Source organism: Limanda limanda, chromosome 15, assembly GCF_963576545.1.
Source record: "Limanda limanda chromosome 15, fLimLim1.1, whole genome shotgun sequence".
NCBI classification, from domain to species: domain Eukaryota; kingdom Metazoa; phylum Chordata; class Actinopteri; order Pleuronectiformes; family Pleuronectidae; genus Limanda; species Limanda limanda.
The window spans coordinates 6,146,711-6,290,889 of record NC_083650.1 but is presented as its reverse complement, the minus strand read 5'-3'; the positions used below and the strand labels follow the sequence as shown (position 1 = coordinate 6,290,889).

General features: G+C 41.8%; 6 protein-coding genes and 1 pseudogene across 8 annotated transcripts; 3 read left to right on the top strand and 4 right to left on the bottom strand.

Annotated features, from left to right (window-relative positions):
• Window positions 1-21,348: 21,348 nt before the first annotated feature.
• On the bottom strand, window positions 21,349-23,192 carry LOC133021089 (amine sulfotransferase-like). Its single transcript, XM_061087855.1, has 6 exons — window positions 23,039-23,192; window positions 22,697-22,905; window positions 22,419-22,545; window positions 21,954-22,048; window positions 21,561-21,735; window positions 21,349-21,467 (listed from the first exon to the last, which is right to left on the bottom strand). The coding sequence occupies exons 1-6, from the start codon at window positions 23,190-23,192 to the stop codon at window positions 21,349-21,351; spliced, it is 879 nt and encodes a 292-aa protein (XP_060943838.1).
• A 3,360-nt stretch (window positions 23,193-26,552) lies between these two features.
• LOC133020986 (amine sulfotransferase-like) lies at window positions 26,553-28,479 on the bottom strand (annotated as a pseudogene).
• A 19,829-nt stretch (window positions 28,480-48,308) lies between these two features.
• On the top strand, window positions 48,309-64,554 carry LOC133020188 (atlastin-2-like). 3 transcript variants are annotated; one of them, XM_061086661.1, is made up of 15 exons: window positions 48,309-48,391; window positions 53,449-53,609; window positions 54,408-54,620; window positions 56,522-56,653; window positions 56,803-56,907; window positions 57,011-57,061; window positions 57,162-57,218; window positions 57,342-57,434; window positions 57,695-57,833; window positions 58,239-58,366; window positions 58,809-58,865; window positions 59,019-59,090; window positions 59,276-59,707; window positions 61,468-61,482; window positions 61,917-62,450. In XM_061086661.1, exons 1-15 carry the CDS (start codon window positions 48,319-48,321, stop codon window positions 62,055-62,057), a joined length of 1,869 nt encoding a protein of 622 aa, XP_060942644.1. In that variant the 5' UTR covers window positions 48,309-48,318; the 3' UTR covers window positions 62,058-62,450. The 3 variants fall into 3 exon arrangements, with proteins under 3 accessions (XP_060942644.1, XP_060942641.1, XP_060942642.1); XM_061086658.1 differs by lacking the exons at window positions 61,468-61,482; window positions 61,917-62,450 and adding an exon at window positions 62,491-64,554; XM_061086659.1 differs by lacking the exons at window positions 48,309-48,391; window positions 61,468-61,482; window positions 61,917-62,450 and adding exons at window positions 48,986-49,175; window positions 62,491-64,554.
• A 2,192-nt stretch (window positions 64,555-66,746) lies between these two features.
• LOC133020985 (atlastin-2-like) lies at window positions 66,747-72,107 on the top strand. The gene is made up of 12 exons (XM_061087757.1): window positions 66,747-66,854; window positions 67,634-67,846; window positions 69,447-69,578; window positions 69,728-69,832; window positions 69,926-69,976; window positions 70,077-70,133; window positions 70,257-70,349; window positions 70,610-70,748; window positions 70,831-70,958; window positions 71,416-71,472; window positions 71,626-71,697; window positions 71,883-72,107. The coding sequence occupies exons 1-12, from the start codon at window positions 66,747-66,749 to the stop codon at window positions 72,105-72,107; spliced, it is 1,380 nt and encodes a 459-aa protein (XP_060943740.1).
• An 8,371-nt stretch (window positions 72,108-80,478) lies between these two features.
• On the bottom strand, window positions 80,479-100,574 carry LOC133020584 (equilibrative nucleoside transporter 1-like). Its single transcript, XM_061087195.1, has 13 exons — window positions 100,527-100,574; window positions 92,878-92,968; window positions 92,591-92,672; window positions 91,551-91,732; window positions 88,364-88,503; window positions 86,834-86,968; window positions 86,210-86,307; window positions 85,886-85,967; window positions 85,686-85,771; window positions 85,429-85,537; window positions 84,493-84,578; window positions 82,207-82,406; window positions 80,479-82,036 (listed from the first exon to the last, which is right to left on the bottom strand). The coding sequence occupies exons 2-13, from the start codon at window positions 92,904-92,906 to the stop codon at window positions 81,925-81,927; spliced, it is 1,341 nt and encodes a 446-aa protein (XP_060943178.1). The 5' UTR covers window positions 92,907-92,968; window positions 100,527-100,574; the 3' UTR covers window positions 80,479-81,924.
• Window positions 100,575-117,947: 17,373 nt separating this feature from the next.
• Window positions 117,948-120,473, bottom strand: LOC133020787 (zinc finger protein 585A-like). Its single transcript, XM_061087500.1, has 2 exons — window positions 120,271-120,473; window positions 117,948-119,586 (listed from the first exon to the last, which is right to left on the bottom strand). Exons 1-2 carry the CDS (start codon window positions 120,443-120,445, stop codon window positions 118,589-118,591), a joined length of 1,173 nt encoding a protein of 390 aa, XP_060943483.1. The 5' UTR covers window positions 120,446-120,473; the 3' UTR covers window positions 117,948-118,588.
• A 6,396-nt stretch (window positions 120,474-126,869) lies between these two features.
• On the top strand, window positions 126,870-143,902 carry adss2 (adenylosuccinate synthase 2). Its single transcript, XM_061087179.1, has 13 exons — window positions 126,870-127,095; window positions 134,158-134,260; window positions 136,399-136,467; window positions 136,560-136,610; window positions 136,758-136,824; window positions 138,118-138,225; window positions 138,682-138,763; window positions 138,844-138,970; window positions 141,395-141,549; window positions 142,079-142,203; window positions 142,536-142,633; window positions 142,966-143,115; window positions 143,213-143,902. The coding sequence occupies exons 1-13, from the start codon at window positions 126,913-126,915 to the stop codon at window positions 143,263-143,265; spliced, it is 1,371 nt and encodes a 456-aa protein (XP_060943162.1). The 5' UTR covers window positions 126,870-126,912; the 3' UTR covers window positions 143,266-143,902.
• Window positions 143,903-144,179: the final 277 nt, after the last annotated feature.

Below are 144,179 nucleotides of genomic sequence, written 5' to 3'. Positions count from 1 at the left end.
GCAGATGATGAGTTACAGACGTGGTCAGACAAGAATTTATTCAACATTTCCGAGCAGGCCGAGCGTCATGTTAAGAAAACAGGCAGAGACGAGGATGCAATGAGGGGCTGCAGCAGATGTAATGGAGCCCAGTTGAATTGCTCCCCGGAAAAAGAAAGTGATCCGCTTTGGGGGCTTGCAGAACAGTTTGTCCGCCGCGTCCCTCGGGTGTGTCCCCGTCTCATCTCTGCAGCGACAGAATGTATGTTTGTGCAGATTACAAGTTAATTGTTCATGGGGGACCGAGAGGAGAAAATCACATCACAGAGAAGCGTCGGGATTACAGGCTCCTAAATGCAGAAGATTATACATTCAGACCCCCCCACACACACACCACCACCACCACCCCTCCCAGGCCCTCGCCACATGCAAATGAGTGCACGGATTAAAATCAAATAGAGAAAAGACAGAAAGAAGAAAAAAGCAGGAGAAGCCTCTTTTGTAACTTCTTCCGAGGGAGGAAAACACAAGTTCTGTGGTAAAGTTTAGAAACGAGTGAAAAGAGTTCATTTTGCATTTCTTCTTTTTGTCTTTAGGAATGAGCGCGAGCCTGTCTGTGCCTCGCAGGCTGCCAGATGGGATGTAAATAGCTGGGTAGCTGCAATGGCCTTTTAACCACACAACACTGAGGAGGATGTTGTCAAGGGAAGCTGGCGGTTTGCGAGTTAATAGTCATGAGTTGGGGTAATTACTTAAGGTTTATTATGCTCTGGTTTCAAAGGAAATGGACTCTTCAATGGGCCGAGAAATACTTCTTAATTCTGGCTAATTAGGAGCCGAGCAAAGCAGAGACAACTATTGCTGCTGCTGCTGCTGGCATCGGGCTCCGCTACATTCATGGAGGGAGATCGTTTGTGAGTAAGCCACAGAAAAAGAAAAAAACAGTCATGCACATGTAAATAGCACAAACAAGACAAATGCAAATCATGGCAAGTTGCACGTTAAATAGATGAATGTAAATCACTGGCCGTTGATGGATGTGTGCATCTTGCATTCAGCTCTCATGTGTTGGAGATGATCTTATGGTCACAGGAGCTGGAGAGTAAATATGAGAAAGTTATACTTGCAAACATTAAAGAGTTTTTGAGTTTATTTTCATAACAATTTGCCTTAAAATTACCCTCATTAATGCCTCTATACGTGAGAACCCCACTGACTGCATGAGAATCCAAATTCTTTCTTTTCAACATATGGAAAGACAAAAAGTTGTAGGGAGGACATGATCATGTTGTGTCAAAAAAGTACAATAAATCATGAATTAAATGATGAATAAATGAGCCAATATATACAACAGTCATTGTGAGGAACTCTGATTGGAGAACGTTATATATCTGTCATCATTTAGTTTAATTTCCTCATCTGAAAACCAATTGCTTACGTTTTCAGAAACCTATTGAATCCACGATTTTCATGACTTCCCGTAAATCCTTCATTGTTTATGTATTTATTGAATTATTTTTCTCTTGTTTATATTATACTATTGTCTGTTTGTTAATGTTCACTTCTCTTGCTTGTTTTCTATCTGAAGTTTTCCGTATTATTGTCCCTTGTACAGTTAAGTGAGTGGAACCTCCTCAAAAATGAGATGATGTCTCAACTTCTGAGGGAATCTTTGTTTTTCTGAAGACGGATGATGTCTTTAGGATTTATCCTCAATACCGAATTCGTCATGGAGACCAGGTAGATGAGCACTTATAAATCTACCAGGTGTGCTGTTGTATAATCATCAACAAATCTAAGCTGTCCTTATGGAAAGGAGAATTAGTTACAATGGCCACACACCATAGTCTTAATGAGGAGCTACAATTCTCTATCTGTCTCCAAGAAAGTCCAGACGCCCTTTCGCAGAGTTGTTGTTAATCTATCTTCCAACTCAACCTTGAATCCTGTGAATACTGTAATGGTGAAAAGGAGGCTCAGTATAAAACACAAACATGTGGTGGATCTAGTTAATCTCCCTCTGACTTTACATCATCAACCAAGGCCCGAAAAATTAGACAATGCAAACTAGGTGAAAGAGAACAAAACTAAAAGAACAAACTAGACCTAAACAGTAACAACAGAAATATGTTAATCCTCAAGTCCTGTGTATTTTGTTTTGCAGGCCGCTCGGTGATGGCTGAATGGACTCGTGGCCATCGGCTCCTCTTTTCACCAAGCTTGACGAACGACTGCTCCTTTACAGAACACACACCTGTTACTGGGAGCCAGTCGAAGTTTGACACCACTTTGTCAACCCCCTTCACACACACACATACACACACAGACACACACACACACACACACTGAATCTAACTTTCAACAAGCCGTCAGCCTCGTTCTGTGGCCCCCTGTGACCGAGCAGCCTTTTCCAAAAAACACAACCTCCGAAATCTGCAATTCGTATAAAGTTGTTTTAATTAAAACACAGTAACAGACGCCCGCCAGCTCCGTCACTGACATGAAGCTGCAAATACAAGGCTCTTTAGTCTGAGGTGCACAAACTGTCGCAGCATTGAAGCCTTTTATAACTGCAGAGTTTGGGTAAACATGTCATTTGGCAATCGCAGATGTCCTTCATTCAGTGAGAAGAGACATGCTCGTGTGTGTGTGTGTGTGTGTGTGTGTGTGTGTGTGTGTGTGTGTGTGTGTGTGAAGTGGTCTGCTGGTTTGTTTACTCGCTCGGTCAGTGATCTGCTGCAGGGCCGGTGCCTGAGGGCAGCAATTGAAAATAAATTTCGGTTGAATAAGGGGCAGCGGCCGCATCAGTCGAGCTGCTGCTAGAACAAAAGCAGTTGAGGGGATAAGTTATTGACCGGGTTGACAGCCTGAACGAGGCTGATTATAACCGCCTGGTCATGCTCTGTGTGTGTGTGTGTGTAGTAGTCAGTGAAGCAGGTGCAGGGGCCATTCCCTCTCGGTGTCTACCTCTCTTTATCGCTCTCTCTCTGTGTGTGTGTGTGTGTGTGTGCCCTCAGGGAAGCCTCGGGGCCCTCTGCCCTCCCGTCCTCAGCTGATTCCACAGACTAATGTTTAACCCATACTGCCAAAACAGAAAGCATATTTCCATCATAAGAGCGCTCTGCCATCGCCATTAGCCACTGGGCTCATTTGCATGTTAATTGTGCAGTTAGAGAGGTGGTGTTGACACTTCCCTTTGTCCACGCCGGGTCGCGGGAAGTGAGAGGATGGGGCCGCAGATCGACGTCCATGTGCGTTATTGTTTCAGGCTGCTTGTATCATCTGTTGTTATGAGGCAGTGGAAATGGATGAAGTTAATTTAATCTGCTGTTATCCAACGACACAAGATTCAAATAAAGCTCTCATCTGCAAGAACAAATTAAAGTCTGCTATTTTTCACACACACGTATGTAAAAGTGGTGGAGAATAATGACATACACTTACCTCAAGTAAGTTCAAGTCCGAGTTGCCTTGCTTGAGTTTTTTTAGTTCTCTGCCTCGACTCTGCTATACAATTTAGAGATAACTATTTCCCCCCCATATTTTTCTAACCACTGTAGTTACTTATCTTTGAAGATTTATTGTGAATTACTCACTTCTACTCCACTGCATGCTAGAGGTAAAAATTAGACAGACATGTTATTGCAGCATATCAATCATTAATCCAGTAAGATGATTAGTAAATTTAGTCAAAAAAAATGTCAAATGTTTGTAAATCTTTCATTGTTGTAACTTTAATATTATTGTGGTCAAACAAAACAAGACATGTGTAAACCTGACCTCGGGCTCTGGTGATTTAAAGTATTTAAGATGTATTATGTGCATTTTAAAAGGATTTTTATTATCACTCTCCTGTTTGATACTTTGATAGTAATTTGCTAATAATACTGTACAATTTATTTAATAATATCTTCCTTCAGTGTTATTAATTATGAGCCTGTAAGATAAAGACAAGACAACACAGACAAAATGGACATGCTGTGTTTACACACGTTCAAAACATGCACCAGAAAAAACATACATGTGAACACACACACACACTCTCGCTTTGAATTGTCCACACACAAGCCAACTTTGGTGTGAATTTTGTGCAATAAAGACAGATTCTGCCAGACAGTGTGCCCCAGTGTGTGTGTGCGTGTGTGTGTGTGTGTGTGTGTGTGTGTGAGTGTGTGTCGGCAGTAATATCTTCCTACAGTGACTGACAGATGGCGTTCAGTGTTTGGCCGTAAATGTGCTCTCTGAGTGTTTGTCTGTGTGCCAGTCGCCTGCAGTTTGGAGACTCCCCGTGAGAGTCTAACTGTCCTGACACTGCTCAAAACCAACTGTCCTTCATTGTCAACCATGGATGAACCAGAGTGCGTGTGCGTGTGTGTGTGTGTGTGTGTGTGTGTGTGTGTGAGAGTGTGAGTGTGCATGTTGATATATATATTTATATATACGTATATGTGTGTGTGGCTGGCTGTGTGCGGTGGCCTTCTGGAGAGAGTCGAGCATGCCAGGGGAGCAGATGTTAAAGGGAGAAATATATCTCCCTAAATCTCTGGCCGCCACATGCTTTAAATCTGCCACGAGGAACGGATCCCTCAGCTCGGTGACGCAGGCAAAACAGAGCAGGAAGGCGATAAAGTTTCTTAAATATTGGAGATGGCGAGCGGATTGTGCGAGCGTGCCAGCCCCGGGCCTGGCACATTGCTGGGTCACAGTCCCCTCTCAGCAGGAGGAGTCGGGCGACAAAGTGAAACATGGTCGCGAGGAGAGCGAGCCGCGACTGAAGCCAAGAACAGACAACACTGAATAGAGAGATCAGACCACGTCTTTGTACGGTCCGATCCAAAAGTGAAACACGTTTGATACTATTTCTTGTGTGGAAACAAAATAAAAAAAAGTTTTGAATGAGGACCAAGTTTTTTTTTGTCTTTGAAGGCAACATGACGTCCTTTAAATGATTTAAGTCGTTGTTCGCCATGACAGCAGACGGACTTCACTTTGCTGTTGTTTGCAGTGAATTCACTTTCACTCTGGTTACATTGAAACTGATGATGTGTCCTCAAATAACAGAGAAGGAAAGAGGCTTATTTACTTTGTATTAGTATCATAGAGTCAGATTTTTGTTCTTTAGATGGTCATAACATTGTAGTGACCAAGTTAAATTCTGTTTAATAAGAAAACAGGCTGAGATATGTTGTGACTTTGTTATGACTCCACACTGGCACCACCTAGTGGGCGGATGTATTTTGTTTTCGGGTCCGTCTGTATCTACGTCACATTCTTGTGAACACGATATCTCAAGAACGCTTTGAGAGAATTTCATCAAATTCAATTACAAACACTCAGTTGGACTCAAAGATAAACTGATCAAATTTTGGTGGATTTGACAGATTAATTTGTAAGAATTGGGTGGGCAGAGGTCAAAGGTGAAGGTCGCAGTGCCTCATATAAATGAATCAAAATTCAAAAGACTGAAGCTACACTTTAAATGGAGGTTTACAATTGTAGTCTGATATTTCTAGTTGAATATGTTTAAAACCGACAACTCATGAAAGATAGATGCATGTGTTTATTTGTGATATTAAGGATTAGATGGATGGATTTAAAATATGTATTTCTTTTGAATATGCAGGTTTTGCTGCACCACTGGTGACTGGAAACAAACAGTTGACAGTGATAGTTATAACTACATCTTTCCTTTGAATTCCAAACAGTCTCACATATTAAGCATAAGGGAGAATTCTGAGGTGATTATTTTTCCTGAGCCTTTTCTTTCTCTTGTTACTGAAACGTTGGATTAAAATCGGGCCTTGGGGGAATATCATGAACAGCTCTGTTAGCAGCAGTGACAAAACAGACATTACACCCCTCCAACTTGAGGTACGTGGCTTGGCATGAGCCCACAGCTACACCCTGCAGCTACTCTAACCTTTATCATCCATCGGTTGGCAGCAGAAGTAACGTATATATTACACCTCTCCGCTCTCCCTCATTCTGTCCAGATGTCACTTCACTTCCGCCGGCCAGATTGATCTGATGGAAACATCTCTGCAACAAAGAAACTCGGTCACCTTTAAGCTTCCTCGGGGGATTCAAACCTTTTCATTGCATTTCCTCAGGTTTGTCTCTGAGCACGTGATCTGGCAGCGCTCTTAAACCAGGCGTTAGTCCGCTACCTAACCCTTCCCGTGAGCTGGCGGTGATGTTAAAGCAGACATTAGCCTCCTCCCTCTGGCCTGGATTCAGCTGGCACGACCGGACCTCATTGATGGCGCTGCCAGGCGGACTCCGTCACAGTTGGTGATTTTGATCAATATCAACGTTAACAACACCCAGACAGCTTGTTGGAGAACAAACAAACACGTAATAATGCGTCAACATGTTCCGACGCTCTGGACGGGGTGGTTAATGGTGGAGAGAGCAAAGACAGAGACACGCATTTATATCACCTCAGAGAACTGTGCGTGGGTGTGGGTGTGTGTGTGTGTGTGTGTGCGTGTGTGTGCTACATGTATCTCCATAATCTTAATAAAAAACGTCTCACTTTACTTTATGTCACTTCATGTTATTGTCTCTCTGAGGGAAGCTTCACATTTTACTGTCCATTAAAAACACACCGGGAGACGTTTAATATTATACATGAATGCATAAAATACAAATAAGCTAACACACACAAACAACAAACAACACAGACCCAACACGAAAACTTAATGATAAACATTTATCATCACATTTTAGTCATTTAGCCATATCAACAAAACAAAGTATTCAACTTAGGCATTTTCTTAAGGCTCATCAGTTAAACTATGTGTTGACTTCAGTAATTAATAAATTCTGTTTAATGAAGTGGATTTAAAGGGATTAGTGTAGTATCCTGGACTGGGTTGTTTGTTTGGCCTGTGGTGATACTGGCTTCAGTTTTCTTAGGGAAACTGTCAAATTGAGCTGCATTAATTGAGCCACGGGAAAGTAAAGATCGGCTGCGGAGCCCTGAAGCACAAAGAGCTGTTCACATGTAGAGACGCTCGACTCTGTACGCAGAACCCGACCTGGAGAATCTGTTTTCGTTGCTCTTGTCGTGGAACCCGCTTTTGTCATGATTGACAACGTCACTTATGTTGATGAGTCCCAGCCGCCGCTGCTACGGAGCGCTGGTCTTATTCAGTTGTTATTGATATTCAACGTATCTCGTGTCCAAATCACAAAACAAGAATTGTGATAATGAAATCATATACGCACAAATATCTGATCTCACCATGATGGTCAGTGCACACCAGCACCGTTGCTGGCACGTCTCAGCGCCGTGAGATGGAATTACACGAGGCAAACACAGTTCTAATTATATACAGGCATTATCAGGGGTGTGAAACCAGAAGTGACAGCAGCAGTGGGAAGCCCGGCACACACACTCACACACATACACACACACACACACACACTCACACACATACACACACACACACACACACACACACCATCACAAATAATGTCTGTATGGGCCAGAGTCATCATATGGACAAATCACAACTGCTCTGGCTCAGTAATGTCTGGCAGATGTTAACGCTTTGTATTAAATGACTCCCCCGAGACCTCACCCAATCAGACAGGACGTAGTGATATGCCGGGGGGATGTGTGTGTGTGTGGGTGTGTGGGTGTGTGTGTGTGTGTGTGTGTGTGTGTGTGTGTGTGTGTGTGTGTGTGTGTGTGTGTGTGTGTGTGTGTGTGAGTGTGTGCGCATAAGGTAGAAACAGTCCTGAAAATAATATATGTTCCCAAACCTTTATTTGTGTTTCGGATTAGTTTAACTTCCAGGTACACATATTAAAGCTATTAAAATTGTGTCAATAATGTGTGCGTGAGAGAGAGAGGAACCCTTCTGCTACCACAGAGTCATTTCATGCTTGACTACAGGATGACTCGATTTTTATCACAGCAAAGTTCCACACGATAAAACCGTCAACTCAAACAATGCAGGACACAAAGACATTTACAAATCTCGTCTTTATACATCCAGTATCACTTGGATTATTTTTACAGGCGTCTAGAAATCTGTGTATTTTATATTATTGGTGAGAAGACCAAATAGGCCCGTGAACATTATGGAGATCTTACTTCAATTTATCCATGTGTGTACTCCTTCCAGAACCCAGAATCAGTTGTTGCAACAGATTCAGTTGAAGTTGACTGATGAAGAGTGTCAGCAATGCAACTTTGAATGTATTAATTAACTATGAAGAAATAACCAATTAAGAAAATAAACGGTAGAGAAAATACACTAAAGAAAGATGTAATGAAGAATCCCATTGAACGTTTGTCTCTGTTTTCAGACATGACCTTAAGTTAAACCCCAGAGATTCGGCTACGCAGCAGACAGAGGCAGGAAGTGACGTGTTAACTCCACTGAGGAGATAAACGCACAAACACCGGCGTCAGCTCGCATCACCACAAACTCTCTGGACATCTTCGTCGGTGTCTTCTACGTGTGTGTCGCCGCTTAGAGACAGACACACACACACACACACACACACATTTCCTTGCCGTTAGAGAAAAAGTGAAGGTGTCAATGTGCAGCCATCTTTCTCTGCGCTACATGATGTCATAAAAGCACTAGCGCTCTGATTTGCTGTATTCAAAATGTCAGCAGCAGCAGATGTTGTGCTAATAGCCACTGGATGCTGCACCGCAACCTAGCAGCTGGTAACCATGACACTAACTTCCACCGGGGAGAAATGCCAATATTCTCCACCCTGTTGCAGTCAAGCATATAGCACAGCACACTTCATCACAGTTTCTAAGAGAGTTCCGGTGACTTTGAGCCACGATTTCTACTGAGAAATAGTCAGAGAAAAGATTCGGACTGATATTTTTAGTCAACACATTCTTATTGTTGTCAGAACTGAGATTCAGGTGTGTTAAGCCAATGAAGCCTCCAGCCTCCAGAGAAGAGGTCTGGAAGGCTTGCTTCATTTTGGATATCTGGATTCGGAGAGTCTATATGTGAAAAAGTATGATTCTACAAACACATACAGTATAAGAAAAACTCTAACTTGTGAAAGATGTCTATGAAACAGCAGGGGCAAAAAAGAGAGTCTAAGGTGCCTCTGAAGCCCATTTTCCACATTTCAAACCACTCGCTAACATCTGGCCTTTGTCTGCATTAGGAACGGATCCAATCACCGTTCACTCTCAAATGAAATGACTCTGTCGTTGACGAGGGTTTTAGGCTCCGGCTACGATCGGCAGTGATGGAAACAAACAAGTACAGAGGCAAACTTCTTTACTGGCTATAGGAAAGGAGTCGTTCACCTTTTTCCATGTGTTTAATTTGGATTGTTTGTGTGAAAGAGGAACAAGAGAGAGAGAGAGATGGAGCAAATAGACCAAGAGCAATGTCACTTTCTGATGCCCCAGCAAGAGCTGTCACTCACTCCTACCCACCCTCTGTGGAGTATCCCCACCTCTCTCTGTCTGTCCGTCAAACAGGAGGAGCGCATTTTCTCCCCTCCATCTGTTATCATCTCCCCTTCTCCACAAGTGCTGGGGGGTCGGAGAGGGGGGCCGTCCGCGGGCTGGTCATCCCGTTAGAGGCCCATTACCGGTCCCATGGCTCTCTGCTGGGGCCCACTGGAGAGAAATCCATATCAATACCTGACTGTCATGCCTCCCGCCGCTCGACACAGCCAGGCTGCCTGCCTGGCACAGTCAGCTCTGCATGGGCCTCCCGTCGAGACACAGCGAGGATGGGCTTTCAGTGCGAGTGTGGCACTTGAGTGTGGACCTCCTGTCAGTCCTCCTGTTGCACGGATGGACCTGAGCAGACAATGCAGGGTTTGAAAAGGCACACTTCCTCGTCCTGTTGATGTCCTTAATGCCATCAGTTGTGTCTTCGGATCACATCTGGCCTGCCGACTTTACAGCAAGCTGAGAGAGAGGGGGCTGCAGAGGAGAGGGGAAAGTGACATATGTGGAAACAAACAATTATCAATGGGCTAATGTCAGGATTATATAGACTGTAACCACCTTCTGTCTCTCTATATATACCCATTTACTTTTGCTGTTGTTTTAAACTTAAAACTTTGTTGGTGCCTGCTACAGTTGTCATATGCAACAACGACAGACAGATGACTGTAGGGACAGTATTTAAATTGCTCTTCATGAACTTCTCATTTCTTGCAAAATTACGCAAATACGTTCACCCCTGTCTGTTTTTTGTTTGTTTTTTTGTGGGCAGGATTACGCTAAAACAACCACTCGGATTTCCCAGCTAATTGGGTGGAAAGATGGGACATCAGAGAACTTTTTTTTCTCCGTCACTTTCTTTGAATTTGTAAGATTGTTTTTGACATTTTCACCAATTTCCCAATACACAATAGTTGGGTGTTGAAGAAATAAACAGGCACGTTTGGGGGTTTGATGGGGGCATGTTTAAGAGATTGTGCAATTTAGTGGGAGTTTAATGTAGTTTCCTAAAGGGACTAATGGGCCTTGGTGGATGTATGTGCCATTCTTGTTTATTTCTATTTCTTTAGTTTAGCTCTAGGGATTTTAATCAGATCTTATGATCTTTGTCAACAAGAGAACAAGTTTAATTTTCTCTTTAGGTGCTTATTAATCATGTTGACCCTAAAATCCTCCAGAACTGCCATTAAGTGGACTTTGTGCGGAGATGGACAATATAAATGTTCACATTTAACCTGTTCAAAAGCTAGCACACAAACTCTCCTCAAATAATATCCACATAGTGTGATGAGGTAAAACACGATGAGTAAAAGATGCTGAGGAAATCTTCAGGAGAAATACTACCCCTGGCACTATATCGTGTGGAGTAAGGCAATGAAATAAAGGAGAGAAAATGCAGAGAGACCTGCTCACATTTCTTAAAATGAATGTTACTGTGATGAATGATATCAGCATTAGGGTCACATGTCTCCGAATCTAGCCAACAAGACCAATCAGAGCCTGTCTTCCCTCTAATCTGTCACTTCAGTGGAAAGTTTAAAACAAACATGTCGTGTGGGTCCATCTGTCTTGATGTTAGCAGAGAATAGAGGTCTGTTTCCTCATTAGCAGCTTATTAACAGCCCCAGCCCAGCAGAGAGCACTCTCCCTGGAGGACGGCGGCCCGGGGGGGGGGAGCACACATTCGAATGGCAGAGAGAGCTTTGTCTCTGGGTCTGGCCTCCTAGACCGGCCCCCTGTCCGGGCCTACCCAGGGGATGCTATGTTATGCGTGGAGGGGATAAGGAGATCCAGAGGAGAGGGACGGAGAGAGGAGGAGAAGGAAGGATGGAGCGGGGAGGTGATGGAGAGGGAGAGTCGAGTGGAGGTCATCCGTCAAACCTGCTGTCAATTTTACCACCTCCTGGGGAGAAGGAGATTAAATACTGTCGACAAACAACCAGACCAAAACAATTCAGAGTCAAACTGAAATGTTTTTGTTCTAATAGATAAGCATTGTTTTTAAAATGTTTGTGTGCCTGTAAAATGACAAAAGTCTGAAATCAATCAAAAATAAATGTATATACTTATAAACTAAAAAACATGATCTAAAAACATAATATAATAATAAAAATAATATAAAATTGTCACATCTAACCAGCTTTAAGCAGTCGAAAATAAGGCCACGACTTCTCGCTATTTGAGACATTTGTCCCTTTACGCTAAAAGTGAAACTCTTCTTCCTGATCGTGCTCTTTGAAAAGCACAGATGTCTCAAAGTCACCGTGGAACAGCAATTGAGCATCTTTATCGTCAGCGATGCCCGAGTGAAACAGAATGCGTGGGCGATTCGTTACGAGAAGGATTTAAATTAAATGGTGGTTGTAAGATAGAGTTTTTACCAAATTAAATCTAAACAAACACCTCTTACTGTACCATGATACTGCTCTGCTAAATATATCTAATAGTCATGTGTGGTCTTTTAATGTTGAACGCTGTTAACCAGTCGCTGTATCTTATTATGATGGTGTTAATGTGTCATTGACAAAAAAGAAACAGACAAGAAAAGAGAGAGATTATGATGTGTAATTAATCTTCCGTGTATAAATAGAATGCATCTGGCTGTAAATCACAGTGACCAGTATAATGAGGATTTGTTTAAATATAGGGAAAAACTGTTTTGTAAATTAAATCTACTTAAAATAAATAAATCTAAATATTCGTGAAAGATTTACTTAGGTACAGTAACAGAGTAAACATCACATCCCACCACTGGAAGCTGTCAGCTCATGTCCTATCAGCCCGAGTTCCCAAGACAAACACAGCCATGAGTTCATTTTAACTTACACATAAGTGAAGAGGTTTTAAATTAATTTGATTTCCATGGACCTGACTCACACCCTGAGGTCTTTACCTCGACAGCAGCGACTCCTCTGCACTTCTCTGAGCTGCGATTGGTCCCCGGATTTGAATAACACATCTGTTCAGTGTGTGTTGGTGCCAGCACAGACATGTGTTGACCAGAGCTGGACCCTGCAGGTCTCAAGGTATTTGTTGGGTACGAGACGGCGATGAGGGCGACATGGGAGCAAGTCACTGACGGTCACACCCATGTAGCTCCCATCTGTCCAGCGTGGCAACATGTGCTGTACATGTAAGAACACTTGTGAATACATACAGTGCCACAACAAACACATGCAGACAAAGACACACCGGAGCGCATAAGTTCAGGGACACACACACATGTGGCCAGCTTCCCAAGAAACACACACTTTAACAAGGAAAACACCATATTCAACTGGTTAAGTGTCTAATTATACAGTCGTCCTCGTATTAACAGAATTGTAGAAGTGAAAGGCAGATGACACAAGCTGGCAGTTCCTCACTGTGCTTTACTGGGCTCTGTGAGGCAGCTGGTTAGCAGAGGGATGGAGTAGGAGGAGGGAGCCAGCAACAGCTGTTGGGAGGGAATGTGAGTAGTTAAACAACAAGTCCTCCAGGTCCCCGGCGTTTGAGATGATCACCTGAAGCTTTATATTCCTGCACGAAGAAGAAAATAAAAGGAAGACGAGAGTTATGGGAGAAACTAAACTGTTACTAAAACACAGAGTCCTCCAAATTGTATTAAATTAATACGTCCTCTGTTACTGCCCTGTCGGACCACACAGTGATCTGAGGACTTAGTCCAATGACAACTACAGAAGAACTTTATCCACAAGTTCGCTAGAAAAAATGACAAAAGCCCTCAACACAATTATTTTACTGTCATTCAAAATGCGACAAACTTTGTATTTTGTCATTTAATTTGACTTTCTGCGTAGAAGCTAATTCCTCATGTGACAATGATCGTCATTCGTCTCTGTCATTTCAGAACGTTACAGATAGCGTGTTGAAAAAAAAAATCAGTTTTATCAATCATCAGTCAATCAACTTTATTTGTACATCCCATTTGCACAAATCACAATTTGTCTCATAGGGCTTAACAATAGGGAAAAACTACACCCCCCCAAAAAATCGTAAAAACCTCAAAGAGAGTGACATGTGAAGGATCCCTCTCCCGAATGGACAGAAGTGCAATAAATGCCGCGGGTAACTGAACACTTAACAAAATAACATGCATCCAAATCCCTCTGGAAACGTTGTCACTCTCATGTCTCCTTATTTCCTCCTCGACTCCAATTCCTACATTAGAGGCCTTTGTCGTTTGAATGTAAACATCTGTCACTTTGGGACTCTTACGGAAACATATGTACAATATAGTTTGAGTTCAATCCAACTTTCTGCTCCTGCTCTCTACCGATTGTCCATTCCTGCTACTCTTCCTCCTTCCCCCTCCTCCCCCTCTTCTCTACGGGCCACCCTTCCCTTCCCAGCCTGCCTTGCGGTCCCGGAGGCGCCAGCCGCACCCTGTCCCTCGCAGTCTCCCGCCGTCCTGCTGAAGACCGTGAAATCAGCATGATTAATAATTATAATTATTGGCAAACGTGCCAGCTGCTCTGTGGCAATGGGCACCTCTGATTTATGGTTCTGTAAATGCAAACAGTCATTGTCCATATTCAGAGAAGAAAGGAGGGAAGGCAGGAGGGGAGACGGAGGCAGACGGGGAGTTTTGGACGCCTGCCCTCGAAATATGATTTTATCTTCGGAAGTCAGCGGCCCTGTCCTGCAGGCATTGTCCCGTGTCCCTCCCTCCTCGCTTCCAACCATTCGTCTCTTGTTCTGCCCATACTCCTCACCTAGTCTGTGCTCCATGGAGCATTGCTTTTTGATCTCAGTGTGCTTCAAAGGCGTCTGGGGCCACAGGGTTTCGAGCATTGTGCAGGCAGACTGCTTCTTTATGGACGGCCGATCGTTAGCATTGTATTACCGTGGTCTTAGCCCTTAGTGTTGAGGTGTACGTCTGCAGGGACAGAGGACAATTAATGATTCAGAAGAAAAGTAAATCTGGCCGTCCAAGATGAATCATCAATTATCTCGGAATAATCCAATTTTATCTGATCTGATGATAAACTGGAATAAAACCAGGAGTCTGTCACAAAGTCGACAGCAGTTTCCCTTCCTTATTTGTGTTTCCCTTTGTGTGTGTGTGTGTGTGTGTGTGTTGTGACTGATGGAGCTGCGCAGTCTGTTCATCAGGCTCTGGGGGGCTGCTGATGTGTCTATCACTGACAGAACGAGACTATGGATTACCTCGCTCATTAATCACCATCACTGTGGCAGCGTGCGCTCACCCCCTCGCACAGACTTGTGTAACACATACAGTACATTCACAGATGCAAACTCACACAACTATCACTTCATGCAAACACACACACACACACACACAGACACACACACACTTACACACACATAAATCTCTCCACACATAGACAGAACAGTTGTGACAGCTACTGGCCACCAACCTGTCCGCAGCCTAATCTCATTAGGGTCCTTCTGGCATCTGGGCCGGTTCTGCTGAGGGATGGTCTATGATGGAGTGAAGAAGACAGGGCCGTTCAAGCGTATAATAGATGTCTAAATCATCCGGCCTCAGCCAGCGGGTTCTCTTCCTCTGTGAAGGTCTGGAAGCCTGCAGAGGAAAACTCTCAACTATCTAAAACACATCACGGGAAACAGACTGAACCTTGAATCTGTAAAGTTTTATTTGAAGATGGTTTAACAAGGCAGCGACCCCTTGGCAACAGTAATAAAGTGCATGTAGCAGTGGTCGGTGGTGGCCCAGTGACACTGATCACACCTGTCTGCCACTCTCCAGTCTGCTGCAGGCCTGTCCTGTCCTGTCTGCTCCTGGAGAGCAGTGCTGTACCTGTCAGACTGTTGTGCAGATGGGCTACAGCTCCCCCAGGTACCTGGGCTAAATACCCGTCATTAATCACCATATAAAGCCTCCCCCAGCGGGAGATGCCCCAGGTTAGACCGCATCAAAAAATAAATTGGCTGAAAAATGGCTCTGGATGAAAGCTCAGTCCCAGGAGAGGAAGAGGAAGAGGAAGAGGGGACGTGAGGAAAAATGTGAAAGCAGCCTCCTCCAGCCCGCTAAGTGATCTGTCAGCCAGCTAAGCGACATCATCATTCACTTGGCCCCTATCACGTTCCCGCTGGTGCTGACAATCTCGGCTGTTTGCTTTCAGATTTGTACACATTCATCTTCTTTATTTGCCAAAGTGGCGGAAGGCTGAGTTTAACACTTGGAGTGTGGCGGCCTGCAGGTCCATCAGGCTTTAAATAAACACCCCTGTAACATAGGAAGCAACAGAAGAGGAAACACAGATAGAACAAAAAGATTCAGAAAGACAGAAAATGGCATAGGACTAAAAGTTCCTGCTTTTTTTAAAACCCCAATATCACTGGTCAGTATTGGGTCCTTTGCTTTATCTTTTTTTCTGTTCTTTTCCAACATCTGTATATCTTTTGACAATAAAAACAATGCAACTCTATCCATATCCATATCCATAATAATCTTCCCACCTGACCCACTTCCAGGTCATGACCCAAGCTCAGAACAACATTGCTTTAGGGCTCACACTGATTTCTGGGCCAATACAAACTGAAAACCTAAATTGGGACACTGGCCTCTGCTACACGGGGTCGTATCAGCAAAAGAACGAGCTGTCATCTGTCAGCACTTAATCAATCAATCAATCCAAATGTACCCTTGTTATACGTTTCATCCGTGAATCGTGTGAAACAATGGGAAATAATCAAGCAACAGTGATACGTAAAATAAAGGAGTTGCTGAAATAAAGTGGATAAAATCAAAGATAAGGTCAAGGACACGCTGCGCTCCAGTGGCCCAGACCTGTCCACCTCGGAGTGACATGTCTGCGGCTGTCCAGCCCTATGATTAATGACCAGAGAGATTCCCCTGGTCACTCACTGCACCTCCGCTCTATCGACGCCCGTCCACCTCTCACTCCTGATGGTCTGCAGCCCCCTCAGGACCTCACAGAGCCGCCAGCGCTGAACTGTACATCTCCTCAGACAACGTGAAAATCAAACATGTAATGATATCAGTGTTAATCGGTTTGCCCTGCTTTGTTGATTTATGTGTCACATTAAGTCAGTGGTACAGAGGGTTCTCGACAATGCTTATCTGTACATTGATTTGGTAGATTTACTCAATCATTGTACTTATTAACTGCTATTTACATAATTGTTCTTGACTTGAGTATTTCCATTATAATCTCTGCTTTGTTAAATTTACAGTTATTATGTATATTTTGCAGATAATGTCTCATACAAGACTTACTATACCAAAAATTTTTAAAATAAAAATAACTAAATACATTTTTTTGTTGGTTTGTGTATTTTTTGTGAGTAAGATTACACAGAACAATTGACTTGGTGGAAGGATGGAAGATGGTTCAAGAAAGAACCGCTTAAATTTTGGTTGAGGCTCAGTCTCATTGTTTGTATTGTTAATTATAGTTTAGTTGAACATGCATATCAATTATCCACAACACTCAGAATGCCTTGAATTTCTTTAAATTTTTCACAATAAAATTTATAAGGACAAAATTGTCACAACAAACAATTGCACAGGGTGAAAACATCAATTCCCTGTCATTCCCAGGTGACAACAAAACTCAATCCACCAGTTAAAATAAACTCCCTGACGCTGCAGGGAAAGACTTGACGATGTGTTTCAACTCCGCGGCGATTGCAAGAACTGAAATCCCACCATAAGTCAGCACGGGCGTCGAGCTGACACATTAACCTCTGCGTCTCTGCACATCACAACATGCACTTAAAAGCCAGAGCAGAGGACCAGAGGCCATTATGTATTTTAAAAAGAGGGGCATGGTGAGCGGCCAGGTTATGCTCCTCTATTCTTCTTATTCTCCCTTCACCAGAGCGTTGGGTGTCAGTAGGAGATGGCGGCACAATGGAGGTGATCTCTCTGATCTCAGTGCTTCTATTGTGGCGGCTCGTATTATTAATGTTCATCTCTGAGAAAAGCCACGGCCTCTGTCTCGCTGCTCCTGCATCGCTCTGTCATTTTCTCTCTGCTGGACTTTCTCTCTTGTCTCTGTTGTACTTTATCTCTTTATGTCTCTGCTGTATCGACTCTGCCTTAAAAAAAAAAAAAAAAATTACACAAAGCACCAAAGGAAATTTAAATCCTCGGCCAACTTTCATTAGGGTCAGTTCTGTTGGAAAAAAAATCCACAGCAACATTCCCCTGTTGTTACAGTCTCATATTACACATTAGGTCTTGTTACTATCGCTGATCTTACATCTAATTTAATCCTTTTTAATCTTGTTTTTAATTCAGCCCAATTCTGTCTCATTATTCTGTTGATGTCTGTCATTATTTTGTCTTGTTTCCTTTTTTTTCTGTCTTTTCCTTGTGTCTAAACTTGTTTTTCCCTTGGCCGTGATTGAAAAAGCACTAAATCTATTTCATAATCTGTTTGAAATTCATAATCTTTTTCTGAAAGATAAAATTGTCATGCAGCGGAGGAAATAAAAAGAAATTATATAGTGAAAGTTTTCTTAAGCATTGACTAACACAGGAGGAAACATTCCACGTCAATATTGCTGGGAGCTGCTGCTACTAAAGATGAAAAGGAAGCAGAGCACAGGTAGACCTCCTTTCCCTGTAGAGGAGTTTTCCTCCCTGTTTTTGTTTTGTGTGTACCACAAACCTCTTCTTGCTGTCTTGCCATTGCAGTGTTTCATTTAGCTCAACACGCAGAAAAAAAATTCACAGTTGCATGTTGTTCCAAAGGATGTGAGAACCCAAACGTTCATGGCTATTTCCACGGCAGCACCCGGATGTTCAATGCACGTCATGACATCGCTCTATATGAATAGAGAAGAGGAAGACATAAGCACCTTCCTTCTGAGCCATATCCTGTCTGATGCAGAGTAATTTGAATGGCTTTTGATTGCATCCATTCAAATTGCAGAATATAGCGAGTTAGTGGGTTTTGTGACCAATGAAGAAGAGGCTTCACATGCACTCTGGTAAATAATCAAGTAGCATTTTGCCTCTTAATACCAGTGTCGGTCTCGTTCTCTGTGAGGCTGATAGAACACGTAGCTGCACAGAGGTAATATCTTTAAAGTTCTTCACAAAGTGCCTTCTCTTCAAACAACATTCCCACTGACGGGAACACTTTGAAGGTATGCTGCCCGCTCTCCATGCTTCTCTTTTTAAACACACACAAACAGGGGGGGGGGGAGCCGCGGTATCTGTGGTTCATTTATCAGCGGTACCGTGGGCCGCTCACGCCTTGCTGTGCCGTGCCTGGGGTCAGGCTTCCTTCACTGTGAACTCGGAGTAATTATTAACCCACTGGGATTGTCCAGCAGACCCCTGCTCATCTGGGAGCGCTGGGGGTCAAAGGTTATGACAAGGCAACACAGTGATGAAGAAGGATTCAGAGGGTGAAAACGGACAGAGGCTGAGGCCGACTGATGATTTAGGACCCAACTGGAAAATTGGATCACAAGGGCCGTGGATCACCGATGACACACTTCTTTTCTCTGTGCCAACATTTAAAGGAGAGTTCTGTCAATATATTCTATTTTTTCGTGTTGTTGTAACAAAAAAAGAGTAAAATCAACAATGAGCTGATTCTTTTATGAAGAGCTTGTTCCTCTGCAGCTTAATCAGCAGCACATTAAACCTATTTCCCACTCAAATTACCAACTAACACCAAAACTAGACACAATCAGCACTCACTCCGGGTCAAAGCTGTTTTTATCAGCAGTTATGTAAACATGACGCCTGACACATGACAGCACGGTGAGAGTGCACCGACTCCACCGCTGCAAAGTTGCAATGTCTAACTTTTGTGCCTTCTTAGCTGTGGTGCTAATGGTGGCAGCTGCACACTCAGGGACCGGAGTGCTTCACTGTGAGGACAGGAGCATCCGAAACAGTCCTGCATCAAAGCCGCACAGGTGGCTGCGCTGCGGGGGGGGGGGGGGCGGGGCTGTTGTTAAAGGCCCCAGTGGGACCATGAAGTCCAGTTTGTAATAGATTAATGTGTTGGAAGTTTTAGCACCGCCCACAGATTTTCACTTTGGAAAGTAATCCACGAGGGAGGTGCACTTACATGCATATGACATTTTGCACGATGTTGCAAAACTTGTGCCTGCGTTTTATTGCTGGAGCATCATGGAGCTGAACACGTTCTGAAGCTCAGTACTGATGGTTACTATATATATATATATATATATATATACGTTTAATGTTTGTTTAAATGCGCTTGACAGTTGGAGTTGGACTGTGTTATGAAAGTAAAAGTAGAAAGTAAAATAAAGAGTAATGTGAATTCTCTCATCTTCATCTTTAGTGTTAAAATATAATGAATTGTCTTAAAAGCCTCCCTGAGTCTTAGAAAGGCATCTTTACAAAAGGTTTTTAAATTTCACTTGATCTCACAGCTCATTTTAATCAGATTATAATGTTTTGTTAGATCTTGTTTTTACTTTTAACATTTTCATTGCTGTATCTCTGCTGTTATGCGGTGTGAGCTTCAAATCGTGTCTTATTGTTTGCTTTTGAATTTTTCATTCTTAACTTGTAATGCCCTTTGTCGCTGTGTTTTGAAAGGTGCTTTAAGAATAAAGCTTATTTTCTTTTCTTTATCTTTTCCAATGTTTTTCTCTTGCACTGCAACTTGTGTTTCCTTAACCTTGATTAAAAGGCCCTTAAGTTCAACAGTTTTTAATGTGCTTTATAAATAAATCCGACTTGACGTCTTCATCTCCAGCTGCTCTGGACTAAAAGTTTAAATGAATACTTTGATATTATTCATTGCTGTGATTTTACTTCCTCCATCATGAGTCCTGTATGTTCTCTCTTGTTAGTATATCTTCTCCAGATCCTTCCCTGAATGCTAATCTTTGGTCCGACTGACTCTATTTGAACTTATAACTAGACTAGACACTTCTAATAGTTATTATTTACGATGCAGTTATTATCTGTTATAGAATACCTGCGATTGATTTGACATGCATTCTACAGATGTTTATAAATTGTTATTTTGTATCACAGCTCTTAAAACAAACATAACTATAAATGATGACCAGTTCACTCAGCCAGACCCCCTGTGTGTGACATAACCTGGGAAAAGTGCTTTATTTTTTATCATGGGAAGATCAGTCACTGCATGTTCTCTACATAAAAACCCGCCACCTCAAACTGAAGGTTATTTATACTGCTGCTGTGACATTGTGGCCGGCAGAGCCTTTGTCAGGCAGCGCACAACGCATCTTCAAAAGATATTTGGGTTTTGTGGGGAATAAATCGAGTGGTTTGTCTGCGGCCCGGCTCTATATCATATTCAGCTAGCTTGTCGGTGCAACTGTGGTGGTGAATGGGCCACTAGAGGCCCAGTCACTGGCGGGTGGTCTGACACAGAAAGGTTAAATATGGTTCAGCCATGGACGCTCTCAAAGGGCCTCGCTGTTAAAAAAATAAGTTATGTGGGCTGTACGTCTTCACACAGTCAATAAATTGACAATACTGGCGGAGGGAGGCACAAGACTGTCCCAGAGCTGAACTTCATGGTTGACCGTCCAATTGAAGAAACGAGTCACAACAACTCTTGTTTCCGGTGGATTTATTGACAGCTCATCAAAGCCCTGGCTAGACAAGAGGTGTAAACTCACCACGATGACCATGTGTCTGTAACGGTTATGTTCACTGAACGACTTTTTGCAATAAACTTGAACCTTTCAGTGACAGCAGAGATGGAAGTCTACAGAAGTGTGTCAGTTTTCTCACGTATTTTATTTAGGCGGCGGCAGAAATCACAGAAGCAGATAAAAGGCTTGACAGATGAAAACAGAGGAGCCACACTTTTAGCATGAGCAGCAAAAAGAGATGAATTTCTTGCTCTGGTGAAAAGCAGTTGCAGTGTGGATCACTGAGGGAGAAAATCAGTCCCTGCAGTAAAGAGCGGAGCTGAATTGGAGAGCAGCTACTGACTCATCTCCCAGATGCAGCTCAGAGGAAGGGTCTTCATCTTTTCTTTGAAGACTTCATCAAAACGCTGATTCTGGGCCACTGTCAACTGATTCTTCCAGTCGCCCGCCACCCCTGTTCATGTAAAACAATTAGACTGCATGTTTTTTCGGTTTATACAATGTAAATAAAGAGTTTAACCAATGCAACATCACTGGGGTAACACACCTTTACGCATGGTTTCCTTCTTGTAGCGTTCTTTTTCGATGAACTCCTTATAGTTTGCATTGGGGTTGGTCTTCATGTTTTTGAAGGTGGAACTCTCCACTACACGATCGATGGCTTCGTCCGTCAAGTCTTGTCCAAGGAAAGAACAAAGCTTCCCAACTTCCCCTCTGAGGTCCTGTTAGTGGCAGATGTTTGAGAATAATTGCACGTCATTATTTTTCTGAATTTATAAAAATAATGTCTTGAATCCAAAATCTGCAGGAAGCATTCAACAGTTGTAAATCTGTAAAATCTTTCTGACAAACACGTGCATGATAAGGACTTTTATAAACTTTAATATATGCTTCTTTGTTGACTATTAGTTGCTGCAATAGACAAAACAATGTCACCAACCTTCAACATGTTCTCATACTGCACAAAATGGATGTTCAGTTGGTTCCGTGCTGCAGAATACTCACTCACATGATCAAACCATGCTCCCATGTAAACTGTTGAAGAAAAACATGTCAGAGCTGAAAGAAAAGTCGGTGAAACTTGTTACTACTCTAGGCTGTTTCATAAATACATACTATCAACTTTTTAAATCAAGATTCCTTAATACATATTTTCTACATGAATACTGGTTTCTTATTTTGCTGGAATTTCTTTCTTTAAGTTAAACTTGTATTAACACATTTTTTAAATGTTTCCGCAGCAAGTTGGCTGAATTGAAATTCGTCTTTTCTCACTGAGTGTGCAAATACACCTGAATAAAGGATGTTAATGCACGTAAGATGAATAGTTTGCCAGATATGCTTTCCACATACAGACAGACGTTTGTGGAGTTAATTGCTAGATAACTTGTTGCTGTGAACCTACCTTTCCCATCCAGGAACTGCTGGAAGAAATCCTCAAAGCTCTTTGGCGTTTCCAGTAAAACCCAACTGTGAGCAAAGTGATAGAGGGACACCAGGACATCCTTCGGGTTCCTCCAGACATAAACAGCCTATTGCCAAATAATATAAATAAAGCCTTGGCTTCAATTTTGTTGTCATAGCTCAACAAACATAAGCTTTTCTTTGTCAATTCATTCCCATATGAATGTCAAGAATATATGAAATTAATTCAGTTCATGAATACGGCAAAGTGCATATTACCTTGATTTGCTTGTCTTTCACTGCAAGGGGCAACATGTCAGGGGGGAGATGTGTGCCAAAGATCCGAGGATCTGGCCTTACTCGGTTCGGGTCATCTGCAGATCTTTCCTCCAACCAAGGAACTCGGATCCTGTTGCTGACATCTTCTGTCTGTTCTGGGTGGGCCTCATCCATGATCTGGACAACGATCTGTTGCATCCAAACTGTGCCTGCAGAGTAACATAGGTAAAATGAGCCCAGGAAGCACCTACCAGAGAAAGGTTTCTGTTACTAATCATTCATAGGATTTTGAATCTTTAGCATATTTTTGTTCACTTCCTGGTCGCAGGTTGGATTTTCTACCTGACTTGGGGTACGTGATGAGGATGACATCAGTTGGACGGAGCTCAAAATGCTGGAGAGTGTCGAGGTCGTTGGGTCGCAATTTGTCCTTAACCAGAAAGTTCCTCTTTTTGTACGTGAACAGGTAAGGGCTCACTAAGTCCAGTGAATCCATGGATCCTCAAGTAAAACAAAGGAAAGAGATTCATGAAGCATTTTTCTTTAAGTCACTTGATTTTACCTGCCTCATTAAAGATATCAAAGCGACTTTCACTCATACAAAGTTATAACCTGCTGACACCTCATTCTTTCACTGCTCTAAGATGCCAGCTGCACAAAATCTTCCTGCTATTGATTTAGCATTCAAGCAAGTACATCTAGTTGTTCTGTTCTTCTCTTATCCAATTAAATGTTTTTAGACTAACAGCACAGATTTTTGATCTCAAACGTGACTTTTAATCTTATTTTCATTGCACCAAACAACTCATTAAAGCAAAACTTTCAGAAACAAACACTTGCACATATAATCAATGTGAACACAACTACCCAAAATGCAGTGGTGTATAAAGTACTTGAAAGCCATACTTGAGTAAAAGTACAGATATCTTACTTGAAAGTGACTCCGGTAAAAGTAAAAGTCACCCGTCAGAAAATGACTTGAGTAAAAGTCTTAGAGTCGCTCATATTAAATGTACTTAAGTATCAAAAGTAAAAGTACAAGTACCAAAATTAAAAATGCTAAGTGCTTTTTATAGTAGGCCTATACAGACACAAAACAACCCAAAATTGTTCTCTTCAGGATTTATTTCAACTGACTGAAAAATTATAACAACACTATATATATAATGTATAATTTTACAAATTTTGAACCCAAGCTGCTGAGGTTAAAATAGTATTGGACAAGTGCATCTGAACTTCTAGAGACAAAAAAAAATCAATACAACAGAATAAACAAGTGCCTCTTGAGTCTACCTAAGAACACTAATAGACCAAAGTATAACCACTAAAAAAGTTTGTAAATATAACTAAACATGGACCTTTCATCAGTAGCAGGAGTGACACACAATGCCCCTCTTATGATAACTCAGCAAAGGGAAACTAGGCACACAAAATAAGATAGTTTCTCTTTTGTTAACAGCCTAGACAGTGCTAGTACAGAGAAGAAAAAACACTGGACACAGTCTGGTTTTGCTGCAAAATTTCAGACTGAACAAGGAAATAAATTATTGAAGACCAATGTTTTTTTGAATGCTAAATTACATCTACAAAATACATCCAATTGAATATCTTAAGTTGCAAATTTGGTTACAGTATTTTGGTGACTTTATTTTGAAGTTTATAAATGATCAGTGTCTTGCTTGACGGCACATCAACACTAACCTTTTGTGTCTAATAGCTGTATTTTGTAACTGCCTGTATACCTGCCCGCCAGCTTGTCCACGCATCTACATGTAAGCCTGTTTATTTATCATTAGACTTTCTTCACTGAATGGGCCTGCGGTTGTGTTTGCATTTGTTTCGAACACGGTGACAATACACCTGTAGGGTCTCTTGCCTGTAGGGACGGCAAAGTGAAGACACAACCCTGCTTGAAGTTGTACACATTAGCCAGTTTGTACAATACATATATAAAGACTCAACAGCTTCTAAGTTGTGTTGACTCAGCACAAAGGGCGACTAAGGATTGGAATTGGCAATATATAGATATATAATATCTTTGCAAAAATTATATTGGCATTATAGTGAGTGGAAAACTGGGCCTGATTACCCAGGGTTCCATTTTGCGAGGTCCATTAAAAAACCTGAATTGTGTGTGTGAATATGCAGTAGTCCATGACACAGTGTTTGTTTTTGGTTGTGTTGGCTGAAAGTTGTTTTTGCGTTTGCTTATATAATTGGTTGTGTTGTTTGTTTTTCCATCTCGACTTGTTTTAAATCTTTTTGTTTTGTTTACGTGGACGTGTAAGACTAAGTAGACACGGCCAACCAATGATAGTCTATTTGCCAGCAGTTTTTGTTTAAACCAAGTACTTCCAATATTTTCTTTAAGACAAGTTAACCACTTGCTGCTTCGAGCTATGTATTTATGTGCAGATGTTCACACGAAGCTGGAAAGGGAAAACAAATGTGAATCGAAAAAGGAATACCTTCAAAAAATCATGTAAAATCACCTAATAAAAGCCCTCAAAACGCCAAATCATTTGCCTGAATAATAATCCTTACAATTTCAGTAGGGCCTCACGTCTGTCAGTGCCTGTCAGTGCTCGGGCCCTAATAATAAAGACTGCAGGAGCGAGAGAGAGAGGTGCGCCATGCGTAAAGCTGCACGTTCCGCCAACCTCCGCTGCTCAAGTAACAAGCCAGTTTTGAGAATGTAAGAAGTAGAAAGTACAGATATTTGTGCTCAAATGTAGCGAGTAAAAGTAAAAAGTCGTCAGGAAAATCAATACTCAAGTAAAGTACAGATATGTGAAAAATCTACTTAAGTACAGTAACAAAGTATTTCTACTTCGTTACCTCCCACCACTGCCAAAATGACAGAAACCATCTTTGAGAGAAAATCATTTGACACAAGTATAAGCAGAAGCTATTGATAGAGCGAGACGAGGCTCGCTGTCACTGTGGAAGCACACTGACCGCTGCAGGAGCACAAGTGCTGCGACAATTCACACAATTTAACAAAAACTCAACTCAGCCAAAAGAATTAGAGGAGAAGTAGGACATATCTCAGTTGATGTGACTGACTGTGTCAGGAGCATGTGTTTTAAATCACAGGTTACATGTTGGGTAACAGGATTTGTCATAACAGGCTCTGGTTAATTGCGGGAGGTGAGTCAGGTCTGTTGCAGAGCTTTGCCAGCGGGTTTGCAAAAAAGGAACCGTGCAGGACTCCTGTGTGAAGTTCGGCTTGTCAGTGGGAAAAGTCACTTCACATGCTATCACCCTTACACAAATATAAGATTCATAAACATTTTTATCACATTAAGAGGTAATAACCTAGACAAACATCAGGAAATAACTGGGTTTGAACTTTTGCAATTTTATATCCACTGGTAGAAACCCTCAGCCTTAACCGGAAGGTAAATTTGCAATGTTAAGGATGTTTCTGCAGCAAGTAGAATATAAAGGACTGTGATCCTACACATAATGTATACACAAACATTTTGTGAACCAGCTACTGTTCATTTAAAAAACAAATCTCTCAGAACCTACCTTTGTCATCCATGACTTGATGAAATGAATCGTCAAAGCTCATCTTAGCCAAGACACCAGGAATTCCTCTGAGATCCTCCAATTATATCATTCAGCCTCTGGGTAAAATTGCACGCTAATACATGTACGCCTTGTGTCAATGTTAGCACACCTCAACTAGTACATTATATATCTTTTGAGTTGTTGGTGTTTGAATACTGCAACATGTAAACGACCTTGATTCACTTGAATTGACACATGTCAGGGGGAGAGAGCAGCCTTGGCTCAGAAAGATCATCTTACTCTTGTCCCCTGGGCCTGTACTACAAAGCAGGATTTGCGGTTATAGAGGTATTGGATATAGAGGCTCTTTTTCGAGTAAATCCATGTAGTTTGCATTGGGGTTGGTCTTCATGTTTTTGAAGGTGGACCTCTCCACAACATGATCGATGGCTTCGTCCGTCAAGTCTTGTCCAAGGAAAGAACAAAGCTTCACAACTTCCCCTCTGAGGTCCTGTTAGTGGCAGATGTTTTAGAATAATTTCATGTCATTATTTTTGCTGAATTTTATAAAACGGAATGTCCTGAATCCAAAATCTGCAAGAAGCATTCAGGACCTGTAAATCTGTCAAAATCTTTCTGACAAACACGTGCATGATAAGGACTTTTATAAACTTTAATATATGCTTCTTTGTTGAGTATTAGTTGCTGCAATAGACAAAACAATGTCACCAACCTTCAACAGGTTCTCATACTGCACAAAATGGATGTTCAGTTGGTTCCTTGCTGCAGAATACTCACTCACATGATCAAACCATGCTCCCATGTAAACTGTTGAAGAAAAACATGTCAGAGCTGAAAGAAAACATTCTAAAAGTCAGTGAAACTTGTTACTATTCCAGGCTGTTTCATAAATACATACTATCAACTTTTTAAATCAAGATTCATTAATACATATTTTCTACATCAGGTCTTCACAGTTTTTTTAGGCCAAGGACCCCCAAACTGGTGAGATGGAGCAGAGACCCCCTATTATATATATTGTGTAAAATTGTGTTTTATATTAAACTGGGCCTAGTGCCACGTATAAACATAGCTACCCTGTTATTGTGCATTCAATACTCAGATTTTCAAATAATACACAGGTTCATATATTCATGTATTTCTTATTGTGTGTTGGTGAATGTGTGCATTGCTGACTGAAAGATAACGTCTTCTGCCTCCATTTATCCGTTTGCTAAAATATGTCCGATTCATATTAATGTGTTTTTAAAGACATTTAAATTTGTGGAATAAAATTGGTTAAAAAAAATATTTAAAATTAGAAAATTAATAAAAACTGTCAAATCAACCAAATATTTTGCGACCCCCAATGCAGTACCTCCGCGGACTCCTGTTGAAGACCTCTGTTCTACATGAATATTGGTTTCTTCTTTTTGTGGAATTTCTTTCTTTAACTTAAACTTGTTTTAACACATTTTTTAAATTTTTCCACCGCAAGTTGATTGAATTGAGCTTTGTCTTTTGTCACAGAGTGTGCAAATACACCTGGATAAAGGATGTTAATGCACATAAGGTGAATGGTTTGCCTGATATGCTTTCCACCTACAGACAGACGTTTGTGGAGTTAATTGCTAGATAACAAGTTGCTGTGAGCCTACCTTTCCCATCCAGGAACTGCTGGAAGAAATCCTCAAAGCTCTTTGGTGTTTCCATGGGAACACAACTGTGAGCAAAGTGATAGAGGGACACCAGGACATCTTTCACTGCAAGGGGCAACATGTCAGGGGGGAGATGTGTGCCAAAGATCCGAGGATCTGGCCTTACTCGGTTTGGATCATCTGCAGACATTTCCTCCAACCAAGGAACTCGGATCCTGTTGCTGGCATCTTCTGTTTGTTCTGGGTGGGCCTCATCCATGATCTGGACAACGATCTGTTACATCCAAACTGAGCCTGCAGAGTAACATAGGTAAAATATTCATGTACATACAGATTGACCCAAATGAGCCCAGGAAGCACCCACCAGAGAAAAGTTTCTGTTACTAGTCATTCATAGGATTTTGAATCTTTAGCATATTTTTGTTCACTTCCTGGTCGCAGGTTGGATTTTCTACCTGACTTGGGGTACGTGATGAGGATGACATCAGTTGGACGGAGCTCAAAATGCTGGAGAGTGTCGAGGTCGTTGGGTCGCAATTTGTCCTTAACCAGAAAGTTCCTCTTTTTGTACGTGTACAGGTAAGGGCTCACTAAGTCCAGTGAATCCATGGATCCTCAAGTAAAACAAAGGAAAGAGATTCATGAAGCATTTTTCTGTAAGTCACTTGATTTTACCTGCGTCATCAAAGATATCAAAGCGACTTTCACTCATACAAAGTTATAACCTGCTGACACCTCATTCTTTCACTGCTCTAAGATGGCAGCTGCACAAAATCTTCCTGCTATTGTTTTAACATTCAAGCAAGTACATCTGGTGTTTCTGTTTTTTCTTTTATCCAATTAAATGTTTTTAGACCATGTAATGAAAAAATCGTATAATCATACTGTTCTATGTATTATCTCTGCTCATGCGTACCATGTGTGATCTGACAAGATGACAGTTGGTGACCTGCCTCATGGCAGATTTATCATGATCTTTATTTACTTGATTTACTAGTGTCTGTGACTTTCGTACTCCCTTCTCACACACAGACACACACACATTTCCCTTCACTTATATGCATAAAAGATAAACAAAACACATTTTTCACATTAAGAGGTAATAACTGAGAAAACATCAACGCTGCAAGAGCACAAGTGCTGCTAACAATTCACACAATTTAACAAGAACTCAACTCAGCCAACCGAATAAGAGGAGATGGAGGACATAACTCAGTTGATGTGACTGACTGTGTCAGGAGCATGTGTCTTAAATCACAGGTAACATGTTGGGTAACAGGATTTGTCATAACAGGTTCTGGTTTATTGCGGGAGCTGGGTCAGGTCTGTTGCAGAGCTTTGCCAGCAGGTTTGCAAAAAAAAGAACGTGCAGGACTGCGGTCTACAGTTCGGCTTGCCAGTGGGAAAAGTCACTTCACATGCTATCATCCTTACACAAATATAAGATTCATAAACATATTTATCACATTAAGAGGTAATAACCTAGACAAACATCAGGAAATATCTGGCTTTGATTTATTGCAATTTTATATCCCCTGGTAGAAACCCTCTGCCTTAATCTAAACACACATTAGCAAATGTTAAGGATGTTTCTGCAGCAAGATGAGTATAAAGGAATGTGACCCTACACATTATGAAGACACAAATATCTTGTGAACCAGGTACTATTCATTTCAGGGAACAAATCTCACTGAACCTACCTTTGTCTTCCATGACTCTTAGTCAAGATACCAGGAAATTCTCAGGGTTCCTCCAATCATACGTATGCAGCCTCAAGGTAAATTTGCACGTTCATGAATGCACGACTTGTTTCAATGTAACCACAGCTCAACTGCTATTCTTTTGAGTAGTGTGTGCTTAAATACTGCAACGGATTAACAACCTTGATTTACCTGACTTGCAACATGTCGGGGGGGGGGGGTTCTCAGAAAGATCATCTTACTCTCGTGCCCTGGGCCTGTACTACACGGCAGGATTTGCGGTTACAGAGGTATTGTCAGGTTTAACTCAGTCCTACGAATCTTGTTTACTTCTCATCGCAGTAAATCAACATGATAACTGATGGAGAACGGCTAACCAGCTCCGGAACAGGCTAAGTTGGAGACTAGAGATCAACCCATATAGATAAAGCCCCTTTTTGGTATTCTACTTCTTTTACTTCAGTGTCTGACTTGTTTACAACCCTCATTGTGCATTGAGAGTTGTACAGGACAAATGTCATGTCTAGTACTACACAGCCCATCTGAAACACCAGAGATTTTCTGCTTAATAACATATAAAGGCAAACTGTTGATATGGGTTGTTTTTACCTCTGACATGGCAAGTCAAATGTTTTGCAAGGGTTGCAGGAAGTGGACAGAGTGTGAGTGTTTGTCTTGTGTTTTTGTGTGATGGGCCAGGGGGCCCAAGGAAGCTGTGAACGGGATGGGGAGGAGTTATAAAGCCCGGGAAAGAGGTCCCTGGCCCCCTACTGCAGCCTTGTTCACATGAGAATCAATCTGGTGCCAGTGTTTGATGTGAACCGCAGATAAAAGGGACGAAGCAAAGAGTGACAGCGGGGATATGGAATGATAGGGCACACACAGACAGGGAGATTAACAGGAAAGAGAAGACAAAAAATGTGGAGCCAGGTTTACCAATGAAGGACAAGGATATGATGCGTGAATGATGTGGGACAAGCATCATCATGTATACAGGTACGGAAAAGGGAGGTATGCAGATGCTGGAGGCAAAAAAATCAACTCAACCCAAATGATTGACAGAAACATGTAAGTAGGAGGACAAACTGAAAGAGAGACACAGTCTTTCGGTCAGAAGGACACGACCCATCAATCACTGAGACGTTGAAGGCAAAAAGAAGGTTCAAAACCACCAGTGTGGTGACGCCAGGAACTAGCATTAGCATCACAAAGCTAACTGCATTATCATCATCACCATTATCATGAAAAATGGAAATCATATTGAGTTTGGAGCAAAGCCTTCAGTCGGACAACTTTCGATTAAGGATTCACCCCATATAGGAATATGGAGTATCCATTGTTCTGCATTTTTGGTTCTTTGTTGTAAATTGAAAGAATAAATATATGAACTAACAAACGCACAGTGTGAAAGGAAGATATTGTTAAAATTAACATAAGAGCACGGTAATAAATCAGAATCCTCCTTTTTAAACCGTTATGATCAGAGCTGAGAACTCGCCGGTTGTCATGCTCCTCATGGAGCAGTGTAGGAATGTTGTTTTTTTGTAGTGAGCTGAACAGAACAGAGCTCTGAAATCTCAGGCTGCACTGGAACAATGAGAGGTGGAGTGAACGTCTTCGGGGTCTGTTCTTGTTTTTATTTCAGTCAAAACAGGTTTGGACATTGTTGTTCTTTCTGCTAATTAAGCTGTTAGAGTAAGGGGCTGGTCTGACAGGGCCCTTCTTGGCAGGGAGGCAGAGAGTCAATGGGCCGGAGCTGAACAGGAGACATTTATGAGCTGCCTTAAGCCATTGTTTCCCCCCACCGAGGATCTTTTCAGGCCAGCCGCCTCTGTCTCGGTGACCTGTACAATGAGAAGAATGCCACTCTGAGAACCCAGAGCCGGCCACAAAGAGTAGCCCCCGCGGAACGAGGATTTCACGGCACTGGGCCGAATCCGGACACTGCCAAGATTCCACAGATACTTCTCACTTCTTCAGATCATCAGACACCCCAAGCCACCCTGTGTGTGTGTGTGTGTATACATATTTTTGTATACTTATTTCCAGTATCAACACTGACCTTGCCAGGACCAGTAGATCTGATTGGGACGAAAGCCCAGTTCTAATGAAGCAAAAAGTCATTTCTGAGGTCCTGGCTATGGTTAGAGTTAAAATGTGAAACTTTTAGAGTTAGGCATGAACTGGTCATGGATAAGGGTTTGGAAGAGGTTTCGGTTTGGCTGTTCACAACTGATGTGTTGGGACATACTATTGGTGATCAATGGATGGGCCTATATGGGTATCCAAAGCCTGACCACATGTCTGGAACTCAGTCTCCCAGGGTCCTTTACTTCTTCGCACCTTGGTGTGAAACCTACCCCTGGACCCAACTTTCAACCGTTATTTGTCACTGTGTGCCTCAGGACCAATAAGGTCACCAGAACAATAAAGCCACCTCTCTTTGTTATTACTTCTCATGCAGGACAGGTTTGCCATTCCGCAAGATCTGATCAGTAGTTTCACAACAACCTGTAGCCACAAACCAGCACGACAGCTTCCCTGGCCTTCAAACCGCACCAACCAGACCTTTACTCCTCTGTTCCCATGGACTGGAAACAAAACTGGCCTGGTTAAACTTAGCTACACAAAAGACTGTTATTTGATTAGTGTGATGTTTTATAAGTTAGATCTGTGGTGCTGTGATATTTTGGTAATAAGTTATTGAAATATAATGTTAGTTATTTTATGGTCTATCTTTCCATGCAACTAAACACTTTCTTTAAACTGGGACCAGCATCGCACACACACACACACACACACATACATCTCCCCAAACTTAACACAAACGTGACCTCAGACATGGGGTTTACCCATTCATTTGTATAATGGCCACAGTTGCCATTTTTAACCACACACAAACACACAAGTTTTACCAAGTGCAACAAAACAAACTTCCTCCAAATATCTCCTGCTGTCTTACTAAGTCCCTTGGAAAGTTTCTTCCCCATCAAAGTATTCTCCTAAAAATCTAAATTCCAATTCATGAACCCAGAAATCTGATTGGGGCATTAATAGACAGAATGGTCTCCTCAGTTTCTCCAGCAGCAGTTGCGTGAGACACCTGTTCCTGTTACAGAAACTGTTGCCCAACCTTGCAGATTAAACAGGTGAGATTAAGGCAAAACTCTGGGCAGCTTGCACAACATCCTGTAAGACAGGCTACAAACACCCCGTCTGTGAATGTGTAAATGTGTGTGATGTATGTGAGTGTGTGTGTGTGTGTGCATGGTCCATTTGATGGTCATCCAAGCGACTCTGTGTGTTCCCTTGGACTGCGAGGCAGATCCGCACTCTCTCGCCGAATCACACAGTTCTGTTGCTGGCCTGAAGACGGATTTGTGATCTGCATCATTGTTGTTGATGCAGAAAACTTTCTTTTTTCAAATTGTGGTTTTCTAGTGACTTAAAACAAACCATTTCTGTGTCAACACCACCTGCTTGTGTCTTATCACGGTGCCAGTTTCTGCTCCTTTAGCAACTGCCATGTGTTGTCATAATGTAATTCCATTTACCACAAAGTGTTGAACGGCACTTTCAGACGAGCCAGCGCCTCACACAACAAAGCGGCCCAATTATAGAGCCATTTATGTGTTTGTCTGGGGCTTCAAATGGGCACTGGTTTCTCAGGGTAGCCATATTGGCGAGGTCAGGCGCAGCATCTGAAAAGGCAGCTTTATTACAGAGCAACCCATCCCTCTGTTAGATGAACGACCAAGAAGAAAAAAAATATACAAAAATAGGAAGAAATGAAAAAACATGACAACTTTGTTCTTTACAACAGTTTGGCTGAGCCTGCCTGTCTGGCTGCTCTGCGGACCGCAGCAGCATGTGTTTCAGGGATTGTTCTGGAAGAGGGAGTGCAGAAACAGCAGGGAGCAGAAGACAAACAGGCAATTCGTGACTCATTAAACACGGCGACGGTGGCCAGCACAGTGGAGGGGTGTGAGGACCCGCGTTCCAACCGGGCGATAAACCCCCCCTGTACCAGCTGGAGCAGGCATCTGTCAGCCGCACGCCGCACCACGCCGCGCCACCGATTATCAGCAACAAGCCATATCTGAGTGGCCGGCCGCCGCCATTTCCAAACACCCCACACTTACATAACCGCCCTGATTAGCCCACAAGGGACCTGAAGGTCCCTTGACGGGCTTCATGTTGGGAAATTGTTGCAAGCAGAGACGTGGAGAGAAGCAGGGCTGTCTGCTCTGCAGAGGTCAACACCCGTCATTCAGTCACTTCCTTATATGAGCAGCAGGATGGCAGTTTGGTTGGAAGGCTCTTTGCTAAGTTAAGAAAGGACACCACACCACACAAGACAACTTGCCCCCAGGGCACAAGTTCAGCTCCAGGTAAAACCACAAACGTATGGGACATTGACAGAGTGTTTCCACGGACCATGTGTTTGATTCCGTCCTTGAAAATCCAAAAGACAAACATTTGACACCTTCATGGAGCCAGTTCCACAAACAGTAAGTTTAGAAAGCATCTGGTTTACTTCGTCAAATTTTTTATTGCACACTAATGCAAAACAGATATGCATACATGTTTTAAAGTGACTATTATTCGACCATCCATTATATCAACTACTCATCCTTTGAAGGTTGTGGGGGGAGCTGGAGCCAATCCCAGCTGACATTGGGCGAGAGGCGGGTACAACCTGTGTAGGACGCCAGTTTACCAACAACCATTCACACGTGTGGTCAAATATAGAGTCTCCAGTTAACTTAATATCAATCTGCATGTCTGTGAGAGGAGGCCGGAGTACCTGGAGAAAACCAACTCAAGCACAAGGAGAACATGCAACTCCAGACTCCGGCTAAAATGGGACTGGAACTGGGATAATTGACAATAATCAATATTTTATAATAACCATGGATCTAATGAGTCCCTCTCACTGAGAAGTATCGCTCGACTCTGCAGCTTCCCTCAGATCTACAGAGCATTTTTAGCATCTTTTGTCTTGCAGTATTTTTCCCTGAAAATATAATGTTGTGATTGACTCTGCTGTCTTGTCTGAGATGTTTTCCACGTGAACAGCAGGCAGAGCTTATCTGTGACATATTAAATAATTGCTACATTCTTGCTCTGTCGGAGCTGTGATCATAAATACTACGTGCGATAATAAAATTCAAGTCCAAACTTGTGCAAGCATATTCACAAAGCAATGAAGCTAAAGCATGAATTCCTTTTAAACTGACGTGATCAGTGGTTTTAAGAGACTACAGTTTCTTTAACAACTATTTATTCCTCCATCTGTCTCAATAAGAAGAATAAAACCTCTGAAGAGAACATTCTCCCTGAAAAGACGAGGTGCTAAACCACAAAGACGACATAACTCAATAATAACTTATGACACTCTGGATGCAAGGTAATCAAAATCCTCCGTCGCCTGGAAAAGCTCGACATCAGCACAACTTTGCAACGAGGCAAAAGTTTGCTCTCAACAGAATTTAATGAGCTGCTAACTGCCTAATTAAACGCTGAGTGCAAATAAAGGCATGAAATATAGATAAGCTGGAAACGCTGCCTATAGCTGCACGGTCCGTGCAGAGGAACGCGGTGATGTCTCCTGAAGCCACGATCAGCCGAGCGGGTGAACTGCGCCTCGTCCTCCGCTGTGACTGTTTGATAAGAAAGTGAAGCCGCCACAGATGCCATGAATATGACTGAATGACCTGCCAGCGGAGCAATGTGAGAAAAAGACGTCTAACTTTCGATGAAAAGCCGGAGTTAATGCTCCTGGAGCTCGTGGCTCTCTGCAGGACTGAGGGATTGAGCGCTCTTGGAGCGACAGAAGGGGCCTCTCCCTCTCCTCGCCACTGATAGCCAGGGTTGTAATTTTGACTTTAGCAGCCTTTATGACTCCCTCTCCTCATTTCTCTGGAATATGAAAACATCAGCATATGGCTGCCGACAGCACTGAGGCTAAGGAGTCAATTTCCCCTATGTAACATTGGGACAGGGGTGACATTCGCTTCTGTACTGCCCCCCTGGCTCAGACAGGAAGACAGAGAGATTGAGACTTAGCCCGAGCTGCAGAGCGAGAGGAGACAGATGGTGAGACGCACAAGGACAGAACAACAGAAAAGAAAGAGGACGGCAAAGATGGTTTGACTCTAATTTTCTTGCACCAGAAGGTCTTCATTGCCTCGCTGTCTCAGTGCGTTCGGTGTGCAGTTCACAGAGTTTCATGTGGCTACCAGGAACAGAAAATCTGTCCATCAGCTGCCAAAGGGTCCAGCTCCACTCTGTTCCTCTGAGCGCTCTTAAAAACCCGCTGTTTCACACCCATGAATTACACTATTTATGGCCCTGGTTAAAATGGGCAGTTTCTGGGCACGCCGCATGTGTGTGCCTCCGTTTCCGCTTGTGAGTGTGGGTGTGCCATGTGGCAGATGGGAGACAATATGGCACACCTCTGCCCAGACAGATGTGGCACAGCACATCACAGCGAGCCACGAGAGGGATCAGAAACCTCGGGAACATCTGCACCTGTGGCAACCTTCACCCTCAGCCAACAAGCTAACTTTACCTAGCTGCTTCGGACCTGTGAGGAGAGGAGGGGAGGAGTCACCGGCTCGTAACGTGTCACATGTCCGACCGGGATCCCTCGCATTGCGTCTTCATCTCCAGCGGCGTTTTGACTGACAGATGAGGAATCCCACCTCCCTCAGTGAGGGCTGTCAATCACTTGCTCTGTGGAGTGGAGCGCTGAGGCCTGTCCCAACATGGGCCTGTCATGGCCTGTTGCACAGGAGAACATTCCCACCACTCAGGGGGCAGCCTGGCTGGGACAAACTGGGGTTTCTACGAGGGCCGGGGGCGCCGAGAGGTGGGCCAGAGCCGGACAGGAGAGGGACTGATGGAGACAGGGTGGAGGCTTGTAAATTGGACATACTGCGAAGACACTACGAGGAGTCCATAGTTCTTTTCTTCTGATCCTTTGGCTCCGCTGATGGCATCTTACACATTAAATCCTGACTGTAGCTTAGAGGCTGAGGTAGAATTTACCAAAAAATGTAATCTAAAATAAAAAAATCATTGAAAAAATTGTTTAACCTTTTATTCGTGAAGACAAAATATCAACCAATGACAAAACATTTTAAAACACTGCAGCTGTCCATTTTTTATTCTTCTATCTCAACATCTGCTGGAGGGATAATTTGTAAATGTTGTGCAGATATTCATGGTCCCCAGGGGCTGGATCCCTTACTGTCACCAGCAGGTCACAGGTTTCACTTATTCACCGGATAATCTCAACATCAGTTTATACTAAAATAAATACACATAATATGAAATATACTCTAAAGCTCAATTAACAAATCAGATAATTTCACAATAGAGCAGACGACAGGTAATAATCCTTCAAGGTTGGAAAACAACTTTATTTTGTATTTATATTACTGTATGTTGTAAGACATTAACTTTGGACAGCAGAGTTACAGGGTCACAAAAATAAGTGAATTCATACAAGCAAAACAGCTTATTTGGTTCTTTTTGTGTTTTATAGTCGATTGCATAAAATAAACATGTTTCCTGGATGTTATATAAAAGTATTATATGACAATGCTGTCCGAAACATAGTCTCTACCAGAGTTCAGCACGAGGAACTTCTGCATCCGGGCAGAGGTCAGAGGTCACATCATGTGATGGTGTTGTAGTAGTTCCCGCCTCGTAAGGGAGCTCCTGTGGGAAAAAGCCGGCATATGTCGGACAGAGATGCGCAGGATGCACCAAAGACTGTTGGACAGATGTCCTCCTGTTCACACAGAGCCATGTCAGTATGGATCCCATCTTGTCCCTCTCACTGCAAAACAAAACTGACCAAACTTTAAAAGCTGCTCCTTTGAGTCCTTTAAAATCTTTGTGGCAATTTTAGAGCAATCATTCACCAGGGCGTAAGGTCACATTACGTTATTTAGTCGTGTTGAGACAAGCTGAGGAGATAATGATTTAAGATTTGTACTGTCAGATCTATAGTTGAAAATGTGATCAGAGGATGAAGACCCTCTCCCCTCAGTGTTTGCACACACACTTGCGTGAGGCGGAGTGTCACCTCACATTGCATTACAGGGAGAAAAACCGTCCGACAGACGCCTCCCTCGCTCCCCTGCTCCTCAGCTCCCTCTCTCCCTCGCTCAGCTCTTTGAATAATTAGTGATGTGTGTCAATATTGTGGCCCATAGTAACCATATGGTGGGTGCAGGCAGACAGGCCATTGTTGGGAGCTGTGAAATATTGTGTATCCCTGCGAGAACTGGAGCCAGCAGAGGCAGGAAGTGTTGTCGGGACTGACAGGGACATTGTGCGCCTGAATGGACGAGTCCGCGGTGGCAGGGAGCACCGTGGACCCAGACAGAAAGTCTTGACCCTGGCGAGAAAGCCTGATTAGGCATGGTGCTGCAGGCCTCTCCTTCATCCACCCCCACCACCACCCCTCTCACCCACACCCCCCACCCCCCACCGGAGGCCGTTAGAGCCAAAGCAGAATACAACAAGGCCACTTAACTCAGCGACGCCTTTTCACTGCACACATAAAAACACTCATATATTCATGTCAGGGGTGGAGAGCAGAGGAGAGGGACGGGGGCTCGGGGCGGCACAGTCAGTGTGTGAACTCAGGGGCGGTGAGGGTGTGATTGAGAGAGAGAGAGAGAGAGAGATTTGTGGGAATGACAGTGTTAGATAGAGAGTGTGAACCCAACAATGCAAAACTGATCTAATGCCTCTTACGCAGGGCAGAACAGGAAAAGATTCAAATCGAATTTTGACCGTTTTTCTCGCTGCAGCCGCGTCTCACTTCTGCACGAATGGAAACTAAACAATGTCATTAGTGTGATGTGTAGAGGACAGATTGGAAATTGTGCCGCAGCTTTTGTTTTACAGTCCTCGTTTTGCCACAGGACAATCAGACAAACACATTAGTTCAGATGTAATAGAAGGAGGCTGACATTATCCTGCCACGTTAACAAGCTGTGGAAGCCGAGCAGCCAGTTCATCCGGACGCCACGCAACAAAAAACAAACTCTTACCTAAATAAAGTCCTTCAAATCGTGAAGGTGAGACGTCTGACTGTGATAATTCTCTGGTAAATATCTGAGCTACAAGGAAGAACTTGAGGATTTACATTTTTGAAAATGTGTTAAACTCTTAACAATTTAGATTTTTTTTAAACTTCTTTCCACAAAATACTTTAATTTGGATTTTTTATCAACACCTAATGCTCAGTTGAAACCTGTGAAGTTATAGATGAAGGAATCAATTTTCCGTCTTGTAGAACAAGCTACATAGCCTCAACCAGTGGAGCGAGTTCATCTGTTCAGTTTTATTTCACTATCGCCTGAATCCTGCGCTCTTCTATCCGCTCTATACCGCCTGATCAAATACGCTTCCATCCACGTCCACTCTCTTCCTCGTCTCCCTCCGTCTTTCCCCTCTTTCATCCCATCCTCCTTTCCCCTCTCTGCCAATTATCTCTCTGTCAGTCTGTCACACTTTGTAGTCTAATAAAGGCATTCTAAATTGATGCCCATCCCGCCTTTATTCCCCTGATAAAGCACAACAATTAAGGCCCATGTCTCTTTGCTCAGGGCCTTTGATGGTGCACAAAGCTGCACGCAGAAAGAGGGCGAGGTGGTGGAGCTGTGCTCATGTTAGCAGACAGCTCTCTCTCTGTCTCTCTCACACACACACACACACACACACACACACACACACACAGGCTCATACACACAATCTCCAAACCAGCGTATGCAAATGTGATGCAGGTATGGCCAAATTTAAAATCCTGTGCATCTCAGAAGTGAACACTCACTTTACTTGAATTTAGATCTGATGACTTTGGACTAAACCAAAACATGAAAGTCTTGCACCTTGACTTGGACTTTAACACACCTGACATCTGACTTCACTGGGACCAACTTACCTGAACACTGGGATTCTTTCATTCTTCAGTGGGTCCCTGTCTGCCAGCAGGAGTTAAATAAACTAATCTTCATCATGTCAACCTAAAACCATAGGGTGACATATATGATATATGTCAGTGTAAAAGACAAATCTTTTAATGTGTGGGCCCTGACATGTGACACCTTATGTATATCTGCCTGATCTGTGAATCTAAATTAGCAGTTATCATCCACCAGATTGTGGTGGGAGATGCAAAATCCCTCTTTTTGGCCAAAAACATTATTGAATGTTGAAGTAAAGAGGATTGTTGTTTCATATGCATTTGACTTGTGGTGTTTACATGTTGTGTACTGGGATGTTGTGTGAGTACATTTTAAAAGAGTTAAAATTACGAAGGAAGTTTCTTTTTCATTGTTGGTAACTTTTTACAGGGATAATCTAAAACAGGAGATAATAATAATAAATAATAATGACAATTAAACAATATAGAATATGAACAATACATAGAGGCCATCAATTTGAACTTTACATTACAAAAGTTACAGTGATACATAAAAGTTCAGTAAATATAAGGCTTAAAAACTGCAAAGCTTCCTGAGTCTCTAATGTTTCCACTTCTCCAGTTTGACTGAGAAAGAAGAAGGACCAGAGGCGCAGGCTTTCTGAACAGGTGTAACCAGTCACCCCCAGTAGACGCCTGGTCTACCGGCACTGCCACTGTTCCCATAGGCCAGGCATCTTCTCAGGGTAATCTATAGATTCAGACATCAAGAGTCAAACAAGTTTTTGTTTTTCATTTTAAAGACATTAAATTCCCTGTTCACCTCTTCTCCTATTTCAAACCTTTCAGATCCTCTCGATGGATCATCTTCTGAAAACTCTCTTTCTTTTCTGAATTTATAAAAATGTAGTTGTCACACTGTGCACCCTGGACTTTGGATACAAATTATATGCGGACACATCAGCTTTATGTCCGGCATTCAAATTGTCCCACTCTCTTCCTCAGGGCCCATGTTATCGTGCTTTATATTGTATGTGAATGTTGTAAATTATTTATGTGCTTCATATTTCTCGTAAAAAGAGATGATGTATCTCAAGAGGCTTCCTGGTAAAATAAAGGTTAAATGAACTTTGATGCTAAGGTTCTCCGTCTGACATGTCAAACAAGGCATCAATAACGACTGGGTTTATATAGTGTGATAATATCCCACATTATAAGGGGATAGTGTTTTTATATTCACAGCTACCTCGGTCAGAGCTGTAAAATAAGACAATTTCTGCTTTTTTTATTGGAGAAGAGAAAATTGTTTGGAAATGATTGACAAGAGTCTTGAAACAGCAACAATCATATTTTCCCTGTGCATTTCAAATTTGGTGGATGAGAATTAAAGTGAAGATAATTACTGAGTAAATGCAGAAACATTTAGAAACAAAAAGAGGACGTTTAAAAAACACAGTGTGATTCCTGCAAGAATGCTCAGCATGTTACGTCTTTGCTTGGTGAGTTTCTGTCTGCTTGTTGGTTTTGACACCGGGGGGTAGAAGCTTTAAATTTGAATTGTAGGTGAAAATAAGGTGTGAAGAAAAGCAGAAGACAAGTCGAGCTCTAACGTTACGGAAAACAACTGACATCAAATTCGCACCCTGCTATTACCCCGGGTCTTTACACAGGAGATGGTTATAAGAGGGAGTCAACACACAAAAATAATAATAATGATGAGGTAAAAAATATTCCTATAGATATCCCACTGTTAGATGAGATTAAAAACATACTTGGAAAGTGGAACTTACCTGTTATATGTTAGATGGTCAACAAAATGTACATACAATTCAAAATACTTGATGTGCAGAATGGTCCCAAGCAGCGTGTTATATTATTTTATATATTATATGTTATTGAATTAATATGTTAATTAATGCATAACCATGTAAGGAATAACGTGATGATGTTGCTGAGGTGTTTTAAGTACTTCTAGGTTTTTTTATTTTATTATTTTGTCTGTAAAATCTCAATGTGTTTTAATTGACTGGCAACTATAGTCTTCACATGAATGCACTGGACCTAAAAGTACTATATACTACATTGCTGTATGAAAGAATGTACTTATTATCATTATTATATTTTTTTCAAGTCTATAGCTACAGTTTAGTGTAAAATGTCCACTTTACACAATATTGTTTCATGTGCAACAAGAAGGAATGGAAAGATCTAAAAGTTTTAAATGAAATACTGGTATATTTATTTGACGTTACTAGATCACATCAAGAATCAAATCATATGAAGACATCAGTGACCTTTTCCCCCTTTCAGAGTTTAATACTCATATTTATAATAATGTATAAACAGTATTTCAATTTTTGCTCTGTTTTATGGACTATTGGACAGTTTAATGTGTAACAATGAACATGCTCCATAGACTGATCGTAAAGTTTGTTTTGTATTTCACGTCTTTGCTGATGATGTAGCTTTCAGATACATGTAGTGGTGTGGAAAGTATATTTTCCTCACAAAGGTAGTGGAGAAGAATAAAATAGAAATATTGAAATAGGACAGTTTTCTTAAAACTGCTTCTCTGTGCAGTACTTAAGTTTACTCTGTGTTTTTCGACAGTATTTAGATTTACTGTCACTTTCTAGTCAAGTCGGTTGATGCACTTTTCTTCCTCTGTGGCCATCATGTGGTTAATGGCATGTTTGGCGAGGGCCGTGCTGAAGTGGCGTACTGTCCCACCCCTACACCCCCAGCAGCACCAGCTCAGCATTACAGTTACCTGGGATGCAGAGCCTTGTGAGTGAGTAATGTCACTGAAACAAAAGCTCTGACAGCAGAAGTGTGGAGAGAGTGATGAGCCCCCCTGCTGGCGTGTAAGCTGGCCTGGCCTCGGAATCTCCTCTCAGGCTTTCCCTTTTTTATACCCCTGCCCCTGAGAACCTGCAGCCCTGAAGACACCAGGATCCCAGAGAGGCTCGCGGCCCTCGTTTGCCATCGGTCAACGGTCAACACCAACGGCGCTTTATACTTCTACTCCACCACATTTCAAAGGGGAGTCTTGCACTATTCATTGATATGAAAGCCATAGATACGTGTTACTTACTACAGATCATATTGAACCTAAAAGCATATAAACTATACTTAAAACACCTCAACCCACAGCAACATCATCACGCTCCTTATATGCTAATGTTCCAATAATAATCCAATAACATATAATATATGATAATATAATAGACTGATAATGGCTTTCGTTAATCACATTTACCTTGTATTTTATAAATATTATGTTAGAGAACTTTTACTTTTTTTATTTTACTTTATTTTATTTTTATTTACGATACAAGTACATTTCTTCCACCACTGGTTATAATACACGAATATGCAGCTAACTTACATTCAGATTACATAGAAATGACATGACAGTACAGTAAATACTGCATATTGCCGTACATACTAATAGAACATTGGATTCGGATTTATTTCCCAAACTTTTTAATTATATGTTTATGCTGTTTCATAATAATGACAACAATACTAATAAAACTTAATTTCTACAGCACTTATTGGAAAAAAGCAACCGAGAATAAAATAAAACAGGTATTTTTTTGCCTGTTAGTTGGTCAGGGCTAAAGAGTCTTCAAACTCTAGGCCTGAGTTAAGTTTACCTAAAGTTGAATCTGATCAGAAAACAGACAATGTGACATGTTCATAAATATTTTCAACTATGTTAAAAAACAGAACCTAAGGTAAAATGTTTGTATTTTAGTGTTAGGATGTTTCCCACTGGAGACCCGGCCCTCAACCCTGTTTCTGTTAAACACTATGGCTATAACATGAGGTGACCCAACACCACCAGCTTCTCCTGCCTCCCCTGCCTGTGCCAGTCTCTTGCGGTTGCCAAGGTAAGCGTCACGGCGACCATGGGATCCGCCGCAGGCTTGGAGAGATGGATGCCCAGCTGTGACAGGGCGCGTGACATGATACTCAACAATCAGACGCCATGACAACCTGGCAACAATGCTGTTGATTCAGCAGCACGACCGAACTGTATGAGGAGCTGGACACAGGGGACTAAACCTGGTGCAGAGTGGAGGCAGCACACTGAGGTGTTGGGTTCAGTGTAATGTAAAGATGTATTTTAAATCAATACCTGCAGAGGAATAACAGGAGCTTCATGGTGAAAATATTTTCCCGACATATGTCTGCTCTTCTCTGTTTCTCTCTTCTCGTAACTATACACATTTATATTCAAGTACTGTGCTTGAATACAAGTTTGACAAACTTTACTTGGGAATTGCTAGTTTACACAACTCCCCTATAGTTCAGTGGGGATTATTTAGAGCTTGACCGATATCGATACTTTTGGGCCAATAGAAATACCGATATTAGGAAGTAAAGAATTTCTGATATAGATATAATGGGCAGAATATACATCTATTAAAAATGGAAATGATTCCAAAGATGTTGTTATCCAACTCTGATGACTAAGAAATGGGATTATGGCTTAAAAATACCTACAAGTAATAATAAATTAAAACCCCAAATGACAGATATATAGAACTTGAATTAAGAAAAAAAAAATGAAAATGTAAATGTAGAAATTGTGTCTTCTGTAAAATAGAAGATGACATTTCTTAATCAAATTGGAATTACTGGTAACTTTACCGATTGAAATTTCAATATCAAGATTTTACATTTAAACATACAATAAGGTAGAAATATGTATTACATGGTTTACAGCCACAAATGTTCACATTTATTTATTAAAAATGTACATAATTATTTCATACATTACATGTTGTAAAATTACTCATTTGAGTTTATCCCTTTATATATTCTTTGTGCTGTAGTTGTACATTTCCGCAAAAGACAACCGTCCAGTTTTAGTCCAAAAGAATTGAAGTTACAGGAGGAAATTTTTAATTTCTATTATTTGGATATTCAAGCTAGATCCCATTAAAAAAATCACCAGGAAGTCAATTCAGCCTTTGGTTCTGACAGACTAAAAATGTATTATGTCCCGAGAGTTAACCAGCATCACCACCAAAATATTATTCATAGTCTCCAAGTGGATGAGGCCAATGTAAATGTTAAAGAACAGCAGTGGTTTGTTAAAACTCTGGTAGCAGATTTCAGAATGAGCTGAAGTTGTATTATGTTCTTTTTGAGGGAGACCAGACTGGAAACTGTTACAATGAATGTGTGAATGACTTTCTCTAAATCTAAACCTGACGTATCTGGTTCTTTCTATTTGTTTGATGAGATAAAATGATGACGTGGTGTAGTAACTGCCTTGAAGTGGCAGCTCAAGCTTGGACTCTGGTCAAAACACATTATTCTTTAGGTCGAGATGAAGTGAAAGCTGGAAAAACAGACACACACGTTATCTTTACTTGTTGTGAACTCTTCTCTGCCAGAGTTCAAACTGACTCCTGCGAGGAACTCAATCAGGCCTACACTGCCACCATGTGGAAGCAGGGGGAAGTCTTCCCTCTGCCGTCCTGCATTTTCCAAAGTAACTTTTACCTCCAAGTTGGGGCTCATATAAGAATCCAAAAACAAAGGATTGACTGATAGTGTAAAACACAAGTTAATGATCCAGTCAGTGGTTTTCATTGTCATTGTTGGTTTCTGACAATTGGCAACACAAAATATTGTAGAATGAACATTTAAAATGAAACTTTATTCTCTTTTTTTATATTTCATTTAAATGTAATTGTTTTATCTCCTTTATTTCCTGTATCTCCTTAACTCCTTCACACTTTTGGAATGGCCCTGCATATATATATATATATATATATATATAGATATATATATATATATATAGATAGATATACAGAAAGCTATATGAGAAAGGTCCCATGCAGGGAGAAAACTCCTGGACAGCTCCTACACACAAACACAACACACACACAATTACTGTATAAAAATATGTCCAGTGCACACATCTAAAGGTTACTGCAGGTCTTGGGGTTCTGTCACTGTTCTCTGACCCTCTCTCTAAATTTATCAGGGCCTGTCAGCACGTGTGTCTCTCATATTTCTGCCATCACACGGGGCAGGCTAAGAATAGAAGAGCACTGACACAGATTAACACGGCTCGTCTCTCTCTCTCAAACCCAGACTCTTTATTTATAATAATGAAACTATTATTTTTCTTTTACAGCCATGAACTTCCTCTTCCTATGTGACCTTTTCCCAGTTAAACCACACTGACCTCTCCCATTACATTGTATGGAAGAAGGGGGAGAACGGAGAGGAACCTGCAGTCCAGATAAACAGCCAGGACCACAACAATGACAGCAGGTTCTGATCTTTATTAGTTGTAAAGTCCTTGAGCATTGAAGTTGTTGTGGTGGCGGATGAAAAAATATGTTTTCTGTCTGTTTTCAGCTGTCAACACTGGGCAGCCAAATCCAGAACGAGGAAACCCCCTTGCCCTGAAAACACTGTAACTGTGAATGTGTGCACAGGACAAACAAGAGTGTCCGTCTGTGACCCCTAAATGTCACATCTAATCCCGGGCTGGAGCAGGATCCCCTGGATATGTGGGGTTGTTCCTCAGAGAGAGAGAGCACGTTGATCCAGCACACAACAGACGCACCATCACACACGGCCAACTGAAACCCCATTGGCTCATGTGCAGCGTTATCTAGGGCGAGCTTTGAGTCCATCTTCTGTTTTTATTTTTCCTCTGTCTGTATCTTTCCGAAGTAAAATAATTGAATCAGCGACTTGGCAACAGCGTCTGACTCACGTGACCATCCTCAGCAGATGGAGTCAATGAACCGTGGATGTTTAGATTTACATTTTTCTGAGCACTTATTGCTGCATTCACCACAAGATTTAATTGGGGAAAGAAATGGTTACATAAGCAGAACTTTAGACATGAAAATCAGAAACAAATCAAAATCACCACATCCTTACTGTGCCTGTTGGTTTCGTGCAAAACATTTGGAGCCACATCCTCCCAACCACTAAAACCCAGGTCTCTGCAGCCAGGTGGAATTTCACATAAGGATTAGAATGTCTGAAGAAAAGCTGCTCTCCTATTTCTGAATCTCTGACAGCGGATATTCTCTCCACAATGTCAGTACATAATGAACAGCTGGGTAAACACACAACGGCAGTGTATCTACTGACGTGAAGGGGATTTTTTGAGACTTTATGTTTGGCAAACATAAACACCGGGAGCAGTAAAAAAGACTGTAAGGTTAGGAAGTAGAGGACAACATATCTCTACTGCATCATTGATATAAACACAGGAGAGAGGTCTTATCTTTATTGTGGGAACTGTGTACGCAGTGTTAACCTTCATCAAGCTGGAGTGTACAGGAGTTAAGTGAAGATATGAATTGATGTTATACTATACTTGTGATGTCTCACGAAACTGTAGTACATCTGTGAGTCTGTGATTGTTTTGAGCTAATTCCCCCGCATGCCAATGAAGCACACAGCCACTGTGTGTGTATGTGTGCAAAATAACTCAATAATGCACGGGTAGATTTGCACCAAACTTGGTGGGTTTATTATTTGGAACGGTATATCTAGAAGATGGCATTTTGTTCAGCTGATGGGTCAAAGGTCAAGGTCAACAAATAAAATGGCCCAAAAACACGTTCTCTCTACACAAATAATTAAACTGCATGACAATTTGAGAGTTACAGTTATACTCATATAGTAAGTGACGTCATGAAAGAAGTCAAAAATATATTTTTATAAAAGACATCGTAATAACTTAATTATTAGATGGCATTATTACAAATTTAAAAACATGATTGGGGTATATTCATCAGGAGAAGAGAAGAGAAAAGAAGAGAAGAGAAGAGAAGAGTAGAGAAGAGAAGAGAAGAGAAGAGAAGAGAAGAGAAGAGAAGAGAAGAGAAGAGAAGAGAAGAGAAGAGAGTGAGACTGAGAGACACATTGAGGACACAGGTTGTCAGGGAGACGTAAACATGTGTCACTTATGTTTCAATTGTTATGAGAAAATTACATTTTGAATATTAAGTATGCAGAATTACTTGTTTTCTATGCACCTGAAATATGCACATAAGCATCACTGAATTGCTTTGACAACATAGAAACCATTAAAAAACCTTTAGATTGCTCCAATTTTTGATTTGTTTACATTATTTTTCACATTATTTCCTTACCGTGACTGTAAGAAAATCTCTCATCTCTGCAAAGCATCTGCTGTTGCACAAAACTTCAGATTTTTCCAGATGCACAACTGAGGACATGACCCTGGCTTCCTGCGCAGACCAATATTCTTTGCAATCTGAAATTTACAATGATAAGAAAACCTTTATCCTCATCAAGCATATCTCAAGGCTGCATCTTTTGAGGCATCTCTGCATCCTGCACGACTGTGAACAATAACCTTTAGTGACATCATAGTGTATAAATGACATCACGATGACCATATATTGTTATTAAACGTAAACTGACTGCGGCAGTAGGGCTATAAGGGAATCTCTTAAAAAAAATGCTAAGTATTTTTCCTGAGGACATGACCTTGCTTTCCTGCACAGACCGATATTGATGCAGGGGGAGCCAAATCCTCTGCTGCAGGAAGCATATTATTATAAATTTATTTTTTTCAGGTTTTAAATTGAAAATGCACTTTAAAAAATGCGTGATTTAAAAAAAAAAACGCGATTCAACAAACAAACAGCGATGCGTTTTTATTTTATTTTTAAAAAGAAAAATACTTTGCGGCAGCTGCGCGAGCTCCGGGCACAGCGTGACAAGAGAAGAGTTCCCGTGACGTCACACACATACACGTTAGAAACCCAGTCGTCCAAGATGGCGGAGGTGAGCGGGCTGCGGGGCAGGAATCACTTCAAGCCCGGACACGGGAGCCAAGTCGCCGACGAAGGTAGTTAAAGTTAAAGTTTGTTGGAGTTGAGATGTGAAGTTGTTTTTGTTTTTGTTTTGAATTTGTCGCCGGTTAAACTCTCGCTCCCCCCCCCCCTGCCAATAGTCCGCGGTGTGTTTTCCGTTGGAGACCCGTTGTGTTCTGGTTAGACAGGGGGAGGGAGTGTGGCTCTTCCACTCACCCAGCCGGAACAAGCCTCCTCTCCCCGCTGAGCTCCCACAGTCCACCCGGGGGAAAGAGTGGGATTCGACCCCAGAGAGACTCGTGTTTTTCAGTGTTCGCTTTCTGTGTGCGGAGACGTGTTTTCCCTCCGTAACTCGAGCTGGGGGACAAACCGTCTTTTCACCCGGATACAGAATTCAAACCCGGGACACCTGTCTGCTCATGTGTCCCGCGGACTGTCCCCCTCACCTGGCCCCGCGGAGGACCACCGGAGTCCGGGGGGGGGGGGGGTTTACCCCAAAACAAGCCTCTACAGCCCGGGTTGGTTCAAACTGCCCCGGTGTGTGTTCACTGGTTTTCAGTCCACACACATACAAGCTAATCTTCTCATCCCACTAATGACTGGGGTATTTTTAAAGAATCTATAATTAGTGTGTTCACTTTGCCAGCGGACTGATCCAGGCTCACTCGGACCCTCGGGATAGAACACACGTTTACACTGGGTCATTAAAAGTGGATCATTGATAATGGACTTGTCCTATAAACAGAAGTCAGATAACAGCAGGCTCCTGTTATTTGCTCGGACCATTCGTCATGTTGACACGGGACAGTAAAGATCACGGTAATGTTAAATTGATTGGGTTTGATGAAGTCAAGCAGAATGACAGAAAAACTAGAATTTGTATTTGTTTATTGTTTCCAGCTCCTGAGATATGAGGCGTAAATGTTTTTCTTTCTCGTTCTATGTATGGTGGTTAAATCTTTCGCTGCCAGTCAATCGGAACAAGACATTTGAAGAAGTCACGTCAGTCTGGGAACATTTTTAACATTTATTTAGACTAAATTTCTCTATCATCAAATCGGCATAATATGAAATTCCTTTCATTTGTTACCATCCCTTCATTTAACAGGGAGACGTTGTTAAAACACATTGTGAATCTGAAACTAATATATTAATAGATTGTAACTGTGGAAATTATCAGTGAGAAAAACTACTGAAGCCTCATTAACTTTAGATAAAGTTCAACATAAACTTAGTCAGATTGATGACACTGCTGTTTACGTTGAATTGGGAGCCTGACTTCTGATTTGAAACAGACCTGAAATATCAGTCTTGATGCCAGCTTTTCTTGTATTGAGGTATTTGTACTATGCAGTTTTAGTGTCAACTCAGTATTGATCTCTAATGTGAATATATCCAGTATCTGTCGTAAATGCAAGTAAACTAATGATTCTAACCAGTTCTACTTAGCTGGGACTAACTAGTAACCGTTTCTCTGACATGGCTTGTAGACCTTGGGTTAAGGTGTTGTTGTTTTTAACTTCAGATTGTTTACTTGGTGGTTTCTGAATGAAAACCTCATGTTTGACTCCATCTTCTCATCACGGTGCTGCCATTATATTGGATTTTGAGCATGTTGTACTGCTTAGATTTGTTATTGCTGTCATTCTCTTAACATTGACTGGTTAGCAAATAGTAAATATTCAGTCTTCAAGGCTCATCACTGATATACTGAGTCCCTTTATCATGATAACCCTTATGTCTACTTCCACGCAGGCCAGCTAACTCTGTGGCAACAGCTTTCACTCACTGAGGCTTCTCTTAATCTGCCCTTTGTCCTCACAGACTCCAGATTGGTCTGCTCTGCTGCAATTGAACATTTGGCCTTGTTGAATCGAGTCCAAAGAGGCAGAGTCAGGTTGTCCTTTGGTGCTGGTTTGCAGAGAAGTCAGTGAACCTGCATTTCAATAAGTTACAGTGGATTCCTCGCTCTCTTTCACATTGCTGTCTTACAATCCAAATTATAACGTGAGTCGTAATCAACAGGGCATCGGCAAATACAAGCTAAATGCAAAGTATTTTCTGCGACTTTAATCCCAAATGATTGTTCATTTCGTCGTTCCTACACTCAATCGTTTGAAAAAGCCGGAGAAATCAACTCTTTAAAGTGTGAAACCTACCGTATTTAGACAGCTGCTTTAAGTTGAGTGAACCATGGCCTTATCAGAGTCTGCCTCAGATATGGTGCTGGAGTCCAGGGGAGGCAGACCTGATTTGGGACGCTGTGCTGAGATAGACACGCACTATTCTTACCGTGCATAGTTAAAGACAGACTCCCATAAGAAGTGGAACGACTGACACTTTGTCTCTATGATGCACGAACACATCCCTACGTAACTTTGTGTGAGCAGGAAAACATGTAGGCCAGTTAATATCTGCTAGCTGCCTCCCTAAGATAAGGAAAGGTAACGTGGCTAATTTTAGTTCTGCCCTCGTTTCTCCACGCTGGGGAGTGGGACAGTGCATGAGCCACGTTATCATGATGTGTGAGTGTCGTGCATATCAGCAAACTTATGGCTTTTAACTGGCTTTTTTAAATGTTTCCCTGCATGCTTGTTTTTTTTCTCTCCCACATTCTGCTGCAACACAGTTCAGTCCCAGCAGAATAGTGTCTTTGTGTGGGTCGCCTCTGTGCCTGCAGTTTGTGCCACTTCATCCTGCTGAGTGCTGCTCAGGGTTTGTTGGGGAGCTGCACTGCAACAGATTGAGGAAATGTGCAGGGCTAATTTGTTTGCTGGGCAGCAGCTTACTGTAACAGCCCAGCGCTGACAGCAGCAGCATCTCGGACTCGAGCACAGCACTGCTGCTGCCCTTTGGAATCTTGCACCACGTCTGACTTGAATGTCCTTGTTCTAGTTTTTTAATTATGTTTGACTATTAATCATTGAGTTAGTAAATGGTGAACATGTTGATGTCCTGTTTTATTTTAACTGTCCAAATTTAACCTGACACACCAGAGGGTTTGTCCTTATAATAACAGTCTGGTAAGAATATTCATAAATGGTTGCTAAAGCGAACAGAAAAACATCTTTTCCATTTTCCCCCATCTTCTTTCAATGAAGAAATTCTAATTTTGATACAACGCTACAGCAGCATTGACCTGTGTATGAGCCGCCATTGTTGTAACAAACAGTTGCTCCACGCTGTTGACACGCAAAGACTGGCAGTACTTCTTCCCTTACAGGATGCTGATTGATCCTTTTCAGCCACAAGCAAATAGCGCAGAGGTGGGAGCCATGAAATGGTGAACTTTAAAAAAACTTTCATTAATTGATTATCAAAATAGTTGAGGAATCAACTAATCATTTCAGTCCCATGTAAGATCTTCTCTCCCTGGCCTGCGCTAATGCCAGGATGCTGTTATCACTCAAGGTGGGACAGCTGCCGTCTCATAAAGTAAGTGCAGTTTGGCAGATGGTTTATATAGAAAATTCAAATAAGGTTGTGATAGTCTGGGGCAGAATAAACTGCTGTATAATCATCTGACCCGTTCAGTGTTGACGCAGGCGTTTACCAGCCAGAATGGAAGCCAGCTCGAGTTAGACTCGGCTAACCTTGTGTTTACCACAGTGTTGCCCATGAGTTACTCTGTTGACTGTGATGAATGTTATTAGACAATATGTTCCCACGTTTTAGAGCAGTTGTATGTCTAATCACTAAAACATTTGGATGACCAATGCACAACACTTGTTGTCATACCTGTTTCATTGACCAAGTGACCTGCCCCTTTCAGGGCGTACTGTTAGGGAGTGTCATCTTAATTCGAAAAAAGCATTTTAGTTTCAGGTTCTCTAATGTGAGCTGCTTTTCTGTTGTAGTAAGCTGAATATTTTTGAACTGTTTGAACGTTTGAAGATGCCATTTTGGACTTCATGAAATGTAATTGTTAGAATCATATATTTTTTTACTCTTTTCCAACATTTTATAAACACACAATAAATGAATCAAGACCATAATCGGCCTCTATTCAATAATGAAATGAGTTGAAATATGCAGCACTAGATAAATGATTCATAGAGAAGTTAGACGTAGTGATGGCGAGATGAAGCTTCACGCAGCGTTGACGCTTTTCATCCAATTGGTTCACTCATGGGCCGAAGCTCCATGGTGCTTCATCTGCTCTACTGCGCCATTAAGTGGACAATAAATGTAAAACAGGCAGAGTGCTTATAATGATACCGTGGCTTTGATGTGTGAGGCTTTAAGCGTCACCACATACGTCATCAACATAGGCCTCGATACGCGCATCACAAAAGTCTTCCTGCATCACTCGACACACGCTTCGAAGCCTGGACACGGAAAAGACACATCACTAGTTAGACGTAACTTTCTTGAAATTTATTTCCATAAACTCATATCTTTACTAACTTAATTTTTTGTTTTTGGAATTGTGGTTTGATGAGACCAGTTATTTGAAGACATCACCTTGGGCTTTGGGACAGTTTCACCATTTTATAGACTGATTAATCCATAAAAGATTCCTGCACATTGATAAAGAAAATAATTATAATTATTTATTTTTTATGGCTTTATTTGACTGGGACGGTGCGTTAAAATGAACATTTGTTAACATATGGCAGACAGGCTTATTTGTGATACTGCTGATGTGGCAGTGAGGAAGACAGACGGTTTTAGAGGAAACGCGTGTCACAGACGCAGCAAAATAACAGAAGAAAAGTGTGCAAGCTATGTCCTTGTTACCTCCTTCTCTTGCGACCTATCTGTTGGTCCTTTGTGATTTTCAGTGCTAGGCTATTTTCAAGCTTGACCTAGATGGGTAGACCAGAGTAGATAACAGTATTTAGCCCAGCACAGATTGCTGGTACAATTAGGAATTTGACCCGTATAGGACAATTCCATTTTTCTTTAACTCAGACCAGTGGCTTGTTTCTCACGGCTTATTAGAATAAAACTCGCCAGATAAACCCTGCCTCCACATTCTTCTCCCTCTTCTCACTTTCCGCCCATCGTCTGCACACTAACATGCAGCATGGAGCCATCTAACCAATTGTAATTTGATCTTTTTCTCTCTACTTTGTTGTCTTCTCCAAAGGCTTGAGTGGCATGGAAGAAATTTTTCAGCATAAGAAGAGGCCTCCTTTAGCCATGGCTGAAGATCTAGAGGTTGATTTACTTCCCAGGAACAAGGCCTCAAACTTTCGCAAAAATGCCAGCATCCCCCCCTCACCTGATGAAGGGATTCACGAAGAAGAGGTAAATGTAAATTATTTGCTGAAACATTCCTGTCTATTAACGAGCATGCTTACCATATCTAACCAGAACTGAGCATAATATTTTCCCAGTGCACAAGCGAAAACAAATGTCTTTTGAAAACATTATGGCACTCAAAGATACCGCTACCATTGCTAACGCCCTTACATTTCATGTCAGAGAAATTGAAAAATAAATTCCTGGTTCTGTTTATCGAGATCAGCTCCGAATTGTGGGTCATGCCACACCCCTCCGCTAATCCTGCTGACAGACAAATATACAAACAGTTTGCAATAAAAACATAACCTCCTTGGCAAATGTAATAAGACATTGGAGGAGCTAAAACAATCAACATCTGGCATTTGAGTTTGAAAAATTAGGATTCAGCTCGAACAGATATCCTGAAAAAGGTTGGAGGAAAAATAAACAAGAAGAAAAATGACTCTGTCTGAACAAGAGCAGGAACTATAACATGTACTATGTACTTCCTGGTGATAACAGACTTAAAGCTAAAGAGGTGCTCACAGCTGAAAAAAGAAAGTTCCTTACCTCGCTACAAAGCATAAATATGAAATGTTTTAAAATACAAATAGTCTGCCTTTACGTGTATTTTATGATAATAAATCAATTCTAGCTCGGTAATTTCTTTGTCATACTCCAGAAGTCGCTCGGTAGGCTGACTTCATTGTAATTTCCAGTTCCCCGTCTCCTCCAAGTAACCAGCCTTGTCATCACAGTGTATTATCTTGAACTTCTCTCAAGCCTTTGAAAGCCCTATTGATTGAAACCTTGTGTCCTCAGGCTCTGATAGAGGAAGCAAAGGCCAAGCCCATCCAGGTTGTCGTGGCCAACGGGGACGAGCACAGCTTCGAGCTGGACGCCGCAGCGCTGGAGAAAATCCTTCTGCAAGATCACGTGAAGGACCTGAATGTGGTGGTGGTGTCTGTGGCTGGGGCTTTCCGCAAGGGCAAGTCCTTCCTGCTGGACTTCATGCTGCGATATATGCACAGTCAGGTGAGATGGTTTGGGGGTTTCACACTGCCTGTGGACATACAAGGGTATATAAACAAAAAGGACACAAATTCACATCGTCAGATGTTCGTTATATAGGGAACCATAAAGTAAAATCCATTAAGAATTTAAGACTTTGGCTATTGAACATTTTAGTGCTGTCAATCAATGAATCTATCAAAGTGTTTATTGTCACATGCACCAAATAACAGCATCATCAGAGCAGTGAAATTCTTATGACCTGGCAGGCAACATCTATGCAGTAGACAGGCAATACAAGATAAATAATAACATAACATATAACATAGTACAACAAAATTTAAATGAAGGGCTAGCAGCAATTTACAGGGTGAAGGAGTGAGGAATATTAAATTAAATATGCATATATGTGTAGAAATTAAGTAGTGTAGTTGTATGAGTGGGGGAGCAGAATGTACATGGTGATTGCAACTGTTTAGTGGGTCAATGTTGCTGGTTCAGAAGCCTTACGGCCTGGGGGAAAAAGATGTTTGTGAGTCTGGTAGTCCGTGCTCAGATGCTCCAGTAATGTCATTGTTATTGGATCTTGTTTAATTTTAATGGTACAATTGAATGCATTTCTATTTAACAGTTGTGATGTGTGTTACACATGTCCGTAAAAACCTGTTTGGCAGAATATTAGCAGGACCTCAATATAGTGCACTTCAGTGTACAACACAACTAACTATGATATTCATGCTAAGAGGGTTTATATTTGCAAATTAATGTACAAGACCTCTAGGCTAGAAGAACAAACAAGGCAGATAAAGACAAAAATGTGGAACCAGGTTTTTGCATCGGTTCCACACAGTGACAAGCAAAGACAAGTTCTGTCTGTTGGGTGTCATTCTTTAATACTTTTGAATGACACAAAGTGGTACGTTGCGTACCAACACAGTTCATACAGACACACTCTCTCGGGAGTACATCTTACAACTTTGTCCCACTCAAGTATCAGCAACTATTTCGCCAGACCTTCTAGCAGCAGCTTGACACAGATGAAGCCAAGATCAACTTACATTCACACGTACACACACACAGGAAAGGAGGAGTACATTTTGAGACCCTTTCTCACAGCTGTTGGGCAACATGAATATGAGCATCATGTGCAAGTCTGACCTGATCTGCACATGTTCACATTTCCCCCCCAAACACTGATGCTATTTATTCAGTTGTTCTCTATATTCAGTTCTATCCAGCAGTTGGTGTTACACATCATACTTCTGCTACTCCAACACTCCCTGTTCTGTCATCAGATTGTGTTTAGTCGTGCAGGAGAGATCCACTCTAATGTTAACTCGCGTCACTCAGAATCAGTTCTCGTTTTTTGACTTCCAAATGAGATGGTTTGCATTTATATTTCCTGTTTGTCGTCAGAAAGTCCTCACTTGTCAACAGCAGATAGGGACAAGGCCACAGTGTGTTGCTTTTTATTGATGCTTTACTGTTTGTTTTTTGAAAAGAGTGACAAGTGCCAATATAATATTTAATATTTTGCTCTTATATAAATACTCATTATCTGTACCCAGCTGTAAGTCCCATGTTACTGTGTATTGAGTGTGATGCTATAGTTCCCTGTTAGATGAGCAAATTGGCAAATGAGAGATTATACTTACAGACCATTACTTAGGCCTAATATCATCCCATTAAGTAGCTACATGCCCAGTGAACATTGCACTGGTAGATGACAGGGGGGTTATATAAGGCTTGATACAGTGTGACCTGATGGTGGTGTTTGATTAAACTGCAGGTGAACTAAATCATTTTCTTTATGAATATGCAGGGACAACTTCACACAGGGTTTGCAGGAATTGTGGTTAGAGAACTTCTAAAAAGAAAATTAAAACGTCTTTCTGTGTCTCTTCCCTCTTTGCCCTTTGCTGCAGAGTGATTCGTGGATTGGAGGTGATGATGAGCCTCTGACAGGTTTCACGTGGCGAGGAGGCTGTGAGAGGGAGACCACAGGGATTCAGATCTGGAGCGAAGTGTTTGTGATCAACAAGCCAGACGGCAGCAAGGTAGAGAGTTTTCACAGAGTTAATATTGTCCTCAAACGAGCTAAATGAGAAATGTTTAAATTGAAAGACCCTTAGATTTGTGACACAAATGTACAAGAAACAATGCGAAGCTGGCAGCATATTACATCTTTTGCATCTTCTCCCAACAGGTAGCCGTCCTCCTCGTTGACACTCAGGGAGCGTTCGACAGCCAGTCCACCATAAAGGACTGTGCCACTGTGTTCGCCCTCAGCACGATGACCAGCTCCATGCAGGTGAAACTTAAAGCATGTGTAGTTTGGAAAATATGTTCTTCCTGTTCTCTCTTAGAAAAATCCTCAGTTGTTTCATGTTGTGTTTATTTCTTTGTGTTTTCAGGTGTATAATCTCACCCAGAACATTCATGAAGATGATTTGCAGCATCTGCAGGTTTGTGGCATTTCACCTCCCGTCAGCAAAGAGCAGAACCAAACTCTGTCACATCATCCTCTCCTGTTTTCTGATGGTAATTAGTTTTTCTCATATGTAGCTTTTCACGGAATATGGTCGACTAGCAATGGAAGAGATCTACCTGAAACCTTTCCAGGTACTGACTGCTTCTGTGTGTACATGCATGTAGTTGTACAACAAGAGAGAACATTTAAAGGTTATTTTGTCCCCTAAACCGTAGATTACATATCATGTGTCTCTCGTTGTTGATTGTTTTTAGTCCCTGATGTTCCTGATCCGTGACTGGAGTTATCCCTATGAACACAACTACGGTTTGGAAGGAGGCAACGCCTTCTTGGACAGAAGACTACAGGTGATAGTGTTTTTGGGGGATTCTTGGTTGGACAGAGGAAATATTTTTCCGTCCTGATATTTGTTCACCTTGATGTTAATGCAGCAGCTCACACTCTCCCTTGCTGTCAGAGACAGCACGCCTCCTTTTGAAAAGCGCAAACATACTTAATGTCATTGCCTGTTCAGATGTTTGCTTAGTCGAGTGTGTGTGCACACATCAGTAAATGACTGAAAGATAACACTTTGACTGAGAGAGCACATTGTTGTCTGCTGACACAGGTTAAATGCAACCAACATGAAGAGCTGCAGAATGTGAGGAAGCACATCCACTCCTGCTTCTCGAACATCGACTGCTTCCTGCTGCCACATCCTGGCCTCAAGGTGGCCACCAACCCCTACTTTGACGGCAGGCTGAGAGGTGTGATAACAGGAATCTACAAACGTACTAAAGGATAAATAAATAGAACTCAGAGAACACGTACCGCCACCAAGGACCCACAGTTCCCTTATGAAATCGCATTTAAACTCACTTGATCCAGATTTTTATTTGAATCTCCACCAAATTACATACACTCATAAGTATCATTCGCCTAAACATGGCAGATTTTTTTTCAGGAATATCCTTGAATTATTGTCTGAGAAATCAACGAAAATGTCAAATAGCGTTCTGTCACAACGTTAAAGTAAATTTCAAAAAACAACAACATGTATCTGCCCTTTTTCTGGAGCCACACCAAAATGTAATGGGTTCTTTCCTGACCCATATCACATCCTTCCATCAAGCTTTTTCTGGACAATGAGGATAAGTGTTTTTGTGTTTCAGACATCGATGGTGATTTCAAGAGGGAGCTTACCAAGCTGGTTCCTCTCCTCCTGGCCCCCGAGCGACTGGTAGTGAAGGAGATTGGAGGCAACAAAGTCACCTGCAGAGATCTCCTGGAGTACTTCAAGGTCCTAAAGGATTTCACATAAGTCCATTGATTGTCACAGTTTGTATGTCACAATAAGATAATATACAAATCCTCGAAGAACACACTCCAAATAAACAGCACTAAATTTGTATAGATAATTAGCCACAGTCGACTGTGAACAGTGGCATCCTTGTAGAGAAACGGAGAAATCTTGAAAACCACATTTATAAAGACGTGTTAAAATTGTGGTTTGCAAATTTTGATTAAACTTTCCGGTTTGACAAAGACACACAAGTGGAAGGAACATGTCTGCTACTTTATAGATGCAGTGCATTTTCTTTCACTGTTGCTCCTGTGTTTGTGTATTGTTTTATTTGTTTAAAAGTTGTCTGGACACTATAACCCATAGAACGTGCTCTAACCTCCAACTTACCAGCTTGTTCCAGTGATATTAACATTATCCTCATTTCATTTTCCTGCAGGCTTACATAAAGATCTACCAAGGGGAGGAGCTGCCTCACCCAAAGTCCATGCTGCAGGTTAGTGTCTCAAACCTGAAAGAGCTTATTCAGAGTTCATTGTGTTTAGTGACATCCTGCGGCCAAGTTGAATATTGCAACCAACGGAATACCCATTGCCTCACACTCTGCTGTTTGAATTTGATTGTTTTTTTGTTGTCTCCCAATTCGCAGGCGACGGCAGAAGCCAATAACTTGACGGCTGTGGCAGGAGCCAAAGACATGTACGGCAAGAGCATGGAGCAGGTGAGGACGTGTCTGTTTAAAAGGAGTTCACAACCTTTCAAATCATTTAATATCCAATAGAAATCCTGCAAACTAGTAAACAACCTCGTTCCGTGCTTGTGTTTTATTTAAAAACACCTTTGTCTTCATCAGTTTAGTCAGTCAAATTCATTTCCTCTGTCACTTTTATGTCTTCCACCCCTCAGATCTGCGGTGGGGACAAGCCATACATCGCCCCAGCCGACTTGGAGCGCAGCCACGAGGAGTTTCGCGAGCACTCTGTGGGCTACTTCCGCTCCGTGAAGAAAATGGGCGGCGATGAGTTCTGCCAGCGCTACCAGAACCAGCTGGAGTCCGAGCTGAACGAGGCCTACACCAACTTCTCCAAACACAACGACGGCAAGAACATCTTCTATGCAGCGCGCACCCCCGCCACACTGTTTGCAGTCATGTTTGTCACCTACGTGGTGTCTGGGGTGACTGGCTTCATCGGCCTGAGCACCTTAGCCGCGCTGGCTAACTTTGTCATGGGCATAGCGCTGCTGTCACTCTGCGCCTGGGCGTACGTGAAGTATTCTGGAGAGTTTCGGGAGCTGGGAGCGATGATAGACCTTGTGGCCGATACACTCTGGGAACAGGTGGGTCCACGATGTGTGTGTGTGTTTGTCCTGGAGCGCTCACTTTTGATTTGTTTGAATGTAGCTTGTCAATTGTCTTCCGATGGTTCTTCTTCTTGTGGTCTTTAGGTATTAAGATCATATTAGTAATATTTGGTACTTTGGTCTGAAGCCGATAGATTTGAGGTCAAATGTTTTTCAACTGAAAAGTTCTGAAAAGGTAGATCTGGAAAAGGAGCTGCATTATATGTTTCAGCTGATTTAAGGTCATCGAAACAAGTTTGGTATCAGAGCATAAGTAAGAAATTGCTGCCTGTAAATGAATGTTATGATTTTGCAGGAAGTTAATGTTTTGACTATAAAATGTGATGATTGTTTAGAGTCTTAGATGATATCTTCAGGTTGTATTTTTTATCATAGTTCTTCAAAACCTAAAAGCTTTTTCAGCTAAAATTCAGATGTGAAAATAGTTGGTGTCACAGAACAGACGTGTTTATTCAACTGCCTGTGTCACATTAGAAAAAGTACTTTCTGTTTTTATGTTTGTTTAACACAAGATCATTTATTGTTCAAGGTTTTTAACTTATCAATATCTGCTGTAAAATTCCAGTATTAATCTGCCATTAATATTGCATTTAGATTTGATTTTTCAATAGAATTTGCCCTTTTTCTAATGAGATATATACATTTTTCTTAATGTTAATAAGAGGGTAAAATTTGTGTGTTGCAATTTGCTGCTTGAGCTGTTTCATGTGATCTTCAGCTTAATTTTGTTTCTTAAGTTATTTTCTTGGGTTCATTTCTGAAAAGTGTTTGTGTTAAAGGGACTCTTACCTTTGTTGCATTTTTACACTTTTTTTGGATAAGGTTAAATTGGTATTAATAAGGTAATGACACTCTAAAATGCAAGACAGACCCACCAGGAGTAAAAACAAACAATAATTTCGCTCTCATAATATTTAGTGAAAACTTCAACCAATAAAATTCTTCGGACCGAAGGACCTTATTGGCTGACAGACCTGTCTGTTTGCTGCATGGACATGCAGGTTTTCCGTCTGCTTCTTGTGGCGTATTCGGGCCCGCGTCATCAAGGCAATGTATATAACTTACCGGTGCTTCTGAATCCGAATCCATTGCTTTGGTAAACAAAAACTCACGTGCGTGCGCGGAGGCAGTAGGTTGTAAGTGTAAATAAAGTTTCTTCAAAAAAACACCGCGGATGGGAACGAGGGAGTGGGGCATTGGAGGAAGGCGGGATGATTTGAATGTGCTGTAATTCTCAAATGCAACAAAGGTAAGAGTCCCTTTAAAGCACCATCACTTAAACATAATCTGACCAGAGGAAGAGTTTAATAAGAAAAACATTGAATGTTGAAGTCAAAGATTTGAAATACGAGTCGCATCAAGTTTCACGTCATCTTCTTTTCCAGGATGGAACAATAAGCATGTGTGTGTGTTTTTCTTTGTCATTTTCTGTGTCTGTGTTAGTTTCCTTGAAGTTCCTCACGTTGCTTTTTATTTTGAGGTGTTTTGAAAGACCATCACTTTTCCTTCTCTCTGCTGAATCATCTACTTCACTTCATTACCATTGACTCACCTCCCAGCTTCAAACTGAAACTGTCAGCACCTTCTTTTATTTTGCTCACTCTCTCTTCATTCCTTCTTTGCAAGTGTTTCATCGGCGTTTGTGATCCACCACAAACTCGTGCCTCCTCTGATGTCTTCATCTGACCCTCCTCCCTCCCCCTCTGTCTCCCCCCCCCCCCCCCCATGCTTTGCAGCCGACGGTCAGAAAGGTGAGACGTGTCGCTTCCCGTTTCTCTGAACTTCTGCCTGCTGTTCTGTCTGATTTCCTGTTTCCTTTCTCTTTCCTTTCTCCTCCACCTCCTGCTGCCGTTCTCCTTGTATTCTTTTTATTTGTGTGGTTTGAGGTTAAGACAAATAATTTTCACTCTGTCAACAATAAGCTGTTTAGTTTCTAAAATGCACAGTTGTGTGACAAAGTATTTACAATCTTTATCAGCATTTCCAGATGATTTTTATAAAGACCTCTGCCCACATAAAAAAAACACCTAAATAATATTTGAATACAAATTGAATCGTATCAATATGGACATGCTCTGTCTCCTGATTCCCACTTTCAACTTCCTCTCTCTGAACGTCTGGATCCGTCTCTCATCTCTCTTCTCGTCTGTCTGTTCCCTCGTTTAACTCTCCCGTTCCCTCGCAGGTGTTAACCAAACTTTCGGAGCCCGTCAGGAGCCGCCTGGCGTGGCCTGCCTCTCTCCTCCCATCAGCAGCGACGCTGGGACTCGGCGTTCTGACTCCTCAACAACAACAATTACAAGAAGAATTACTAGCCGCTCAGTGACCAGTGGATTCAGTGGCAAACGCTCCTCTCACATTGAAGCTGCTGCAGTCTGTTGCTTTCTTTGGTTAACTCTCACTTGAATGGTGCTGGACTCTGACACTTTGTCCTCTGGCTCTGAAAACTGACAGAAGCGAATCTTCTCAGGATCTCCAGGACGTGCAACTCGCCCCAACGGTTTTTATTCATCTTATTCTGATGAATGTGGAAAGGATGATTCTGATTTAAGTTCTTTTCAGTTGAGGGTTTTTTTCGGTTGTGACGCGTTTTGCTCGTCTCTGCTCAGCATGTTGGTTCCATTGATTTTTACCTTTTTTTTAAGGTTTTTCTTCCCTAACTTACTTTCTTTCAGTTTCCTTATCCCTGTCCGTTTTTAGACAATTTAACCTATTTGTCCCATAAATGAAATCTCTCTCTCCTCTTTCCTCTGATGCAGGTTTTGAAGCCGCTAAGTGAACATTATATGGAAGACAACGTCAGACAGACGGTGGTTAACTCTCTCAAAGCCAGCTTGACAGACCAAGGCTCGCAGCACACCAAGTTAAAGACTCACTGACACTCTTCCTCCTCCTCCTCTTCCTCATCACATTTATCCTCCCTGCCCTCCTCGCTCAACATCTTCAGTCCTAGAACTGTGGAACTAGTTCAACACCAAAGCTTCTCCTCCCCTCCCCCCACAAACACTCACCATGACATCGTTGACCTGTTTGCCGTCTGTGCTGCTCTTCATCGCCCCCCTGTGCCTCAGAGCAGAAACTGCACGTTCATTGGAGGAGAGGAGCTGGCAACTTCGGCCTCTTGCCAAACCCTTGAAGGAAGATCATCTCCTCCTGTGTGCCACGCTGGGATAGTTGTTGTAATGCACACTGTAGACACACACACGTACACACACACACACACTCTTTTGCTGGCTTTGCGATGGAGCTGTAATTCAGGGAAATCTGCCACGTCAGTGCAGCTGTAATCAACAATAGATGCAAACTCTTATCTGTGCTTTTAACGGCTCAGTGTCGCAGGACAAACTGTTCAGAGCTCACAGTGCAGGAACGTTTCTTACAAGCACAAGTGACCAATCAGCTTAGGACTGTAACATGGAGATGATTGTTTTCTCTTGTTTTTCACTACCTCAGTGAAAACAGATTTTAAGATTTCAAGTCGATGCGGATCATGTTCTAGTTGTGAACGAGTTAAGTCTTAACAGTAAAATTTCCAGCCTGTTCTGGTAAATCGATTCATTTTCTCCCGACCTATTTGAAATGGACGGAAATTAAGTATTTTATTTCTCTACAAATAACTCACCTGCTTGCCGCCGTTATTCAGTTTCTTAACTCTAAAATCTGGAAGTTGTGTTCACCAGGTAAAATCCAACCTCTGTACACATCTGTCTCACTCTTGAATACTCTGACTGTCACACTGAAGACGACTGTAGCAGACTTTTGTTGGCTCTTTATTGTAGAACTGACATGTTTTATTTAGCCTCTAGTGTCTTGTAGCAGATCCTCTGCATGGTGCTGTGTTGTAGCATAAAAGCTAAGCTAAGAGCTTTTAGAGCCCAGCGATTAGTCAGGTATCCTCCACTGCCTTTCATCACATCCACCTCAGCTCCGACTGCTTCCTCTCGTCCGACCACATGAAGGCTGATAGTTCGATTTTTGCCTTTAGGGAGTGTTTAGCTCAAATCACTGTTACAGGAAAATTCGGGCATTGCGGAAAAAAAATCCATTCATTTGCTTTCTTGGGGAATTGTTTACTGAGACGATTCCCAATGAAATCTGTTGGATAAATATGAAGCTTCTGCCTGAAGCTGCTTAGCGTTGACCCCCTGTCTTTAAGCTAAGCTAGGCTAATTGGCTGCTGGCTACAGCTTTGTATTTAACTGCTGAACTCGTTTTCTAAAACTTTTCCTTTTAGCTCTCAGAATTTCTCTTCGTATTTCTTCTTATTTTTCTTTCTTTTCTCTAAAAATCTGAATCCAAATCTTTTTTCTTTCTCTCAAATCTAAATCTTTAATACTTTTCCATTGGCGTCCAAACTTGATGTAATTTATAGAGTGTAGAAATGTGCTGCTCCCTTCTGTCTCTTGAAGTTAACACACAAACGGCTGCATCACATCTGTCTGAGCTCTTAACATTGATTCCATCCACAGTGTTTCAGTCCTGTTCGGTCTCTGTCTGTGTTGACATAGAGCGGGCATGTATGTTGGATTCAATATTTAAATAAACTTTGGAATACGTTTTATAGTGAATCACTTGACAGTGGCTGTGTTGTTTTTTTCTTAATTTAACAGTTTGTGGTTCGTTAGACGACAAGTTGCTGCTTTAGGTTCTCGTTAGTTTTCTTCCGAGGACGAATGTTCATCGTGTGAATATTTGGATTCTGACAGGAAACCGTTTAGATTGTGATGAGTGGGTCGGAGACGACGTATGTCCGACTTTTAAAGATCTCTGGTAATTTATTTTTGAATGAAATGTTTTACCTTAAGAATAAAACATCAACACAATTCTTCTGGCTCCTTTTTGTTTCTTTTAGGAGAAAATGTGTTCAACGGGTCAAAGGAGGCAGTTTATCACATTTCAGTTTCATCATGAGCTCAACTTAGAAATCAGTTTCTCCAAACTAGATTTGCACAATAAAACTGCAGTTCCATGTTTATTGAAAGAAACTGACGATTGTGCTTCCATGTTGGGATTCTAAGAATAGAAGTGAAGGGTTAAACTGAGCACACTTTATAAAAAGTTCTCAACTCATGGGTTTGACTGATCTATCGTCTTTGTTTCAAGGAATCATGACATGTTTTTATATTTCTGTCATAGTGTTGAATTTTTCCATTTCCTCACAGTAAATACTGAGAAGGTGAGAGTTTGCACAGTGAGCTTGAGGTCACTGAGGAGGAGGAAGAGGAGGCTGAAAGCCTATGGCTTCTTTTATGTTGACAGTTTATACAAAGTACAATTACAAAAAGGTTGACTAAATCTTGAAGGTGTCACTTGATGTGCTCATTATTCACTTTACGAAGTTTTACAAATGAATCAGGAAAATAATCTGATTAGACCGTGATGAAAAGACATTAGTTGCAGTTTAATGTTTCATTATGTATATTGTGTGTATCTTATATCTCAATGTGTGAATATGTGATTTTCATATTTATTAACTTTTATCTGATGACTATTGAAGGCGCTATACAATTAAAATGTATTTTTAAAAGGATTAAAAACTAGATGCAGTTTTCCTGATCATACTTAGTAAATACAAAGCTCTTGGTATCAACAGTGATGATCTCAAACGGACGAATGCGTTTCCACAAATGATCAACAGGAGGAGCCAGAGTTTTAAAAATACAGTTTTATTTCATCACTGAACTGTTTGAAGATGCAATTTTAGTAACATTTCCACGGTCTAGTATGAATCCAAGAAATTGTTGGAATCGTATTTTTTAACCCTTTTAACAACATTTCATAAACAAACAATAAATGAATCAAGACCATAATCGGCCTCTAATCAATAATGACATGAGTTGAAATATGCAGCACTAGATAAATGATTCATAAAGAAGTTAGACGTAGTGATGGCGAGATGAAGCTTCACGCAGCGTTGACGCTTTTCATCCAGTTGGCTCAGTCATGGGCCGAAGCTCACTGGTGCTTCATCTGCTCTACTGCGCCATCAAGTGGACAATAAATGTAAAACAGGCAGAGTGCTTATAATGACACCGTGGCTTTGGTGTGTGTGAGGCTTTGAACGTCACCACATACGTCATCAACGAAGGCCTCGATACGCGCATCGCAAAAATCTTCCTGCATCACTCGACACACGCTTCGAAGCCTGGACACGGAAAGACACATCGCTAGTTAGACGTAACTTTCTTGAAATTGTCAAACAGACTTATTAGAGATGATGAAGGATTAGTTGATGAGATATTTAATCAGCAACATTTTATTTCCATAAACTTATATCTTTATTAACTTAATTTTTTTGTTTTCGGAATTGTGGTTTGATGAGACCAGGTATTTGAAGACATCACCTTGGGCTTTGGGACTGTTTCAACATTTTATAGACTGATAAATCCATAAAAGATTCCTGCACATGGATACAGATAATATTTATAATTTTTTATTTTATTTGATGGCTTTATTTGAAGGTGCATTAAAATGAACATATGGCAGACAGGCTTTGTGATACTGCTGATGTGGCAGTGAGGAAGACAGACGGTTTTAGAGGAAACGCGTGTCACAGACGCAGCAAAATAACAGAAGAAAAGTGTGCAAGCTATGTCCTTGTAACCTCCTTCTCTTGCGACCTATCTGTTGGTCCTTTGTGATTTTCAGTGCTAGGCTATTTTCAAGCTTGACCTAGATGGGTAGACCAGAGTAGATAACAGTATTTAGCCCAGCACAGATTGCTGGTACAATTAGGAATTTGACCCGTATAGGACAATTCCATTTTTCTTTAACTCAGAACAGTGGCTTGTTTCTCACGGCTTATTAGAATGAAACTCGCCAGATAAACCCTGGCTCCACATTCTTCTCCCTCTTCTCACTTTCCGCCCATCGTCTGCACACTAACATGCAGCATGGAGCCATTGAACCAATTGTAATTTGATCTTTTTCTCTCTACTTTATTGTCTTCTCCAAAGGCTTGAGTGGCATGGAAGAAATCCCCATTTTTCAGCATAAGAAGAGGCCTCCTTTAGCCATGGCTGAAGATCTGGAGGTTGATTTACTTCCAAGGAACAAGGCCTCAAACTCTGGCAAAAATGCCACCATCCCCCCCTCACCTGATGAAGGGATTCACGAAGAAGAGGTAAATGTGTTTGCTGACACATTCCTGTCTATTAACGAGCATGCTTACCATATCTAACCAGAACTGAGCATAATATTTTCCCAGTGCATAAGCGAAAACAAATGTCTTATAATAACATTATGGCACTCAAAGATACCGCTACCATTGCTAACGCCCTAATACGCCATGCTCGAGAAATTGAAATGTTTATCTAGATCAGCTCCAAATTGTGGGTCATGCCACACCCCTCCGCTAATCCTGCTGACAGACAAATATACAAACAGTTTGCAATAAAAACATAACCTCCTTGGCAAATGTAATAAGACACTGGAGGAGCTGAAACAATCAACATTTGGCTTCTGAGCTTGAATAATTAGGATTCAGCTCAAACATAAATCCTGAAGAAATATTGGAGTAAAAAGAAACAAGAAGAAACATGAACTCTGTCTGAACAAGAGCAGGAACTATTACATGTACTCTGTACTTTCTGGTGATAACAGACTTAAAGCTAAAGAGGTGCTCACAGCTGAAAAAAGAAAGTTCATTACCTCGCTACAAAGCATTAATATGAAATGTTTTAAAATACAAATAGTCTGCCTTTACGTGTATTTTATGATAATAAATCAATTCTAGCTTGGTAATTTCTTTGTCATACTCCAGAAGTCGCTCGGTAGGCTGACTTCATTTTAATTTCCAGTTCCCTGTCTCCTCCAAGTAACCTGTCTTGTCATCACAGTGTATTATCTTGAACTTCTCGCAAGCCTTTGAAAGCCCTGTTGATTGAAACCTTGTGTCCTCAGGCTTTGATAGAGGAAGCAAAGGCCAAGCCCATCCAGGTTGTCGTGGCCAACGGGGACGAGCACAGCTTCGAGCTGGACGCCGCAGCGCTGGAGAAAATCCTGCTGCAAGATCACGTGAAGGACCTGAATGTGGTGGTGGTGTCTGTTGTTGGGGCTATCCACAAGGGCAAGTCCTTCCTGCTGGACTTCATGCTGCGATACATGCACAGTCAGGTGAGATGGTGTGGGGGTTTCACACTGCCTGTGGACATACAAGGGTACATAAACAAAAAGGACACAAATTCACATTGTCAGATGTTCGTTATATAGGGAACCATAAAGTAATATCCACTAAGAATTGAAGACTGTGGCTATTGAACATTTTAGTGCTGTCAGTTAATTGATGCAAAAATATATTTTGATTTAATCTCTATGGGTCCATGCACGAGCTGAAACTGGCGATTTGGATTTGTTCCTAATTTGAATATATTAGGAACAACAGGAACAGGAACAGGAACATTGATCTTTTTTAATTTTAACCGTACAATTTAATGCAATTCTATTTAACAGTCCTGATGTGTAGCAGGACCTCAATATAGTGCACTTCAGTGTACCACACAACTAACTATGGTATCAATGCTAAGAGGGTTTATATTAGCAAATTACTGTACAAGACCTCTAGGCTAGAAGAACAAACAAGGCAGATAAAGACAAAAATGTGGAACCAGTTTTCGCATCAGTTCCACACAGTGACAAGCAAAGACAAGTTCTGTCTGTTGGGTGTCATTCTCTAATACTTTTGAATGACACAAAGTGGTACGTTGCGTACCCACACAGTTCATACAGACACACTCTCTCGGGAGTACATCTTACAACTTTGTCCCACTCAACTATCAGCTATCAACTATTTCGCCAGACCTTCTAGCAGCAGCTTGACACCGATGAAGCCAAGATCAACTTACATTCACACACACACTAAGGAAAGGAGGAGTAAATGTTGAGACCCTTTCTCACAGCTGTTGGGCAACATGAATATGAGCATCATGTGCAAGTCTGACCTGATCTGCACATGTTCACATTTCCCCCCAAACAATGATGCTATTTATTCAGTTCTCTATATTCAGTTCTATCCAGCAGTTGGTGTTACACATCATACTTCTGCTACTCCAACACTCCTTGTTCTGTCATCAGATTGTGTTTAGTCGTGCAGGAGAGATCCACTCTAATGTTAACTCGCGTCACTCAGAATCAGTTCTCGTTTTTTGACTTCCAAATGAGATGGTTTGCATTTATATTTCCTGTTTGTCGTCAGAAAGTCCTCACTTGTCAACAGCAGATAGGGACAAGGCCACAGTGTGTTGCTTTTTATTGATGCTTTACTGTTTGTTTTTTTGGAAAGAGTGACAAGTGCCAATATAATATTTCATATTTGCTCTTATATAAATACTCATTATCCTTAATAGCATTGTACCCAGCTTTGAGGTCCCATGTTAATATGTATTGAGTGTGATGCTATAGTTCTCTGTTAGATGAGCAAATTGGCAAATGAGAGATTATACTTACAGACCATTATTTAGGCCTAATATCGTCCCATTAAGTAGCTACATGCCCAGTGAACATTGCACTGGTAGATGACAGGGGGGTTATATAAGGCTTGATACAGTGTGACCTGATGGTGGTGTTTGATTAACCTGCAGGTCAACTAAATCATTTTCTTTATGAATATGCAGGGAAAAACTTCACACATGGTTTGCAGGAATTGTGGTTAGAGAACTTCTAAAAAGAAAATTAAAACATCTTTCTGTGTCTCTTCCCTCTTTGCCCTTTGCTGCAGAGTGATTCGTGGATTGGAGGTGATGATGAGCCTCTGACAGGTTTCACATGGCGAGGAGGCTGTGAGAGGGAGACCACAGGGATTCAGATCTGGAGCGAAGTGTTTGTGATCAACAAGCCAGACGGCAGCAAGGTAGAGAGTTTTCACAGAGTTAATATCGTCCTCAAACGAGCTAAATGAGAAATGTTTAAATTGAAAGACCCTCAGATTTGTGACACAAATGTACAAGAAACAATGCGAAGCTGGCAGCATATTACATCTGTTGCATCTTCTCCCAACAGGTAGCCGTCCTCCTCGTTGACACTCAGGGAGCGTTCGACAGCCAGTCCACCATAAAGGACTGTGCCACTGTGTTCGCCCTCAGCACGATGACCAGCTCCATGCAGGTGAAACTTAAAGCATGTTTAGTTTGGAAAATATGTTCTTCCAGTTCTCTCATAGAAAAATCATCAGTTGTTTCATTTTCTTTGGGTTTCCAGGTGTATAATCTCGCCGAGAACATCCGGGAGGATTATTTGCAGCATCTGCAGGTTTGTGGCATTTCACCTCCCGTCAGCAAAGAGCAGAACCAAACTCTGTCACATCATCCTCTCCTGTTTTCTGATGGTAATTAGTTTTTCTCATATGTAGCTTTTCACGGAATATGGTCGACTAGCAATGGAAGAGATCTACCTGAAACCTTTCCAGGTACTGACTGCTTCTGTGTGTACATGCATGTAGTTGTACAACAAGAGAGAACATTTAAAGGTTATTTTGTCCCCTAAACCGTAGATTACATATCATGTGTCTCTCGTTGTTGATTGTTTTTAGTCCCTGATGTTCCTGATCCGTGACTGGAGTTATCCCTATGAACACAACTACGGTTTGGAAGGAGGCAACGCCTTCTTGGACAGAAGACTACAGGTGATAGTGTTTTTGGGGGATTCTTGGTTGGACAGAGGAAATATTTTTCCGTCCTGATATTTGTTCACCTTAATGTTAATGCAGCAGCTCACACTCTCCCTTGCTGTCAGAGACAGCAAGCCTCCTTTTGAAAAGCGCAAACATACTTAATGTCATTGCCTGTTCAGATGTTTGCTTAGTCGAGTGTGTGTGCACACATCAGTAAATGACTGAAAGATAACACTTTGACTGAGAGAGCACATTGTTGTCTGCTGACACAGGTTAAATGCAACCAACATGAAGAGCTGCAGAACGTGAGGAAGCACATCCACTCCTGCTTCTCGAACATCGACTGCTTCCTGCTGCCACATCCTGGCCTCAAGGTGGCCACCAACCCCTACTTTGACGGCAGGCTGAGAGGTGTGATAACAGGAACCTACAAACGTACTAAAGGATAAATAAGTAGGATGGGACAATGAGGATAAGTGTTTTTGTGTTTCAGACATCGATGGTGATTTCAAGAGGGAGCTTACCAAGCTGGTTCCTCTCCTCCTGGCCCCCGAGCGACTGGTAGTGAAGGAGATCGGAGGCAACAAAGTCACCTGCAGAGATCTCCTGGAGTACTTCAAGGTCCTAAAGGATTTCACATAAGTCCATTGATTGTCACAGTTTGTATGTCACAATAAGATAATATACAAAGCCTCAAAGAACACACTCGGCTGCCTTGTCCGAATAAAACAGCACAAAATTTGATTAGATAATTAGCCACAGTCGACTGTGAACAGTGGCATCCTGGTAGAGAAACAGAGAAAACTTGAAAACCTAATTAATGAAGACGTGTTAAAATTGGGGTTTGCTAATTTTTTTATTTTAACTTTCCGGTTTGACAAAGACACACAAGTGGAAGGAACACGTCTGCTACTTTATAGATGCAGTGAATTCTCTTTCACTGTTAATCCTGTGTTTGTGTATTGTTTATTTGTTTAAAAGTTGTCAGGACACTATAACCCATAGAACGTGCTCTAACCTCCAACTTACCAGCTTGTTCCAGTGATATTTACATTATCCTCATTTCATTTTCCTGCAGGCTTACATAAAGATCTATCAAGGTGAGGAGCTGCCTCACCCAAAGTACATCCTGCAGGTTAGTGTCTCAAACCTGAAAGAGCTTATTCAGAGTTCAGAGTGTTTAGTGACATCCTGCGGCCAAGTTGAATATTGCAACCAACTGATTACCCATTGCCTCACACTCTGCTGTTTGAATTTGATTGTTTTTTCGTTGTCTCACAATTCTCAGGCGACGGCAGAAGCCAATAACTTGACGGCTGTGGCAGGAGCCAAAGACATGTACGGCAAGAGCATGGAGCAGGTAAGGACGTGTCTGTTTAAAAGGAGTTCACAACCTTTCAAATCATTTAATATCCAATAGAAATCCTGCAAACTAGTAAACAACCTCGTTCCGTGCTTGTGGTTTATTTAAAAACACCTTTGTCTTCATCAGTTTAGTCAGTCAAATTCATTTCCTCTGTCACTTTTATGTCTTCCACCCCTCAGATCTGCGGTGGGGACAAGCCATACATCGCCCCAGCCGACTTGGAGCGCAGCCACAAGGAGTTTCGCAAGCACTCTGTGGGCTACTTCCGCTCCGTGAAGAAAATGGGCGGCGATGAGTTCTGCCAGCGCTACCAGAACCAGCTGGAGTCCGAGCTGAACGAGGCCTACACCAACTTCACCAAACACAACGACGGCAAGAACAACAACGCTTGTGTCATAGCCTAAGTAAGCAATCGCCGCGTGAAAAACTACAGTGCAAATGAATGTGATGATTTTGCAGGAAGTTAATGTTTTGACTATAAAATGTGAAGATTGTTTAGAGTCTTAGATGATATCTTGTTTGTATTTTTTTTATCACAACTTTTTCACATAAAAATGTCACCTTAGAAAAAGTTCTTTCTGTTTATGTTTAAAAATGAACACAAGCTAATATATTGTTCATGGTTTTTAACTTTAATATCAGTATATCTACATCTGCTGTAAAATTCCAGTATTAGTCTGCCTTTATTATTGGATTTAAATTGGATTTTTCAATAGAATTTGCCCTTTTTGTATTGCGATGTACACATTTTTCTTAATGTTAATTTGAGGGTAGAGATTTGTGTTGAGTTCTTTTCTTGGGGTCATTTCTGAAACGTGTTTGTGTTACAGCTAGCCTGACGTTGTCAGACTCATTATTCTAGTCAGAATATGAGTCTGAGACCGCTCCATTGGGCTGTGATTATGGGGCGTGTTTCAACAGAACCAGGAAACCAAATGCCTCTTCGCTCAATTGGATAGACCTACAACCAATCAGAGCAACGTAGTATGTGACGTATGTCAAGCGACGCATAGTTATTGTCTGTTTCAGGAGTTTATTCACTCTCTAAATAAATCAATGGAAATGCTGCTAATGCCGCTCGTATATCCACCGGAGGCAAAGCCCCCAGGAAGCAGCTGGAGACCAGGGCTGCTCGTGAGAGCCCCGGCCGCCGGCGGCGTGAATTAGCCCGCGACGGATCTCTCTCAGAGCCTCGCGACCGGCCCGGGACCGCGACCTGCCCGGGACCGGCCCGGGGCTCTGAGAGAGATCCGTCCCTACCAGAAATCCACGGAGCTGCTGATCCGCACGCTGCGTGGCAGAGCTCCGCTGTCATGGCTCTGCAGGAGCGTTTTACACTTCCTTGTTGCTCCAACATTAACAGCGTCCCAACATGTGTCTTTTGTCTCATATGTGCTGAGGAGCGTAGCGCCCCCCCCCCTCTCCCCTCTCTTTTTATTTATATGACTGCTTGTGTGGCTGCAGCATCGGGGCCAGCTGATAAATTAAACTTTTTATGAATCACGTAGGAGGACGGTAAAAACATCTGTTCGATCTACAAATGCCTTGATCACGTTCCTCTGTTCCTCTTTCAAAATGAATGCGCTGTCGATGTCTGCTGGAACAGACTCGATGGCAGCATCGACACATCTCAGCTCTGCAGGCAGCGCTCTCTGGTGACGTGGTTGATTACGTCACTGTAGATCATCTGTCAATCATCGTATAAAGCCCGCCCTGACGATTTGATTGGTCCGATCAGCTCCTGATCGGCCATAGTTTCTCCCCAACGGAGCGACTCCAGACCGAACTTCCCGAACAACAAATGTTGTGGGCGGGGCTAAGTTCGTCTGGCACCCAGGCTATGTTACAGCACCATCACTTCTCACTTAAACATAATCGCTCAGTGGGCACAGAGGAAGAGGAGGAGGAGGAAGAGGAGGCTGAAAGCTTTCTCTGTTCGTGTCTCCTGGACACAGTTAAACTAACTTCATTATTCACTCACATGCAGCAGCAGTGCACGGCAGAAATGATCTGTTATCAGCTGAGTGATGCAGCTGCTTTATTCTGAACGTCCACTTAAGTCAAACTGTAAATCTGATGTAACTCCAGTATTTTAATTTACTTCACTACAATCTGCCACTGTCTTCTTTTTTATATTGACAGTTTATACGTAGTGCAGCTACAAAAGGCTGACTGAATGTTGAAGGTGTCACTTGATGTGCTCATTACTCACTTTCTGAAGTTTTACAAATGAATCAAGAAAATAATCATATTAAACCGTGATGAAAAGACATTAGTTGCAGTTTATTGTTTCATTATGACGTGTAACATATATCTCAAATCTCATGTATCTTCTACATACAAAGACGTCATGAGGTAGGCTTCTCTAAGCTCGTCTTCCTTTGCGCCACCTACTGTTCTGGCGGTGTATTGTTTTCAGCACCCACAGCCTTCGGAGAACCATAAATGAAAAAGAGTCCATTGTAACCATCCATAACGGAGTCGGAGTAGCATATTTCAGCCTTTAGCTGGGACATGTGAGGCGGTTTCACAACTGATGGAGCTGCCTCCATGACAGGAAAAAACTAGGGGGTTGTGAGGCGCAGAATGCAACTTGGAACCATTATTTTTTGCGTGAAATTACATCAAAAACACAATAACTCAAAGAAAGAAACTGCAAATAAAATCAAAAACTGAAAACACGTGACATGTCACTGTGTTGCGTGCCTCCTGACGTTGTTTCGATCCTCTTGGGTCTTCACTAGGTCTTATAAGGCACATGAAAAAGCAATATATTTCTGTTTGCGCTGTGAGGTCCTTCCACTAGTACTTTCAGAGCAAGAGTGAGTGAGGAGACTGAGGGCTCCTGTATTTAAAGGCTGCCTCTCACAGACTCCTCCCCTTTGTCTATTCCACTGTGATCCTTTAATTCTATAACTGTGAATTAAAATAAACTTATTTATATATATTATCATTCATAATACCGTGAATCTATGAATATATTATATTTTATTGGACTTAAGGGATATATTTATTTATTTATATTCTATTTAAAATAAAATTGTGACTAGTGACTTTTAACGAATTTCGTATCGATAAACTGTGATTGTTTTAACTCATATCAAATTACATGTTATTAATTTGAGTTGTCTACATCCATGTATTGTTTTTGTAATAAATTACGTTATTACTACTTCTAGACGTCTACAAATTGTCTTTTTTTGTAACTGAACTGTGACATGTAATTTTAGTTGAATTTCGTATAGATAAACTTTGATTGTTTTAACTTACATATCACATTTATTGACATACACACACTTTAACGTGTGGTCAGCTACACATCATGTTCACACACACACACACACACACACACACACACACACACAAGGCCAACATCTGAGGGAGGTGAGGCAGATAATGAGCAGACAAGGCCAAAACCCTCCCTCACACACACACAGCGGACAGATTAGACTAGAGGTTTTCATGCCTTTTCTCACAGTTTTCCATGAATCACTTCATTATATTCATTTCTAAGACGTCCTCTCTCCTGTGAGATCATCAGTCTTAGAATGCTTTGAGGCCAGAACACTATGACCTCTGGTAACCATAGCAATGGCGCGCACCTACAGTATCATCAACACAAGACGCCAGGAGGACCCAACGAGCCAGGAAGGCAGGACTGCCTTGTGAACCAGCCAACGAGGCACTGCCGCGCGTACAAGAACCTCTGTCACGCCCAGTATATCAATATATAAGCTATGTACGCACTTTGTGTAAGCGCCATTTTTCCTGTGCAGCCTACTGCGTAGGACTGGAGGCCCATGCATGGGCCTATGCATGATCATTTGCTGGACACCGCAGTTTCCTGACCAGTGACCTCTGAATAAACTTGCTTAATTTTAACTTGAGAACGACGACTCCTGCCTTTGCTTTCCACCCGCAACAAATTGGTAGCAGAGGATGGTTTTAGACGATTGAAAGAGCGGAGTGGAAACAACCAGTCGAGGAGGAGGTCGTCTCTCCGACGGGAAAAGAACCGCCCTGCGTGGCTTGTCTCTCCTCGGGAACCTGATCAAAACAGCGCTGTACTATTAAAGAGGTAAGCAGAGCCTATTTAATTGAAATCTGCATATTGTTGTGATAGAGAAAACCTAAAGTACTGAGGGTGAGTACAAGTTGCATATGATAAATTTAACAAAGTAATTAAATGGTCTGAAGCTGCTGTGTATTGTGCAAATTGTTTTTATATTTTAATAAAGATTACCGGCAGCTTACAGTGTAAAATCGATCCAAGGGTTGGTGTGAGAGTAGCTGAAGAAAAAAGAAAAGATTACCGGCAGCTTAGACTGTAAAATCGATCGAAGGGTTGGAGTTGATGTTAACCTAACACAGGAGGGATAATAGTAAAGACTTCACAAGTTACTAATTTGATTCGTAGTATAAATTCAAGGATGAGTGATTAACAAAATCACATGAAGGTGTCCTTTTAAAGCCCATCTCTAAGTATAGTTAATGTGCAATGGGTTTTTTTCCTTTTCTTTCTCTGTTTGTATCATATTTAAGCCACTTACACCCATACAAAAGTTTCCCATACAGCTGCAACTGTGGCTTTGTGACAATGTGATAACAATGTTTTTTTGTTTTTTAGTATGGAGAACTTGGTGCTCCGATGCAATGAGCCCAGTGAAAGTTAGATAACAGCTGATCTGCTTTTCTCTGCTCAGGTCTGAGAAGAAGGGGAAATTAGTCTGTCCCCTTTGGAATATAAGTCTGTGTTCCACACCTTTTTCTTTTTCCTTTTATCTTTATTTCATGAAAATGTATGTTGAAACAATTATTGATTATATCAACTGAAAGCTTAGGATAGTTGTGAAATGCTGTATTACTTACTTTTATTTCTTAGAGCTGAAATCATTAATGTGCTTTCTATATGATCTGAATCAATCATATCAGGAATAGAAATTCAAACTTAACTTTAAACTTAATTCTGTGCTGCCTAGAGTTAGATATTTTTCAGTTTCACCTGCAGTTGCTTTTATTCCACATTCAAATCATCCATTTAAAATTCAATAGTCAAGACATGTTAAATCTATTTACAGTTGGAATTTAACCTAGGAGTTTGATTCACCCCCCTCGAGAGTCCTAAAATAAATAGTTTCACCATTGGGAAGACGAATAAATTAAAATCCAGTTAAAGGTCAGAGGTCAAATACACTTTAACTCAAAGCCTGTTCCATCTTAAATGAAAAGCATAAACCATAATACAAGCCCCTCTGTTCACACACTTATTTGAATGTCCTATCTATAATTATAGTTTAATTTATTTTGGACCCTTTAACTTTTAAATTCAGGGAAGAAGGTTTTTATTTTTTGTTTTAATTTATACATTATCTTAACATCTAATGCTCTTAATTTGAAAGGTGATGTTAAGCTCTATTTTTTGGTTTTATTTCATCATGAAGAAAATTGTGACAGAATGACTTTTATTAATTTTGAAATTCAACTTGTTTAACCTTTTATTTTTTAATGTCCACTGATTTGGCCGACCACTCCTCAAAAGTTTTATTGAAATTGTTGACCACAAAAGGAGGGTATGTATGTTTTGTTTCGATTATTTTGTTTGTTTCTTTTTTAATTATAAGCTTATATAATCTACTTTAATCTCAATTACGCACCGCAGTAAATTAATCATTTTTCTGTTTGTTTTCCTTTCAAACTCTGGGATCTGGGCTTCATGTCTTCACAACCCACTCCCATCCGGTGTCAACTCCACCTCCTCCACCACGACCGACTACGCCCTGCGCCTAGCTTGTACAATGCAAGCTTAAAACACCTGGCCTGTATGTAGGCGAGTATCAATTCCACGAAAGGATCTTTACAAGGCTAAGATCCGGATCATTGACTCTTTAACTCAAACTGAAAAAAGCCTCACTGACAATTTATGATAATTTTGTACTTGGAGCAGATCTGAAAGAAGCTGAAATCTGAACAGCTCGCTCCTATGTTCTGTATGGTCACACAGAAACGAATGGCCCTGGATCTGCTACTGGCAGGAGATGGTTATTTGTGTGCACTATGATAGGAAGTTCTAAAAATAAATTTTTTCCAAACTGCCCCTTGTGGCTGGGTGACCAGTGCCCTCTCCACCTCTACGCACCATGACATGACATGGCTGTAGACTCTGAAATTGCTAGATCATCGCCAAGGCTCTGATGAAGGAAAACGTGCCGCATCCCCCAACTGATCTGAGGCTGTGGATGCTGGTGCTGATGCTGTGAAGCTGAAGCTGAAGACGAAGCTGAGGAAGCTGAGGACGATGGAGATGACGACGCGATGATGATGATGTATGAGGACGGGTTTGCACTGGATGGGATGAGGGTTGGGGGTACATGAACTCGCCAGTAAGTGGTCACACCCTAAAGGGGGATTAAAAGAGGGTCTGGGGGGATTTCAAACTATTCACTATAGTCTGTGTCTGATTGAACTCTTAAGCAATAAAGCTAGGAACAGTTTTAGCTAGATATTACGCTTCATACAAATGATTTTAAGAACTGTTGCTGCTTAGTGTTAATAATGACTCTTTCACTGGTTCTCATTTCTCGTTCTGTATTAAAGCATAATTTCTTTAGCTGCATTAGACATCAAACAGAGTTCCAGGAGCTGTCTCCTCTGGGGCAAAGTCAGTAGGACATTGTTTGGCTTCAGTTTGTTCCGAATGTTTACAGTCAGGTTTGCTTAATATATTTGTTTTGCTGGCTGTGATTCTTTTAATCATAGCTATGTTTTGATGTTTTTATTTTTTGTGTTTTACTGAGTATAGGTTTCTTTTTGATTTTACTATTTGTAAGTGTTGTGTTTTTTGGTCATGGCTTTAGTTGGGTTTGTTTTTCTGCCTTGCCCTTTTCTGCCCTTTGCCTCCCCGTGTTGTCCACACCTATCAGGTGTGGAAAGAGGGATTTAATGATAATACATCACTGTTCACACACATACACATACTTTAACGTGTAGTCAGATACACATAATGTCCTTTGAGCGTAAACGCACACACATTCACACATAACAGTACGTCATACTGCTCCTCAACTTCAGATACACACACACACATCTCCAGCTAGTTGATTGAACATTCTCATACTCCGTATCAAACAGGGAGTCTAATACACAGCAGATTAGACTAAGGGAGGCTTTCTCTCACAGTGCATTCGTGAATCCCTCCATTGTGTTAAGTTCTGAGATGGCCTCTCTCCTGTGAAATTATCAGTCTTGGAATGCTTTGAGGCCGGAACACTGTGACCTCTGGTTGCACTTCATTTTACTTCACATATACTGAGCACACACACTCAGGCAACATGCTTACGACCTCTGGTAACCACAACAGTGGCGTGCACGTACTCTGACCAATCCCAATCCAAGAAGAACCTCTGTCATGCCCAGTATCAATATATAAGCTTTGTGCGCACTCTGACTAAGCGCCATTTTTCCTGTACAGGATTAGTGGACCATGCATGATCATTTGCTAGACACCTCAGTTTCCTGACCTGTGACCTCTGAATAAACCTGCTTAATTTTAACTTGAGAACGACGCCTCCTGCCTTTGATTTCCACCCGCAACATTGTGATCATGAAAATATGCCGCCAACTTTATTTTCCTTTGATAATTTTTGGATGTGTGTTTCCAGTTGTCTTTTCTGATCTTTGTGTATATCAATCGTTGGGACAAAGGCCAAGCCCCTGTTTAAAAGATCCAATTGTGGCTTTGAAAGGCTGACATTTTTTGCCAATAATAAAACATTCTGTGAAGTAAGAGATGCTGAACTCCCAACCCCCTTCTTTAAAATGCTTGTGGGGCCTTGAAGTTTGAAGTGGTCGCCCAGTGGACAAGCATTGTCTGTGCAGTTGTCTTGGTGCAGTGGATGTGGTCCCTTTCAGTAAAGAACAAATTGTCCTCAAGTTTGTTGATGTACGGCATGTTTTTAAGGATGTGTGCATTGAGTGTCAGTAATGTGCTTTGCTCTGAAACAGTCAGAGCAGAAGAAAAATTGATCACTGGGATAAAGATCTCGGAAAAGGGAACTTCAGGGTTCCTACGGTCATAAAAAACCTGGAAAAGTCATGGAATTGTAAAATGTTTATTTCCAGGCCTGGAAAAGTGCTTGAAAAAAATAAAATCCCCAAAGTGTTGGAGAGGTCATGGACATTTTTTATATTCATATTTTTATGTCGTTCATTTACGCTGAGTTTTAAATAATTCATATGCTTTAAAAAGAAATACACTCATAATATAAGCAGGCATACGCTCTCATACTAATTGAAAAGTTCTGTGGGGAAGCAGGCTGGAAGTGTAGATTTAACCATGCTTGGTTAAAATGGAAAAGTACATGCCATGGGTTACAACAGACAAAGACCTCAATTAAACTAGTGTCTCATTAATTTGTTTTATTTAAGGTATACTCTATGCTTTGAAACTCTCATTGTTAGCTTAAATACTCAATTTTGTCACTTTTTCATGTATACACCGATATTTCACAAAATATTTGGTAATGGAAATTTGGTTTGAAGTTATTGAAGTCATGGAAATCCATTGGTAAAAATGTGTATGAACCCTGCTTTTATCTGACGACTATTTAAGGCGCTATACAATTAAAATGTATTTTTAAAAGGATTAAAAACTAGATTCAGTTTTCCTGATCATACTTATACAAAGCTCTTGGTATCAACAGTGATGATCTCAAACGGACAAATGCGTTTCCACAAATAACCAACAGGAGGAGCCAGAGTTTTAAAAATACAGTTTTATTTCATCACTGAACTGTCTGAAGCTGCAATTTAAGTAACATTTCCACGGTCCGACAAACAGACCCACGTTGTGCTTTCAGACAAACGAGCTATAATGATGGACGCTGCTGGCTTTGTGAAAACTGTGTAGAACTAAAGCAGACAGGGTTTTTTATTAAAAAGCCACAAAAATCCAAGAGACCAAAATATCACACCAACAGGCGGACGGCTTTTTATCCACCTTCATTCATTAAAACATAAATGAACTAATAACTACTTGTATAAATTCTCATCCCACACGAGAACACGTTTGACGGAAAAATTGGCACAGACAGAAAAAAAACAAAAAGGCAGAGTGAGGTTTAAAAACACTCGCTCATTATGGCACACTTGTGTCACCGACAACTTTTCACTCCGTTCAAAAATACTTGGTGCGTTTCGTCAGGGAGACGTGGTGACGTCACGCGTCCTGACAAGTAGACAAGGACCTCAGAGGACGGGGCAGAAGATGTGTCCAGATAAACAGACATAGTGGTCAGACTTCATATAAAACTACAGGAGAGGAATTTTACCGATGAACATTCAGAAGGAAGGGTAACGGCCCATGTGATCTATTTAAACTTCCTCTGCAGGATTCAGTCCATATTACATTCATTGAGGGTTTTTCTACGCTGACAAACAGAGGAGGCCCGAGGCGACACTGAAGCAGACGGAGGGAGCGGAGCGGTTTTGCAGGGTCGTGACCTTCCCTCCAGAGTTTCTCGTTTTCCCACGTCTTTGTGTATTTGGCCTGATCTGAGTTAAAAGCTGCAACAGTCACGGCCGAGCGACGTCCTGCTTGTTGTTTCGTGCTCGATGAGCAAAACAAACGTGGAGGATCCCACTTCACTTACGAATGAGCTGAAGTGTTCAAGGTAATGTAGACGAGCCAAACACCTGCAGTGTTTCAAATGTGTTGAGACTTGATTTACACACCAACGTGACTTCATGTGAATTATAAAGGCAGAAAAAATAAAATGTTTAAACTTCATTAACACAATTATCAATATTCTTTTATAGTTTTGTGCAAAAGGTTTATAAATGAGGGCTCTTTGATGCTAAGTGTGCAGAACGTCTTCATTCTCTGTTTGGAAAATTGGAAACTTTCAGTCGTCTTCTACGTGAGTTCACTTCAACGGACTTCTTTTTTTTAATTTTTTGGTTTCATCTCAGAGAAAACAGCCTCTTTGATCAGTAGCATTGATACAAAACAAATAAAAACAAACATAAAACCCAGAACAGTTTAGTTTTTGGAGCAAATAAAAACGAAATCAGTAACTTTTCAGCTCATTTTGTTGCCATGGTGACTGGATGAGACGAGGCGGTGCTCGTCCTCCGGTCGTCTCTGCTGCCTCTTCTCAGGCCTAGGAACTCGGCGGGGAAGGTTGTTGGAGGCCAGGGTCGTCTGCTCTGGGTCTGCTGGAGGTTTTAGATCATGGCCCGGAAAGCAAACGACACTGCAGCGCCCAACGCCAAGCCGAGGGACAGGAAGAAGGCCATGATGGCCCCCGCCGTCTCTGCCTCGTGCTGGGGCACCTTCCTGTACGCACACAACACAGGGAGAGAATTCATTAAGATCACATGGTTCATTCCTAAACCTTATGTTTGTTGTAAAGTTCAACTTAGAGGAGCAATGATGAGAGCAAGGTTAGACTTCTTCAGGCTCATCGTGTGTGTGTGTGTGTGTGTGTGCGTTTGTGTCTCATTTACTTGGGTCCGAAGCACATGCAGAGACTGGCCAGGTATCCGTTGGAGAAGGAGAAGAAGATCATGAAGATGATGTACCAGGCGTCGTGGCTGAACAGCACGGGGAGGTAGTTACGAGGCTGAACATTACACAGCATGAAGAGGGGGATGAAGACGACGCGCAGACCCACGAGGACGGGAAGCCAGAGGCTGTCCTTACCCGGCTGAGGAGAGAGAGAGAGAGAGAGAAACAACATTTAGGTGTTTTTACTTTGTTTGTGTGAGGGGGAGTCTTTAACAAGTGGTGCATTACTCAATTAGTTAAATCAAGTTATTTATCAAGATAACACTAAAGAATATTCAGTGGTTTTGAAACATTGGTCAGAAAAATCATCAGCTTGTTTCTGGGAACATGTGACGCACATTTTCAGTTTTATGACCTTTAATCGATCAATTGAATAGATTGAACAGTGGTTATGTAGATCTATGGATGCACTAAAAACGAATGTGTGCATCTGTATTTTAACATGAACATTGTTTAAAACATTTACATTTATCAGCTGTAAATGTATTATATTAAATTTGGAGTTTATATTTTGAATGGTAAAGCTAAACTCATATTTCCACGTCCTCTCTGCAGAGACCGAGCTGCTCAGAGGAACAGTCCGGATCCTGTTTCCTGATGATGATGATAAATAATCTCACATGGTGGTGGAGCAGCTGACTCCGGCTATCTGCCACGAGAGGCTGCATTCCAGCGGAGGTCACACTGTGTTAACGAACCCTACTCAGTTTGTACTGCGTGACTTAATTCCATTTGATGATTTCCTGTGGATTGCAGGAAACTCAGACTTGATTTTTTATCTGTTTCTGGATTAAGTTTTACAGCGAGCTGAACTAGTGCTGAGACCAGAAAGACACGAGTAAAAAAAGCTAAAAACATTATGATTATTGTTTTATTAAAAAGGAAATCTGCCTGACGTACTTTTCATAGAATGAATATGAGACCAAATGAGGGGAATGAAGTATTAGGAGGAGAAATCTGAATATATCTGAAGATGAAGGAGCTTCTTGGAGCAACGGGCAATATTTTGGGTCGTGTGTTGTAAACATTAGAGATCAACGCCCACTCTCCCGATTGACGTACAGTTTCCAGTCGGACAAGTTTAATGTAATCCCAGGAGTCAAACGTTTCTAATTATAAAACAAACAGCGTTATGTTTGTGGGTGTTTAAGATCCAGAAAACCTTTTGTCTGACCTCTATTTACATTCATATTTAGATGGTTGTTAAGCTAAAAAGCAGACGCCCACAGATTGTACATATTCACATGCAGAATCTGTTTATAGAGATTATAGGAGGTGAAGTATCAGCCAAGAAACTGGAAATAATCTATAACAATAAACTCTATAAATACACTCACAACCACAGGTGTGACATGTACAGATGTGTAGAAGAGCTCCAGGCTTTTCAGTTGTTCACTAACATCTGAGCTGCCAGCGTCTTTCACAGAGTGTGTCACAGAACAACCATAAAAATCACCAGCGCGTCACCCAAACCACTTCCTTTACCCACACACACTTGCAACCTGACTGGTGTACACTTTGGCAGTTGACTCATAGGAACACACCCTCATCTCCAACCAAACCGTGGGCGGCCGCAGTGCATTGTGGATAGTTTAGGCGTCAGGTTTTGATGTGGAATTGGTAGTCGTCCAGCATAAGACTGAAAGCAGCAGGAAAAGTTTCTCCGCTTCTGGTTACAGCTCAAAATCCTCCCAACAAAAGCTGAAGAATTTTAAATTTGAACTTGATCCAGACTCTTCTCTCTTAAACAAACCTGATCTCAACAGTAACTTATGTCTTCTCTATTTTCACTCCTTACTCCATTCCACTCATGGCAGATTTATCTGTATGTAAACATTTACGCAGGCTGAGTATTTCATTAAAACGCCAACTAGTGTGTCTCTTGTTTCCAGCACCAGCAAGAAAAACAGCAGATCCCACTAAATATTTTGATGTGGTCATTTCTAATGGACTTTCAGATTAATGTGATTATAAACAACATACATCACTGGATCAGCTCCTTTATCAGACTGTGTGAGGTGATAAAGTTGAAGTGGTGGTTATTATAGTTAGTACACGTTAGAAAATGTTTGATATACTCCGGAATCTGCATACGAGAGTTTGTGTCCTGAAGCCGGGTCAATGAGTCAATAAACTAAGTGAAGGTTCGATCCTGGCTTTGTTACGATGTGACCTCACTTTAAATCGAGCTTCATGATAAAACATCTCATTTGTGTAGAACTTACCCACATACAGACGGCCGTCAGACTCCTGCCAGCCCAGTCCATCACGTTGAAGAGGAGGAAACATGACACAGGGATGAAGTACTTATCTGATGAAGGAGCAAATCAAAATCTGTTGTTAGAAAACAATTCCACAAATACTTGAAAAAACTAAAAACAACAACCTCAGATGAACATCTGATCTGAAAGTTTGCAGCTTTCTCTTTCCCTGCTGTCGGTTTGGATTCACAGCTGTTACCAAGGATCCCATCTGTGACCCTGAGTCACGATGCTGACAAGTATCAAAAGATCCTAACAAACTTTTCTTGCTACTCTGCTGTTTTGATACTTTTTCCCCTGTGACTACAGATCCTGTGAATCCAGGCCAGCAATAGCTTCTGGAATCCTCTAGGGAGAAAGCTGCTAACGTTACAGAGCTTCACAACACTACAGGATGATATAACAGTTTCAGTTTTCCTCATAAGAGATGCTGTACTATGTGCAAAGAACTAAAATGTATACATCTGTATTTTCATGCTCAGCTTTCATATTTATATATAAAGAATAAAGCAGAGGCAGAGAAGGAAAAATACACAGTATAGTAAAAGTCAATACAACTGTAGCCCGAAGCTTTTTAACACCGTTGTGTTTCATTGCCTGTGTGAGACAGTTTCCAGATTTTTTAAATGATAAATAATAAAAGATGAAGTAATTGAAATTGCTTTTGATTGGTCTTGCAACTCGTTCACATTAAAATTAGACATCTGCCATGACAGAGCGCCCAAACTTTCTGTGTGAGACGAGGATTCAACAGTTTTCCAGCCTTGAAGCAAAAAAAAATAAGTTTGAGCATCAACGTTTGAAGAAAAAAGGAACAAAAAAATCTAGTGCTCATCCCTCTCAAACGTCAGGTGGACAGAGTCACTAGTCTTTGTGCTAATGGAGGAAACAGAGACTCACCCCAGCCTCCTCCGTTTGCTACTGTGGACTTGACCTCAACGGTCACAGCTGGGAATGTTCCGATGGTGACGGTGAAGATGAAGCACACCGACAGGGCCATCACCCAGATCTGATTAGAGAGCATCGGAGCACGTTATCAAAGTGATGCAACCACTGTCATCGCTGTCACAGATGGACAGTGTTAAAAGCTGCTTCTGTAGCTGCTTTGCATTTCTAACTGAACCACAGACCGTGAGGACAGAAAGTCGTGGTCTCACCTGTTTGAAGATGTTTATCACAGACACACTCGGTTTGGCCTCGTCCTCCATCAGACTCACCACCGGTCGCTTCTCTGCTGGACTTTCTGAGTGAGAAACAAAAACATCTCGCTATCATTGCTTTGTCCAAGTGACAAGTGGAGTTAAGTTTCATTGGGTGCATGCACAAGATCTCAGAGTATACATAACATCATTTGTACCATTTTTGAGAAAGTCCATCTTGTTCTCTTCATCATCAGATGGTCTGGATCTATTGCTCTCTGTGTAGTACTGGAAAAACTCCTGTTGATAAAACCAACAACGATGATGAGTCGAGTGCACTGAGCCAGTGGAGCAAAGATCAGGGAGGACAGCGTGTTTGCTGAGATGCTGCAGACTTTTAATATCAGGTGTTTACTTTCTCCTCAAAGGCTTTGGAGGAATTCAAATCTTATCGAGAGTTTACAGAGTTCTGTCCAAATGGGTTGTAAAACCAATACCACACGATAAAAACAACCATTTAACTCTTTTTAATAAGTTCTTACCATCCTGGGCAGGGCGAAGTAGGACATGATGGCCAGGAGAATAACAACACAGGCAGTGATGAAGTAACCAAAAGCACTGTCCTGCAGGGCCGATCCAGCTGCACACAAACACAAGGCACAGAGAGTCATACGTGTTTTTAAAACTATCCTAAAGTATTGATTTAGCTGATTTAAGTTCTTCTTGCAGACCACTGCAAATATCCTGAGAATTCCCTAAACTCCCCCTTACAGCCTCACCAGCTAATGTGTCATTTCCTGTGAAGTCTGTTGAAGCAGCTCGGAGAAAAAAAAAAGAGTCAAAGGAAATTCTGAGGAACTAAATATATTTTCCTAATTATTCACTGTAAGAGGCCACTGTTGTTATTTCTGATGACTTAACTTTTGGCTGAACTTCCAACTAAAAAAAATTTATAATTAAAACACGTTTAATATTCAAAAGTATGTGTATAATTTGTATATTTGTATGTGTGTTTGAAACTCATTTAATGCAAACATATTCTAAATCCCTGTCACTTTATATCTTATGAGCAGTTAAATTACAAATTGCTACAAAAATCATTAAACTGCAGGACATGCAGCAGTTTTGTTATATATAGCACCATTGCTACTGTGTGAGACACGTACAGGCCAGAGCGCAGATCATGGAGAAAGCGGCGAAGGCGCCGGCCAGCCCCTGTCCGCTCATGATGGGAGTGGTGTAGGAGGCAGGCAGTAACCCCGCCAGCCCGAACAGGCTGCCCTGAAGAATCGCCCCGAACGCTGAGCAGGAACAGAGGAAACAAGAGGAGCATTTATAAGAATGAGAGTCACTGTGAAAACGAAAATAAAGTCATTGTCCCACAGAATCAGGAAAAAGGCCCCATAAAAAATTTACAACCAGTGAGATGATTTCATGTAGCAAGTGTTTTATGTAACTCTTACTTTCCTAATCTCAGTTAACACACAGCCAGTGAGACACAAACCTGCATCCCACCAGCAGATTACAACAGTGTATACAACAAGTATTGGATTTTAATTAGCTACAGAAATCTTGTAACATGTGTCCACAAAGAGGAATGTGCCACTGCTGATATCAAAGCTTCAAGGTCACAGCGTGCTCCCCTCTAAATGAAACATGATGGGCTGATCCTCCCGAGGATCTGGGGGTCGAGGCTGGCCCAACAGGGGACAGAGAGGGGGGTGAGCTTATCCCTGCTGCTCATGGTCACATAGTAAATAAACAAACTCAGCGAGATTTTCAGATTGTGTTCTGAAGCTCAGCATCGAACAACAGAGCGAGTGAGTAAGCGTGTGTGTATGTGTGTGTCTGTCCATATGAGAGGGACTTTCCCCAACACAGGGGATGCAGAAGAATTTGATCAAAGAAGAAGAAGACACGTGGAACTAATCATTTGCTCGAGTTCCACATGGAAATGACGTCAAGATGCTCATGTCATGAAGGTGATGGAGGCTGTGCTGCTGTGAATTAAACTATATTTTTTATATATTGAGTCTAACCACACGGATGTAAATTTGCCTCGGTTGTCAATCTGTGTTAGATGTGCAGTTTCCAAATACAAGTGTCTTGTCTTCACGCTGGTTAGAGAAAACTGAGGAATAACAATCAGAGCTTTGTGGACTGGACGAGGAAGCTCGACATCATCTTCCTACATAATCAGTTTGGATGAGATCCACACAGCTGCACACGTGAGGAACTGCTGCTGTCCAACGTCACATCTTTGAGATGGATAATTAATTTGCTACTGATTGGTTAGACCACACATCCAAATAGGAAATAAGCTATCATGACCAGAGGAATGATATAATGAGTGGCGACCCCATATTTGGTCGAGGAGGGGTTGGGAACTGTCAGAGACCCGCCTACACCTTCAACCTGCACCCATTGGGCAGTACTAGCTGTCAATCATACTGTAACCACAGCCTAATGCATACCATGCTGCAAATTGAACATCATGCTGCATTGAAGAAGACTTGAAGCCATTAAGATCAAACTCTTCAGGAAAATGTTAACTGACGTCATAAATAAAGTGAAAAGTAGAGTCGTTTTCTCAAAGACTTTATAGAAACTAAAGTTGACAGGTTTAGAAAAGTCCCTGGTGTTAAAAAGTTTGAATACAGAAGAATCATATAATCATCACATATTTGGAAACTCACAGTTGATGCAGATAATTTTGATCATAGTGACGGTGAAGAAGGTCATTGGGGCCATGTCCACCTTGACGAAGACAGCCGTGAGCAGGAAAACCACCAGGATGACCCCCAGGCTGCCGGAGATCCGCAGCTTCTGAGGAATCCTGAGACACACAGGGTGAAACAAGAGAGAAGTAAAAAATGAATAACCAGCAAAACACAAACATCCTAAACCAAGGGTCAAAAACATTACCCATAACCATTTAATGATGCTTGAGGAGTTCATTTATAAAGTAAGTCCTTAAAATATAAATATAGGATGTTTAAAATGAATTTAACCAACTGTCGACTATTTGTTTTATAATGGAGAATAAAGCAAGAGAAAGAGACTGATAAGAAAAGTAAGAATGTGGGAAACCGGGGAATGATTCCTTGTAAAACAAAGTTCAAATCAGAAATATGTTCCCTTTATACTAGAAACAGAGTTTTTATTCATCTGAAAAGTTTTCTGCTGAAGTCACTCTGACATAGAGCACGAGAAAAAGGAAAATAGAGAAGCTGTGTCGGTTTACAAAGGCTTGTGTTCATGAGGGCAAGAAAAAACGGTCAGCAGAAATGAAGTGAGAATATTGAGGGAGAGCGGGACAGCAGGAGAAAAAGAACAGAGGCAAAGTTTGGAGGGGAGATGAAGAAGACCAAGAAGAAGATGGGGTGAAGCTGAGAACATAAAAAGCATTCCTGGGTGTGTTTGTGCAGGGGAAGAGGCGGCCATGGTCGGGGTCCAGATCTCTCCCAATCCAACTTAATTAAAGCAAACAAACTGGAGGCACACAGACCTTCATTCACATAACAGGATCATGTTACCTACAGTGGGTCCATGGGGGGCAAAAGATAAGTAGTGTGGTGGATAGAAAGAACAGGAGAAATAAAGGTTTTCCTATAAAAAAAAAAACTCTTGTTTGGCTAAATCTCTCATTGTTATAAACTGAAATATTGAAGCATAGATGGTGGAATGTGATAATCGTCTCAACAGGACAGAACAGAGATGCTACTTATGTCAGTGTTTCCCCTAGGTTTACAGCTTTGGGGGGGGGACAGACACGGACACAAAAACTTAAAGGAATCATGATGTTAATGTGTTTCTTTTAATGATTTTGAACTGTACATTGGATTTCTGACCGGCGCTGACAGGCTATTCTGTGATGCTCAGACGTCATGTGTTTGTCCAGTTTGTCCCTTCTGTAGGACTGGCAGGGAGACTCTATAAAGGGCCGGGTCTGGTTTCCTCTCACAACTGCCTGTTTATGCCGTCTACGTATTCGACAGAACATTCCTAAAACCAGTGGTGTATAGAGTACTTGAAAGCCATACTTTAGTAAAAGTACAGATATCTTACTTGAAAGTGACTCCGGTTAAAGTAAAAGTCACCCGTCAGAAAATGACTTGAGTAAAAGTCTTAAGGCCGGCGCATGCTTCTGCGTTTTCACGGGAACGGAGACGCAAGAGCCCTTCCGGGCCCCTCACGGCCCTTCCTACGTCCTTACGTGCGTCGGCCAATTTTTCTAACTAGACGGCAAAGCCCCGCAAGCGTCACCCGGCCGCGAGGGCTGTGATTGGTCTGCTGACTACATCATTTCCGGAGTCGCATTTCCGGTTCATGCCCGGAAACCACGGAAGATTTAGAAGAACGAATATGGACCAGATAGAAGAACACTTGGCAGAAGAGATCCGACACTATGTCCACTAGTATAACCTGTCACTAACCGGCGGATTTTTCCGCCAGAAAAAGGCTCTGTGGAGCCGCCGTGGCAATGTAAATAAATCGCTCTTCTTCGTGCAACACACGAAGAAGAGCCGACTTCGACAAAAAACATTACTGCGCCTAGTGTTCTGGCGGGGAATTGCATGGCAACACGCGCAACGGTTGGAGAACCATGAATGACAACGAGTCCTGCGTTACAGCTGCGTGCCCCTGACGACGCAGAAGCATGCGCCGGCCTTTAGAGTTGCTCATATTCAACTGACCGGAAAATTATAACAACACTATATATATAATGTATAATTTTACAAATTTTGAACCCGAGATGCTTCATTACTGACTTCCATAAGTAACCTGGATTGCCGGAATCCGGAATTTTTTTTTGATCCGGTACTTATGTTTATCGCGTCTACACAAAGCCCTGTCACGAAAAAACGGAAACGCTGCAGCGGAGTGGTTGAAAGCGCTGTAAAGACGTCATGGAGCATGCGCTTAAAGTGAAAGAAGACTAAAGTCGAGATCCTACTAGCAATCTTCCCATAACGACTTCTCTACCACCTGACATCCCTGTTACCACAGCAATCAAACAGGACTAGTTAGAATAGAGCACCTCGCCATAACCCTCGTTTGTGTTAAGTTACCGTTTTGAAATTTCCGTCTATAATAAAAATCTTTTCACGTCAGATTTGCCGGTTTTGAACAATGGTCCGATGAAAATAGATTAAACAGTGATAGAAGGAAGTGACGCAGCGGGGTTAATAATGGTTCAGGCTGAGGTTGCGAGGCGAGGTGCGTTCACGGTAAAATACAAGCGGAGAATGCATAATCGCGGGCTGACCGGCGCTGAGAAATGCGCTTCCCGTGAGAACAGCCAGGCGCCTGCGCGCTGGAGAATTGCGCGGCGCTTCGGCGTCTGGTGTAATACTTAAGGTACCAAGATCAGTCTTGTACAACCAGGGGGAGTATTTCCCCTCTGACAGCCAAGCTGGGTCAGAACCTGTCATCCGGTGGTCACTGAGCAGATTGTTGTCTGGGGTAGGGCGTGCAACACTCAGGCTCTTCTCTGTACTCGGGGCGGGAGGTGCCGTTAAGGGGGCGCAGCGCCCCCCTAATAGAATGGTAGGGGAAACACTGGATGTTGTACCAGATGTTTTGATCTTCAGGTTTAACTCATCTTAAAAGATATGACAGTGAATGAAGCCAAATAATCTTGATTACCCCCTGGTGGCTGGCTGGAGTACAGATCATAAACCTCGCCATAAGTTCACGTTTTTTATCCAAAGATGATTTCTGTGATTTAAGTTTGTTCTCATCACACTGATGTTTGTGTTCAATTGTCCAACACGTTGGGTTTTAAATCCGTTATCGGACACAAGGCTGCAAGTTCTATAATTCTCCATGGTCATTATTTTCCTTGGTGTGAACGTGTCAATAATGCAGCCGGGTGAATACCTCTGGTGTATGAAGGAGTTGAGGCAGGTGAAGATGAGCAGAGGCACCATGGCACAAAGAGTCATCACGTTGTTGAACTTGGACTCCAGCACATTCCGAGTGTCCACGCCCTCCATTGTGCTGTTCGCCGTGACATTGGTGGGGAGATCGGTGGGCGGGTCCTTCAACCGGCTGGTGAAGTACTGGAGAGAAACGAAAGAAGGGCGTGCATTTATATAACAATGTTCATCAGCGCTAAATGAAGCTGTTGAAGTGAACTACAATCCAATGAATGTGGATTCACAGCTTTGTGTTGCATCAGTGAAATTTGCATAAGAGGCCAACAAGGAAATTAATCTATTTAAAATACAACCCAAGCGCACCCCAGGTTTTAACAACTGGGTCTTCATGGTGGTATGATGAACTGCAGGACTGCTAATAAACAGCCAACTTGGTGTAAATACAAAAAAAGTGGGAGGTTGCTTGATGAAAAAGCTCATGATCTTAAATAATGTACAAAACAAAACAAACTTTTCAGAGACATGATACAAAAAATATCTACATTCTATAAATGTACATGTGATGCATTCAAGCTGATGTGAAACCCTTAGCTTTCATTTATAGATTGTTCCATTTGTAGGTCTACTTGCTCAGAATAGTTGTATTTATCTGGCTTGAGCCATTTGAGCTTCAACAAAAACCTTCCTCAGGGTGGAACCAAATGAAGTCTGCCAGGAAAATTAAACAGAAATTCCACATTTTGAGAAGTTAACCCTTTAAGGCTAAAAAACAATGGTGGAGGGGGATTAGAGGGGCTTTCATGTAAATCCACCTGGTTGGGGTCAGGTCAGACATCCTGAGTGAAACCAGGTGAATTTGTAGAGAAAGGTAAACAAACATCAATGTTTTCTCTAAGTTAGGTGACCTTTGTCCAAATTGAGTCCAACTTTTTAATTAACTCGTCACTGCCTCCAGGCCACAAGCAGGACTCCTCCTTTCACCTGTCTGTCTGTTGTCCCTGCAAAAATTCTCAAGAGGTTTGAAGCCGTTGCCTAACTCACCATTGTTGCTGTCATGAAGAAATTCCATGGTAAGAGGGTTCCAAGACCCAGGATGAAGAAAATGATCCAGACTGCATGGTATCTGGGAAAAAGACAAAAAGGAAGTTCACAGCAAAAGCACATCAATTAAATCATTCAACGTCTTATCAACAATTTAGATCATGGCCTTCGTTTGGGTCCCGTCCAAAACCCTTTTGTACACAATGAAGCTGAAAATGAAAACAACATCAAGTTGTCCATCCAACATTTTGACAAAGTAATGTCCTTCCTTTAAGAGTTGCTCTTACTTGTCTCGAGGAGCGTTGATGGCCGTCATGGTTGCTGTTGGTGAGGCGGGGGCACGTGTTCAGTTAGAGTTGGATCAGCGCTGCACCAGGTCTGAAATACACAGATAACAAACAGGTTTTCAGCATAAAATATCTCTGCCGAACAACCTTTTAATCATCGGCTGCCATCTGTCCCCTCCTCTCCCTCATTAAGATTTAGTTTAGCACCACTTTTATGTGCAGACCGTCGCAGCAATTCAATAATGGGAAATTGAATAATTTAATTTGAACAGGCACAGTAAACCAATTCATGCAAAAACTACTATTATGCTCCCAGTTTGCTGGCGTCATGCCAGCCGCAGTGGGAGATAACCTCAAACTTCACAGAACAGTCACAACTCAGCCTTCAAATTTGTGCTTTAGTTTTTAACACTGAGAAAAAAGCTCCACAAGGAGTTAAAACACAACAGGATACAAACAATTCTTACTGGTTTGTGGTGAAGCTGCACAAAAAAGGTTACAAAACTCACAAGACAAACATCACAGTACCAAAACATGTGAGAAAGTTTCTGCTCACATTAAAGTAACTTTCTATCATCTTACTCACAGTACTCAGTACAGGGGGGGGGGGGGACCTCCTCTTTCCTCTGGTCAGATGCAACAAAGGCTGAACAAGCGGCACATGTTGCGTTTTATACCATCCAGAGGTTTAGTAGGTTGACACCCCACCGTCTGCTGCACATTAGACCGGCCCCTCTGTGTATCTCAGAGTCCATCCCTCCGCCCCTTTTCCTCAAAACACCCCGTTCTCTCTCTCCTCTGTCCAACCTCTTATACACATTTACAAATTTCTCTGGCACGTAGAACGTCAACGCCGGGATTTCTTTCTTTCAATCAAAAAACAAAAAAAACGGGGCAGTGGGGTGAGACCCTTCCTCGATAAGAAAGTGGGGAGGATTGAACAATCCTGTGAGATGGAAACTAGAGGTTTGAAAAAGAAGCAGCTGAGAGGAGAAAGTGAAGGGTTTGTTTTTCCAAATTGTATTAGTCCACAATGTTTTGGAGTGAACTCATCTGTTCTGCTCTACATACCATCTCAGTTTTCAATCCACACACCCAGGGCTTCTTAATTTCTCCCTCCACTTCCCCCTTATGTTTCCTACTGTCTGTAATTTCTCGCCTCGCTGCATCGACCGTTTCTCCTCTAAACCTGTTTCCTTACTTTCAAGTCTGTTGCTCCCTTGGCCTTCATCTATCACTCCCCATCCATATTTGTTCCATTTTATTCTGCCTGTCTCTCCAGTCTTTATTCATGCTCTTGCTGCCCTCCTTCTCGAGCATCTTTTCCCCCTGGATGTGATGGAAGACATGTGCTCAGATAGCTGTGTGACACCTTCTCTAAACAGAAAAGCTTTTCCTCAACACACCTCCTTATAAAAAGAAAACACATACAGACCCATTGGCATCAAATCAAGCTCAATAATTCAAAGCAGAGTTAAGGTTGTCTCATTAAATACCTGGATCATGACTTCTTAAATACGACAGCTCAAAAAAGGACACACACTGACGGACAATCACCCATTCTAATAAGCTCACAAAAGCTTTTGACTACAAGCAGAACTATGAGGAAATGTTTTATTTCCTCTAATGCTCGACAACATGTTTGGGTAACGTGACACTTTCCTGCCAAAGGGAGGGCTAACAAAAAAACATGGAAACAAGTGATGGGTACTGGCAAGAGCCGAACACATACTGATGCCGGACTAATATCTGTATTTGGGGTCCATGCCGATACTTACAATAGGAAGTTAAAACTTTTTCTGATACTAATATATTTAAATACATACATTTTTTTATGGCAATCACTCATTACATGCCGTTATCAAACCCTTATGACAAAGTAGTTAATCAAGGCTAGAATTTGAATAAAGAAAATATTGTTTTACATGAACTGTAAATATAAAAGCACATATTTTCTGTACTGTTGATTCTAAAATAAAAGTTTGGTCATATCAGTTAGTATCGGCAAACAAATGCTGATACTGTTATATAGCCTGATTTGAAAACTAGTCCGACTCTATTTCTTAAACATAAGATTGGCATGTGTGATTTGATTTATTCCACGATAAATAGACTGTGGTTGGCAGCACTTAAAAAAAAAAGCACTGAGTGTCTTTTTGCTGACAGACACGAGGAAGCCAATGGTGGATGTGGCTGGTCATGAGTTTACCCTCAGCGAGGACAGAGACGGTCCTATATGAAGTTGGCCACACACACACACACATACTACAGGCCATTAACTAACATGCACCTACTAAACTCTACCAATTTGGCTGAGCCTGGAGTCTAACTCTGAGAAACCTCTGTCTATGGGAAAGATCTGCACGAGTCCAGCATTCAGAAGAAGGTATGTTAATCAACAAGTCTATAGGTGGTTGCTTACACGGAGATTAACCACAAGAACAGGCACAAACTGAATGAAAAGTACAACTGACAGATTAATCAGAAAGGTCAATGAGTCACCCCATCACTGAAATGGTTAAGAGGCAATACCGGGATAAAAATTGGCAGCATCTGCAGTTAAAAGTGTGACCACCAGGGAGCTCTGACAAGTCGTATTAACTCCACCAGGGAGGTTTTGTTTCTGCCGCTGGCCATGTTTTTTTTATTGGTTGGTTTGTCAGCTGGGTTGCGCAAAAACTACAGAACAGATTTCCATGAAATTTGGATGGAGCTTGGAGGGAGGATGGGATATGGTGCAAGAGAGAAACAAATTATTTATTGCATGGATCTGGAGAGAGGATTTTCTTTCCTCTTTGTTTGGCAATTTCTGAGAGAATAATTCCAAAATCTTATAAGTTAAAACAAGTTGCCAGTTTTGAGAAAACCATACCCAGATTAGTATTTTTAACGCTCTGCCTCCTACATTTCTCTCTACCAGGGGACAACACTGGGACTCAAACTTTAAAATATACTCTTAGTCACGTCCCAGATTCCTGTATGGTATCCCCCTCTCAACCAAACGAGCCAACTGGCATGGGTTGCCTGGTGTTGACGTGGTGCCCACCACACACACGGGCACTTTGTAGGCTACAGAGTGCTATGAAAAACTCCAGTTTGGCATCGGCCTGACACTTTTACAGCTCCAACCACTTTGTAACATCTAGCTCCAACAACCATCGCTCCAATAGAAATAAGAGACAGCAATTTATTGCTTCCGCCAATAATGTCAAATTGTGCCAAACAGGAAGAGTTCGAACTGGTTTTCTTGCCATCTCATTAGCGAAGTGGTCACATTTGTGCCCAAACGTTTACGGCCTCTTACCATAAAGAGTAGGATTTCCCATAGGTATCTGCTGTTGGTCAGAAAATAACTGAGCTCTAACCTTCCATGCCTTCCAGGAAACCTCTGCTTAAACCAACAACATTATCCTAAATAACGTTGGCACACTCATTAATGGGTCCACTGGTCTCACATTAATAATTAATGACATACATTTCCATTTCTTGACAGAAAGTATATCCAGTGGAATTTAGCACAAAAGGTACAAGAAGGACTTGTGGCTTCTTTGAGCAACTTCTAACTAGCCAGACTTTTTGTATAGTAGACGAGGAGTTAGGGGGATTTCTATATTAAAAAGAGAAATCATGCGACTTCAACACACTGATGTCACCAAGCAAAAATCCCCAGTTTCGTTCTTTGTAGTGGAGAGTAACAAATGCTTGGCTGGTCCCAGTGTGGGGTGTGAACCTCTTGCACATCACACTCTCCCAGTAAAAGCTCTTTACTGGCTGATGAAAAGAAGTAGCTGGTAACACCATGTGTCCGATCTGACTGAAGACCAGTGCACAGGGAGGGAGACAAAACTAATTAGAAGGAACAAATGGAAAAAAAGTGAAATTAAATGTGTGTGTGTGACTTATGTCTCAGGGCGTAATCTTAATAGGAAAGGACAAAAGCACATAATTAACTTATTGGAATACCTGTTTAACAGAGTTGCCTTTAGTCCCAGACTGACGCACAAAAGTTGCTGTTCATATGATCAAGGGAAGGAAGGCTAACTCTTTCTCTCGAGGTCATTTCCCAGCACTTACGGAAAGCAAACACTTATCTAACTCAACAGTATGAGAATGCATGACATTCATAGAACCAAGCAGGCTAAACTAATAACATTGAGGCATTTCTGTTTATGTCATTAGCGGTGACATATTTCCTTTTATTTTGAAAAAGTTGCTACAAACACTCCAAGCTCAATTTAGTACGTAAAGTACGTAAAATACAAATATAAAAGTAGTCCACAGGGTGATTTTTAATAAGCTGGTTATATTGGTTATACCATGGGAATTTGGGGAAGGTTCAATGGTGTCAAACAGCGACACCACCCTAAATTTGAATCAGAATTAGCCCCATTCAACCCCATTTCCTCTGAATGCCATCAGGAGCCAGGTCTCCATCAAGCATTTTGTGAAGGTCACATCATTTAGAAAAGCTTCCTCCCTCAAAACTCGTAAAACTGTATAGTAATGATTCATGCTGTTTACAACTGTGCCTGACAATCAAGTTTCCGATTACACATCCTTCCTAGGAATTAACGACACATTGACAAACACACACACATAAAATGCAGCTTGCTCAACAGCCTGGTCCTAGAAGCCCTAATATATATCTGTTACGTTGCAGTGCAGTGATTTGAAGAACTGAAGATACGTTGATTATAGGATCTTTGTGTAAGTTACACAACTTGAATCCAGGCACAGATCTTAGATCCTAGAGATTGTCATGTTCAGTTCTGTAGAATTGGGATGTCATCGTGGTACTTACAAATAAGAGCAGGAAACAGTGTCATAGAGACCGTAAGAGAGACTTTCATGAGAAACTAATGAAGGCAGCATTAAGGTGAACCCTGGGGGGGAAACCCTGTGGGGTGGGGTGAAGGGTTTGTCAAATCTATTGTCTCCAGCCTCACCCGACGCTGTGTGCCTCAAATCATTACCCGCCACTCAGAGACAGCGAGGACAAAGCCGGGGTCCTGCTGGCTGTCTTTTCAGTGGGCTCAGGAGGTCTGGTTAAATAAACTGGCAACTCCAAGGAGCACCTCATCTCACCAGTGTGACGATTACACTCACAGCACTGATGAGTTTGAATGAGTCAGACTCCGGGCCGGAGGTGGTGCATGTATCCTGGAATGAGTCAGTTTAGCCCGATCCTATCATCACACGAGGCGGCACCACCAGCCGAGAGATAAACGCCTCACTGAGCCAGCGTTGGTACTAATAATAAACCACATGTCTTTCTCGCTTTGAGCTAAGCCCTGGTGGTCAAGTCAGCAACTCAACAGGTGGGACAACGCAACCCCCCCCCCCTCTACTCCTAACAGATGCTCCTGTGGTGGGCCGGTGCTGCTGTCCCATTAGCTGCTTGTGCAAAAACAAAGCCACTATTCTGGTGCGCTCGGCGACTTGCATCAGGGATCAGGTGATTCACAAACAGCTCTGACACATCTGACACGGAGGAAACACTTACTCACAGCCCGGGAGATTCTTGTTATGTGGAGGAGTTATAATAATAATATTCCCTAGACGGTCACGCAATGACAGCATCAGCACAAACTCGGTGACACGGAAGATTAAATATCAATATAAATACATTCACTATGTGGGCAAACTAGGGACTTGTATTGCTGATCTACATAAGAGTGGATTTGTACCCACGCTGGTACAGGAACATCTGTGCCTCCGAATAAAAACACACTTCTGCTTTGAGTCATCACTAACAAGCTTTTTCAACAGACTCTTCATTTCACACAACGTTTTTTCTGCCGCCAGGTCCTGGGATACCACAACTCACCACGTGCTGCCACTGAACATTGCATTGAAGCTGCCTGTCACGCACATGGTTTCCCCCCCAAGGGCAGCGACAGTCTCCATGTGCCCCACGCGGTGCTCCGACTAGAGAACGTGGGCGATCACGTCACTGAACAAACTTAATTCATTCAAGATTGCCACATTTATTTCTCTAATCCTGTTATTTTCCACAATTTTAACTATTAACAGCAAACAAACTATTCCAACAATCAAATAACCACTTTTAGTTTCTTTTCAAGCAAGAAGATTTGTTGCTATAATCCATTTATTACCTTTGACAAGTCTGTTATGTTTTCATCCCTGTCTGCTAGTTTGATTTTGAGCAAGATTACACATTTACTACTGGACAGATTAACACGGAAATTTGGCAGAAGGGGAATTAAGGGGATTTAATCCAGGAATTTTTAAAATCACTTTCTTTAACATTGCGAGTGAATTTCACAGGAATTATTCCGGCATATTGAGGAAAAAATTTAAACCAAGCCCATACAAGGCACTGATATCTGTGAGAGTGGGGAACTTGGTGCAGCTTGATTACATTGAAAGGGGCTGTTGGACCTTGGCCGAGTCACACGCTCTAAAATTGCAGTTATACAAATAAACCCCTTTGTTCAATTAGGAGAACAAAAACTACAGGATACTAATTTTACATTGAAATGAGAATTGATAACTTAAATGAGTCCAATTCTAGCTAGCAATGTAAACTGAGTATTTCCTAGTTTCTGTACTGCTACTGGAGAAAAACAGGTAATTTGAATCACAGAACTCTGACCGTGGGAAAGTTAAACATTCATCTTCACCACTTCCTGGCATTTCAGAGCAAATGATTGAATTAAATTACATATTAATGCTATAAAAGCTGCAGCTGTAGAGGACATACTGAGATGTTTTCAATTGGTAGAGCACATTCAAATAGAAGGGGTAGTTCACCCAAAAATTATCTCCTCACCACTGGGCCGATGGAAGGTTGGGTGAAGTGTTGAGTCCACAAAACAACAACAAATTCACAACAGAAAAAAAACATTAAATCCCTCCATACGGCACCCAAGTCCCTAAATTCAAATTTGCAATATTCACACCACGTGTGTACCCTAAATTAGATTATTTCCTGTTGTTTTATTATGTTTGCGGGCATTGTCCCCATTTTCCTCAGTCGTATTGGATTTGGTTACAACGCTGTTCGACCCTGAAACACCTGACAGTGTTTTCTGGACTCAAACACTTTCACCCCCCACCTCCATCAGGTGAGGAGATCATCAGTGACTTTTCATTTTCAGGTGAACCATCCCTTCAAAGCAATATCACAGGAACACAATACACGCATCTGTTTGTCACTGATATACAAACACAGATGTTCTCTAAATTCCTCCATCAGGCAGCAGGTGAATCCTCCTCAGTGGAGCCTCAGCCCCCCCGCTGGGTGAAGCTAACACCCACCTAGCATTAAGCTAACGTGGTATGACCACGCTTCATGTTGGCGCTAAATTTAATTCCGCCAGAAGCCGTCAACAAAAGGAAGCTCCCGTGCCGCCGCTCTGCGTCACACCGCGGGTTCAGTGTCCCCGGGCTCAGGCTCTCCGGAGCCGGGTCAGAACACAAGCCCGGACCCGGGGACTCGACCCGACACCTCCCCCGGGACAGCGGGGCGAGGAGCGGGATGCGACACCAGCAGCGACACTTTCCCATTAAAATATCCGTCTTTCCGGGTCGCGTTCGAGCTGGAGTTGAATTGGAGTTGGTTGGGTTCGAGCCCGCGAGGGGTTCTGGGGGGTCAGCTGGTGAACCGGCACAGCGGGGGGTCCTACCTGTGAACCGGGTCCGTGGAGCAGCTCGGGTCGGGTCCGGTCTGAGTCTCTGAGTGTGGATCCGCAGAAACCCGCTCTACACCAAGATGCCTTCACGGCCCCCTCGGAAATATCCCTGTCACCGCGCACACGTGGTTTCAAACCAATAATCTATGGGTTTGACATACGAATCACGCGACAAATAAACGTCTTGTCACCGCTAATTAATTTAATTTGAAGGGAGTGAGAGGGAATCATGCTAATAGTGGAAAGCAGGACTTTTAGTTTTTTATACAAGTCAAGTTACAGTTCTCCTGTAAACCATGTCCAGTTTATTGTGTACATTTTGCACTTGTCATCACAAATCTGTTGTGATTGTTGATGCCTCTTGATTGATGGTAATTTCCTACAAGTGCCACTTGTTCTGGATTATGCACTTTATTATTTTTAATTAAGTACACATTTTCTAAAATATTTGTTCCAAGGAAGAATAAGTACAGAATAGTTAAAAAGAAACTAGAGCACATGAAGTCTATTTCAAATTCAAATTCATAAAACAGGTACAAGGTGCTTTACAAGTTAAAGATGAAAGAGTTAAAAACAAGCAAACAATAAGAAACTTTTCAAAAGCAATTTGAAGATCACAAAACAAAAGAGCACTGATACAGATATTTAAAAAAATATACAGATGAGAAAAGATTAAAAAAATTAGAATAAAACATTATAAGATGGTTATAATAGAGGGTAAGATCAGAACTAGGAGAAAACGCAGATTTTTCCAAAAAAAGAGAGAATAATATAAACACCTGTCTGTATATTGCAATGCAATTCAACTGCATTTATAGTAGTCATACATCTGAATAAACACCTTTTTACTTAACATTATAGCAACCATGAATGTAGAACATATTACAAGTCTGTCTTAGTTTTATCTATAGGTGTACCTAATAAACTGTAAGCTGAGTGATTTCCCGGCAGACTCTGAAGGCTACATCTGTCATGTGGAGGCGGGGGGGGGGGGGGGGACGACGACGACGACATTTCTCCGTATTTTGATGTGGGAAGACATTAAAATGTCATCTGCAGCCCATTACTCTCTGAATGTGTAACACTCTGCCAACTGTTTGAGAGTTTCCTAACCAGCTTTGAAGAAGAATAACCTCTGTGTGTCCATAGATGAGCAGAAATATCCAGTGATAATCTGGTTATGATATCAAAGATGCAGCTTCTTGACATTCACTGATTATAGAGTGGTCCCACATTCATTCATTAAAATTCTATGGCTGATATTTTGTTCATAGATTATAAAACTGTGTAAAGTATAAAGAAATTCATCATAAGCTCCAATTTATATTAGGTTTGTTTTATAGACTTTAATGCATCAAGTTTCATAAACTTTATTCCATTTTACTGGTCTGTTATGAATATTATGTTGTTGACTTGTTCTTTTATTTATTTGACCTATTTTATTTAGTTATTGATGCCTTTAAAATCTTTTTTTTACAGAATTTCATTATAAGCCTTTTATTAATTTGTCTTATTTACAACTCATCAGTCAACTGTGGATTTGTTTTCTAAACAGCACTAACCTGTGTGAAAATTGCTTTAAAAGTAATATTTAATATATTGCTCTTGGAAAAGAATGCTTGAAATACTAGAACAAGATAATGCATTGGAAAGCCTGATGAGCTGTTTTCTCAAATCGCCCTGAAAGCACGAGGAAAGTTTGTTCCAAAGAAATAAGGAAATGTAGATATGCATGCAGGGAGCTGTTTTCTGTTTGATCACAGTGTCCCTTCAAAAGTAGCACATGATTTCATGCAAGAGGTCAATGCTGACTGTGTTTCCAAGTCTCGGGCGTTTAGTCAAGGACAAACCGAAGAACTAAGGAAAGAGGAAAGACTGCTTTGCCTGAGGGAGTTTGATTAAATGCAGCTGAGGGGAAAGCAGGAGTTTTTTCCTGTATAAATAGCAATTACAAATACCGAATTCTTAACCTGAAACGAGAGCCCCGAGGTAACTGTGAAAAAGACAGAGCAAACACATAACAATAATTTATTTTACTGCTTTTTGAGTACATCTTGCTTTCTTAAGTGTCTGTGAGAGCTCACACCAATGTATAATGTCATCACAACACGTGAGGCCATGCCGAGGCGTTGTTTTTGTGCCGTGTCTGAGTCTGGACACTAAGTGTTGGTCTCCTCTGTTTGCTCATATAGTCGTGGTAGGTACACAGTCATCCACACCCTGTCTCCCCCGTCTAAAAAAAGCCGGCTGCGGTTCTGTGACACAAATCATCTGTGAAGGAGCTTTGATGCATCTGCGTCCTTGCTTTAACCCAAACCCCAACGAGAAGAGGCTGGAGCCGCGGAGAACTGAGGGACGACTGTGTCTCTGCGCCGGTGTGAAGACACAAAGCCTCACTTCATTTCCTCAGCGTCTTTATTTTGATGCAGTTGAATATGTCCACTGCCCGCTCCTCATTTGTCTGAGCCTCACACTTGTTTATTGGCTCGTGTAGCCAGAGCGGAAAGTCAGTCAGCAGTTTACCCTTGTGTCAGGGCACAGCCTTGACTGTGTATTTCCACAGAGAAGAGAGAGAGAGATAGACGGAGAGTGGAGGAAAGAAGAAGAAGAAAAAGATGAGGGAAAGAGTGAAGCAGAGACAGGGAAAAATCGAGAGGATTGTTTTTACTCGACTTCGCTGCAGACATGTGAAATTGGAGCGGAAATTAAAGAAAGATGACAGAGAAGGAAACAAACGTGAACTGCAAAAGTAAAACTGCTGTTTGTGTGGTTGAGGTTCTGCCAGCGGGAAAAACTCCAGAAATTGTCTGGAGCGTCTGACTCAGACATTTGAGTGCACTCCAACAGCAGCATTGGATATTTTTTCAGGAGAATATCCTGAGTTACGTGCACGTCTAAAAGCAGTTTATCTCTTCTCTGTAACACCTGTGCGATACTAAAATGTACATTTTCCGTGACGCTACAGAAGCTGAGCATGCCGCAACCTTTTGACAAACCCACGTTTCCCTGTGGTATGTAACATGCATGTGAGGAGGAACACAGAGGAACTTTCAGTTGCCTCCTTTTCCTTGCATGTTTGTGTGTATTTCTATTGTCAGACAAAAAAATCCTATGTGGTCAACTCCTTCGCTTCCTGCTGAACCCCAGACAGTTCCTTCTAACCCCATTTTTAGAACACAAGCTTATGAGCAAATAAACATCGTACACGTCTAAATCGAGAACATCTTGTGAAGTCAGAAGGCATACCAGTCGGGCTGGGGGAGAGGTGGAGGGCATGGCATGAATGGGCTGGAAGTGGCTTTCTAAACACACCCTGAGGTTAAGGAGAACAGAGGTAGAAAAGAGGAATTCCAGTGGATGGCCTCTTCAACCCCGACATGGCTCAGGGGACACAGACGGGGTGAAGTAAATCCCATTTGACATTAGAAACTTTGGAGGATTAAGGTTTGGAGAGAAGCGACGAAGACAGGAAAACAAAGAAGAGAAAGCTCCTCAGGGAGCCCTGCGGGTCTGAAATGCCTCCTCATCTTTACCTTTGGAGCCCTTTCGAATTCCCAGCAGAGTGTGAGTGGTCTGCAGAGGTCACGCACTGGTATGAAATCCCTGTCACGATGGTCGAAGCACAAAGCTGCAGCTGCACGGACAATGAGTTCTCTTCAATCAATCCAGTGGTGCATTAAGGGACAAGAGCATTCACCTCTTTAGTTTAAGTGCAGCAACTTCACCAATTGGCACTAGTCCCCAAAATGTCTGCAGCTGTGATGGCTTGCGGCTCACATTCTTCTCTGTGTCCATGGAACTCGCCCCAAACCCTCACAAAAATACAAACTTTTATCTGTTGAATTCGTTTCGTTCACTCCTTCGATCTTTACAGCTTATCTAAAAAATAAAGCAACACTGCCAATGTGTTTGATAGATTTAGGAGCACGGAGCTGAAATATTTACACAGAGGAGTTCACATCCATAATTTTGACCAACAGTGATTTCTTCATCCTCCTCCTATGAGGGCTCGGAAGAATGTCAGACTTATGCAACGGTTGCAGATGAAATTCTGATATGAGGTGGAGGAACTGTGTGGGCGAGCCTTCCTCTTGTTTTCCTGTGAATTTAATGTCCTGATGACAAGGGTCAGATCCAGAGGGTTTTGAGGTTAAATCCTAACCTGACTCCTGTGGCCAGAAAACATGTCAGTGTAACTGTTATCCAGCTTAATACAGTCTAGTCTTTGCCCACGAAAACTGATTGGTTTAGAATTCAGTTCAATACAACAGCTTATTTAGGTTCACGCTCATGTTTCACAACAAATTGGCAAATGAGATGCAAGTAACACAGAAGAAAAGAGGAGAGCAAAGTGATGATCTATCTGTTTGCAGCATTATAATAAAAAAAATCTGTTTTAAAACTTTTACTTAGAATCAAGCTGGAACTGAGCCTACATGTGGTTATGGTTATCTAAAAAGTAAAAGCAGCCTTGTCACTTAGTTACTTGCTGGTTGTTTCCACGGTTTTTGCAAAACACAAACGGGTCATAAATTGCAAACACAGTTTTTGGGACAAGCTGCTACAAATAGTTTCATGCTGACTGTATGATGCAATCTCCGTCCTCTCATTAAATGTTGCATTGATCTGCTCGGAGTGTATTTAAAGTACAGTGCCAGAAGCTTTAACTTGTGAGTCATAGAGGAAATACTATTAAATTAACTCTCTTTTATTATAAATTATTTATTAGGTGTTTTATCATCAACAACATTTTAGTGGTTGCTTTGCTGTTGTGTTTATCACAGTCTGAACCAGCATGTGAGGTGTTCAGGTGGTTTCTGTGTCGGCTCGGTCCTTTTGCTGCACACATGACAGTTTGTCAAAGTCACCACACAGCAGCAGTGTGTAACGTGAATGTTGGGAATCAGATGTGCTTTCTTTGTACAGTATGTTCCCATATACGTAACATCACCTGTTAGACGAATTCAGGAAATCTGAATTCCCCGCTGACCGTCTCAGCTGTTGACATACTTATGCTCCTGCAGTAAATCTTGTTTCCACCTACAGATGTTTTCGTCTCCTCAGTGATTTGTGTCTCTTTGTCAATCTGATTAAAACATTTAAATCATCTTATCAGCCCTCTTCCTGGCCCATCCCTTCACCTTATCACAGGTTATCAGCCATCCTGTTGGCCCGTCCTCACATGGAAAACAGCACAAACAGAAATAACTGAGGGCAAGGTCTTATTTTTCTAAGGGATTTTGGAGCATTGCCAGTTCTGTGATTTCTATGGCGTGTCCATTTAACTTCTTGTTTGCCCATTTGAACCCCATTACTCGATTGTTCTCTTGATTGCTGCGTGAGACGGCACCAGTCGTACTTTCCAGTCCCACAGATATACCAGCCCAATGAACCTTGAACATTTGCAGGCCGCTCCACTTGTTTGCTCCAGTGTCTGGAAGCTGAAGGCCATCTGCTGAAGCCATCAGACCCACAAAGACATTCTCAATGTTAGTATTGCTGAAGAAAACTACAACAAAATTGAATAAGGGGCAAATAGCTGTGTTTATCTCCTTTTAAAATATATCATGTCTACAGGTGTCCACAAAGCAAGCTATTGATGACTTAACTCTTTATATATATATGGACTATTCTTCCAATAGTTTGCTGTCCATCCATGAATTATTTATATCGGTTGTCCATTCACGGTCATGTGACAAGCTGGCATTGGGCAAGAGGCAGGGCACACCCTGGGCAGGTCGCCAGCGTTTCTGGTGATACAGACTAATGCCAGTGTCGATGTGCTGAAAACAAAAACACATGATCACCTGCTGTGCTCTTCAAACGTCAAAGACGAATTCTGAAAATGTCCGGACCCAGTTGTGCAGACATTTTCCAGAGTTTACTTCTGCAAGCAGCCACACAGAGACAAACAACCATTTACACATACAGGCATTTTAGAGTCTCCATGCAGTTAAAGAACATTCCCATACATTCTCTTTCAAAGAAAATTGGCAAAACAGCTACATATTTATGATGTATGTGGTGTATTTTACAGGGTGCGGTTAATGCAATTTCACAGGCGGTCACCAGATCCCTCAGCTGTGTATGGACACATGGTTGCATGACACCCATATGATCAAGTGAGACTCATCTGCCACATGCACGACGAGCACCACGTGTGAAAATGTCTCCCTTGACATGCACGGTTCAATTCCACATGTCTACCAGATAAGATCCAAGAGTACCGTTTTAACGTCACTATTAAAGATGTTTAACGTTCAAGTTCTCAAATTGAGTTCAAGTCAAATGACTGCATTTCAGACACTGCTTAGTTGTTGTCACAGGGCTGTTTTTAGTCGTGCACCGCATCCTTTACGTTGCTCCGGGGTCACGACACAATGAAAGGTGAAACCTCAGTTTACACTTGGAAGACCGACACAGGTTGGTATTTACAGACAACAATAAAAAAGAACAGTAGGTAGACCAACGTTAGGCAACAGGATGTCTTCCTTTCATCTATTTTTGTAACTTAGCTGGTTCGGTTCAGTCTACACAACACTTCTTTGAATGAGGTCTGTCACTTCAGATTAAAGGGGAGACTGTGGAGATTCTCACCAATAGTGGCGCTGTAGAGCAAACATGTAGTGTTTCTCTCCTGTTCATGCAGCACGATGAGACACATGCAAACCACATTGATTGGAGTGATGTGACACACTTATACAACCAACTGCACAACTGGGTCAATAGATCAGTGAGTGGTGATGTGTGTGTGGGGGGGGGGGGGGAGGGGGGACAACAGAAACTGTGAGTTACAAACCAGACAGGGAGGGTGTAACAGTGAAAACATACAGTCCTGTTAAAGTCCCTTTACAGCTTTAGAAAAACAACCAGTCACAGAGAGAGCCCACACTCTGCCCAGCAGTCTCCTAAGGAAGCCACATTTAAAGTCATTAGATATTTTTGGGATCTGCACCAAATTCCACACCCTCATAACCATCAGTGCCACAAACAGGCCCGATATGATTTTCTATCAAGATCCGTGAATTAATTGTGGAGAAATCACTGAAAATGATGAAAAAACACAGCATGAAACATATTACCTTGTAGCATCAGTGTGAAACAAAGACTACAGAAAACAGCTGCTTACAGAGAGACAGGTCGTGTGGTTTCAGAGTCTCAAACCAGGTTCAGGCTCCTGGTGCGTTGTTTTAATACATCAAGACTGAACAGAAAGCTGAGTCCAGCTGTGGTTGTCTAGAAAAATAAAGCAGTCGCAGCCACATTGATGTCGGAATCAACAAAAACAACCTCAAACCTCAAGAAGGGTGTGTGTGAATGTCTGTTTGTGATTTGTGTTCCCCAAACAGAGCTTTGGCAACGAGCGCTTTATTTGTCAAAGAGTGCAGCAACGTTATTCTACAGCTTCTAGGTCTTGGATCGGAGAACTCACAGGACGAACACACACTGACCAAACAATGTACTTAAACAATCCTTGACCGTTCCACGACATTTACCATGTGTTTATTATTGTTACCATGACAATGAAGCTCTGACACGCCTGCTGCTGGTTTGCGCCTACACGGGTCATATCTGAGAGTCAGGACATATTACATTTATGTTCTTTTAGACTGAAGGACAACATGTAACTTTCTTCGACCTGTATATGCAGTTTTTTTAGCCAACATTAGAAAACACATATACAGGCTTATACAGAAAATATTATCCCGACCTTCAAATCCACCCTGACTTTAATCCTTCAAGTTTCACAACCCAAACTCTGTGTGCGGTCTTGGCTCATTCTCACACAACAAAAGTTTCCCATCTTAGAATCTAAAGTAAACATGACAGAAGCTTAGTTTGTAGCACATAGTGGCAAAAGGGCAAGAAGTGCTGACATCATAAATGTTACTTGGGTTAGCTGTCAGCTGTTTTAAGGCACCACCACAAACTTCTGTCAGCAAGTCCAACACATATAAAGGTCTGTGACCGAACAAGCTCGAAAACCTACAGCAAAATAAACAATCAATGTGATCACAGCTTCAACCCTGCATGGGAATTACATATGTCTGGTGTAGTTGGGGCCAGTGCGTGAGAGTGTGATCTTTAAGGTAAGGATGGATTCAGTGTGCTGGATGCACGGGGCCTGCAGCACGTTTCCTGCAGGTCCCATGGTTCTTTGTTATTAACCATCACCATGAAGATTCCCTCAGGCTGGAGATGTCCTTTCAATCACAATGTTGTTGATTTAAGGGCAGCACAAACCAGCCATGATGGAGCCACGAAACCTCTTTTCCTGTTGTGAACTCAGAAGTAGCCAGAGGCCTCGTTCCGTGTAGCTTTTCTCTTATTTACAGAATACAGTCTGAGTTCTGTTGTGTGCCCCCTAGTGGAATACTTTAGTAACACGCCTAGTACATAGCGAGTGTGAGAACTTTTGTCTCAGTGAACATGTGGCTAAAAAGGCCGAACCTCAACTAAACATTTACCTCAGAAACCAAACATTTTAACCATTGTATTTTCTTGAAATTCCATTTCTCCTTTTTTGTCTCACAAAACAGAAGCAAGTTCTCTATTTTCTGTAGCAGATTTCTAAAACATGTAATTAGATCAAAATGACACAACTCTCGTGGAAAAGTCATTAAGTATCTAACTGGACAAATGGGCTGCAGGACCCAGACAGAACGTCCATCCATTTATACCACTTATCCTCTGTCTGCCCAGGGGACAGGGATGCTGGAGCCAATCCCAGCTGACATCAGGCTTGACCAGCGGGGGACTGGGCAGGTCACCAGTGTATCGCCAGGACAAAATCCAGAGCCAACTGTCATTCACACACACATTCACAGCTACAGTCAATTTAGAATTTCATCAATCATGTCTTCAGACTGTGGCAGGAAGCCGGAGAAAACCCACACAGACACGGTTAGAACACATCCTGCAAAACCTGGATTGGAACCAAAAACCTAGGCCCAAAATATTGGCATTAAACTAAAAGGTAACAATTTTTTGAAGATTTTAAACTGAAAACATATGTTTCTGATTAATCCTTGTTTCCCTGAACAATTAGAGGGAGTTTTTATAATCTCATCCCCTAATGAAAAAATCTCTTTCTTACACTCTCAGTCTTTATGAAGAAATATTATCCCACATTCTCTGAACTATGGTATTCATTTCAGCAGTGTGATGAATATAAATCTGTGTGAATATTTGCTAATGAAAACCCAACCTTCCCCAGTCTGCCACCTTTAAACTCAACAAACTAATGTGTGTGTATGTGTGTGTGTGTGTGTGTGTGTGTGAGTTGCTTTATTCAAGGTGTCAAAAACAAACCTAAGCTTATTTACTTATGGAAAATAAGCTTAGGTTTGTTTTGACACCTTCCAGCATGTTTAAACTAAACTGACCTTTCCTGAACAAATATGATTTAATTATTTCAACTTTGCAGTTTTTTTTTAAAATCAGTATTTTAAAGTTTATTATACAGGGTTGTTTTCAGTTTGAATCCCTTCCTTTTTCTTTCCCTCAGCCAATCTGGCCAAACTGGAAATGTACAAATACAATATATTAATAATGGCACTTAAGCCGTCATTAAATGCCATTTGGAAACAATCAATGTCTTTATAAAATCAGTAGATGTGAGATATTTCACTGGATAATTGAACATTTTAACTTGCTAATGTTGCTTGAGGAGATGTCAGTTGATCACTACATTCATTAGGATTCATCCTCTGGGCTCCATGAATGTCTGAACAGAAATTCATCTCTCCATCCAATATTTGATGACATATATTAGGCTGCACGGACCAAAGTGGTGAACTGACCTAATGAATTATAGAGCCACGGTGCTAGAGAAACTTTTACCAGTTCCTGCCCCTGACATTTGTGGATTTCCTGATTGTGTGCGTTTTATATGATTGTATATTGAATATAAAGATGAGCCATGGATTTTCTTTCTATATTTTGCAATTTCATTGGCTAAAAAAGTAACAAAATAATCCGAAAGTAGTAGTAAACTGATTGGTGTGCCCCTGTCCTCTTGTCCTTGTTTTATGGAGATTTTAACAAACGCCTTGCAAAGTGCAGATTAGTCAAAAACTCCAGTTTCTGTGTAAAGATGACATCACAGCTTACTTTGTTCTTCTCTGGTATTTCGTGGATCATTGATGTAGACTATCACCACCTACTGCCTCGACATGCTTCTTTGAACATTTATTGTTCTTTCTGTGTTCTGGTCTGGATGGGAATATTTAGTAAAATGACGTGAACTTGATGAATGCCATGTGGTCAAATCATAGGGGAAGATATTATCCAGCATAAAAAATATATCTGCAGCAGAGGTAACGAGGCCATAGGCTGCTCCTGTCTGTTTCCCTGATGTGTCCTGAGGTAATCTCCCTGCTTCATCAGTATTCCAGACCTTGTGTCCCACAGGGAATCTGCTATATGAAACACAATGACTGACGCCTTTAATGATCCAGTCTAGGTCACCTGGTTTCCCAGCACTGCCTCACATTACTCCGCTGCTGCTGCCCCGGCCTGCGTGTCTTCAGATACAACTCTCTAATTATAGTCCTCTAGTTTTCTCGGGACACAAGGTCTTGCTGGGACATCAGGTGTTTGAGAGAGAGAGAGAGAGACCCTTAAAGGGAGAGTGCAGCCGTGTTCAGAGATGAAGGCAGCACTAATGGATGATTACAAGGCAACAGGACTTTCAGTGTCTTACTCATAGTCGCTCACACATGACACCGCTAACTCTAACCTCATGTCTGTGACCTTTGATTTTCTTTTTTGAAGAAAAAAGTGTAAACGTGCATCTTTATTTAATTCTACGTCTATGAATAAGTCAGAGAGAAAAAACTATGATGATGTGAGTCATGAGGGTGTCACAGGTTAATGATATAACTTTGAATTGTTTGCTTTATTTTTAAATTATTACTTACTCAAAAACTATGAAATAGTTGTTAAAATCAATCTGCTCATGATCTGCTATTTGATACTAGACAAGAGTTTCCACCCTCTCATCTCCGGCTTTCTTGAAGCGGAGCTGAGCATCTGGAACTTTCTCCCGTTGACGTGGTGGGCGCTGTTCACTGCAGGTGACAACAGACAACAACAGACCAGCTTATCACTGTGAGAATAGCAGCGTTCTCAAAGCCACAGGACGGCTGATAAGCAAGCAGCTTCGAAAGATATCAAACACACTCCACCAACATCGTGTCAAGCTGGCAGTGGAGAGGTGTGTGTGGCCGAGGTATTACTCATGTTGTGGGGACCTAAATCTATTTACACAGTCACATTATGGGTTAGGCAAGTAGAAGTAGAGTTGTGTCAGTAGTTGTGGTCACTAGTCTCCAGGAAATCAGTGTTTTTCAATGTCATGACAACAGGACTGTATGGCAAGCCGATTGAGCATTTATTCAAAATCCTTGATATCAAATTTCAGTCCCCTCCACTAGTTCGGTCTTTGTCTGCACTAGTTGGACGTTTGGTCGCACTAGTTCAGCATCTTACTGAACTAGTTGAAAAAAAAATCTAACTAGTCACTTGCTTTTTCAGCAACTAGTGGCACTTTTGGTCAACTAGTTACAACAGAAACTCAACTAGTTCAGTAAGATGCTGAACTAGTGCGACCAAACGTCCAACTAGTGCAGACAAAGACCGAACTAGTGGAGGGGACTGAAATTTGATATCAAGGATTTTGAATAAATGCTCAATCGGCTTGCCATAGGACTGTGCGTGTGTGCTTGCAACATTTTGAGCATAGACCTGAAATAGTAAGGATGTTTGTTTTTAAGGTCAGAATTAGGTTAAGGGTTGGGTATGTGTGTGTGTGTGTGTGTGTGTGTGTGTGTGTGTGTGTGTGTGTGTGTGTGTGTGTGTGTGTGTGTGTGTGTGTGTGTCTCTGGCTCATAGTAACCATGAGTCAGGTAAGATTCCAACTCCCTCTGCAGCGGTCATAACAACATTGCCCGCAGCTGAATTAGTGACAGAGATTTTCCAAGTACAGTCGGACCATTAAAGCAGCAGCACTCATGCATTCACACTGTATGATGTCACATATCTAGAACAGCTATCAGCAAACACTCTCAGTCACACATCAGCTGGCACAGTTTCATACGATGCTCCGGTCACGTCCAGGCTGCAGCGCACTGCGCCTTTATGACCATTTGACCTTGTCACCGTTTTTCCTGGTGCTCCTCCACCAGCTGAGCGCAGCACAACAACGTGCACTTACCCTCCACGCTCCACCCCCCCCACCCCCCACAACAGCTCAGTTTTTTTGGCACACGCTGAACAACGCCTTGTACTTTTTCTATCGCATGATGCATGAGAATCACACACACTTACCCTCATATAACCGGCCTGCGATGACCTCACATTTGAGCAGCACGTCCGTGCGTAGGCAGCAACGCTCATGCATGCATTCGTCTTGTTTTTTTTTCTCTCGCTCAGCAGCAAAACTCAGCTCAGCGCTGTGTATGGATCCGTGCAGCTGGCACATAGAGAAAGAGGAGAGAGAGAGAGAGAGAGACATGCTGCAGGGGGGCAGAGGGGAGGCAGGGGGGAGGCAGGGGGGTCCATGACTGGCCCAGATTAAGACAAATAGCAGATTTTTACAAATAAACCACCAGACTATAATCCCTTTTCAAACATGCGTCAGAGTCCCAAAGCCAGATATTGGATCAGGGAGTGGAGACGTAGTTGTTCCACTCAAAAGATATTTTCTCGTACAACAAATCCTGGACCGGCTGTGTAACACATACTGCTACGAACACGAGCTGGCAGCTCAGCACCAGCACGAGTCGTTTCTTCTTTCTTCTTTTCTTCTCACGGAACAAAGTGCAAGTCACAGGGAAGTGGTCAGTGTGGATGGTGAAGGCACAAAGCTCAGATCCTTAGATGACCAGACTCTGCTTCTTGCGCAAGAAAACCACTCTGGGTAAAGATAGAGTTTCAGTATCATGAGTGCTTTGGGTGCGTGAACACAACCATTAAAGGTTTTCCTTAATAAGTATATATCAAACAGCCTTACATCTGGCCCAGTACATAATAGTGAGTAAGATGAATGTCAGTATTAAGTGTGAACTTATGATAAGTGGGAATTAATGAAAAAACATATTGAGGGAAATCTCAAGGTCTCAAGCTGAGGACAATCTGATAGTTGTACTGAGAGGAGAGGGACAAATGGAGGAGGTGGATTGAAAACCCTCCCAATGATTCCTCTTAAAAACACATATTTTTGGGGAATCACACAGTAAAGCTGCTTTCAGACATGCACTGAGCTCTGGAGATCCTCCCGACTTTCTCTAGAGGGGCTGAACGTGTGCAATGAGAGACTTGGGACTTTCTGCTGACTTTCTACATCCAGTCCCCTACTATAAAGTCTGCAGAAAGGTCCAGAGGATGTGAGAAATAGCAGGAGATCCTCCGCAGGATTCACCGTGAGTGAGTGGGTGAGTTGATGACGTTTAGAACATGCGACAGAACAAAAAGAATGAAAAAGCAGCATCGCAAACTTAGAAGACACAGACGAAGATGTCAAGCTTTTGGTGATATGAACACACACTGGTGTCGATGTGCTGTGAACTAACACAAGTTCCCTCCACAGCAGAATGAATATGTGACGTCTAACCTGCGCCTGCTGAGGAGAATCTCCTGCTGTGTTGTGCATGTGTGAAAGAGAACCCTCTGGAGAAAGCCCGGACCCGGTTCCCTGGGTCTGAAAGCGGCTTAATGTAGCCTTCCTGTGAGGGTACCCTTCCATATCTGTTGTTTAGTGAATCTGACTGTATAAATAAAGCAAGAAACGACAGGTGAGGCTTCACTCGGGCCGGTAATCAGATCTGTGTCGGGGGGGGGGGGTTGTGAGGAAACTGTGATGGATCTCTTCCAATCCACTGACAAAACTGTAGCCGCAGCATCGTCACTCACTCTCAGTGCTTTTAATAGTCAAGCTCTTCACCGTATGAAAGTCCAGCATCTGATTTATATACACTGGGATTAGCAATAGGGAATAAACAACAGGGCAAATGTATTCTCTGGACCCCCCCCCCCCCCCCTCAGGGGTTTCCACAAAATAAACATCTTTGAGTTTACACAGTGGACCTTAAACATAACAGCAGGACTGGAAAATAAAAAACAGAAATCTGCACGTTCACATCAATGTTAAAGTCTTTATCCAATAAAAAGAAGACATTAATCACTTTGATTTTTCCTGTCTGACAATGTCTCCTCCCTGAGACGCCCACATTTCAGCAGATGTGTAAAATGATTCAGAGCAACATGAACGTAACTACAGTAAAGCACTGGTTGTACAAATGTGTATCTCCATTGCTCAACCCTGCAATTTGTTGGATGTCTACCAGATGTTCTCTCTCTCTCCTCCTCCACACCGAACCCATGAGGACGATCCTGTCAGATCTCCTCCTCCTCCATCCATTCCTCGTCTCTGCAGTGAACTCCATCACCACCTGGGCGTTACAGTACATTTTGGATTCCCCTCAAATTCTTGAAGCCGGCTCGGTCCTGCGCAGAAACTTTACTGGGCGTCAGGGTGAAGTAACTCAATGACCCAGTTATGCAACCGAAAGGCCGGAGGAATTCCTAATGAATGCCGCTTCGAAACAGCACCTATGTGCAAAAATGTCACTTTCTCTTACACCCACACACAGAAAACCTACCGGTGTGCACCCGTGTCATTTTAATCTGTGAGACCCCGTCTGACCCACATAAAGAAAATCCCTCCAGTTCCCTGGACTCCACAGAAGATTAACCTCTTGCCCCGTTTCTTTCTTTTTTTTTTACGTCAGAAAAGAATGAGGCAATTTGCTGTAATAACTTTGGTCTGGGTCAAATGCAGAGGAATGTACAGTTCAGTGTAACGACATCCTGTAGATCAGGCTCGCTCCTTCTGAAGTTGGGACGTGATTCGAGCTCATGATGTTTCCATAAAAATCGTCTGACTGGATTTTGGCATTGGACGAGACCTGAGCTGACATGTGGGAAACTGTACCCAGAGGTTCCAGGGCTGTTTGCAGGCGATCCAGGGTCTATAGGGGGGATTGCATAATCAGATTAGGGCGGTTGGTTTTAGGCTTGGAGGTCACTGGGGCCCGCTTAGCCCTTTAGCTCTACAATCTAGACTCTAAATCGCCCGAAGCAGCTTCCCAAACACAGAGATTCCTGAATGAGCTCCTGTGTGAGATAGAGGCCACCGGGGAGCGGTCCCAGCTCAGCTTTTTAGGCCTTAATGGTCCTTCGTTAAACCACAAAGTCAGGGTTTAATGGCTCAATCATGGTGACTGTGTGAATTTCATTTTGCTGCTGCGATTCCATGACACTGAGAAGTACATAAACGGAAATAAAGTTTTGGAATAACAATGAACCTGTTGCATTAGGAATGAGAGCTTGGGGCAAAACATGGAGCTGGAGCAGCTTCTCCCAAGTGGAGTTTAATGAAATAACATTTCAGTGAGGTTTGCAAGATCAGCGAAATGTTCAGATAATAGTGGAATTGTTCAGTATCTTAGGAAAACATTTCATCACTTGAGTTATGTGATACAAACGAGGTCAAACAGCAAAGAACTCCCTTCTGCTCGCTTTGTTTAATACGTTTGGACAAGTCTGTGTGAACTCCAGGAAAAAGTTTGATGCGTAGAGGCTCCTGCAGTGCCACCTACTGGTGGATCATGTTCCTCTCAGACCAGGACTGAATTTAAAATAATCCATTAATCAAACAAACTTTATTTGTGTTGCACTTCAGCAAGTGAGAGGTCAGAGAAGCTGACATTATCAAATTACTCTAGAGACTAATGCAAATAAGAAATAAAAGCAATTCATGAACAGATCATAAGGTAATAATAAATCCCAAACTAAAAAATATGAAGGAATAATCATGAAAACATTCAACTTGATGAAAAAGTTTGATTTTCAGTTTGCTTGTATTATATATACAATTTAAGCTGAGGTATATAAACAGTATATGCAGCTTTATGACATCTTAATGTAGTTGAGAGCAAGTGAGGTAATTAATGAGTTAAAAGTCCATAATGCTGGTGAATGAAAATACAGACAAACACATTTATAGTGATACATGTGTGTGTGTGTGTGTCTTTATAGGGGATTTAAATACCCTCCATCTGCATTGTTTTGTGTTTTAAGACATTCATTAAATATTTATATTGTGCATAAGAGGTAAATAAGTAAATACAATTATTTTAATATTATATTTACTCTTTGCCTTTATAGTTCAGTTCAGTTTTAAAACATTTCACACAAATGTGGAGACATGTATCTGTAAGTCTAAACTATTTCAACATTTCTTTAGAAGAAATTAAGCCAAAGTGAGAATCCCAGCTGTTCATTTCAGGTCATTCTGATCCTTTTAAGTTATAGTTTCCCCCCAAAGGAATTCACAGCAGCAAACAATGATGACGTGTTTTCAAAATAGTTTCGAGACTTTGAACTAGAAGGGTTTGAAGTCAGTTTGACTGGGGTCAGGAGAAATATTTGCTTGGTTTTTAGTGACGATGATGACAAATACCCTCATCTCTGACTTCCCTCTAGAATGCACTGTGGCTGATCCCATCCTAAAAAGATACAAATCAAAAGGTGCAAATGAAATCTAAGATGTAGTGGGATGTTTCAGATTCATAATTCACAGATTCATGTGACCTCATATGCAGTGTGAATGCAAATATTGCACCACCCACACAGGTCAATTTAGTAGTCTGCATAAATCTGCTAGATGTTTTCTGATGATACCAAATGTTCACCAAACAAAATAACAGCTATCACAGTGACCTCTGCTGGATATTAAAGATCAAAAAAACGGTAAATGGAGGTTGAGCTCTGCAGTGCTTTTCAGCTAATTGTTTTGGTTTATGCCCCAGAATTGTCTGTCTCCTGCTCAGTGACCTAATTTTCTGTAAAAAGCAGATAAAAAACCAATAGCTTGTGAAGTTGGTAAAGCAGAGAAGCTAAACAACCTGATACTCTCCTCAGGAGTTGGTTGAGACCAAAAAAATGTGGGTGAATATTAGACATACATTTATCAGACGATAACAAACATGACGCTAAGCTTTACTGGATGTGTAAATGATTTCCGCGTTAATGAAAAAGTGTTCTACTCTCAAATTACACAGTTCCTATAACATTATTAGCAACAATTAAAACATGATCTGGAATATATCTTAATATAATCTGTTGTTTAACAATACAGTGCCTAGCTCTGAAAGTTTTCTTTTTTTATTTGCATTAGACAAAATGCTGCAGAAGTGAACAGCGAAACTGCTAAACAAAACTTCACATGATAAAGTAAGATTTGCTTCCTGTTCCCGTTTGTTCTCAGTTAAGTTCTGTTTAAAGAAACTTTGAACTCGATCATCAAAACAACACACAGGGTCAACATCACTCAAATTATGTCAAATAAAAAAAAGAATACCAACAAAGACGGTTTATTTTTTTATGTCAACGACAGTGTTATAACTCTTACTTGAACAAAGCACATCCCTGTTTGTTGTCAATGAGTAAAGATTTCCCATCAGAACTAAAGGTCAGTAACAGCCAAGAGGAACATGTTGTAAACATCCGGCCCAGAATTTATCAAACCGCTAACAGAGAAATGTTTTTCTGACCCGGAGAAGTAAAAGTTTAAATTCTTCCCTTCGACAACAACTTTCAAAACTTAATAAATGTTATTTTAAAGTAGCATTGAAATGAAAAGACCTCAGAAGATCCTAAGTGAGAGCGGGAGAGGAAAAAAGGTGAGAGCCCATCTTCACTGTCTGAATTATACAAGTGATATAACTGATCATGATCAACAATGTGACAGGAAGCAATAAGTTAAACAACAAGTCTTTCCATTCACTTCTTATTTAAGTATTGGCTCAGGAGATAGAGTCGTCCACTAATCAGTAGGTTAGGGGTTCGAATCCCGGTTCCTTAAGTCTGCCTGCCAAAGTGTCCTTGGGCAAGACACTGAACTTCAAATTGCACTTGATGACTATTCCGCATTTAGGGTTAGTAATTGTTTTCTGAAAAATTGGCTATGGGCCCTGGTGGATGAGGATGAATCAGTATTTCTGCGTGTGAGTCCCTAAGTGGTACTTGAGGTGTGCGCTCTGTAGATATCCTTTGCCACAGACGTTACACCGGTGGGGTCTCTCCCCCGTGTGGCTTCTCAGGTGCTTCTTCAGATGTCCGCTGTGGGTGAAGCTTTTACAACAGAAAGAGCAGCAGAAAGGCTTCTCGCCCGTGTGGATCCTCATGTGTATCTTTAAGTCTCCTTTCCGGCTGCATTCCTTCCCACACACCTGGCAGCGGTGCAGCTTCACCCCCGTGTGGCTGGTCATGTGTTCCGCCAGAGCCGTGCTGCTGTTGCACTGTTTACCGCACACGTGACAGCACCTGGAGGCCTTGTGTGACTTGAGGTGCACGTTAAGACTTTCGGTGGACTCTAAGGCCTTTCCACACACAGCACAGGGGAAACCTGCATCCATCGAATGCATGCGCAAAGCGTGGTTTATCAAGTGGTGTTTGGAGGCAAAGGATTTATCGCACAAATAGCAGTGATAGCCAGGTGCGAGGGAACTCAAATGAGATACCTCAGCCGACTCCCTGGAGGTGATGATTGAACCCTGGTTTTGAACTGTCTTTGTTTGGTTTGACATGAAACTCGCAGCGGGTCGTTCGTGTTCCCGACCATCTTGGATCTGAGTCTGTGAAGGCGGGAATGGGGCGAAATGGGGCCTGAACTGTAGAGCTTTAGCTTCGGGTGACTCCTCAAACTGCTCCTCGCTGTCACTGTTTTGAGTTGGAGTTTTCGAAGACGGTTTTGTGTGCTCCTGCTCGTGTCCCTCCCACTCAGCTGAAAGGGGTAGATACATGTCGTTAGCATCCCTAAACTCTCGAGCCGGTTCTCCATCTTGTTGACAGGCCCAGACCTCCTGATCCTCCTCTTTAATGCGTCTGGGTTCTGGCTCCATCTGACTGGTGCTGAGACTAGGCTCGTGCTCACAGTGGTGCCGCTCAGGGGGGGTTTCATCTTTACAGAGGGATGACTGAGGCAGGTCTAGGAAAAAAGGTGAAGAACTTTAAACTTCTGCAACTATAATATTTATTTAACAGCAACATTCAAGTGTCTAGTTGTTCAACAAATAGTTGACACAGTTTATATCAATTTGGACATTTGAGAAGCTAGAACCATCCACTGATAAACACTTATAATCAAAAAAATGACAATCAACTTACTGATTTATCAATGGATTGTTACACTTACACCAGACAAATTTGATGAATGATCCTTATTGAAAATGTGACATGACACAAATAAATAAAAACCAAAATATCAAGCAATATCTTTAACTTTATTGTAATCGATTTTAAAAGTATAAGATAAACACATTTTCAGATTTGTATCACCCTGTCATCAATCAGGGAGTCAATCAAGTTGTCCATGTTGTTGTACAGTACAGATGTTGTGCACGTGCGTATCTGACTGATTCAAACACCTTCTTAAAATAAATCAAGAGTAAACATTTCACTTTTCAGGACTTCAGGGGATCTGAACCTAAAATTTCATGGACTGTAGTTTTATTTTAAATCATCGAGTTTAAGGTTTATAAAACAAATAAAACCTCTATTATAACAATCAGGAATAATCTAACAGCTGATTCCTGGCAGTGGGAAACTCAGCCTTTATTAGTAATAATATAACACAGATAATAACACTGATATGATCTATATAATAACGGACCTCTCTGGTGGGAGAACTCCTGCAGCAAACCCCTCAGATGATCGTTCTCCTGTTTGGACCTGGAAGCTTCTTCCTCGTATTTCTCGATGGTTCGTTCGAACACCTGCAGAATCTCCTCGGCGGCAGCTGTGAGTCTTTCCGTCACGAAAACCCTGAGGAGCAGCGGGGCGGACATGTTGAGTCTCCCCCCGGACAGCAGCTTCCTACACTTCTCTGGGCTGTTAGGCTAACAGGGTTAGCTGACAGGCTACGGAAGTGGTGATAAACAAACCGCAGTGCGCATGTCAGGGATCTGTCGCCCCCTGCAGGAACTCAGCGGCAGTGGACTAACTTTATTAGGGCCCGAGCACAGACATCAAAGGTGTCTGGTGAGACCCTATTGGAATTGTAAGGATTATTATTATTATTATTATTATTATTATTATTATTATTATTACTATTATTATTATTATTATTATTATTCAGGCAAATGAATTGGCTTTTTGAGGGCTTTAACATGCTCAACTTCTTACCAAAATTTGCAGAAAGTTAGAAAGTGGTGAAAATTTACGTATTCTGAAGGAATTTTCAATGGGCGTCGCAAAATGGCTCAACGGTGCCCCCCGAGACAGCCCGAGACCCCCGGAAGGTGTTCCCATTGACCTATCTTCACAAAAATCGATATACAGGTGTATCATGACCAGACAAACAAAAAAGTCTCTGGGTGCAATTGGAAAAACACAACAGGAAGCCTGCTATATTGCATTTAGTGGCCATTTTGGCCATATTCCACATTTTTTCTTTGATACACTTGCACCAGGGTTTTCATCGGATCAACTTCAAATTGAGATGAGTGTCATCACGACAAGATGGAGATAAAAACTGACTGACGGATTTTTTTTTAATCACACAGTGTGACCGTGGCGTGGCGTCAAAGTTTGATTACACGCCATTAAAACATGATGTTCTGTAACGCGGACATACATGGACCATGAATCCTTTGATTTCAGTCTTCCTAGATCAAAGGAAACTTTATGTCTTGCAAAGGTTACGTCTCTCTCTCTCTCAGAACTGGTTATTTTTGTTTTATCAGACAAAAAGCATGCAACGCTTCAAAATGGATGTGCTCGGGCCCACCCAGTGCTGCTTTGCAGCCCTAAAAATGTTATATTTTCATATATTTTATTATATATAATGTTTAAAGTATGTACAATAAATGTATAATAGCAGTTTAACAAAATAAATAACCATTTTTATTCAAGCAATTTTTGAGATGCTAAAACTAATGACAGTCAGTGGTTGTGTAAAGTTAATTTAGATTAGATTAGATTAGATTCAATTTTATTGTCATTGCACAGTACAAGTACTTATACAACGAAATGCAGTTTAGCATCTAACCAGAAGTGCAGAAAAGGCAGTAAAAGTGCAGACTACTGTGCATATTAAAGTGAATATGTAAATAAATAATCTGTACAGTAAAAAATATATACGGAATATTACAATATTAAGAGGAATTGTATGATATAAGAACTATGAATACACTATGAGCAGGATAAATATATAAATATATATAACTATGAATACACTATAGGCGGGATAATACAGTAGTAAAAAAAGTAACAGTCTAGTAGAGCACAACCCCAAAGAGCAGCACAAAACAAATGATTAAAATACATATATACATAAATACACACATGATAAAATAATGATTATATTGATATGGATTCATAAATATATACTAATAGCCTGGCACCCTAGGTCAATTTAGGAATATGCCTTCCAAACATAATGATTTTGCGGATATATAAAAGTTTACTCAAGTTATTAATTTATATCAACAACTTATAGACACAAAAACTGTCATCCAGTACATCCCCAAACTTATATTATTATGCTTATATTACATTTTGTTATACTGTTCTTGATGGAAAAGTTACAATTTAGATTTGGAGTCCATTCATTTCTTCTTGTGGATGCAAACGTTTCCCAATAATAAAATGCATTTTTTTTCTTACGAAAGGAAAGAGAAAGACATGTTGTTAATAGATAACATGAGTTTATTGTTAAACTACTAGCCTTTGTCTATTTCCCTTGCCTTTGCGATGCTCAGCCCTCTCTGGTTTGCTTCACCTTCGTCCACTGAGCCCTGTCACCACTCACTCATCAGTCAATTCATCTTTGTATCTCCTCAGTCCAACCTTCCTGTTCTGCATCTGTCCATCAGTGTCTCTCTGTTCATTTAGAGTTTGGATTTTCTGCCTATACCTGCAAACCGGAGCCATCCATAGGCCTTAATTCATCTGACCATTCTCATAAAACCCAGGTTTGAAAACCCTGCACAAGTGGCGTCAGTTCGTTAATAACAAAGGCTTCTCTTCGGAGGAGCCTGAGTCGTGACCTGTGCCCACAGCTCCCTGCTCTGTCCCTCCGTCCACACCCACACGACCATCTGTCCCACGCTGAGCTCAAAGGACAGGAGAGGACAGTCGTGATGGGAGCTGTACCTGGCACGGTGCTCCTCCATCTGCAGCAGGTACGCAAAGACAAAAACAACAAGTCTGCAAAAAACATGTTGCCTCTCCTCATGCAGCAGTGACTTAATGAGTGTAGCCACATTCGACTCAGGTTCAGGTTCAGAACGTTTTCAACATAATGCTCCATCACATGAGCAAAGGGACACTTGCATGATTTTATGATCACCATCAGAGGGAGCCAAATCATTCAAGATACAACACATCGAAACTCACACGTTGATTTCCAGTGTGTCACCTCCAGTCAATGTTTTAACCAAATACCTGCTGCACATTGATGGAAAACAGAGAAGTGTTGAGTTCAAAGTCTATTGCAGTGTCCATAATATAAAATCTACTGTGCTTCATGATTTATGATCTGTACATGCAAGTGTTTGAAGATGGCAATTTGAACTACTTCAAATGCTGAATTTCTTGTGGATCCTTACTACACTGTGGTTAGTGTCTTGTGGGTATTGGGATTAATGGGGTGGGGGGGGGGGGGGTGGGAGTTAACCAGTTATCTTTGCATGTCTTTGTTTGTTTTCCACCCCATATCAAGTCTGTAAACCACAAATGACATATTCGAATTGATGTTGCTTTGTTTGTGAGGGCTATTGATTTTTGTGGATGCATCCAGAAATAAATAATTCAAACAATGACATGTTCTTTGAGTATACCAACCAAAATGTACGCAGATGATGCATATTAGAGAGCTTTGAATAATGTTGGAAGGATGATGAAGGTATCAAACTTGTTTTGTCACCCTTGAATTATGTAATGTCTTCTCTTAATTGAGCTTCAGGCTTCCTCAGGTCTCAGTCTTCAGTCTTGTTCACTTGCACTGGAAAAATCGGAGCTGCACTTGATCATCATGGAGCGACTGCAGAGACGTGAACACAACATCTGGCTTTGAAAAGTCACATTTCTACTTTTATAAGAGCCAGAAGAAGCTTTTTCATATACATTTCATGTAAATGTGTGGTTGGTTTTATTCTATTTGTGTCACTGTTCCTGATCTGTTTGTGTTTTTCCTGTTGATCTTTATAAACACTACAAACCACCCAACATAGACTATTTGAAGTGGGCTCCACCATGAAATCATTAAAATTACCTACCATTACAAAACATATTTAACCGGCTGAACTTGTTTATCACCTTCAGCTTGTTTCTGTTTTGAATATCCCCTCAGAGCAAACAAAGGTGCAGCTACAAATACTTTTTTAGTTCTTGGATGTTTCACTGTATTTTTCACTGAATGTTTCACTGGAAGTTTCCCTGGATGTTTAACTTGATGTTTCACTTGAGCTTTCACTGGATGTTTCACTGGATGTTTCCCTGGATGTTTCCCTGGATGTTTCCCTGGATGTTTAACTTGATGTTTCACTGGATGTTTCACCGGATGTTTCCCTGGATGTTTCCCTGGATGTTTCCCTGGATGTTTCCATGGATGTTTCCCTGGATGTTTCCCTGGATGTTTCCTTGGATGTTTCCCAGGATGTTTCCCTGGATGTCTCACTGGATATTTTACAAGATGTTTCACTGGATGTTTTACCAGATGTTTAACTGGATATTTCCCTGGATGTTTCACTGGATGTTTGACTGGATGTTTGACTGAATGTTTCACTGGATTTTTGACTGAATGTTTCACTGGATGTTTAACTTGATGTTTCGCTTGATGTTTCGCTGGATGTTTCACTTGATGTTTCACTGGATGTTTAACTTCATGATTCACTTGATGTTTCACTGGATGTTTAACGTCATGTTTCACTGGATGTTTCACTAGATATTTAACTTGATGTTTCACTTGATGTTTCCCTTGATGCTTCACTGGATGTTTCCCTGGATGTTTCACTTGATGTTTCACTGGATGTTTCACTGGATGTTTCACTTGATGTTTCACTGGATGTTTCACTAAATATTCAACTTGATGTTTCACTTGATGTTTCCCTGGATGCTTCACTGGATGTTTCCCTGGATGTTTCACTGGATATTTTACTTGATGTCTCACTGGAGGTTTCACTGGATATTTCATTGGATATTTTATGTGATATTTCACTGGATGTTTTTTTTATTTGAGCTCTGACTTTAACTCACCTCCAGTAAAGTGGGAGTGTCTTCAAAAGATTGTAAAAGCAGAGAAAAAAGAGGATTCACCTCCTATTTAATTCCAGAAACCTGTTCCTGTTCTGCTTATGTGTTTCCTGTTGATCTTTATAAACACTACACCAAACATAGACTTATTGAAATGAGCTCCTCCCTGAAATCATTAAAATGACCTCCCATTACAAAACATAATTAAACCGGCTGAACTTGTTTCTCACCTTCAGCTTTTTTCTGTTATGAACATCCTCTCCGAGCAGACGAAGGTGCAGCTACAAATACTTTTTTAGTTCTTGGAAGTTTGACTGAATTTTTGACAGGATGTTGTACTGGATATTTCACAGGATGTCTCCCTGCATGTTTTACTTGGTGTTTCACTGGATGTTTCACTGGTCAAACCCCTGGATGAGTCCCTGGAAGTTTCACTGGATAATTATCTTGATGTTTCACTTGATGTTTCACTTGATGTTTTACCGGGTGTTTCACTGGATGTTTCCCAAGATGTTCCGCTGGATGTATCCCTGGATGTTTCCCTGGATGTCTCCCTGGATGGTTGAATGGATATTTTACTGGATTTTTCACTGGATGCTGCACTGGATATTTTACTGGATGTTTCACTGGATGTTTCCCCTGAGGTCTCCCTGGATGTTGCTTTCCTTTGAGCTTTGACTTTAACGCACCTCCAATAAAGTTGGAGGGTCTTCAAAGATTGTAAAATCATCTAGAGGATTCACCCCCTATTTAATTCCAGGAACCTACAAGTTAAAGCAGTATACATAGTGGTGCATTGATATGTGATAACCTGGTAAATGGAATTTGACCAAAATATAAACCTGCCGCTGCTCATGACTTTCCCTTTATTTTCATTTCCTGTTCACATAGATGTGCAGTAGCGTTTTGTTTGGAGATACTTGTGCGCATGCGCGAGGTGTGAACTTCCTCGCGTCTAACGTTGCCGTGGAGTGGGCTGCTCTCTGAAGTTAGTTTACCATTGGACGGTTGGGGGGGAGTTAGGTTGACCAACACTATTTTCAGATGTGCGAACCCTTTGTTTTATTCATAAAAATAAAAAATAAAGGTGATTTTACTGTCTTTTCTCAAAAAATACACAAATAAAACAAAGGTCTCACAAACCTGACTCTGTGTTTTAATCTGAATTAAAATGCTCTGGATTCATCTGAGTCTAATTAAAAAAAACTGTTTGCACAAATGACATAAAATACTCTGATAAATAATATAATATAATCTGGGTCTGTGTTTTAAAGGGTTTATATAGTCCAGGCTAGACTCTGTGAAAGATGTGGAATTAGTTTTTGTGTGTTTCTCACAAATTAAATAAAAGTTTCACTCATCAGAGACATTATTATAAAAACAGAATCATCATGTATAAAAATAAAGGTCTTACAGATCAGAAGATTTAAAGATCCTTAAGCCAAATTTGTTTTACTATTATTATAATGTAATAATTTATAACAAAAGTGTTTATTGGTTAATCTAGTCCAGGTTTGACAAAGCTAACATTTGGTTTTTGATCTGTTGTTGTGGTCTGGATCGCAAAAACAGTGTCATCATGTATAAAATAAAAGATCTCAAAGATCTGAAGCTGTGTTTTAAAAAGTACGTATGGTTATTATTTTGTAATAGTTTATAAGTTAGTGTTTATTAGTAAATCTAGTCCAGGTTAACCAGTATAACTTGTTATAGGCATGTTTTTGTGTTATAATGGTGAAAATACAATGTCACTGTTGTTATTTCATGAATACAAGTATTTGTGTCTCATCTGTTGTGGTCTGATGGTGAAAATACTGTCAATGCCACTGGTTATAAATGAAATAAAGGTTCCACAGGAGGTGAAAGTGGTTTTTCATTCGAACCCTCTCACAAAAATATAAAATCCTCAGACTCTCGACCATCGATCGCATAAAAGGGAGTCGACATGTGAACGTGCCTCCACCGTCGAAGCACAAACTAACTTCAGCCTCTCGTCGGTGCAGCAGAGATCCACTGAACCACCGAGCCACCGATCCACGGAGCCAGGAGCCCAGCTGAGATGTCGGAAAGCGGGAGCCAGGAAGCCGACGGGGCCCCGGACGGCAGCGGGACCACCCGGCCCCCTCGACCCCCCGTGGGCAACCGAGTGACCGTGGTGCTCGGGGCGCAGTGGGGCGACGAGGGCAAAGGGAAAGTTGTGGATCTTCTGGCACAGGACGCGGACATGGTGTGCAGATGTCAGGTTGGTGTTAGCTCCTCCGTGCCGCCGTCACTTGTCAGCTAGTTACCGGGAAAAAAAAACCTCCCCTCCCCGCTGCAGCCTGGAGCACCGCAGCCTCGGAGCACCGGAGCACCGCGGCGCCAGGTCGGGCTGTCAGACCCGGGCAGCAGCTAGCGGGGAGCCGGTTAGCTGAGCTGATGCACCCCGGGGGTCTGCGTGCTGCTCCCGGGGTGTTCTTGCTAATGTCACCTTGAATTCCCTGCTAGCTGCTTTCTGGAGCCTCGCACCTCCATCGCTGCGGGGAATCGTCTCCTGTCGTGTGCACATGACGAGGAGGAGGAGGAGGAGGAGGAGGAGAGCGGCTTCTCCTGCCTGAAGTGACCGAGAGCATCACCTCGCAGGGCGGCTTCAGTCCGGCAACTGCCCCCCCCCGCGGAGCTCCAGGAAGCCGCGCTAGCAAACAGGGACTCGAACCTCAAACAGCCTGGATTCATTCTGTCAGAACAGCTCAGTACATGATGAGCTTCATCAATTAGAGTTGATTATCTCCTCCAGGATCTGGGATGACAGCTTCCTGACTCCGTATCAGCTCCATTACACTGATCTGGCAACAATTATACACAGGTTTATAAACAGGAACTAATGGGTTTGTTAATGAGTAATACATTATTTAATACAGCTTTTTAAGAACAGACACAAGTGGACCTGCAATGATTAGTGGATTAGTCAGTCCACAATTATTAATTAATCCTTTAATTATCCCACACGTTTCTTCTGGAGAAAAGAGGGAAAAGATGAATAAAATCAGTAATTAACTGATGAAAGCTTTTTAAAAGGTTTTCTAAAATCCTCCTCTGGCGAGTCAGTAGTAGTCACAAGCATTTTGGATGAATAACACAAACAGGACAGGAAACCTATTGCTGGTTTGTTGTTTTATGGCCTTGAGGAAAATACATATTTTCTCCTGACCTTATTCTATATTTGAATGATGAGCAGGGATTTCCAGAACCCGGCAACCCAAACATTACTCATATTAACGACTTAAAGATCGACAAAGCAGCAGAAATGCCCGTTGGGTGTTTAAATCTCTTATGTCACTGTGACCTGTTGAAATCCAGTGTTTTGGAAATAATAACACGGCTGTGAGTTAATAAGCACTTGGGTTTTAATCAGCCCCGAAGGTTTCATACTCAGATGTTTTTATTTTGCTTAAAAACTGTTTCGTCCTGATCCTGCAGGCTGCCCTTGCACATACCCCCCCACACTGTAGATGTGTGTTCACCACACACAATGTCCTGTCTGCCAGTTCATGCACTGGAACCGGCTGGGTGGGGACGTGGTGCAAAACAAGATAAGTGAGAACATGCGATGATTACCAACCAATGACGCTCGTTGCCCAAAACAAGTGGAACACCTGGTTTAAAGGCTTGTGCACAGTGACACTTCGTCTTAAAGGGATCACAAACGTCTTCAGAAGTTGCTGCGACACACAAAGCGTCTGATGAAATGCTCTCGAGCCTCAAAGCACATCCACTCCAAAGGGAGGGGTTTAAAAGTTAATACGGTCAAATTGACTGGATCGTAACCTTATGTCTTGGCATCGCTTTCTGTCTGGGCACCGCTCAGCTGAGTTCAGTTTGGCTGACAGCTACATGCAGTTCATCCTGTTCTTGCTGCTGTGGAGTCTGTACATGTTCTGTGGGGAAATACTCTTCTGACAGTGGAATCAAACTCATCTGCGCTGCGGAAATAAGCTGTGAGCAAAACCTGCTTGCTGGGTTATTTCTCCCTCCAGCAGTTGCAGTGCAGCATTATCATTCATCTGCAGTCAAGTTGTTTTGCCACCTATTGAATCTAAGCCTATTGCCCTCTCTCTTCTTTTGCTCTATTTTGGTCTCCACCAACTCCTGAAGGAAGTTTCAGCCTCTTTCGCTGCTAAATGCTGGTGCACTGGTCTCTAAATATCTGCATCTTTATTTGGTGCATGCTGCGTTCAGGAACAACATGTTACCAAAACAGTTAAGTTGGGTTTAAACAATTATTGTTGTGATACATTTTCTGCCTTGCCTCTTGCGGAGACACACAATATAAAATCGGTGACGAATTTAAACAAGACATCAATGAATAAAGGAACCAGGTTCAACTTACTGATGTTGAGTATGTTTTTCTCAGTTTTAAAACAAAACCTTCTGCCGTAATTTGAAGTGAATGGAAGGTCAACACGTGAGAGATAGAGCAGCTGTTTCTATGAGCCTCCCCCGCTCTTAGAGAGATGTGAGTGCTATGGAGAAGATCCTCAAACTGTAGTGACAACACCAAGTTTATAAGTTATTAAGTCTTTGAAGTTTGGGATCCGATGTTTAACGATGAACTTTCATATTTAGCATTCGCAGGAACGGGAGCTGCCACTGTTGCGGATCAACCTAAACAGTGACTCATTCTCCAAACGTTGATGTGTTTACAGTGTGACATCGTCAACATGTCGTTCCTGGTTTAATCCTAATATTTATACAATGAGCTCAAACTTACAAAGCTGAGAGGAGCTGCAGATTCAGGGAGAATTCTCTGTAGGTTTGTTACTATGGTGACCACTGTCACATTGTTATGGTGAATTATCAGATAAATTTACGTCAAAGTTTGAGCTTTCTTTCGGAAACGGGCTCCATCATAGTCTAGTCAGTTTGTTGAGTTACTTTGGAGTTGTGTGATAAATCCGATTGATTTGAAAAGTTTTTTTGTTTGCATTATTCAGAGTCGCATCATTTTCAGCCCCCCCCCCTCCCGTGTTTACTGACCTTAACTGAGTGACCCCAATAGTTTCACTTCTACTTCTATTCATTTAAAGATATATATGATTGTTGTTTTGTGCCATCCAGTAGAAAAATGTTGATTATTGATCAATCATTTTGAATCCCGGCCTCTCATCTATAAGGACCTGATGCATTTTATCACACGCGACTCTAAATGAAATATATTTGGTTGAAATTAGACAAAACAAACAGTTTAAATTCATCACTTTGACTTTTCTTGGAACAAAATGATTTATAGACGAGATAATCCGCAGATTTATCAATTAAGAAAATCATTATTTCTGTCCTCCTTTACACCACCTTCATTAGCATCGTTCATAATACACCCATTCTTTCTTCTTATCCTTTCCCAGTGTGTATTAACTCAGTATAGTCAGATGCCCGATAGTTGTGTCAGTCGATAACAAGTTGGCATAACAGACATTCTCCTGAGCTTCTTTATTTCCTCATGTAAAAATATCCACAACGTCTCCTCCATACGTTACAGTATGTTAGTGTGTGTCAGTGTGTGTGTGTGTGTGTGTGTGTGTGTGTGTGTGTGTGTGTGTGTGTGTGTTAGTTGGGGGGCGTGTTGATGTGGGAGTGTGGGTTGAAGTGCTGCAGCTGATAGCATTGATCTTTTTATAAAATAGGCTTTGCCAGCATTCTTGCTCGGTGTTACTTACGGCTCGGATGTCTACTTTCCTAGAAGTTCGAGTTGGGGTTACAGTGTGTAGCTTCAAAACGTCTCAGGACACTAGTGGAAGGATCATATAGAAAAGAAATATGATGCTTCACCACGAATAAAAAAACTAATGTTTTTCCACAGATCGGAGAAAGTGCATGTTTCTATCTTCAGGAGTTTCTTCTTGTGACGAGTGAATAGATATTTTAGAGCTGAATCAGTCAGTTGACAAAAACCTAGTACTACTGCGATAAGCAAAAATGCTGCTTTTCTTGTTCTTTTTCAAGTTTTGAAGTCTTGTTCGGACAAAGTAAGCCTTAATGTGTTGTCTTGGGTTATTATGGATTCTTCTATAACATCCTGTGACATTTTAGAGGCAGAATAATGAATTAATCAATCTAGAAAATAAGCGACAGCTGGAGAAATCCAATAATCTGCCAGGAGCCACAGAAAGGTTGATGAACTTTGATAACACGGAATGATTTTCTTGCCACAGTCATTTTTTCTGAGGTATTACTCAACTACAGAGCTGAATGAACGAGAGGGGAAGGAGAGTTCTAAAACATTGATTTCATTACGGAGATAAGCACTTTTATAAAGTTAAACTTCAGACTTGCTTTTAAATGTGTTTTGGGGAAAATCGCACTTTAACAAAACAACAAAATGACACCATATTAAAATGAAAAACATCAAAACATTTCTGTGACTCAGATTTTCCTCCATATCCTTAAATTTGTATCCATAATGGTTTTAAATAGTGTCAAATTTAACTTGCTGTAACTTGCAGCGTATCTGGATTAAAAGCTTTGAAACAAGCACATCAAGTTATTTTCTGCCTGTAGGTGTACATTTCTAAGAAGCCCTGTTGTGTTTACATGACGAGTTAAGCCAGTATTTTGTGTTTGTTCGCCAGGAGACACTTAACTTGCAATGTGTTGTGTCATAACAATAATACACGGTTTTGTGGATGCACTGGACTTGGGTTACTATGGAGATGTTTGCTGAAACCAAGGCTTGGTTATTGCAGTGTTTGTCTGTTCACTGGACATTAAGGTAAATAGAGTTAATATGCATGAAGATATTTGGATTCTGAAATGTACAAAATGTAGCTTTGTTCTAATGTGAAGCAGCGTAGGATCATGGGAGTTGTCTTCGCCTCCATTTCTTGACCCATGATCCTCTTGGGTCGCCTTGCTACCCTGTGGATCTACGCTTAACTTGGTGAGATTTGGTGACACAATACGCAGCGAATGTCAATGAATAATCGTGATCCATTACAAGGGAACAATACAAGTTGTGGGAAGACAAACAGCCGACTGGCTTCGATTTCTTGTTTAAACAATATTCAAAGTGGTTGCCAAGGGGTCGAACTTGAGACCTTGAGGCTATTCAGGAGGCGGTTTCTGTTTTCACCAGGTGACCCTGCTGCTCGGAGACACAGTGTCACACGCAACACACGCGTTTGATACAGGATAAAGAATTCAATCTGGCCGTTCATCAATGAGCACAAAGGTGTTTACGAGAGTGCCCCTTATGTTTGAAAAGTGGTTACCAGCCAACATTTGGGATTTTAACGGTTGCTGTGCCACTCAGGGGCTGAAGAAACAAGCTGTAAACACATCTGACAGTTGCTAAATGCTCCAGTAGTTCACCATCTAGTTGCTAACTACTGGTTTTAAGAGATTTCTAGCTAATAACCCCTGGTTGCTGCAGCTGAAAACATTTGAAAGCCATGAAACCAAAGCGTTGCACTGAAAAGTCGGAATTAAAACTTTATTTTCTGGGGACCAACTTTCATATCTGCTCTTTGATTCCAAAGCTGGGGATCGTCAGACGCGTGTTGATCCCTGCTCAGATCGGGTCTTGATCCATCAAAGCCAACAGGAAACTCTCACTTTATTCTGAAAGAGGTGTGATAAAAACTTCCATCTGTCTGTCATGCAGAATTCATATCAGACCCTTAAGTGAAACAAACCACAGGCCAAGCGCTTGAGTACCAGAAGTTGAGCTGCTCGTGATAAGAAGCCGATCATGGGACCGACTGAGAAGTGGAGCTAGGTTCTGTGGGGGATGGGTTGGATCGTAAATGTATCTAAAAAGGAGAGGCATCTAGCCCCCGCCGGCTGCTCCCCCCTCTCCACCTTCAGGGTACTGCCGTGGCCAGGAATAACTCCATGTGGTCGAGGCACATGCTCAGCTTCATTTATATCCTCAGGCTGAGGAACACATCCTGGTCACAGGACGGACGAAGTTGAATCGGCACCTCAGGTAGTGAGATGTGACGCAAGCTGCAGAGGCATGAATGGACCTGCAGCTGGGTTATCGCCATGGGAAAAACAAAAAAACAAGCAGCATCCACATTACAGCAGCCGCCAACACAGTGCCAGTGTCCCTGCCTGTTCGAACACTCAGCTCCCATTGAGCAGTGGACATGATCAGGACCTCTCAGACAACAAAGAGCGTTTTAACAAGTGTTAAAATAATTAACTTACCAACTCTACCTTTAACAAGCATGACTATATGATTCTGAAAACAATGGAATGCATTGATGTACTGGATGATTTGGACTGCAACTGACTGTCATAGTCCAAAGTTCACATGTTGCTCAACCTGTCGTCTTTAGATTTCTTATTTTGATCAACGCTCTAAACATGGACAGAATTGATATTGTTCTTCTCCAGTTAATGATCTCACACAGGGCTAAACTCTACGAGTCACAGTCACCCATACACACACACACACATTCTTACAGTGCTTCTATATATAAAACCTCTTCTGCATCCTCCCATTCACTCAAGGCGCAGCCGTTCGGGACCATTTGGGTTTTTAGTGTCTGGACATTTGCAGACTGGAGGAGCCGGGGATCAAAACACTGACCTTTCACTTCCTGAGCCACAAATATATCCAGTTTCCTATTATTATTATTATATATACACGTATGACAAAGAAAAACATCAACTCCAATAAAACTTTATCTATAATTGTTGCTATCTCAAGAAACATAACAAAAGTTCAGTACTGACAATGCTTATGCATTGTGGAAGCAGGGTGAGAAAGTATAACACATAATTAATCAACCTCTATTTGTAAAATGTTTTGTTGTTTATCAAGTGTTTCAGGCCCTCGCACGATTTCTTCATATCTTGTGTTGAGCGCTGGCGGCTTAGAGGCTAAAGTTTACTGGCAATGAAGAAATACAGTCAGTCCTAGATTATTTAGATTATTCTTTATGTGGTGGAAGGAGCAGCAGTCCTTGACAAGACATGTCCTTGGTTAGAAGATGAGTCACCCTCATGTTCAATCCACAGCACCGACTCCCTTTAACTTGTCCTCTGCTGACACACGTGTCCGTTGGTTTACACTGGAGCGATGCCTTGAGATGTGATCTCTCAGTGAGCCGGCCTCTCCAAGCAGCAGCACACGGTCTCAGACACAGAGCACTGACAGAGTGGGTCGGCCTTTTGTGTATTTACTTGTTGCTGCTCGCCAAACTATTCGTCCTGCCTCCCAGCGCCATCGAGCATAAGTTGCAGCGCCTCCATTGATCTCATTCCTCTCTGTGTTTGTGCTTGTCCCCGCTCACCGCTCTCTCTTGTCTCTCCTTCGCAGGGAGGCAACAACGCAGGGCACACCGTGGTGGTCGACTCGGTGGAGTACGACTTTCACCTCCTCCCCAGCGGCATCATCAACCCCAAGGTCACAGCCTTCATTGGTGTGTAACGTGCACCGATGCAAGCACGCAGAAACACTAAAACTCAGTCTGACACACACACACACACACTCACACACACACCGTTCCAAGGCCATCTTTCCTTCCTCTTGTCGATGCTCGTCATCACTCTTACAGCCTCCATTTTGACGACTGCTCCAGTGAGTGTGATTGTCTTGACTCGAAGCCAGACTGCAGGCTTCGCCACAGCCACTCATCTGCAGTAACTTCATTAGCTAATGGCGTCTTGCTCTTACTTTCTGTCTCCTGAGCTTCCACATATCAACATGTATAGATACTGTACGTGATCTGTCGATATTTAATCACATTTCAGCTTTTTTCCTCTTGATTTACGACACATCGATGTTCCTCTGCAGGCACAGTGTGTGAAATATGAATTGCACTTTAGTCGGTGGTGTTTCACCACATGGATTTTGTCCCTCAATTTATTAGTAATTTTCTTATTTTAATGTGTAAAAATAATACAAACAGGACAGAAGTTTTGTTTAAATATAAAAATGCAACTAAATATAGTTTCTTGTTCGCTCACGTTAACAAACTGAATTATCATTAACTTGTTTGTTCTCTCAGAATTTTTCTTATGGTCCTTATTACAATTAGCAAGTAATAATTGTTTGCGCTGGAAGGTAGGCACTCAGCTTTAACTGGAAATGTTAAATTCAGTATCTATTCCTTGAATTTCCGTCTGGTGGGTCTGGTTTTGACAGAGGCTAATGACCCCCTGAGGACTGTTTCACAATCCCTTGGCTTTTCCTCTCGCTCCATCATCAGATTCAAATCAATGTCTGTCCAATACTTTGGTTGATAACCAGACTGAGATGGTGAATATGGTAAACACATAACCAAAGAGTCAAAGAATAAGTTCTGGTTATGGCAACTGAGGATAAGATCAACACACATTAAACTCCAGTGATTTTAACATTTCAACCACACTAACATCTTTATGTCAGGTGTCAGATACAGCCTTGTGTACCCGGTGTTGATCCATGATAGCATTTAGCTCAAAGTACTGCTGGGCCTAAGAATCCACTCAGTTCAGTGCTCCGTATTCATACTCAGTTTTATTTTAAATCAATCAGTGTTTTGCTAATGTAGATGAGAAAATCAACAGAGTCCTATACAGGTATTACAGTTTTCTGTCGCTATGATGGATTTCGTGCAGTTGGATTCCAGAGAGGGGTCATCCTGCAGAGCACCACTTTACATGTCCTGTTCCTTCACATTCCTGCTGGGCTCCTCTGTTGGGTCCTGTCTCGATTGGACCTGAGCGAGCAGAGCCTGCAGCAGACACGACCCAGCGGAGGAGCCCAGCGGACAGAGCATTCTGCAGAGAGGCCCCTGACAGTCACATAGCCTGAGGGTGTGGAGCTACACAATGTCTGTTCTTCTCTTAGCTGCCTTTGCCTTTTTCACAGAGAGACTTATGGGGATCGACCGGCAGAGCTGGCTCCAACTACTCAAGTCCAGCTGGCTCATAATTCTAATAAAATATGGCAGGCTGCTGTAGAGAGGGATGTTTGGAGCGCCTGCTGCCACTGCCACAACCTGGCAGCTCCAGTGTGTGTGTGTGTGAGTGTAGGTGCATGCAAGTTCAGCTGAGAGGCCATGTCCTACTGAAGGAGAGTCAGCGTTCGACAAATAATAATAACTGATGACAAAACGTATTAACTGTTCTTCCAGAGACACAGGACGTCCTCATCTGAGCACAAACATAGGGTGGTGATTAGATAGTGACTCAGGGCTATAGAGCATTTTAGACCTTGGCTAAAGACAACATGCTGATTACATGCGTCTGCCATGACACGCCATTAAGCCAAGTAATGAAATATACACTCTTCATATGGAGATGCATGTGCTTCAAATATTTATCTATAAAATAAATATTCCTGATAATACTTGTAAACTTACTTTCACTGAAGTAAAGACTCTTCTTTACAGCTGATCACAACTCATGGATGTATTTATATCAACCTTAAGGAGAGGGTATAAGTCAATGCCTGTTATTTTGGGGATAACACACTGAAAAAGTTCAAATCGTGTTAAATTGAATCACATGTAACGGGTGCATCAGTACACAACCATCAAACTCTGTTTTGTTCCGTTTCATTTGTTTTTTTTAGGAAACGGTGTCGTGATCCACCTTCCAGGCCTGTTTGAGGAGGCAGAGAAGAACGCACGCAAAGGGAAAAGTGAGTAAACAGTGGTTTAAACACACAGTTACACACATCTACACACATAACAACAGGAACAACAAGCCGGCGCTGTGTGTTTGTGTGTGTAGGTCTCAAAGGCTGGGAGAAAAGGCTGATCATCTCAGACAGAGCACACATTGGTAAGTCCCCCTCCCCGGTCCGTTTTTTAAAAAACTTGGTGTGAATGTTTGAATGTGTGCATGCAAACAAAGTGTGTGTGTGGGTGTGAGCCCTGCTTTTTCTTGAGGTGTGTGAGAGTGTGTGTCCCCTCTCTCCCTCCTCCGCAGTGTTTGACTTCCACCAAGCAGTTGATGGTGTTCAGGAACAGCAGAGGCAAGAGCAAGCAGGCAAGAAGTAAGAAACCAGTTGCTTTGAAAATGGGCGCCACGCACACGTCGTTTTAGTGGAGTGTAATTCATCTACATACATATTGTGTATACTGTCCTCTCTGGGTCAATGATAACATATTTACATTCACATAACATACAGTGTAAATTTGTCTTACGGATAATCTTAAATTAATGATGGAAAATAAATCCACGTCATCCATTCATCTGGAGCAGGTGGAGCTTATGAACCAACAGATAGACGAGCACTGCTTTGTCTCCAAGAGAGTGGATAAACCAGTGTGTTCCCTTGTCGGGGTCACATTGTGACACACACTACACAAAGACATCTCATTTATCTAATCCAGCTCAGAGTCGGCTGTATGTTTCAATCTATACAATTTTAAAACTATTTAGTTTGAATACGTTGTTAGTCCAGGCAGTAGTTCATTTGCAGAAGGTTTAGCTGAGTCTGAGAAGTGTCTAGAATATTAAACGCAACGAAACCCGACTCTAGTGTGTGTTTGTGTGTGTGTGTGTGTTAGAGAAAGAGAGAGAATGCATTTTCACTAGTGTGTCATTATAATTGTTATCTTATTGCTGGAGAGGCTGGTGAACCTGCTGTTGGAACTCAGAGCACAGAACAGTCAGGATTTATATCCATCAAAGATATAAGAGAATTGTACCAGTTTTGTAAACCTGCACATTAAAGTTCTGTCAACAGCTCTCGGGATTAATTAAAGTGCAAACTTTGGTGTTTTGTGTATTTAGTCAAAACTGTGTTGACTCTTCATTCACACCCTGAACTGCTGATCAGTGCTGCTGCTGCTAATGATGAAACCAAATAAACCCCAGAGGATCTTTGGCCGTTTTCCATTCTGTAGTTTGCGTGTGGTGTGTGTAGATTCTGCTGTGCCAAGACTTTTCCTTTTTGTAGGTCAAGTTATAAAAGGGACACGTTGAGTGTGTCATATATAAAATGGTTAACTGCTTTAACGGGTCATATACATCTATCTTTTACTCTGTCGTGCATAAAGGGAGCAAACGAGCAGGAAAAAGTCTAATTCAAAGTAATAAATCAGTGTGAAGATTTTTAATTTCTGCTTGATTTACCCGTCTATGATTTTGGTGATGTTAAAAAGTCTGATATAGAACTTGCATGTTTTATCATAAAGTCATATTTAAACTACTGCTCATTTTTAGTGTTTTACAGTAATTTTGTGAAGGAAAAAAAGAAGAAGCATGTTGTAGTTTGAGATCACTCACCAGCACTACTTCTATTTTTATTCTCTCCCCTTCCTCCTCTCTTTGCCCCGCCCAGTCTCGGGACCACTAAGAAGGGGATTGGTCCGGTCTACTCGGCCAAGGCTGCTCGCAGTGGTCTCAGGATATGTGACCTGCTGGCTGACTTCACTCAGTTCTCTGAAAGGTCTGTGCCAATCCACAGGATCTCTGGGTCTAAGTGAATTAAAGTGTGTGTGGGAAAGTGCTCCAAAGACCTCTGGGCAATGTGTTAAGATTAGTTATTAACTTATTAAATCTGATGTAATTGATTATCCTATGACTTAGCATGTCCCTTTTCCCTCGATGAAACATTTGCTTCATTTTGACGAGAACAACTCCACTTTGAAAAACAGCCCAACAATAAAGCAACGCAGCAATTGGTGAAGAAAAAGAGCTGCACAAACAGAACCTTTGTTATCTAAATAAATTGGCTAGTCTGTCCCAAATATCACTGTTACGCTACATGTACACTAATATGTTAGCTCGTTTTTGTGCCTCCTGTTTTTGAATCTCATTAAAACACAATGTATCTTATCTGCCCAGATAGTGGAGTTAATGACTGAGAAGAAGTTATTAAACTAATCGATGATTTGTGTTCCAGGTATAAATTATTGGCCCGGCAGTACAAGTCGATGTACCCCACTCTGGAGATTGACATAGAGGGAGAGCTCCTCAGATTAAAGGTAATAGAAATACAACAGACGAATAATTCTGTAAACTTGAGGCTTTCCTTTGTGTAGTAACATGTGTGTGTGTTTTTTAGGATTATGTGGAGCAGATCAAGCCCATGGTGAGAGACGGAGTGCACTACATGTACGAGGCTCTGCATGGTCCTCCCAAGAAGATCCTGGTGGAAGGAGCCAACGCAGCGCTGCTGGACATCGACTTTGGTCAGTACATGTGTGCGCATTAATCACGGCTTACTCTTAACTTCCTTGGTTTCTAATATTTGTCAATGATCCTTGTGATGCTCAGACACCTTCCTTGTGCTAACCTGACAATAAATTTAATTTCTAATTACATTAGCACCGTTCAGTGCCTCTACACTGACCCAGTGATGTTGCCCAGAAAACATTAAAGCTTTGTGATGCTCTTTACAAAAGCCTGCTTGGAGCTCAGACTAGGAATACCGGTAAGTCTGCTAACTGCTACTCACGTGCTCATGGCATCCAGGCTTCACGTGCACGCTCACAAGTTACAACCACTCAACGCCACCTGTCTGTGCATGAGCACGAGGGCACCCTGTAGCAGCAGTCCGTCAGAATGACAGAGTAAACATTAAATCCAGAAACGTTCACAAAAAGGTTGATGTTTGAAAACGTGACAATATTTCACCTCTCAGATAATGAAACCTCAAACTGAACTTGCTCATATTCTCTATGTTTTAATTTGTTACTTTAACAGAGCAGATTAAAGCAACAACTTTACAACTTTTTTAACCTTAAAATATCAACTTAAAAAATTATGTTTCTCTGACCTGGAGCAGGGAGAATGTTTCCTCTCTCACTCCCACTCCTCACCCTCAACGTACTTCTCTGTGTGACTTTAAGTTCAAAAGTAATTGTAGATCAGTTAAAAAGACTTGTTTATCTCCAATATTCAGCCAGGAAAGTTTAAAACTGAAGAATGCTTAACAGAGTTGGTGGATTTGTTACAGTGGAAGCTTTTCTGGTTCAGGAAGCCGGGGATCATGGGTAATATCCTCGTTTCAGTTGTGTTCGCTCACTGAAGAGATTGAGAGACTTGTTTTTAAAAAAAAGATGAATCACTTTTCCAGAGAGCGATGGATGTGTGAGAGTGGTTGTCCCCTCAGGCCTATCCTCAGGGACCGCTGTACAAAAGGTTACCTGAGTGTTATGACCTGTCAGATCATGGACAAGATTCTTTCTCTTGAAGGAGTCCCAGTCATCGAGAAGCCAGTTTGTCGAGTTGAGCTATTTCACCCGTTTGGTTGAAACATTTTGGAAATTTTCACAGATTGAATAGTTAAAGAATAAAAATAGTTCATGGATCTTGATGCAAAACTCCACCACACTGGAGATAATGATTCCATTGTCGGCATTGTTTTGTTGGCTCAGCTACAAGGCTTCATTGAATTTACGGAGACTGTTGGGCCTTGGTGAAGATGTTTGCTACTGAGAGACTTTCTCGATGTGTCAAGTTTTAGATTTTCAACCTGGGACTACACCCAAAGTGTATTTGTCCTAATGAGGTGTGGTCGCAAACTTATTTATACCATTCCTTTCATTGAACAGGTGTAGACTCAATGCTGTCCTGTCACTGAAAGAAGAAGTAGGTCAGAGATATCAATCCATGCAGCATCAAGCTCAACTTCACTGTAGGTGAAAAAAAGAAATAATTATATTTAAAGATGAAGGAGTTGAGAGGATAACGTGCTTCCTTCCTCTCGACCCGAGGTTTTCCCTCTGTGATGGAGCGTGAGAGAGCCATGAGGCAAAGATGCTGCATGAGGCAGGTGCCTCTATAAACAATGGGAAGTTAGTTATTGCGGTTTGGCTGCTGATTTGACTGCTCACCAACAAGGAAGATGGTTTTTATACAGAGTTAGAATAGCCTGCTGCTGGAGCACCAACCTGCTCTGCTCCTGCTCAAAACTGTTCAATTTATTGAGTAATCTACAGAGCCCAATATCCCATATATGCCTCAGGAGGTTTTACAGACCCTTAAATCAGATAAGGAGAAACTCCCTGAAAATACATTTGAATGGAGGAAAACATTTTTAGAAACCTCAGCAAAAGCAGCGTCGGAGGAATTTGAGGACGTCGATGTCAGAACTAAACAGATTTGTGTCACATAACCTCCTGTAGACCAAGGATTATATGATCGGTTCAATGATCTGAGATGTCAAATAAAAGAGCAGTAACACTGAGTAGAAACCAGATTTTAAGAAAGTTATGTAACCTGACGAGTGAAGAGGGTCCTGGTTCAGATGAGTCTGCTGCTCATCTGCACATAGTTTCCTGTTCGGTTTCTTCGGCACCAGTCTGTCTCCAAACACTGCAGCTTCCTCCCAGCTGCTGGGCTCAATGTCTGCCTGCTTCATGTCGTGCTTGTAGAAATCCATGAAGCACAGACGTGAGTGACCAGTAGTCCTGGAACCCGCTGACTCCCACATGCTTCCCGTCCAAGTAATTTCAGGTGGTCACTTACTTAGTACCACAGTCGTCTTAATGTTCCGGGGAGTCCACAGATCAAAGCTTTGAAAACCTGTGATCTGGACAAACCCTTTCCACATCTTTTTCAGCCAACATCTCATCAATCTCATTAGTCTTCTTCTTCTTGTGTCTCTGCAGGGACATACCCATTCGTGACATCGTCCAACTGCACGGTGGGCGGGGTGTGCACCGGTCTCGGCATGCCACCTCAGAATGTCGGGGAGGTTTATGGTGTGGTCAAGGCGTACACCACAAGAGTGGGCATCGGAGCGTTCCCCTCAGAGCAGTGCAACGTGAGGACACACACACACACACACACACACACACAAACACACACACACACACACACACACACACACACACACACACACACACAGACTTCCACCTCCCATCAGGATACAAACATGAGGGATCACTAAGTCTACACAATGTCAAGGATCGGGTCAAATGGTTATGATTATTTCTTACAATCCGAGAATATCTTCACATATTTAGTCTAGAATCTGTTTGATGCAGAAAAGTTTACAGTCCTCACATGTTATCAACTAATTGTTGGAAAAGAGAACTTGTTTTTTCTCCACTCTGCATAACATCAACACAATCATGTGATTTTCACCTCGTCTTCCTTCTGCTCACTGGAGTAAGGTTTGTTTTCAGACAGCGCCCCCCAGAGGAGGCTCAGCTTCAGTAAACTTCATTTGTCAAGATCCACATATATCTGCCTGTGACACCTGCTCACACTGAAGCCTGAGCAGAGAGGCTGGTGTCTCATGACTGAATCACTAAAGTCGTGACACTGACACTGTTGGCTCTCGTTCGCAGGAGGTCGGCGAGCTGCTTCAGACCCGAGGCAAGGAGGTGGGCGTGACCACGGGCCGGAAGAGACGCTGTGGTTGGCTGGATGTGGTGCTCGTCAAATATGCACACATGATTAATGGCTTCACAGCGTGAGTATGAAGCGGTTATGTTGTGTGAATGGAGCTTTGTTATGTTTTGTTAAATCGTCAATAATTAGGAACTTTATTTACAAATATATCCTTTAAAATAAAGTGCTAAACAAAAGAAAAACTAGATTAAATGAGATTCGCACTACAACTACTGTAAATGAACATTAAATTTTATCTTTAATTTAAAAAGAAACAGTAGAATTGTAAAAAATATATATATTTATGGACAAACAATTTGCTTTCTTACTTTGTTTAAGGTAGACCAGTCCAGTTCAATGATTTACTGTGTTTGTAGGTTTTCTTATTGTTTCTCCGTCCCTCTTCTCTTTCAGTTTAGCGCTCACCAAGCTGGACATCCTCGATGTGTTCTCTGAGATCCAAGTGGGCGTCGCCTACAACGTCGACAACGAACCAATACCTCACTTTCCAGGTGAGTTTCCTGGAGTGGCACTAAAAGCACCTTCTTGTCTAAGAGATAAAAATCGAGGTTTCCTCTGCTCTGCATTTTTGTTTTGCTGAAGATTGAAAATGTTCCCTTTCCACCCACACACTCACTGTAATGGCGTTGAGATGCAGTAGTTTTCATTCATCATTCACCTTCTCAGTGGATCTGGTCATTAAGTTTGGAAATTAAGTCTCGACCGATGTTGGCAGATGCATCTCTAACTTCAGTGGGGTTTCTTTTAACCTCTCTTTCACCCACATCTAACTTCCTCTGGTCTGTATGATGACCTATTGATAACCTAACCCTCTCTTTGCCAGCCAATCAGGAGGTACTGCAGCGCGTGGACGTCCAGTATGTGACGCTGCCCGGCTGGAACAGCGACACCTCGGCCACCAGAAACTTCGAGGAGCTGCCTGACAACGCCAAGAAATATGTCCACTTCATTGAGGATCATGTGGGAGTGCCTGGTACGGAAGTTTGATTGATAAATGTTTGAGACTCTATAGTTCCTTGATCAAGAAATAAGGTTTTTAACACTTTCCTCTGCGTCTCTGTTTCCTTCAGTCAAATGGATCGGAGTGGGCAAGTCTCGGGAGTCCATCATCCAGCTGTTCTAAACGGAGGGAGGGTCGGACGCACAGCAGCGAATCAACTTATTTCCCTCACCCCCCCACACACAGCCTATCTACCTGTCTCAGCTCTGCGACAGAGAAACGACCACCACGTCTGTTCTTAACTTGTTACGCCTGCGTGTCATCGGACTGTCTCACGGATCGAACCGGACCTCTCTGGATCGGACTCCCCTCCCGGTTGAAGTGGTTCCCACCGTCTCCATCTGCGTTTTTAACCGCCGTAAACTTAAAGGACATCAGTTCCGCTGTCCAGTTCCTCTGTAATTTGTTGCTATTTATGTCACAGCCATTTGTTTTCAGACATTCACACTCAGCAACACCAGCTGCCCTCAGGTCTGAGAGAGGAGACGTGAGGGACACACACAGACAGGGGTCACTGACCACAGCGACTGTCCACACACGTACGTTTTTTCCGGTCAAACTTTGTCCAAGTGTATTTTTTTGTTGATCTATGCTGTGGTTTAAATGCGCTGCTCCATATCCGGTGCGAATCAGTAAATAACCGTGTCAATGGGTTTTAACTTCTGAACTCTTCAGATGCTTTGGACTTTATCGCTTCATGTTTGACTTTGCCAGGTGTACGACACATCCTGACTTGATAAAGGGATCCTTTAATATTTTACATGTGTGTGTTGGTGTTTGTTTTACACTTTGATTGCCTTTGCATTCAACCCCCCCCCCAAAAAATCTGCCTTTAAATTTCCTGTAGCTTGTCACTTATCACTTTATCGTATCTTACAACCGGAATTCATTAATTTGTACTTTTCAGTGCAATGTTATTTAAAAAAGAATGAGGAAGACAACTTTTAAACAGACAGAAGAAAAGTGATAATTTGGACTTCAGCGGTCGTTATAAAACCAGAAGGATGATGATCACATTGTTGATCACACATTGTTCT

Excerpts from the sequence above, each read along its gene's own strand:
- LOC133021089 (XM_061087855.1), bottom strand. The coding sequence starts at position 23,192 with ATGGATTCACTGGACTTAGTGAGCCCTTACCTGTTCACGTACAAAAAG. Across the intron at positions 22,049-22,418 it reads GCAGTTCCTGGATGGGAAAG|TTTACATGGGAGCATGGTTT; the intron begins GTAGGTTCACAG and ends TTTCTTCAACAG. Across the intron at positions 21,468-21,560 it reads GAAGGAAACCATGCGTAAAG|GGGTGGCGGGCGACTGGAAG; the intron begins GTGTGTTACCCC and ends TTACATGAACAG.
- LOC133020985 (XM_061087757.1), top strand. The coding sequence starts at position 66,747 with ATGGCTGAAGATCTGGAGGTTGATTTACTTCCAAGGAACAAGGCCTCA. Across the intron at positions 66,855-67,633 it reads AAGGGATTCACGAAGAAGAG|GCTTTGATAGAGGAAGCAAA; the intron begins GTAAATGTGTTT and ends TTGTGTCCTCAG. Across the intron at positions 69,977-70,076 it reads ATTATTTGCAGCATCTGCAG|CTTTTCACGGAATATGGTCG; the intron begins GTTTGTGGCATT and ends TCTCATATGTAG.
- LOC133020584 (XM_061087195.1), bottom strand. The coding sequence starts at position 92,906 with ATGACGGCCATCAACGCTCCTCGAGACAA. Across the intron at positions 88,504-91,550 it reads AACTCCTTCATACACCAGAG|GATTCCTCAGAAGCTGCGGA; the intron begins GTATTCACCCGG and ends TGTGTGTCTCAG. Across the intron at positions 85,538-85,685 it reads TGATAAACATCTTCAAACAG|ATCTGGGTGATGGCCCTGTC; the intron begins GTGAGACCACGA and ends CTCTCTAATCAG.
- LOC133020188 (XM_061086661.1), top strand. The coding sequence starts at position 48,319 with ATGGCGGAGGTGAGCGGGCTGCGGGGCAGGAATCACTTCAAGCCCGGA. Across the intron at positions 56,908-57,010 it reads CGATGACCAGCTCCATGCAG|GTGTATAATCTCACCCAGAA; the intron begins GTGAAACTTAAA and ends TTGTGTTTTCAG. Across the intron at positions 58,367-58,808 it reads ATCTCCTGGAGTACTTCAAG|GCTTACATAAAGATCTACCA; the intron begins GTCCTAAAGGAT and ends ATTTTCCTGCAG.
- adss2 (XM_061087179.1), top strand. The coding sequence starts at position 126,913 with ATGTCGGAAAGCGGGAGCCAGGAAGCCGACGGGGCCCCGGACGGCAGC. Across the intron at positions 127,096-134,157 it reads ACATGGTGTGCAGATGTCAG|GGAGGCAACAACGCAGGGCA; the intron begins GTTGGTGTTAGC and ends TCTCCTTCGCAG. Across the intron at positions 136,611-136,757 it reads CTCAGACAGAGCACACATTG|TGTTTGACTTCCACCAAGCA; the intron begins GTAAGTCCCCCT and ends CCTCCTCCGCAG.
- LOC133020787 (XM_061087500.1), bottom strand. The coding sequence starts at position 120,445 with ATGTCCGCCCCGCTGCTCCTCAGGGTTTTCGTGACGGAAAGACTCACA. Across the intron at positions 119,587-120,270 it reads GGAGTTCTCCCACCAGAGAG|ACCTGCCTCAGTCATCCCTC; the intron begins GTCCGTTATTAT and ends CTTTTTTCCTAG.